The following is a 123,765-nucleotide window of genomic DNA, read 5'->3' as shown; positions in this document are numbered from 1 at the left end:
TAAATTTGTTACACAACCGGTTTACGCGGCGCATGCGCTACTTTTCAACAAATCAGGACCCTTCATGAGTGAGATTTGTAAACGGGCGGTTAGGACATTTATCGAGACGACGGATTTCGAAGAAGCGGGCTGGATAAACGGAAATTTAAGTTTTCATTTAAGGAATTAGGTAGGCAATGGCGGTTAAACACTATATTTACCCAAAGTGATTTTAGATACTCTGACCCTACTAATACGGAAGGTTTTTATTTCTACCTTTTCCTAAGACTTTGACCAAGTTTCATTTTCAAAAATCCTTTCGAATAATGCGATGTATAACAAAATAATACACGTGCTATCTTGATTGTCCACCAAGCTTTCATCTAGTTTCGCTAGGCGTGATGGCATAGCCAATGGTTTTTGTGAGCCGCATTTTTTATTGACTGTCTTGTCCCGGAAGCAAAGTTTCTATTATTAGTCCAAAGTATCACCAATGCTTCCGCCGTAATACTGGCCGAAACGTAAACAAACTTCTCTGTTGCGCCGATTGCGCATGTGCGGCAAGCTCTTAGAGAGCCACAGACTCACAGCACTGGTAACGTTTTTGAAAGAGGGCAGACGGAGAATTTGGTCTCTCCAACTCTCCTTTCTATTTGTACTGCCTGATTATACTTATAAACATGATTTTTTTTTTACTTTTAGCCTGACATTTCAGCAAGTATACTCGGTAAGCTTTCAATAACGCGTTTTATTAACTTCAGTAACCTAAATCTTCGTGTATTGATTTTAGAACCAAGATAATTGGGATTTGAAGACCTTCCCGCACGTTATCTCCTATAATCGTTTGCAAGATTACCGATCTGCAACTGAAATTTATTACTCCAAAGTCACCATGTTTTCGCAGCTTTCTCAAACGCAACATGGAAGTTTTCTTTCCAATATATTCACTATACCTCTTTGGGTAATTAAATGTTTTGTGTCAATTGTCACGTGGTTGGGAAAGATTGAGTCATTTGTTTGAAAATAAAATCAGTTGGGAAGCCGGACTGTAAAGCTTTCTTGGAAGGAAGTGTTAAGGATGGGCTTCCAATGAGGCTCACATGTCTGTTCTATGCGGACGAAATGGTTTTATATGCGATAATACAGCGGCATACCTGCAAAGTGTTCTTGATCTATGTACAACTTTTGCCTATAATAATGGTTTGAAATTCTATCTTGCGTATTCAAACTGGGTCAGGTTTGGCAAAAGTTGACACTGCCTTGGTGCATGTTACACAATTAAGAAATAGATACGGTGTCGGGGTTTTGCTTGGTAATCATAATTATTACTTTCCAAGCGCTAAGGAGTTTCGAAATAATTCTATAAGAGCAATCGTTTGAAAAGGTCAAATACCCTAGGTGGTTGAAGTTCCTACCGCCTAAACGTTGTGTCAAAAAAATTACACCTTCTTAGGTGTAAATGAGTTACCAAAACGAATCTTAAGCCTAGATAAGCTTAAACTTAGTCGCCCAGAAGCTTGTCTTGCAGGAGTGTGACACACTCCCGACACGGACTTTCACTTCTATAGATATAATCGCCAGCTTCATTTTCTTTTTTTTTCTATTAGCGAGAAAAATACGACAATACTTTTAATATGCGAAAAGTATTGATCTATTGTTTTTAATACAGTTTTCCTATTCCTTGTTGTTTCAGTTTCTTGGGTTAGTTTTTCTGGCCATATTTATTCTTTCGGCGTTAACGAAGGAATTTGAAAAGTCAAACAAATTTGGATCATTTATGTGGATGTATTTTGCACCACTCTTTCAGAAAAGTAAGGAAACACCGTGGTGTAATGTGCCCTGTGTTGCAGTTCTCACCTGCTATTTAACAGTTAACTGTTCAAGTCTTAGAAAAGAGTTGGTACAATTTTACTGTCCACTTCGGCTTTTGGTGGCGCCACAAAAAGTGCAGTATTTAAACTCTCTCCTGGCATTAACCCTATACATGTTCTATGGTTGTCTTCCATAAACAAAAACTGGTCACGCTTATATTCTTCAAACATTAAATAGCACTCTAGTTATAACCTTGTTTCGCCAGTTTTATGCTAAAACTGACTAAAAGCGGTACAGATTCGCGAACTTTTTTTTCGTTTCAACTAAATGGTAGATTTTTTTGTCCAAATTTTTTCAATGAAGTTAATTATGGAATTTATTTCTTTAATGTTTGTTTCATTTAAGGTTTTAACACACGGATTGTCCACCGCATGTCGGCGCACTTGCTGAATATCTGGAACGCGACTTTGATCGTCCTTAACATTGTGGTATTGTCCTATATCACCGCCGATGTCTTGGTGGGGCAGAAAATTATAATGAATCATTTAAACGATATCTTGCAAGTTGAAAACTTAAAGTTCACGACAAGTACCTCCAACGCTATGGTAGATTTTTTTAGGGTGAGTAACTGTTCAGGAAATTCAGGGTGGAAACATTCGCCACTACCAGTCTCAGTTCTTCCCTTACTCATTACTGTTACGCTTGTAGATTGATTTAAATAAACTTCCTATTTAGAATTTCTTCCCATTAATAAAAAAGCATTAAAAGTAAAGATTATATTTAAAATTAGAACCACATATCTATCTATAATAACAAAGGATTTTCATGTAAACACCAGATTACTGGGCTCCATGAGTTAGCTCTGTCTGCCAAAATTGCGTAAGGGGGCTACGAAAACCTATTCGGATTGATACAATATAATTTTCGCAGAGAAGCTTGTCTTGTGGGTTCCAGTTAGGAATCTTATTTACTCGTATCATATTAGACATTATTGAAGGATTCATGGTTCCAATTTGGAATAGTCTTTATTGTATATGTTCTTTCGATTAAAAAAAATCAATTCTAAGCTGGAACTTTACTTTAAATGAGGAGTCAAAAATACTGTTAATTACAAATTAGCGTGGGTTCATAAGCCGTTACATTAATAATTAGTGCCGCTGGATTTCACACGTTTTCACTTGGTTAAAATTCCTAAGCTGCAGATGCAACATTTTGCATTGTTTAAAGAGCTGTAATAAGCGTTTCTTTTGCGATATTTTATGGAACAGAATTGAATTGATCCCATATCAATTATTGATACTGCTGCTACTCGAATAATTATTCGTAAAATCCTTGCACCTATGCGTTATGCGACTTATCGAAACTGCTTGCGGACGAAGGTTTTCACCAAATCACTAGGACCACTTTTTACATGTATTTCAGGGTATACCCGGAGAGGTAGGAAAGAGAATTAGATCAAGGTATTATGAGCACCAGGAGGGTGATATCGATCGTTTTAAGAAAGTTGTAAATGGTGAACTCGTTTACATCGACTGGCATGAAGAAGTAGCTTCTCTCAATGTGTTTTGTGAACTAGAACTAGATGGAAAGATCGATGGTCGTCCTTTGTTGTACCAGTCACCCTTTCCTTTGAAAATTGATTCAGTGGGGTTCTTAATGCAGAGAAATCACTCCATTGATAAGGACACTCTACACGGAATCAATCGAATGTAAGCTTCCAATGTCAAATTCTTAAAGAACAACTACCGTTAAAATTTTCACTATTTTATTCGAAATATTATTTTAATGAACTGATTTTCTATGTATCTTTTGTGTAGGTTGCGCTTCGCCGCTGCAGCGTGCTTATGTGATGAAGCAATCAAAAAAGCCTACTGGCAGATGAACACCATGTGTATCACGACGGAGAACCGCGTCGACGACAGAGATTACACCAAGAACGAAACGGAATTGCGTCTCTTACTCAGCATATTCGTCATAAGTTTAATGCCGGCATGCCTCCTTATAACATTGGAACTCTGCTTCAAACTCTGCCCGTGTTTCAACAGAAAATCCGCCGCAGAAAGAAACTGCAATTATTAAGAAGCGCTTTAACATTGGAATTGCAAAAACGGCCTCCTTTTATTAGAACCTTATATTAGCTTTCAAAGTACTCTTTAGAATAACAAGCTCAATGTATTGCACAGATCAAATGGGGGACTTCTATGAAATTCATCATCTTATAGATTATCCCCAGTTTACTAGTTTTGCAAATCAAAACCTTAAATGTTTTATGGGACAAATGTATTGATTAGATTCTAAATGATTTATTATATTTTTAATTAAATATATGCAATTATATTGAATATATTTGTGTCACAACAGAAAATTGATGTTGAGTGCATTGACCGGGTAGAATTTGATTGTCCAAACATTACATATAAAGCGTCAAATACACAGATTTTAATGTTACCCGAGTGCGAAATATTGTTCAATTGTTTGAATAGGGTTTTGAGCATGGAAAAAACTCAATATATATCAATTGTCCAAAATTTACCGCAAATGATGTTTTATTTTCCAGAAATTATTGTGTCATTATAATAAAACTTTGCACAAATGTTAGTCTGACTAACGTTTTTATACTTTTTAATATTGTCTATTTACTGTATAATAGGTACAGTATTTAATTTTTTTTAAATCAGCATTTAGCCATTTATTTAGCAGAATGATTTGTAAACGATAAATCTAGAGAACATATGGACCGAGTAGCTTAAATGGGCCAAACATGACGTCAAAGCCCTATATTTTCGGAAGAGGAGTGAGGAACGTACGATGTTTCCTCTTATTGGTGACTGGTGACGCTTTTACTTATGCAAGTCAGTTTGCAACTACTTATCGCCAATATGAGAAAACATACTCCCAAATTCTCATTCTCCAATCCTTTTCCAAACAATAGGGATTTCACGTAATTTTTGGATTATTGGCTCTACTCGGTCTACAGTTACTTTAGTTATTAATAAAGTTTGTGTTATTTGTATTTTTTTTACGGATTCGGGTAATTTTTTAAGAGAACGTCTAAACAAGATAGAGGCTGAAGTAGTGACCCTTTCCTCACAGTTGAAAGTTTCTACCTAGTGTCGGCTAGTGAAAAGAGGTCGCGTGTTTCTTAATTTTTGCGTATCTAGATAAAAGTTTTAACCTTTTTACCAGAATATATATAACGTGATAAAGATTGCTTATCTGAATAGTGTTCAAAATTGATAGCTATGAGCTTTGTCTGCAAGTGAGTTTAATTTAACACTGTGGAATTTCTCGTGCAATGTTGAAAACATTCTGAAACATTTCTGTGATCATTTCCCATAATGGATTGTTTGGGTACCAGAGTTAAAGTAAACATGAAGTAGGATACAGCTCCCAGAAAGGCTGAAAGCAAAAAACTTCGATCTAATGGCATACAACCTAAGAAAGTAAAGTTCAAAGGTGCTCTCATTTTAGAGCACAAGAAAATATCGGCGGTTTGCTTAGTGTATATCCTGTTTCGATAATTCATAGCACGTTTATGGCAACACGATGTTAAATACTCGGTACAATCCGACATTAACGATAACGAAAATGCTAAAGTTCCATTTTCCAAGGTTTTAATGATAGCTGGTACGATTTGTATAAAACTATATCCCGTGTTCTTGTTATCGAATACGGTGGTCCAGTTAAAGCAAAAATCTAAAACCCATTCAATAGACGTAGTGAAGAATACTAGCCGCAATTTCGAATCCAATTCCGTAATCATTTCCATGAAGTTAGTGTGTGTTTTAGCCAGAATCTGTACATCACATTCTGAGATCGACATGAACCGGCCCCAGTTTTGAATGTCGGTCTTTATGCTTTGCGTTGTAAAAGTGATCATTGCCCTCGTACAGGAAATAAAGCTGGTTAACATCGCACACATAACGAAACGCAGAAACCATAACAAGTACAAAACCACTTGATAACGCGATAGTGTGGAAAATCCAGTATGATACAATTCGATGTACGAACTCGTATTGATTGTCATTGGTATAAAAAACATCGCAACAAATAGCATGTCGAAAGAACAAAAGAGGATTTCAAAGCGACTTAACGTTGTCATTTCGAAATGTTTCCTTAAACGAGTTTTTTTAATCTGTCTTAAGCAAGAATTGGTTAAATCTCCGTATAAAGACGCGTTAACGATGTGCATCCATTTGACATTAATACATATATGCAAAAGCGACTGTAATACGCTGAATGAACGCCAGTTTGCGTATATTCTTGAAACCTTTCCCGCTATAGTTTCCGCAAAGTACAAATTAATGAGGAGAAACGTTAATGCGGACGCAATTCGACTTCTTCGAGTACGTCCATCATTGAAAGCTCCCAAAAATAGCAGCCATTTGTAAACGATTTTGAAAAAAAAGTTTTGTTTCATAAACTGTAAATTTTTATCTTCTTCCGACATTGTGTTCCAGAAACGCTTCCTTTCTAGACTACGGATACAAATAACATTCACTTGTGTAGAGGGTATTGAGTATCCGAATGTCCAGGTGGACATCTAATAATAATCTAATAATAATCTAGGCTTTGTCTATGAAGGGAGTTCCACACTAAGCCTGCGGCTTGTTTACAGGTGGGTTCCTTTACATTGCATCAAGTTGCCACTCGTGCGTAAAAGAATATTTTTATTACTGTCATCAATACAGTATGCGAAAATTCTCATAATTATCACAAACATTGGCGATGATTCGGGCAGGGTTTATAAAAACGTGAAAAACAGACAATTTGGGAAAAGCCCAAACCAAATCGTCGCCAGTGATTAGACCTGATATTGACAATTATATAGATTCATAGAAGAACACTTCAAAACCTAATAATAACGTAAACTTATTTTTGAAAATTTCTTATGAACCCTTGAAAATATAATTGACTCAAACATTCTACGAAGAAATAATTGAATTGAAATTAAAATAATTGTTTATTGATTTCCAGTCAATATTTTTAATGGTTCGTGAAAATAATTAAGACACACTTGCACCCATTTCTTGGCCACTTGAAGTGCAACACGACTAGAACATGATAAAAAATAACAATTTAAAGGGATTCAAACTAAGAACGTGTTGTTCGAGCTAACTTTCAGTTTTAGCATTCGGTAATTTGTATTTCTTGGGCTTGATTGATGTTGTTACAGTTATCTTGCAAAAAAATAATATCCAACAGGTAGGGTTTCTAAAATTTTCATTATATTGTCTTAAATAGGCCATAAATAAAGTAGCTTTCCATAAACGTATGATGTTATTTCTGCTAAGAATGACCCTTCCTTTGCAGTAAAACCTAAGTCGGATTTGCAGTCTTACCGACATTCCAACTACAATAAAATCTGACCCTTGGCCTTTTCTTAACTGTCACGTTGGTAGAAGAGACTTGCACTTGTTAACTGATAACATACATGCAAGGAAAAGGTTTCTTTAACCGACTTTACTATCTTAGGACTGCCGACTAACGACCGTCCGAAATCTAACACTGTGCATTGGTTATTTAGTAGACCTGCACTTAAAAGCTGTGCGCGCGATTCCATGGATAATGCAATCGTATAGGGGATTGGATGGAATCTTGTGGGACGCCTTGTTCATTATTGGCCCAAGCGGAATGCACACACATTAGGTTCGATTAGAAATAAAGTCACGATGTCAATAAAATGTCTTACCTGATATTCCAGCATTAATGTTTACAATCGTTCATGGGAAATAGAGTCAAATGCTTTGGCTATGTCTAGATATTGGACGTCCACCGAAGATCCCTCGGTGAAGATTTTCTAGAAGTGAGTGGATGTTAGATTTAGCACAGGTAATCGGGTTAGTCCTGAAGTTGATCGCGGGTAATATGGAAACGCAATGTGGTTGGCAATAGTAGAAGCAAAGTACATATTTAGCAAGGTGGCATTTTCAAGAGGTGTTGTAGCGTAGGTACCATCTTGTTTTTGCAGTTGGAAAATTGGGAAACGTGCTTTAAAACTGTCTAAGCTTAATTTTGTTGTCAGCATAGAGTGTAAGACTGTTATTTTTATCTATGGCTACTAAGTCGCCAATAAATAAGTTAAGTAATATTGGAGATAATATGGAACCTTAATTCCAAAATGACTGCCAGGGCATAGTTATCTATGGACTTTACAAATTCAATCACGAGGAAGAGAACTACGTCATATTCTCAGCATTATGGACCTTAGTCATTGCCTGGATTACTGTCGCCCGCGTAATTGGATATGGCGGAGTCATCAACCGTTTCTTGTCCTGGAAAGTCGTTGTCCCTGTCACATCACAGGATTACACGCTGTTTCCAAAAAGTAATTACATTGTGAAAGAAACGGTTGTTACCACTAAAATTACCAATTTATTAACTGATCACGTGGGTGACGTCACGGAGGATAAATCATGTCAAGTGTCCGTAATGAAACCAGCAATTTCAGTGTCTGTACATTAAGGTGACATATTTTTCACGTGGTATCTCATCCTAAGACTAAACATTAAAAAAAAAAACCGAGAAGAGTTTTCTGATTCTTTCTGGGAACCATTTATTTATTAAATATAGTTACAGTGTAATAATTCGTATATGATAATAATAATAAATTTGATTTTATCTGAAATTATTTTAGCTAGTCATCAATTTTTGTGTCATGGATTATCGCATGGTCTTATCCCATTACCGGCAGATATGCTGATTTTATTGATAGAAATTTTATATATTGATACGGAAAGCCTTTCAAGTCAGTTATCACGTCATAAATCACGCCGAGCCTAACACATACAAGAATTATTACGTCAATGTGGTGTAAATGTACTTAGTGGTTAAGCTATCTATGGACATATGATGAATACAGCCTAGCTGATATGTTCGATGTTGTTTCGAAAATATATCGAGGCCTTTCTGATGTCCAGTAAGCTATTAGCAAACATACATAAAAAATTACATTATTAAACTGTGCATAAAGTTGATTTATATTGTTGACATCGAAAAATTATAGGTATGAGTTATATTAATTTTAAGTTAGATTTTAACTAAGTTACGTTTAATTTCTTTCATACGGATAAATTAACGTGAGAACAAATAGAGGCGACACTGGGAATAACTTTCTTGGTGTCTCCATCGCAGATGGATCTCCGGCATGTCGTCTGGTAAGTTCATGGTGATTGGAGTATTGTGACGTCAGTAAAAACAAGTACCTTCCACATTATTCATTTTTTAGCCCTTTCAACGTTTTGACGAGAAACGTCGCGAAGTTTAGCACTTGAGGTACGGATAATCCGATCCAAATGCCGCAGAAACCACAAATGTGTCCAAATAGTTCCAATGGCTGCCATTAGAAATGAATTAGATTACGTTTTGAAATATATATGTCATACCTAGCTACCGTCTGCTTGGGCAAGGTCGTAAATATGACTGATTCCATTGGAGTGTATCCACTTAAGACTCCCAATGCTTTTAACAAACTAGTAAAAATTTTAGATATTGAGACTGGAGCATATTTATAATATTTTCGCGAATATTTACATCTCATTTTTCTGATAAAGGTGGAAAAAATATATTATAATCTCAAAAATGTCAGGAAAACATTGGTAACAAACCTTATTGAGATTCACAGGCAAGCAAGAGACATCGCCTTTGTAAAACGATTCTCTGAAATACTCATTAGTTAACAATCATACTGACTCTTAACATAAACTACTTACTCGCAGGCAGGATTGCATTCAAAATCACATTTTCTTGTAATTTCGTTAATTATTTCGGTGTAATTATCTGCGCAAACGATAATTTGTCATTCCTGGGTCAGACTAGAGTAAGTGTCAAATCCTCACCGGTTTTTGTAAAAACTTCAGGTCGACATTGCGCATGTCCTATATCTTCGTTGAACACTAAACCGTGTTTAAATATGCAGCCAAATTTATCAAGAGAATAACGCCAAATACATTTTAATTCACACATCTTAATATAAAAAAGACTTAGCCATTAATATGTTAAGGAATCATCGATATGTACTTGTTCCGTCATGTCCCCTTGTCCAGACAACTCGTATTGTTTAACGTAGTCAGTGCAGTTAGACTTGAAGGGTGATTGAAGTCTCTTGACTAGAGTCTGTTTCAAATTACGCTTAGTATTTTCTAATCCGCTATAAGCCTCGGGCTGGTTTACCTTGCTAACGTAGATATTGCAAGAAAATGGTATTTGTTCCATAAAATTTAACTCTTCTCTAGTTGCAACGGTCATCCGATCATGTACGAACACTAGAACCGAGAGTTCAATTTTATCTGGAATGTCAGTGATGTTAATTAAACTCCCTACGAACGCAAAAGCTACATGAAAACAAATTAGCTGTAGTTAAATTAAATCATTCAATTAAGAAAACTGTAGGATATGGTTTATCTACTATCTGACCGTCAATATGTCCAACGGGGCTATCGAATAGAGTTTGGTTTCTAGATTTAAAAACAGAGTTCATGGTAAAGCAGGGGTAAAATTGAGGTTCCATCCCTACGATGGTCCTAAAACTTGCTTCACACGCTTTTGAGTTCTTTCCATCAAATTTGCCATTACTATTATGTTTGCATTTAGTGAACCATATCTTATCGGTAAATTTCCGGATCCATGATTGACTACTGCCAAAATGCTAATAGAACCAAAAAAAAAGTTAATTAGACATTGGAAGCGGTAAAAGATATTTTCTCATTAAGGCATGCACACCTTCAACTTTGATTCTAAACCAATGTCGGATGCATTGTTTTCAGAATCTTTCCATTTCAGCAAGCTGTAAGGTATTAAGTGAACACTGTAGAACCATGGTCTGTTTATACACTATAGTTTAAAGAAGCTACTTACGGTATATTAGGACATATTGTTGTAGCAGGAGCTATGGGATTACTATCCATATACATATCTATGGATACCAATGTCTGATATTGGTAATATTCCAAAAGAGACCAGGATACTTGGTAAACGCATACCCCAGTTAAAAACACGAGAAAAATTGAACGTGTGCATTTGTTGCAACAAGCCATTTTGAAGTGAACGAAATTTTAAAACCAATACCCGAGTTAATTAACTTGTAATCAAAAACTCATTTTGACCATGGTAATATAGTTTCTGAACTTTTTAATTACTTTAAACGTCGCAACCCATATATATTGATTGAATACAACTCATTAATGGAATAATGGGGGATACCATAGCTACCATAAGTAACATAATAAACATAAGTATGACTCTTCCTGTTGTAATAATGCAAATTTCAAAATGAAACCTATAATCAACACTGACACTCTCACTTACATCAGGCCAGGACTTGCAACCCCGTCGAGTACTTCATGCTGGTCTTTGGCGAATGACGTAGTTCTACAATATTAGCCAATCACAATAAACCTTCTCCTTGAACGTATTTGTGTCGGAAATAGCTCGTCTGCTATTTATTGTACAAGCTCGCGGGGTCGCGGTGTTTGTATGTTTCACTTTGAAAGTTGGATATTTCAGCACCAAAAATTATAAGCCTTTTGAAGTCTAAATATTCGGTAACTAAACCTACCCAGTGAAATTTTCAACTTCGTAATGTGGTCGCGCTAAAATCGGTAAAAAGTCAATAAAAATCAACTATATAACCAAGGCTTAGGACCGTCGACTCAAATTTCAATGGCGTCTCTTTAAATCTCTGAACCGGATTTTCAATATGAGGCGGAAGTCGCTTCATTTTCCACCGCTAGGGGTCTCTGTGCTGGGCGCGAACTTATGATGACGTAAAAGGTCCGAAAATAGGTTTATAGTTAGTTTTGGCTAATTGTCATACTTATGGTTATTATGTTACTTATGTAGCTACCCATATCTTGATGTAGAACATGACATTTTGCTGTCCGGGCCACTGTTTTTGAGTTATGATTTGATTGAATTAGCGATTTCACCTTAATTAAATTACCAATCATTGTCTTTCAGATTCTTAATTAATTTTAAGGGGTCATCCGTTAAATACTCTCGGACAATCTTAAATTGAAAACAGTGTCATAGAACACTTTTGACTCAAAATTGTTTTCCCAAAGAATATTCCCTCAATTTTTGCCAGACGTATCAGAAACCTCCTGTAAATAACTAATAAGTTGAACTTTTAAATACGGGTGTGTTTGAACCTTCACTTCAAGAAATAGATTTTTGCTACGTAGGTTAATTAACGTTCAACTCTAGCCTTTTCAAGGCGAAATTAATATTCCATATATAATTCAAACTTGTTTTTCTCTTAAAATTTGGAAAGATATAAATTAAGCCTCAAGCATTTTTCCCCAAAGAGAACGTTTCCAAGAACTGAGAGGGGGGGGGGCATGTGGGATGGACAAAAGATCAAATCATGGTGGTGTATAGAAACCATTAAGTACAGACTGGTGTCCATGTGGGGTGGACAAAAGATCAGATGATGGTGATGTATAGAAGCCAGTAAGAACAGACTGGTGTCCATGTGGGATGGACAAAAGATCAGATGATGGTGGTGTTTAGAAGCCAGTAAATACAGACTGTTATCCATGTGGGATGGACAAAAGTCCAGATGATGGTAGTGCTTAGAAGCCAGTAAGTACAGACTGGTGTCCATGTGGGATGGACAAAAGACCAGAAGATGGTGTTGTTGGAGAGACAATGGAGTTCGCGTTGAAATTAAAAATAAAGAAAGAAATGGCCGTCGTTTGACCATCCTAGTCCCTAACATTTTCAGCCGAATACTCGTTTACTATTCGAATTTAGCACCTAGGAAACGATTACTCGGTTTAGGGAACTATATTCGTTTTTAAAACGGTTATTCGAATTTCTTTTCGAATAACCGTTTGGTGAATCGAATACTCGTTTTTCTCAAAATGGCAAATTCGATTCGTCGAATCGAATACTCGATTCGAATTAAACGAATAGTATTCGAAAATTCGAGTATTCGCACAGCCCTAATTTCAACGCGAATGCGCAATTACTGGTGTTTTGTTTTTCTCTCACGAAATACTCAGTCTTAGCACGGAGATGTATTGTAGAAGGAGTAGAGACTGGGCCTCTAGGGCCTAGACATAAGCGTACTATCCATTTAGTGTTCCTCGCATAATTTTCGCGCATACCGAGCCTATAATCTATGACGTCATTTCTCCATTCTCCTGGAGAACACACATTTTAAAGAGGGCGTAGTTTTCTTCTTTCCCGGCTTAACTCTTTGAATATCTTCCATATTATAGTTAATAGAAATAGAAATAATAGTAAAGGTATTTTAAATAAAGTTGGCAGACGCTTGAGAAACACCCGGCACTCGGACTCGATACACTAGGGATGTCAAATACCGCCCGGTTTAACCGAAAACCGGTTTTTTACTCTTCGGAACACCGATTTTTAATTCTTAGGTTTTAATCGTTTTTTTGAAATGAAAACCGAAACCCGAATCAGTGTTTTTTCAATTCACAAAATTAAAAGTTTTAGTTTTTCGTCACTTGTTAGTTGTTACTTAGCTTCGGTTTACTGCTAGAAATCTACCACAATGGAGACATATCAAAGGAGACAGATGCGTGTAATGCAATTTTAAAGGAACTTTCGTTCTCAATCCAAGAAAATTACTGCATCTGTGGAGTAATTTTCCATTGGCATATTCTAGAATGCCAATGGATAACGGCACTAGTTATAGCTATTGGTACTACCTACTCGTACTAATATTCGGTCTTCGAGTCGGACAAATAAGGTCTAGCTTTTATAGTAGAGGGTATGCTATGAGTCTCTATTCGTTTTACAATACACTTCCGTGGTCTTAGCCTGGGGACCAGAGAGAATAGAAGAATTCCATTCTATGCGGGAAGTACAATATTTTGAAGAATGCTATGAGTAATTACTAAACGATAAAACGTTTTGAAAAGAATATTCGTCCAATAAAACCGAGTAATCAAAGTTATGAGTACTCGCTTTGAAAAAAACTAGCACTGCTAGGTCTGTTTTGGAAACGATTAATCGTTTTGAATCGAATATTCGTCTGGTTAAACCGAGTTACCGATTTTTCGAGTACTCGGTTTGAAAAAAAACGAGTACTCGAACTACTTTTTTTTGAAAAACGAGTAATATTCGTTTGAACGAGTACTCGATTCGGATTTCGAATAGGAGATTTACTATTCGATTCGTATTCGATTCGGTTTGAAAAACCACTATTCGCACAGCCCTACAAGAAATCCATGTATGGACTTAAGCAATCTGGTCATCAGTGGTATAAGAAGCTATATCAGAAGCTGACAAAAAATGGAATGAAATCTCTGAAAAGCGATCCATGCGTCTATTTTTCGAGAGTGTCCGAGGAAATCATGATTATTGCTATCTATGTGGATGATGTCATTCTCTTCTCAAACGTGTTGGCCTGGATGAAGGACGTTAAGCTTGGATTGGGAAATTGCTTCGAAATGAAAGACATGGGTTCAATTCAATTTTGCCTAGGGATGGAGTTCCATAAAAACGTCGAAAACCAAACCATTACAATCACTCAGAAGAAATATGGAGCGTTTTGGTTTGCTGGAATTAAAGGCCATAGCAACACCCATGGATGCCAACGTGAAATTGCAGAGACTATAAATGATAAGAAAAGCCGCAATTGCGCGAACCTGTGGTGGAAGCCCTGCCATTGGGATGCTTGACGTTTCACGTAACCCTAGCCGATCGCCGCGTACATCCATGTTAATGGAGTAGAAGCCAGTATTGCTTTCTGTGAACACGTTTGCTCCGATTTGGCAACTGCGAACGCGGTGACAGACACAAACACAGTCACGTCCAGTGTAATACCTCTCATGACGTAGATGAATAGGAGAGAATACTAGGAGAGGTAAAAACTTGACCTATATTATTTTCACTATCATAGTCTTATTGGATAACCTGCCAACAGCAATGTTCTTTCCATGAAAAACAATAATTAAATCCAATCTTAGAAAGGGTCAATTTTCCCCTAGAAAAGCAGATTTATTTTACGTTAATCTTCTTTACATTCAACTCTGCCAGTCTCGGTTTTATTAATTACGACAATACTGACGAGAACCTCTGGTCCGGGAAAAGCAGGTAATTTTAATAATTTCAACCAAATCGGGCAATTTTAAAGTCAGGGAAAACCGTAACAAAAGGTCAGGGTTAACCAGGAAAAGTCAAAGAATTTGAATCTGAAATGTTTATGGCAACCGTGGTGGGGCGCAAACATCAGTCTTGCGGCCGGGGTATATTTGACGTAGGTTCGCCACTGACCCAGATTTTAGATCGGTATAATCTTTCCAAACTGTAAACTGTACGAAAAAATATCAAATTCACTTAAAAACCATCCTTACACGTTGAAATCGGTATATACTTTTTAATATCCGTTTCTAGCGAGGTAAGGGGCTTAATACAAAATTGATCTAGAAACATCATCGATATCGATCAATATTTTCACCGTTCAATAAATTATTTCGACTCAATCGCAAAGCGCCTTCTGCACGCGGGCGAATTACTCTCGCTCGATTCCCTCAGAATACGATAAGCCTGAAGAATAAAGATCCCAACTTTAAATTGGAGAAATTCATGAACAAGCAAAAATCAGACTCTGAGAGACCACGCCAAACCCAATAACCCGGATTTTCACATAATTTCAGATTCAAATTCTCTAATTTCTCCACGTTTTCCCTGAATATATATTACCTGTTAATTTATATGAACGTTTTATGACAAAAGTTGTTAATGATGATAGAATATCTTTAAGAATTATTTCTATTAATCCCAGTCTTAAATTCTCTGGGTTAACTCACGCCTTTTAGGCCAGAATTAAATCCCCTGAATTTTCTCCGACCTTCCCATTCTGAAATTCCCAAATTTATCCAGGTTTTACCAACCTGTAGCAACCCTAATCAACTTGCAGACAGAATTTGGGAAACAATGCATAGCGTTCATCCTCCACAAACGTGGAATAGAACTTTTCGACCTATAGGCAACTATCATGATACAAAATAACTACAGCGCTGGCGCCAAAAAGCGAGATGGAAGGCGGAGTTTTACCCCCGTATCTTTCCCTCTTAATTACATCGAAATGGTCTATGGTGTCGTTATATACTTGCTCTTTTTTTTTGTTAAGCCGAAAGTGTAACCCACGCCTTATTTGACTGCATCCACACTAAATCAGTTCAACTTCTCGAGCAGCCGTTTTTTACGAAGGAATCTTAGCTTTCTCCTACCCCAACGCTACATATATCGGATCATATTCGCAGGACTCAGCCTTCCATATCTGGGACGCGAGAAACTTCAAAGTCTTCGTCAAGGACGTCTCGACCCTCATGAACTTAACAATGCCCAAGAAAGATAACTGAGAGAGCGGATTTTAAGGCAATGCAGCACCTTGATTTTATATAGATAAACTGTGCCTCGAGGAACTGCCAGCAGTTCAAATCATAAACGCAGATACCGTTGAGAAATATTACTTTAATTAATCACTACCAGGGTTGTTTGATTTAAATCAGTTTGATTTAAATCAGTTTGATTTAAATCACTGATTTAAATCATGATTTAAATCAATAGATTTTTTTAAAAAAAATCATTTGATTAAAATCAAGAATATATTTTTATTTTAAAAAAAGGTTTTCTAAGATTCCAAGAAGTAGTTTAAGAAACTCGAGAAGAAACTTAACTAGAAAAGACCTAAAATTAAAAATAATCATGGTTTTGGTATATTTCAATTTAAGTTTTTCCCAGAACTCCAGTTTGTCTTGCTGGAAAGGCTAGGAAATGAAATAGCGGTCAAGCTAGTCTTTTTATACATGCATTTGAATAGTAATAATATCCTATAGCTGCTTAAATATCATGATTATTTTGCTTTCGGTTAATTTTGACTCAAAACTTTCCATGTCGGTAATTTACTATCTAGTAGTTCAATAAAAATCAAAAAAATCAAATAAATCAATTAAAATCCAAAAAATCCGATTTAAATCAAAAAAATCAACAACCCTGATCACTACGGAAGTAATTACAGTTAAACTTTGAATTTTAAAGACTCGAATTTTGGAACGTTATAATTCTAAATCCATACTTAGAGATAGTTCTAGAACAGTTCACTTCAACAGTGGTAGTTTATGTGACCTACATCACTCCTCGACTAGCTCTTGGTTAATAATGTTAAACGTATGGAAAGTATCTCATAAACTTAATGTTTAACCCAATCAAAATGAGTTAGCATTATCTCGCACGGTATTGCTTCAACCAATCCCGTAGGGGTACGGAGATTTGGCTACCAGACGCCTCTAAACATGGCGAGGCAGTAGTGAGCATTTATAAGATAATTAAATGCTAATTATTTTTTATTTTTTCCTTTTATATTTAGAAAAAGGACGTACTTTTAAGATACAATTCGTAGAACTGGAAACTTTTCCTTTAATTTGGAAAAATTCTAAGAGCCCTGCCTTAAATTTTTAAAATTTCGTGCCATTTATCCATTTATTATACAAAAACGAGTTTTGCTTCGCAGTCCTTAAAAAACTGCATTTATACACAATCCGCCACACTTTTTCAAACCCACAAAGGGCCAGAAACTAGAAATTAATATATGTATTGCAATTTGAAAAGAAGTTTATTCGATATGACAAATTTGCTTTTAATTGCGTAGTTCAAACATTTGTTATGATTAGAAATTTTACAACAAACACGGGTATAATAACCTCATAATGTTAAGCTCCATAGAGTTTAACATTAGGATTTCGGATTGAGTATAACTAGAAAATCCCTGACGGGATTTTCTTAACGGATTGAGTATAAATAGAAAATCCCTGACGGGATTTTCTTAATTGAGTAATCTCACGTTTCTTTATTATATTCAAATTCGACTTTGAAATTCCGCGCGCTTTAGCAATTGATATTGACACGAGGTTAGTGAATACGAATAGTCGGTCGTAAGGAAGAACACAATTTTATAAATACAGAGGGAGTTTTTCCCAATAAACTAGTTACTATGTTTGTGATCTAAAATTGCGACGGTTCTCTTTTACCATTGCACTATCCTTTCTATATTGCCGGCCCTTTTGTCATAGGTTTTCGTATACAGCGAATCCATCCTCATCTTCCAGCTTCTCCCTCTCTTTAGCTCTCGATCCCCGTACTCCGTTCTCTCTCTCTCAAATAGCAGCCTCAAATCTTAAAGGCATAAATGAAGGAGATCGAACAATCTCAAGATTAAAATCGATCGTATCGTGGCACATACAAAGTTCTTGGTGACCACGGCGAGACTCTAAAATATTATGTTAAAATAATCAGTTTATAGGAAATTGTAAAAGTTTTTTTAACCAAAAGAAATAGAGGAGTATTTTTAAGCTAAGAATATATAGGTGTATTTTTTAAACAAAGGGAATAGGAGTTTTTTAGTAAAAGGAAATATAGCAGTATTTTTTAAACAAAGGGAATATAGGAGTATCTTTTAAACTAAGGAAAAATAGGAGTATTTTTTAAACAAAGGGAATATAGGAGTACTTTTGAAACAAAGGAATTAAAGGAGTAGATTTTAAACAAAGGAATTATGTTGATTTTAAACAAGTGGAATATAGCAGTAGATTTTAAACAAGCAAGGGGAATATAGGGGTATTTTTAAACTAAGGAAATATAGGCGTAATTTTTAAAAATGGAAAATATGGACCTTCTTTCAAACAAAAGAAATAACGGAGTATCTTTTAAACAAAGGAAATAACGGAGTAGCTTTAAAACAAAGGAAATAACGGAGTAGCTTTAAAACAAAGGAAATAACGGAGTATCTTTTAAACAAAGGAAAAAACGGAGTATCTTTTAAACAAAGGAAATAACGAAGTATCTTTTAAACAAAGGAAATAACGAAGTATCTTTTAAACAAAGGAAATAACGAAGTATCTTTTAAACAAAGATAGGAAGATTTGTATTCAAAATATAGATAATATGTACTACAAGTTCTTTGCAAAAGAAGTTAAGTTTAATTATACTTCTAAAAATATCACGGAGTATACTAAAATTGAACTCAGTCTCTTAGTGGTACAGATAACACAACTAAAATTGTCAAAATATTTATATTTTTCGTAACGGTCCCATATCTTGAGAGCCACCTATATTAAAAGTTACAGGAAAACGAAAAAAGTTATGAAAAACCTGAAAAATAAAATTGGATAACATGTTGAAATGTTGAAGATTATAGAAAGAAATACGAAATTTTATAAACCGCTTTTCAAATTTTATGGCATATAACTATATTGATATGGAGAGTAAAATCTAAAATATTACATTCGGATGATACCCTATAAATATTTTTCCTCTATCAATTTTCCTCCTTAACTCTAAATATGATTTTTGTGCAAAGTTAAAATCAATATTCATTTTGTCCGGCAATTTTATTTATTTTCTTTACGATAATATTCAGTTCAAATAAAGATTATTGAACTCTGTATTTTAACATACCTGAGGTGATTTTTAGAGGAATAATTCTTTTTACAATACCAATTTAACATATTTAAGCGCATATGTCGAAGAAAAATGAGATGGGTAACATACCAGAAACGAATCACAAGGATAGAACCACCTTACATAATCCGTCCAAATTTCGTCTCCTCTTCCCATAGTTCTCTTCCGTCCAGTCTCCCTAGCGGAGCCGTGGAGAGTCGTTTCGAATAGCATGCGCGTTTTCGTGTCACACTGGCTCTCTCAATCGACATCAGTTTCTGTACGCGAATGTTGCTAGCTGCACGTTCCATCGGCTGGAGAAACTATTTTTACCGCAATCTTTCCTTCCAAATCCCATTTCTTATAAAACAACCCCGTTGTTGATATTTTTTCCCAACAGTGTACAACGTTTTCTCGTAAAAACATCACGCTTCCTTTTATGTTAGCGAAAAAAACATCCTTTTTCATTCTTAAGTGGGTTGTTAAGTGTATCTAAAACTTTGTAGTTACACCTACGTCAAGTTATCTCGGCAAGTGACAGCTACCACCGATACAGTGCATGCAGTGTGTCGGTAAGATGTTTCTCGCTTTATAGTTACGAAATATCGCGTGCCGGGCATCACGTTTCTTTCGCTATGGCTCACAGACCAAGAGTGAATGAAAGATTTAAATGTGGAGGCGCAGTTGCGTTTAAGCTATGATTTGACTCGTTAGTTTAAATAATTAAAAATTGGATAAATTCCTTCGCGCAAATGTCGAAGTCTAATTCCGTTGGAGAGTTGAGGACCAGTAAGAGTGACGACCAATTGTATTCGATCGTGACTAATAAGCTTCACGAAGGGATTCTCTTGAAGGTGTCTCAAGCGAGCGATACTTCCTTGGCCCTTTCGTCTAAAAAATCTCCTTTGCATAAAGAGCAAAATGATGTGGACGATGGGACAAAGAACTTTTTGAGTTTGCCCGCTGAGAAGGATCGCTCAAACCGGCGACATTCGGTCCAAGTTTCTGGATCGCGTCGTAAGTCGAGGGATCACAGTCGTAAAGGTTCCTATCCCGAAGAGGAATTGCTGCGACCCAAGGACCAGCACTTATTGAAACCCGACATGCACCATTCCATTTCGAACTCACCAGACGGCAGCGTCGTAGATTGTTCCAGAAGAAGGTCGTCGTCCGTCTCGCCCTCTAGGAGGTCCAGTAACAGTAGCGGGGGACACAGTCGGCGATCGTCCCGAGCCGAGAATGGGGAAGTCAGACACCATCACCACCACCACCAGGGTGGACACAGTAGGAGGGGATCTTCTATAAGTTCTTGCGGCGAACGAAGGTCCAGGATTGGCAGCTCCGCAAGTTGCGTGGCAACTACTCGTCTTGGAAGTGTCAAGAAGAATTCGCGCGTCACTTCTATTTCCGGCGCAGGAAGTCGTAAGGGAGACGAATTTGACGATGATGTCGACTCAGTCACACGACGTAGGAGGAAGATAATTATCATGATCATCGGCTCGGCTTTTGTTTTCATCCTATTGACTAGTGTCTTGTTAGTCGCCGTTACTCTGACCTTGTCTCCCAAAATAGACGAATTGGGTAAGACTCGTTTACTTATACATGTCTACGTGTGTGTCGTTAAGTGCCGTTCTTAATGTTGTATGTTGTAATTAACGTCCCGAACTAATGTGGATTGCGGATTTATATAAAAATACGCGAGTGTTCTAATTATCCATTTTTAAGAGACATTTAAGAAATTATATTGTTAATTGAAAATTTACGGAAAAAAGTAGTTTATAGGAAATTCATTGATAAAACTTAAGGCTCTTGTTTGGAAACTCTCCGATTTTAGCCTTCTACGGAACACGTGACTTTTAAGTGATGCATATTTTATGAAAGTGCAATATATTGCATAAACTACCATCAATAGCGGTGTTCATGCACTATTCACAGTTGGTTAAGAAATGCAAGTATTTTTCTTTTAAATATTTATAATTGCGTTTCTCCTGTTTTTGTTCTTTGAACAACTGTTCATTGTGCAATAAAGGTATTTTGGTAAGTTACATATTAAACTTTAACACTTTTTTGGGATAAAATGTCCAGTTAGCTATTTAAAATAAACATCACTACGTGTTCGGCGTGAAAACTCGGACGTGAAGATTTAAATAATGAACATAACTGGTTATTTCCTTATTTTAACTGGCTTCTCCGTACTTTATACTTCGTAGTCGACAGCTGTGATTATATTCTAAATTGCCACGGTTTTCTATTTTTACATTATCTTGAATTAAGTCGCGTTCGGACTATGCAAAAATCGCTTGATGTTGAGATTGAAATTTCTGAATTTGAAATTTGTACCGGTTAATGTTGAAAGCCATTTTTACGTTCACACTATCGAAAATTTGCCGGGTCTGAATGCGCATTTTAACTGACAAATAAACTAAACGGCGCTAAAATAAAACGTTCTTAGTGAAGAGAGGTAAATGAGAGATTAAACAGGCGTTTCAGAATGCGTTAGAAACCAAAACTTTCTAAATACCTCTACATTGCAAGCAGCTGCTTGAAATTGAACAGACATTCCACGTAATACTACGATTAATATTGGATTTGAGATCCAATTTTATGCAATATGAATATGCATACACCTATAAGTTTAGTAAGAAATAATACCAATGCTAAATTATTTTTGCAAATAAAATGCTGGATTGGAGGAAACCTTTTTTATTGAAAAACACCAGCATTTACTTATTCTACTGAGTGTCATACTTATTGTTGTGAAGTTCTTTAATATATAGTTAATGATTACTTAAATATTTGCGTCTGATTTTAACTAAGCCAGTATTTACTATTTCAACGCAACTTGCTTGAGAATGAGTTATATTCTGTCTAGAGCCCTGGCACTTTGGGACCGCTCTTCATTTGATTAGTATTTTCAAATACCTACACTTGATTTTTTTTCGCCAGAACACGCACTAACATCAGGAGTCTGCTTACATTTATTTGAAAATCTGACAAGGCGCAATTGATGAGAAGCACTGAATTGCCCTCGAAAACGTTTTTCTCGATTTTGCATAGAGTTCAATATAAAATAATTTGATTTCTACGCGGACGTTCAGCAATTCATAAACTGAAGCACGGTATTTCAAATGTTATAAACATCAGCTTTTTGTTGAAATATTATAATGAAAAATGTGTCAAATAGGTACTTAATATCCAGAATTAGCTTGATTGTTTGATATTAAATTATAAAATCACTTGGTTCTACAATTTACTTTATAGCAACTTTGCCCAGTTGAGAAGCATTCTGTTTGAATGTTTACATTTAGAAACAGCCATCCTTGAAGTTAACGTTTAGTTTAATGGATATTAGTTATTAATGTTAAGTTCGGAGAGTATCTCAGGCTCATCTGCAAAGCGATCTCATTCTACACAATATCTCGTGAACAGCATATTGAATTTCCGAGCCAGTTGCTGGCCACTTCAGTAACAATCACCTACCACATAATTACTAAACTAAAATAATTTAGGATATTCTAATTTTGCTGAAACCTGAAAATAGTGCTTCTGACATGAAAAATCACGTTATACAGATTTTGCGAATGAAGAAATTGATTTGAAGCTATTAATTTTTATAGAAAAACATATTTATTTCGGCATATTTCATATTTACCTGTGACTTCAGTACCAAAAATCCAGTAGAGATTTTTATTTCGTCAGTGGCACCTCTCGTAGCTAAGAAATGTGGGCGTAGGCTGATTCTATTGGTTGTAATATTTTCCATGGTTGAGTTTTCCTCCCGCTACTTCCGACCCAGGGTCGGAAATAAACACAGGACCCTGGACATTGTCCAATAAAATTTTAAAATGTCCCATAAATTTTTTAAAAACTAATTTTGACCAATAAACTTTCCGAAGTTTTGAGAGCTTGACTATGATGATGCGACACTATTTTTGCACACTCCAGTAGACAATGTCCTATAAAATTGCCTATCAAACAGGGGGTAACTGGTCACATGTCCTATAAGAAATTTAGCTTATTTCCGGCCCTGCCTCCGACTTGTGTTTTCTAACCAAATCACGCTGTAATTTTCCTCTTCTTACGCTACTGATGTTTTTTCGTTTCGAAAGAAGCACGAACTGGTTTTATGCCACGTTTTTTCTCATGCAACAACATGCGACCTGCCAAAAGCTATCAAATGAGAAACTTGCTCTTGCATAGACAATTTTACTGAGAAAATTGCAGAACGAAAGCCTGATCGTGCAATCGAGGAGAGCTTTTTTTTATTCAATTCTCAAACGATTTAGAGGTTTAATCAGCTTATAAATTTCTCAAAACATCCTTCAAACCATATAATAAGTATAATTTTCCAAAGTATTTGATATTTATCAGTGGAAAAATAATCGTCTTACCCATTTGAGACGATGTCACTAAGGGAAAAAGCAACTCAGCAACTGTGCACGCGTCCAGTTGAACTAAACTCTTAATATGAATGCTATTATAATAAGAAACCCTCAAGAAATGTCGTGTATGGTGGTCTAATTAATGGCCTTTCTCTAGCGCTGTCGTTTATAAGCCCTTTCTCACAGTGTCCCAGTGGGAAGAAACCTTCCATATGCAATACTGCTTCTTCCCACATAAAATTGAAAGATCTTTTCAGGCTAATATATTATATCAACTATTTGAGTTAAAACGCGCCCAAATGCTATAATAAAAGCTGTTAATAGCCGGCGAACGACAAATTTGTCCCTGAGAAACATTTCCAACAGCAACGTTAACGCAAGTTTAGAAATGTTTCCCTAATACAAATATCACAAAATTGAAAGCGTTTAGGGTCTAGGACCCACTTTTGCCTAAACGTTTCATAGCAAACTTTTATTAGCGGTATTTTCAAATTTGTTTAAAATTTCTTAAACTTGAAAAATAAACGTGCACTTAAAACTTTACCATAAAATGCGTTAAAGTAAATATTGTATTTTCCTCATCGTTAACAATCAATAACATTATATAAAATTATTCCTTCCATATATATTTATGAATTAATAGCGATAACAACTTATTCTATGAAACTATTTAATTTTTTTTTAATATCTGTAGCGAATATGATTTAAATTTATCCATCGGCAAAAATTTTGATAAAAAAAAGGTTTTAAGTGTTAATTACAGCAACTAGCTGTTCATTTTACTTACAACTACTTGTTCATTCTACTTACAAGTACTTGTTCATTTTACTTACAACTACTTGTTCATTTTACTTACAACATACTTGTTCATTTTACTTACAACATACTTGTTCATTTTACTTACAACATACTTGTTCATTTTACTTACAACTACTTGTTCATTTTACTTTCAACTACTTGTTCATTTTACTTACAACTACTTGTTCATTTTACTTGCATTACCTTTGGTGAATGCAGGTTTCTTCGTATGATAACATTTTAGGAAATGTTCATCATTATTTCAATAAACTTAATTCGTAAAAAAATACAGTTGGAAAACTGCATAAAACTGCGTTCTCTAGAAGATTACACTAACTAAATATTCAAGTCAAATAACGTCTTTTCCAGTGATGGAGACCTAGAGGTAAATTCTTATATGCCTCTTTATTAAATTCAATCAGCAACGAATCCCTTTAGGACATTTTTGGTTACTTTATATATATTATATTATATATTATATAATTTTGAAAAATAAGTTTCATTTAATTTATTATTCGAAATTCTACATTAAATTTGAATTTTTCAAGATAATATAGGAAATTTGCGACTTGGGAAGTTAACTCAAGTTTAACCCTGGTTGACACATCGCATCCCTTGAATTTAAATAATCCTCTTGCATTTTTCTAATGAAAGTGAAATTAAATTACAAAAATAATTTTATGTTCCCTTTATCACATGCTTCTTACAATAATACACAGGAAAAACTTTTATTTGACTCCAGGAAACAAGTGTTGATAAAAACAATACTACTTTAGACGTCTAAACATTCTGTGCATTGATATAGTATACTGAGAAAAAAAAACACATCTGGCTGAAACGAGCGCAGTACTCCAGCAGCTCGAATAATTTTTCGTTTGCTTTGAACTACAGTACGCTAGAATATTTTATGGTATTTTTAGATGCGCATTCATCCATTCCAAGCACGGACGATTTTTTATCCCTCTCCTTTCTCGATTGGCCACTGAAGTTGGACCAGTGTTCATCCCAAAAAGTGGCTATCCGGTTCTATTTATTCACACTTTTCACAAAATTCTACAGATTTAAATTTTAGCATATTTATAAAAGTTTCTAAAAACTGTACCTTTCAACAACAAGGAAAACTAGCTAGCTAAAATTCGGATGATATTAGACCAACACTTCTTTCTTTTCTAGTGGAAATCGACTTCCTAATCTGCAGACCTTTGAAACTAGGTGAAAAATAAGCAATAGGGAATATTCATAGTGAATATTAATTTAATGTGAAATATTTGTAAAGTGAATAATTAAAAAAAATCGAATTCTAAGGGAGCGTTATCATTGATGTAATGATAAAATATGTTCGGGGAAAAGCCGAGATACGTAAATTTTTCAAATAATTGAGATGAAATAAATTGATTACCCATAAAATAAATTTATTCAAAGAAATGCGGTACGGGACCTAGTTTCTCTTAAGCTTGTCTGTAAGTTTTTATTAAAAACTAATCAATATCTGTGCCTTTAGTCAAGTAATAACCTCTTTCTTAATAGACACTTTTTAAGTCTTGGTTCTATCAAGACAGTTTCGATTAATAACCATAATGGGAGAAATTATTAAAAGTTACAATGTTTTTCCCTCGAGTTCTGGAACAAGTTCAATTATAATGTCATATCTAGAAGAGTTAGCGTACGAACTATTCATTACAGATAGTATGTTCCTACGATACAGCTATTGAAAACTTTGTGAGCGATTATTTAATGATGCATATTTTTTTAGGATTAGCAACAAAACTTTTCTATAACACTTTAGATAGAATCTACCAATCTCAAAGGTTATTAGTAAAGATCTATATTGTGACAAAGAAGTTGACTTGTAGGTAGGTTTTAATCAGATGCTTGAGGACGTCAGTAGTGCTTTCGGGAACAAAAAACACTTTTAAAATAATGTTCACACAGTCAAATGTTTGCCTAGTTGAAATATTTCAGAAATTGACAGCTATCTTCAAAAATTGATTTTCAATATAAACCCCTTTATCAAGGAAATGGAGGCCATGAATTTCACACAAACTAAACCCGTAAATCATTTATTTAACCAAAAAGCTTTTTTTTATTTCTTAAGTTGTTTGAAAAGCCTTTTGGGCGCCATAATGCTTTAGCAGACGTTCTTCTTCTTCATAACCGCGTTACAAATGCGAACTGAACCAAACAGAAAAAGATGCTTCTCGAGGAACAGTAGACCGAGGTTTAGAGATACTCTTTGTTGTTTGTACATAAGTAAATTAAACAATAAAGTTTTGTAACCTTTTAGTTCACCCTAAATTACGGTGGTCCACGTATAGAAAACCAAAACGGTTCAGGGGTATAGTAAAATTTAAAAAATTTAGAAGACCGTGCTTTTAAGGTTCTCATAGTATAGAAAACAGAACAATAAATTTGCATTGACAGTAGTCTCAATTTAAGCTCAAGCAATACCGCGGGTATTTAAATAATCCCTTTTAGTACAAATCCCTTTCGTTGAATAACCCGAGCGGGGTCAGTCTTGTCAATTGTTTGACAATACAAGACTAAATAGACACGATTTATGTCAAAGAAGCGATGTCGAAGCTAGGGATAGAATATATCAACTAGTCTGGTAAAATTAGAAGTGTATATAGTACTTCTCTTCGATGGGAAGTGAACCGCAAAGCGGGGTAATTGTAACACGATTCTTCCAAACATCATTTTACATTTGGAGCAAGGTTACTAAGCCGAGTCACATACGCGATAAATAGTTCATCATTACTCTATTAGAGTTTAAAAATTTGCCAAGGCACGCTTGTGGATTTTTGTCCCACGTCAAGGCCAGTTTTGTGGGTTGATTGTTGAGGATTTAGTACCAAACAGCAGTTATAGAATTCACCCCACGGGCCCACGGTACGATGCCCATCTGAAGTTTGATGAGCAGGAGAGCAAACAAAAAGGTTGAACCAGGGAATAATCATTTTACATAACTAAAGTATTAAGAGGATACAGAGTGTCATCCTTCTTTTAATATCCCCTTCTGGTAAAATGTAGAAACCAAAGAGTTATATCACTACGATATATAAAAAAACGTTTAGAACGCGTTGCTAATGCGGTTAGAATGCTTGGTTGATTTATGGGTTTTCGAATACACGTGTAAGATAAGATGGTACAACTTTTTGTTTTGAAATTGATTGTTTCATATTTTTAATAGGAAAAAATAACAGTCGACAGATCTAAATTTAATTTTTAAAATAGGACAAGCAACCCTTGACTATTTTGTGGTGTGCTCTGTAACATACACTGCGTTCACAGTAAAAATGTGTTCATTGCACGACATACAATAGAATGGTTTGCATATGGTGTCCTCGTTAAAAGGCTCTCAGACCGACATTATGTAAACCCTAATTTCTATATTTTAGCGGGAAAAGTGCGCAAAGAAATGCACCGAAAATGGAACGGCTTATAATCGCAATCATTTCACCAGAAAGCACTTCCGAACGTAGGATAGATCCTTCTAGTTCACTCGCTCTTAGTCTAATGTGAAATTTACAAAGAATATGTAATACCACTTTGAGAGCTTCAGTACGGGATAGCTATTAGCTCGAAGCTTTTTTAAGTTTTCCATTTTCCCTCGGTAAGGCAAGACCTAAAAATTTAACGAAACCTTTTACTAAAAGAGATGGCGGGTAGAAAAGAGAATGGTAAGCAGTGAGCCTATTGTTGACGCACGAGGATTGAATCCCTCGCTTCGTTCAGAATGCAAATTGCCATTTAAAGAAAAGAGGCGGAACGTCGAGTTCCGAAGTTTAGAAATTTGAATTCCCGTTCGGTTAATCAAATTGGTATTCTAATAAGAAGCGTGCTTATGGATGGTTATACACAAAGAAAGTTAAATTGATATAATCTGGAGCTATTTACAGCAGTTTCTATAATAATCTGTTTTAAGTGCCCCGGCTATGCCTAAGGGTCTTCATCTTCTTTAAATCGGGAAATAGTTTTTCTATGTGTTATTGCAGGTCATATTCTACCTGCGCGCAAAATTTCATCTAAATCTGATAAGCCGCAAAAGAGGGATTGGGTAGAAAACCTAAACATCCAAACTCACAAATTTCTACTTTCATAATATCAGGAGTAAGATGAGACTAGAACTACTGAGCCAACCAAATTCTTCACTTGGCGAAAGTGAATATTAGGGCTGTGCGAATACTCGAATTTTCGAATAGTATTCGTTTTATTCGAATCGATTATTCGATTCGACGAATCGATTTTGCCATTTGAAAAAAAAAACGAGTATTCGAATTACGAAACGATTATTCGAAAAGAAATTCGAATAACCGATTTAAATACGAATACAACTCCCTAAACCGAGTAATCGTTTCCAAGGGGCTAAATTCGAATAGAAAACGAGTACTCGATTGGAAATGGGAGAGACTGTGGTCACATGACATATATGAAGCTGTTTTGTTTATGGAATTTCAACGCGATTGCGCAATTCACGATGTTTTTTTTCTCTCACCAATTACTCAGTCTTAGGAAAAATTCCACTCTATGGGGAAATACAATATTTTTAGACTGCTACGTGTATTTAGGAAACGATTAATCGTTTTGAAAAGAATATTCGTCTGATAAAACCGAGTATTAAAATTTTCGAGTACTCTTTAAAAAAACTAGTACTGCTGGGTGTATTTAGAAAACGATTAATCACTTTGAAACGAATATTCGTCTGGTAAAACCGATTAATAGAAAAAAGGAGTGCACGAACGAGATTTTTTAAAAAACGAGTAATATTCGTTTGAACGAGTACTCGATTCGGATTTCGAATAGCAGATTTACTATTCGATTCGGTTTGAAAAACCACTATTCGCACAGCCACTGAATATTCTTGATAACACATCAACTGCTGGCCCTCTGATAGCGGTTTCTGAATTTTCCCTCCAAAACGTGAGACGCTCGTGGCGGTAGACGGCCAAACTAGATTCAAGCACCCGCGTCCGTTGTTCTGCGGCTTTAGGTTGAGGGGAAGGGGGTAGGAAATTTTTTGGATCTCGACCAATTTTTTTCTCTTTAGTGTAAGCGCGATGGAAGCGGCATAAAATCCTCAAATTTGTTCACTAGTGCCAGGATCTACTACCAATGCTAGAGCTCTTTACTTCTAGTCTCATCTTACTTCTGATAATATTAGTAGAGTTCGACGTAATAGCGCAAAAACTTTGAAATTATCCTACGGAAAGTTACTGCCGGAATAAAATTATCCCATATGTTGATCCAGGCCATAGTCCACCTGCGTTCCAAATTTCATCCAAAAATGTTTAGCCGTTAGAGGCGAGCCGCGAGCACGATTGAGTAACAGGCTTCTAAACTTCCAAACTTTCACATTTATAATATTATATCTACCTGCATGCCACATTTCATCCAAATCTTTTTAGCCGTTAAAGCGGAATTGAGTGGCAAGTTTTCAAACATCCAACTTTTATATTTATAATATTACAGTAGGGTAGGCCTACATTTATTTTGAAAAGTGTTCCCTAACACATTTTTGAAGTGTTTTGATTTCTTTACCACGATTTTTTTTCCAGAATTATAATCCGGATTATACCGTTGGTCGAAAGTGGTAGAGAACGTTTCTGTGTATTTTACTCTGAATATATTTCAAAGACCTTCAATGCTAATGCCAAGAACTTTTCTTGTGTCCATATCTCGTTTTCTATTCAGAATATATTTCTAAGACCCTAAATGCTAAAGCAAAGAATATTTCTCGAGTTCATATCTTATATTCTATACTGTATATTATTTCAGAGACCCTAAAGGCTAAGCTAAAGTATCTTTTTTGGTTCTATATATCTTGTTAAAATTTCCGGTAGAGGTATTCTCCGGGGTACGAGTAACAAGAAGTCACACTACAAGCATTTTCTTTACCGACTAAAAAACAAGGGACCAGCAATAAGAGTGCTTGCATCCTTGTCTCTAGCTAACCTAAAGAAACTGGTTCATTATGGGTTTTAAGTTCTCTTTGTCAATTTTCGAAGTAATATTTGTTTTTCATTACTTTTGGAGTTTAAGTATGTTTTGTAAATTCGGTGTGTATTTTTTTCTTGAATTGCGTTTACTGTTTGGAAAACGTTGATAAGTTAGTTTATTTTACAAAAACATAAATAATGGTTTTCATTTCCAGATAAAAATCACACCTTTTGATTGCATACTTAATACGGTCAAAATAAATACCGGTTAAAATGATGATAGCCGGATGAATAATTCCATTTCATAAATGAGATTAGGTGTCAAACTGTAAACTTTTCTTTTGGAGACGAAAATTGGCTTTAAATTAAAGCATTATAAATGCTATATAATTCATGACACTACCTATACTTTGTAATACTAGAGACTTTCTGAGACCTAGTTAGTTCGAGAATGACGTTAGAATTGGCAACGCTCGGTTTTGCAGTCCATCTTCCTACTAAGTCTGTACTTAGCCTTTGACAGCGCCTACCGAGAATCTGTGACATTTCACCTACTTCACTTCACGAAAATCTCCCAGTACCCAGTGACCGAGGGGGTAGACGCTCTAGATCTCTGTGTACACCTGAGTTCAAAAGATTTCAGCTTTGACAGTGAATCGAGTTAAAATCCTTCGGAACTCAGAGTTCAGCTTGGACAGTACGTTGAGTTCAAGTCATATTGTACACCTGAGTTCTCAAGTGTCTTCCTTCTCACCAGTGACAAACTGATGAAACATATCTTTTGAACTTATGATAATGCAATACTATATCTCGAATGAATTAACCCTCGTTATGGAGAGAATAATTCATCTTCAATCACAATTGCCAGAATGAAAGATGTTTGGTATACCGCTTTAATAGTTCTATTTACTAAAACATTTACATTACAGTAACCCCAAAACATATCAAATTAGATTGGTCGTTTAAGGCATGCACTGTGCTTTAATTTGCCAGGTCAAAGCAAGGACATGTAAGAAAACTTGGAAGCCTACCTTGTCGGGGTTTTTACATCCGGAAATGCGAGAGCGTGGAGACGAACGCGATTACTGTAAAGGAAATTTCTCATTGGAATAGCGCTACCTGCGTATGCGGATTATTGCTCTTGACGTCAACTCCCCCTCTTTTCCAATCTCTTGGAAACTTTCCCTACTCGTTTTTCCCATTTTTTCTCCTTCACCGGAAATTCCAAATAAGCGTGAGTTAATGTATGGCAAATTGAATATTTTAGGGCCTACCTGTCCCATCTTCCTCCAAACATACTGCCGCGGGAAAAGCGTGTTGTTACAAATTTTCTCGTTTTACGCAGTGCTTTTATTGGTTCTTGAAGAAATTACTATTTTAATGGGGTTTTTTGGTCGTTTGAAATAAAAAGTAACGAACCGGTGTAACAAACAAAAACTTTGCAAGGTATTTTCACCATAAAAGAAAACAGTCACTATGATAGAATACACTAGGTGGATTTCACGCTTTGAATTAATGGACATGCTGTTATTATATATATAATAGAAAAGGGTCACGTCGTTGGCTGTCCGGAAGTTTTTGAGTCTTTTCGGCCGCCATTTTAAAAGATGGCGACTTGTTCAATCCCGAAATCCATAACACCCACCTATAGTAAATAGTTAGACAATAAACCAAATATTCCAAATGATATGCTTCACATATTTATGAACACCATTTTCAAGATTACCGAGGATTTGAAAATCTTTCCTATTATGTTCTGTACCTACGACCAGAAGTAGGATAAGGGACTAGATAGAAGTAAAGAGCTCTAGCATTGCTAATAGATCCTGGCACTAGTGAACAAATTTGAGGATTCTATGCCTCTTCCATCGAGTCTACACAAGAGAGAAAAATTGGTCGAGTTACAAAAATATTTCCTACCCCCTTCTCCTCAACATAAAGCTGCGGAACACGGACGTGGGTGCTTCAATCAAGTTTGGCCGTCTACCGCCGCGAGCGTCTACGTTTTGGAGGGACATTTCAGAAACCGCTACCAGAGGGCCGACCGTTGCTGTGCTATCAAGAATATCTACTTTCGCCATGTGAAGAATTTGGTTACCTCGATACTTCTAGTACGACTTAAGAGTACCGTACCAGCAAAAATTCGGCTTTCTAGGCGTTGATTATCAGTCACTCAGTACTTTACAATTATATTGACACAGACAAAATATACTTCTAAATATTAAAACAAAAAGTTTCGATCATTTCGCAAAAGAGCTCCGGGTCATACCGTTCCTCGAATTTCCTCCCCTTTTTTAAACCGTTATACTTCGAGTCGCGGAACTTGGATACAATCGCGAGAGCTACGCCAAGACCTATTTACTGTACCTTCGGTTTCTTGTATTTTGCACGTACTGATAGTTCGCTGAATTTTAGGGATAGATCGAGCGAAATAATTATTGTCTAAAAATCAAGATGTATTAAATCTAATAATGACGGGTTTTCATTTTTTAGAATGGTTTGGTATTCTAAATAGAAATTACATTGCGTTTCCTTCAAATGAGAATTACGATCTTTTTTAAAGGATTGAATTCCTGAAAGTATTATACAAGTCAAAAACTTAATTTTGCGTAGAGTACGCCGTCATTCACTCACTCAGTGACTCTACCCGTCGAAATGAACAGCAACTGCACATCCAGTAGCTAAGCATAGGTTACAATATCATTTCTTTTTTAAATGACGTAGCTAAAACTATCTTTGATTGATCGAGAGCTGGACTTGCACCGTCTGCCACGTTGATAATGTGGCAACAGAGACTTTTTGTTATAATATATATACATATTGATACGCAAAGGTTAAAATATCTTTTTTTTTCTTATCAAAATGACATGGCTAAAACTGTAATGGTGATTGATCGAGAGCTGGACTTGCGTTGTCTGCTACATTAATATTGTGGCAACTGAGACTTTTTGTTATACTATATATACTTTTGATATACATAAAGATATATCAGCCATTCACAGGCTCAAAATTCAGTCAATTAAAGTTCATTCTTTCTCATATTAAAGATCGTAATGATACAATACGAGCACTAACGTCTGTTGTCAGCCGCAAGGGACAGCTCGTGGTTACGTCTTCTTACGCTCTTAGTCCTAAGTAGCTCTACGATATTATACTTAAAGAAAAAAGCAATTCATAAAAGCACAAAGGCATTCTGAAAAGCCATCAATTTTCAAAGTTAACGCTTTACTGTTGGGAAAGCGGTTCCGTAATTGCTACTAGTTTATGCATGTATACGCCAAAGGAATAACGTATCTTTTGTAAGTCATTATTCGAACCTGAGCAAACAACTGGAAAAGTGATAATTTATGGAAACAAATTGCAAATTCGAAATTCCTTTTTCCCGACTTTCTTTTATGGTAATTCATAACATCAAAGGACTGTAATAGCTGTTCATTACTTAAGAACCTTTCATTACCACAAAAGGTAGCTTATCGTGAAATGACTTGTAAAATGAAAGGCTGTAAATAGTGCCTTCGCCAATTTTATACCTGTAAAAAGAGATTCAGAGAAGTTTAGAATCGAGCGAAAATATCATATTTGAAAGTTTTAGAGAAAAATCCGAAATCTTTAGGCCTAATCGATTAAACGATGCGTCACGCGATTCTACGAGGGTACGAGATATAAGTAGGCAAGAAGTGTTACGCGTTTCAATACCTTGAACCAAAAGCAGAAATGGTCTCGCCATTATATTCCAGCACATATTCCATAAGTTTGTCACTGGTTACTGAGAGCTTGTCATGAAGTGACGAAGATGAAACGTCAAAGATTCTCGTAAAGCGGCGCCTGGTGAGACGCTGTCAAAGGCTTAGAACAAACTAAATAGGAAGATACTGCAAAAACCGCTTATAGTCAATTCTCACGTCGTTCTCGAACTAGCTCTCAGTAACTTAAGTCTCTAGCATTACGAAGTATAGGTAGTGTCATACTAATGGAACATATCTTTGGTTCCAGCTAATGAAACAACAAGAGGGTCCGATTAGATTTTAACATTCGCAATTACCACTCGCGTGATAACGAAAATCGATAAACCGATATTAATGACAAGCTCGAGATGTTTGTGAGTTATCACGTGCTTAAATACTGTCAAATTCGAATTTTATCACTATGTTGGTTTATTAGCACGAGCGGAATCGTGATTAGCTACGCTGATTTCTGAAAGTTTGATCGTATTTAGAGTTTCAGAGTAGGACATGATGAAACTAAACAACTTAGTTTGGGACAACCGTGTTACCTCTCGGTAGACTTGAGCAGCCATTATGTTATACAAAAAGAAAAAAGTTTAATTATATTTTGAAATTACGAAGAATACAATTTGAAAAAGTCACCATTTTCTAAGATTAAATTTCTATAAAATACAACTTGGCCATTGTATGGTTTTAAATAGGTTCCACAAAACCCATTATTTATATTGATAAATAACTTACAAATGTTGACAAATTTTAAATTTATCAAACTAGATAAACAACCATTATGTTTACTTTTATTTCTAGTCAGCCATTAATATAGTGATTAAGATTTGAATTTCGATTTAAAAGTAAATGTTTTTCAAAGAAGTTTCTAGAAAAGATTTATAACACAATCTCCAAATCCAGTTTATCTCTAAACAGCTCGAACAGACCTCTAGATAAATGTTTTCGCACTCAGTCAAAAACAGCTCTGTATTGATCAGCAACGCCAAATGGATCGAGACTTGCTTTTTCTCTCAGATACTTTTTTGCCTGCAACATCAGCTTGATGGAATCTTTTGTCCGGAAACATTAGGTCGAAGTACCTTACGTCGATAACCCTTGTGGATCTGTTCTTCATACTCGTACTCGTACTAGCTTTCCGCTTCTTGAAAATCAACAAGGAAAAGCATTGAAGCTTGTGATTTTACTTTAAAGGCAAAATTTATTACTTGTAAGCGCAAAAGTTGTGTGCGAGGCAACATCGTAAATTACGAAAATCTCGAGCGAAAAAGAAGTAATTGTGTTATAATGAAAGTAAATCTGGTGTTTATGAATGTGCATCTATGGGTATGGGTGTTGAGCTTAGCCCATAATTACAGGGAATCTGAGACATAATAGGAAATCGCTCTTCTTAATTTTTTAGGTAGTTCGTTTGTTCGTTTAGTAGTCACGGCCCTACGGGAGTTCTTGATATTTAATATTGCACACATACCTAGTTTAGATAACAGTGCACCTTTTCATGTCTATAAGACCATACTATTATATTAGGAATGAAACACCTATTGATATGCTGTGGGCTAGATTATTATTCCATTGTTGTATACACCTTGCATTTATAGCGAGTCTATAAATATTTCCCGCTATTAAGACAAGTTGGGAAATCAAAATAAACCTCTCCGAGTCGAGACGCAATTAAGAGGTTTTTCTTAAATAATTAAATATAATTGATATTAAATATTTTAATCGTCATTTATTAAGACAATTTGGGAAACCAAAATAAACCTCTCCGAGTCGAGACGCAATTAAGAGGTTTTTCTTAAATAATTAAATATAATTGATATTAACTATTTTAATCGTCGTTGATCGGCCTTAATTATTTTAAACGTCATTAATTTACCTTAATTGTTTTAATCGTCATTAATTTAGCTTAATTCTAGTTATATCACTTTAAGAAACTTTATTCCTAAAATAATTTTAAACATTGCTATTGTTGACGTTTGAATTCAAGCGTATGCCTCATTAACAATTTTTGGAAATTTAGGGCATATAACGCGATTGATTCACAATAAATGATATGAAAAACAGTAATTGCGTCAACCTTTGGTGGTAGCGCTGCCATTGGGAGGCTAAACGTTTCTCGTAATCCTAGCCGATCGCCGCGTACTGCTTGACACTAACGATGGGAGTAGAAGCCAAAAATTGCTTTCTGCGAACACGTTTTCTCCGATTTGCCAACTACGAACGCGGTGACTGACATGCACACACACACTCCCCGATACGTCCAGTGTAATACCTCTCCGTGACGTCATCGTCACTCGGAGAGGTAAAAGCCCTGTCAGGTGTGTTCTAATTACATTCTTTCCGAAATTTCATGCGTACGGTTAAAGTTTATTATAGGCGGTATTAATGGGATGAGTTAGATGAGAAATGAAAAGAGTTAAAGTGGTACGTTTTTAAGTCCAATGTTGTGCAAGAAACATTAAAAAAAACCAATAAAATACATTTTCAGGCTAAGTACATTAAAAAAAAATTCATCGACCATTTTGTTATGATTTATTAACTTTACTGAAAGTATTTCATCAATTTACGAACTTAACAAATTTAAGGCTACGTTTAAAAGCATGATATACAACACGAGCTTTGTTGATTTTAAGGAAGTATTTTTTCTAAAAATATTTTAAGGTGCTAATCTAGATAACTCCTCTACTTTTGAAAATATTTAGGGATGGTTCGCAGTCTTTTTACCTCTCCAAATGACGATGACGTCATGCAGAGGTATTACACTGGCCGTAGCTGTGTGTGTCACTGCGTTCGCAATAGGCAAATCGGAGCAAACGTTTTCGCAGAAAGCAATATTGACTTCTACTCCATTATCATCAATAGGATTAAGAAGTACGCGGTGATCGGCTAGGGTTACGCAAATGCGTATCTTATTGTTAATCAATCGCATTATATATCCTAAATTTCCAAAAATTGTTAAAAGTCAACAATAGCTAAGTTTAAAATGATCTTAGGAATAAAGTTTCTTAAAACGATTTAACTAGAATTAAGGTAAGTTAATGGTGATTAAAATAATTAATACCCATTATATTTACTTAATTATTTAAAAAAAACCTCTTAATTGGGTAGATAGCCCTCGTCTTGACTCGGAGAGGTTTAGTTTGGTTTCCCAACTAATTCTGCTATAACAGCCTTAACACAACTTTGCAGTGCAACCAAAACTAGTGGGCTAAGTACTTTTCCTACTCGGTACTCTAATTCAGATTCACTGAATAAGCTTCTGTAACTCATGTTTTAACTGACCTATGAAACTAAAAATAGGAAAATAATCGAAACAATCAAGGAAAATCTAAAATTCATCAGCGCTGTTTACGAGCTAGATGAGAAAATATTTGCCATGATTTTACATCGAGTGCCAGTGGCACAGATGATACTTGTTTCATCGTTTTAAAGACATCTGCCCTTAGAACACCTTTATTATCCCGATTAATACATGAAAGTTATGTTCGTTGCATTCTGAAAAGATTTGCTCGAGATGAACCGCCATCATTATCTTCCATAAAATTTGACGGTCTGAGTTTCATCAATGACAGGTGAATAAATGAAGGTCGGAATTGTACTTTCTCAAAGAGGTCGCTTTGGTAAAGTAACTCGCTCTCAAGTGTGTACGTATAAAATATTCTATACTAATTTCATCATGAAACCTGAAAATAATAATAATAATGATACGTTAAGAAAAAATCGATCAGGCAGAGGGACGTGTCTAAAAGTTGTCAAAGATGCATTAGGTTTGAAGCCTGAAGAAATGACATCGTTGTAAGACGCGCATTGTTAATACCACCGCTTGCAAAAACGGATTTATGTACTAAGAACGTCGGATCATAGCTTTAGCCTCTGGTACCATCCTCGCATACTTTATTGAGAAACTTCGTCTGGTAATATTTTGACTCCACCCACAAATTTTGTATAGAGCGACTTCTAGCGGTCGAAAATGTCATTCATACCTCTATTTTCGTGGCTAAATAATATTTTTTTCCAAATTTCGCCACTGGGAAAACAGCAAAGTGGACAACAATGCGATATAAATCCCGATTTAGTGGAATTAAGTTTTAAAGTTAAGAATATATATAATTGATGTTTCTTTAAATATTTTCTTGAAGTATCTGGTTTTTCTTTCTTTGTTCTAAAATTATTATTGTAGTACAATTATAAGTTATTAATATTATTTACTTGCTTTATGCAGTATCTATATTCAAAGCCCAAAATATATTAGAATAAGGCCCGATAGATGGCGAGCACGAGTTTAAGCCACTCCCATTAAAACATACAAAGTAGTCGAGAATGGGCAGGGAATTGCCTACGTCCAACGTTCTTACATAAATCCGTTTTTGCCGCTTGATATAAAATTTAGAGGATAGAAAACGCCTATGAAATCTTTCTCCTCAAAGAATATGAAACGGAAAGGATATTCGGGAATGCCAGGTGCACTAGTTAGAAACGTCCGTTGGTTATGATCTGTGGTAAGCGACAGAAGAAATACTACATGCTTGAAGTAACTGCTTATTATTAAAAATTTACCATATATTTTTAAATATGTAAAGAAAAGACCTGAATAGAAATGAAAAATGTAAAAAACAGCACGCAATTTTGCTGGAACAATTAAATGGTAGTCCATGGTTTTAAAACTGGCCCGCAAAATCCTACATAGTTACTCCCACTGGGGGATATTTAAAAAGGGTTCGTTTAGTCGAAGGGCCAAGATAAGAGATAGAAGGGTTATGTTCCTCCCTCTCATTGATTGAATTTCCGTGGCGTGGGAAAAATGAACTAAAAGTAAAACCCGCTTAAAATTCAGGCCCCTGTAATGACAATCAGTGTTTTTTCAGCGTACTAAATAAGCTTTTAATAACATCTTAAAGTAACTCACAAAATCCACCCACTTACAGTAGATTAGAACTTTGAATTTATTAATATAGTATACGGCTGTAAATTGTAACTTTGGAAAACTCTTATGAAAATTAGCAGGTTGAGCTTTTAAAAAGGGCAACGACAACAATCTTTTACGGCTACAGCCTTTTATAGCCACAATATACAATAGCAAGCTTTTGTCTTAGAAAACAAGAATTTATTATATATATTATTTACTATATAAGATTGTCAAAGTGTAGTAGAACTTATATAATAGAATGAACCACTTATTCAAGGAAAATATATCAACAGGAAAATGGTTTCCTTAACTACCTCAAACGGTTATCCACTTTACCGTTATAACCTTAGAATTCTAAAGGATACGCGACCAGTTTTAATTCCCTTATATTAGAGTAAGGCGATGTCCATAGACAGATACGAGGAAATCTCCAACTTGAAACCTTTATTACGCATCACGTACTCTCCACTCTGTTTCTGTGATTGAGGTAAGCTGTCAATGCCCAAACGCTTCGCGTGGGATTAAAAACTACATTTAAAAGTACAATTTATTTAGAACCACAACCACATCTTCGTAGATAACTATTTGTTGACCTTAATCAGGCATGTCATTGAAAGAAAAGTTGACAGTTCGCTCTCAATTTTAAAAAGATTGAGTGAACCGCTTACGTAAAGGTTACCATGGTAATTTGACGTCAAATGAGCTATAAGACAACAAAGGATGCGCGTAAGACCGATTGGCTAATGTTTTGGTAAGGCCAACCAGTGGGAATTTTTAAAAAAATCGAGGGTAAAATAAAGTCTGATGTTTAATCACCTTGTTTTCTTATGATGGAACATGTTGTACGTGGAAATGGGGAACCAAAGACGTCTAACAAAAGAACAATGGTGGACTGGTAACGTTGAAGCCTTGTCCAATGTCTTTGGATACACATACCAGCAGACGACACTGCAGCCCCCTCCCCCCGAAAAGGGTCTCTTCACTCCAATAAATCTTCCTTGCTGTGTAGTAGGGATTTGGCACGTGGAAAATCTGTCATTGCCCTCGAAGGCGTCATACTGTCGCTTGGATTTCCCTGAGGTCTGGTCAAAAACGCTTATTCCGAAGGGAACGTGGAACTACTTTTTATGACGCAACGGAGGTTTAATTATTATTATGGGATTTGTTAAGTAAAATACGCAATCGAAATGATAAAAAATAAACTCGTTTGAAACGTTTATATTATTTAATCCAAAATTCCTCTTTGAATCCTGGATTTAAATTTTTATATTTTGAAATTTATTATTAGGGAAGCTAAATCAAGTAAACATACACGCGCTTAATGGATATCTCAAGCGTGCGTTTCAGCAAACTAACCCGAGGCAAGTAAAGCTTATAGAAAATTAAACCGAATTCCAATTTCATCACCCATTTATCCTTTCACGTAACCTGGTTAGACGTTACATTTTGGAGAGGAAGGTTTAATTCAGCGAGTGCTAGGCCTACATAACATTAGTTCTCTAAATACACGCAATGCCACATGTTGTCATCAAAATGAAAATTTAAGTAGCTTGATTCAATTGTAAATATAAATATTTCCCTAATTTATAAGAACTTTTATGTCTTTAACGCATTAAGTATATATGGGGAGCAAATGTGTCTACTGTCTGCGTCTCCCCCAGTATTCACAAGGATTCTATTCTCATTGCCCCGATGTTCGGATCTAAAACTATTTTGGGTTTAGGTTTTATCGATCCTCCGATCTTTTGCTATGATACAAAATTGGGCCCAGTCTATCCATAACTTTGTGAGCGCCATCTGTTTCCGTGTTAGTAAAATACGAGTTAATTTCAATTATAGCATTATATATAATTTCGGCAAAATAATATGATTTGTGATTTATGGAGCGCGTGAATTAACTAATTTTAAATTACAAAATATTGACTTGCTTTGGTAAATCAATAATATAAGCATCTTAAAATATGTTGAAAGAATCAATAGTGCGGGAGTGGGTGATATGTCATAATAACATAAGCAGTGAGCTACGAAATGGTGTTGAAGAATTTCCCGGAATAAATTATTTTACCGCTGAATAAGTACACGCTTGAGGTTGTGATATCTTTATTCGGACGACTAGATTCAACATTTAGGGTTGGTGTTTTCTAGTAGCCATATTGAAGTTTTCTGTAGGCCTGAATGAAACATAGTAAAAGCTCAGGTTAAAAATTAGCCCCTAACCCGAACCCCTCTACCTACGAAGCAATGTCATTCTTAAGTAGTAAGCACACATAGAGCCTATACTCATGTATAAGAACAACAGAACACCAAGCACGCAATAAACTCCAACAATTTCTAGCGAGACTCGAACTCGCAACCCCGGCATATTTCGCAAGATACTGCTGCATAAATACCGTGCGCTACCCAATTGCGCCACAGGGGTTGACTTTATGTGACGAAAATTAACGACCAATTGCAAGGACACATTCAAGCAGTTAAAACTGATTCCCCCTGGCGAGACTCGAACTCGCAACCCCGGCAAATCTCGCTAGATACTGCTGTATAAGTACCGTGCGCTAACCAATTGCGCCACAGGGGATAATTATACGAGACAAAAAATAACGACCCATTGAAAGGACACATTCAAGCAGTTAAAACTGATTTCCCCTGGCGAGACTCGAACTCGCAACCCCGGCAAATCTCGCTAGATACTGCTGTATAAGTACCGTGCGCCAACCAATTGCGCCACAGGGGATGGGTTTATGTGACGAAAATTAAGGACCAATTGCAAGGACACAATCAAGCAGTTAAAACCAGTTCCCCTGACGAGGCTCGAACTCGCAACCCCGGCATATCTCGCTAGATACTGCTGTATAAGTACCGTGCGCTAACCAATTGCGCCACAGGGGATGAGTATATGTGACGAAAATTAACGACAAATAGCAAGGACACATTCAAGCAGTTAAAACTGATTTCCTTTGGCGAGGCTCGAACTTGCAACCCCGGCATATCTCGCTTGATACTACTGTATAAGTACCGTGCGCTAACCAATTGCGCCACAGGGGGATGAGTATATGTGACGAAAATTAACGACCAATAGCAAGGACACATTCAAGCAGTTAAAACTGACTTCCCCTGGCGAGGCTCGAACTCGCAACCCCGGCATATCTCGCTAGATACTGCTGTATAAGTACCGTGCGCTAACCAATTGCGCCACAGGGGATGAGTATACGTGACGAAAATTAACGACCAATAGCAAGGACACATTCAAGCAGTTAAAACTGATTTCCCCTGGCGAGGCTCGAACTCGTAACCCCGGCATATCTCGCTAGATACTGCTGTATAAGTACCGTAGGCTAACCAATTTCGCCACAGGGGTTGAGAATATGTGACGAAAATCAAACGACCAATTGCAAGGACACATTCAAGCAGTTAAAACTGAATTCCCCTGGCGAGGCTCGAACTCGCAACCCCGGCATATCTCGCTAAATACTGCTGTATAAGTACCGTGCGCTAACCAATTGCGCCACAGGGGATGGGTTTATGTGACGAAAATTAAGGACCAATTGCAAGGACACAATCAAGCAGTTAAAACTAGTTCCCCTGACGAGGCTCGAACTCGCAACCCCGGCATATCTCGCTAGATACTGCTGTATAAGTACCGTGCGCTAACCAATTGCGCCACAGGGGATGAGTATATGTGACGAAAATTAACGACCAATAGCAAGGACACATTCAAGCAGTTAAAACTGAATTCCCCTTGCGAGGCTCGAACTCGCAACCCCGGCATATCTCGCTAGATACTGCTGTATAAGTACCGTGCGCTAACCAATTGCGCCACAGGGGATGAGTATATAAAACGAAAATTAACGACCAATAGCAAGGACACATTCAAGCAGTTAAAACTGATTTCCCCTGGCGAAGCTCGGACTCGCAATCCCGACATATCTCGCTAGATATAGCTGTATAAGTACCGTGCGCTAACCAATTTCGCCACAGGGGGTGATAATATGTGACGAAAATCAAACAACAATTGCAAGGACACATTCAAGCTGTTAAAACTGATTTCCCCTGGCGAGGCTCGAACTCGCAACCCCGGCATATCTCGCTAGATACTGCTGTATAAGTACCGTGCGCTAACCAATTGCGCCACAGGGGATGAGAATATGTAACGAAAATCAAACGACCAATTGCAAGGACACATTCAAGCAGTTAAAACTGAATTCCCCTGGCGAGGCTCGAACTCGCAACCCCGGCATATCTCGCTAGATACTGCTGTATAAGTACCGTGCGCTAACCAATTGCGCCACAGGGGATGAGTATATAAAACGAAAATTAACGACCAATAGCAAGGACACATTCAAGCAGTTAAAACTGATTTCCCCTGGCGAGGCTCGAACTCGCAACCCCGGCATATCTCGCTAAATACTGCTGTATAAGTACCGTGCGCTAACCAATTGCGCCACAGGGGATGAGTATATGTGACGAAAATTAACGACCAATAGCAAGGACACATTCAAGCAGTTAAAACTGAATTCCCCTTGCGAGGCTCGAACTCGCAACCCCGGCACATCTCGCTAGATACTGCTGTATATGTACCGTGCGCTAACCAATTGCGCCACAGGGGATGAGAATATGTGACGAAAATCAAACGACCAATTGCAAGGACACATTCAAGCAGTTAAAACTGAATTCCCCTGGCGAGGCTCGAACTCGCAACCCCGGCATATCTCGCTAGATACTGCTGTATAAGTACCGTGCGCTAACCAATTGCGCCACAGGGGATGAGTATATGAGACGAAAATTAACGACCAATAGCAAGGACACATTCAAGCAGTTAAAACTGATTTCCCCTGGCGAGGCTCGAACTCGCAACCCCGGCATATCTCGCTAAATACTGCTGTATAAGTACCGTGCGCTAACCAATTGCGCCACAGCTGATGAGTATATGTGACGAAAATTAACGACCAATAGCAAGGACACATTCAAGCAGTTAAAACTGATTTCCCCTCGAACTCGCAACCCCGACATATCTCGCTAGATATAGCTGTATATATAACGTGCGCTAACCAATTTCGCCACAGGGGATGAGAATATGTGACGAAAATCAAACAACAATTGCAAGGACACATTCAAGCTGTTAAAACTGAATTCCCCTTGCGAGGCTCGAACTCGAAACCCCGGCATATCTCGCTAGATACTGCTGTATAAGTACTGTGCGCTAACCAATTGCGCATCAGGGGGTGAGTATATGTGACGAAAATTAACGACCAATAGCAAGGACACATTCAAGCAGTTAAAACTGAATTCCCCTTGCGAGGCTCGAACTCGCAACCCCGGCATATCTCGCTAGATACTGCTGTATAAGTACCGTGCGCTAACCAATTGCGCCACAGGGGATGATAATATGTGACGAAAATCAAACAACAATTGCAAGGACACATTCAAGCTGTTAAAACTGATTTCCCCTGGCGAGGCTCGAACTCGCAACCCCGGCATATCTCGCTAGATACTGCTGTATAAGTACCGTGCGCTAACCAATTGCGCCACAGGGGATGAGAATATGTAACGAAAATCAAACGACCAATTGCAAGGACACATTCAAGCAGTTAAAACTGAATTCCCCTGGCTAGGCTCGAACTCGCAACCCCGGCATATCTCGCTAGATACTGCTGTATAAGTACAGTGCGCTAACCAATTGCGCCACAGGTAGAGTATATAAAACGAAAATTAACGACCAATAGCAAGGACACATTCAAGCAGTTAAAACTGATTTCCCCTGGCGAAGCTCGAACTCGCAATCCCGACATATCTCGCTAGATATAGCTGTATAAGTACCGCGCGCTAACCAATTTCGCCACAGGGGATTAGAATATGTGACGAAAATCAAACAACAATTGCAAGGACACATTCAAGCTGTTAAAACTGATTTCCCCTGGCGAGGCTCGAACTCGCAACCCCGGCATATCTCGCTAGATACTGCTGTATAAGTACCGTGCGCTAACCAATTGCGCCACAGGGGATGAGAATATGTGACGAAAATCAAACGACCAATTGCAAGGACACATTCAAGCAGTTAAAACTGAATTCCCCTGGCGAGGCTCGAACTCGCAACCCCGGCATATCTCGCTAGATACTGCTGTATAAGTACCGTGCGCTAACCAATTGCGCCACAGGGGATGAGTATATGTGACGAAAATTAACGACCAATAGCAAGGACACATTCAAGCAGTTAAAACTGATTTCCCCTGGCGAGGCTCGAACTCGCAACCCCGGCATATCTCGCTAAATACTGCTGTATAAGTACCGTGCGCTAACCAATTGCGCCACAGCGGATGAGTATATGTGACGAAAATTAACGACCAATAGCAAGGACACATTCAAGCAGTTAAAACTGATTTCCCCTCGAACTCGCAACCCCGACATATCTCGCTAGATATAGCTGTATATATAACGTGCGCTAACCAATTTCGCCACAGGGGATGAGAATATGTGACGAAAATCAAACAACAATTGCAAGGACACATTCAAGCTGTTAAAACTGAATTCCCCTTGCGAGGCTCGAACTCGAAACCCCGGCATATCTCGCTAGATACTGCTGTATAAGTACTGTGCGCTAACCAATTGCGCATCAGGGGATGAGTATATGTGACGAAAATTAACGACCAATAGCAAGGACACATTCAAGCATTTAAAACTGATTTCCCCTGGCGAGGCTCGAACTCGCAACACCGGCATATCTCGCTAAATACTGCTGTATAAGTACCGTGCGCTAACCAATTGCGCCACAGGGAATGAGTATATGTGACGAAAATTAACGACCAATAGCAAGGACACATTCAAGCAGTTAAAACTGATTTCCCCTCGAACTCGCAACCCCGACATATCCCGCTAGATATAGCTGTATAAGTACCGTGCGCTAACCAATTACGCCACAGGGGATGAGTATATGTGACGAAAATTAACGACCAATAGCAAGGACACATTCAAGCAGTTAAAACTGATTTCCCCTGGCAAGGCTCGAACTCACAACCCCGGCATATCTCGCTAGATACTGCTGTATAAGTACCGTGCGCGAACCAATTGCGCCACAGGGGATGAGTATATAAAACGAAAATTAACGACCAATAGCAAGGACACATTCAAGCAGTTAAAACTGATTTCCCCTCGAACTCGCAACCCCGACATATCTCGCTAGATATAGCTGTATATATACCGTGCGCTAACCAATTTCGCCACAGGGGATGAGAATATGTGACGAAAATCAAACAACAATTGCAAGGACACATTCAAGCTGTTAAAACTGAATTCCCCTTGCGAGGCTCGAACTTGAAACCCCGGCATATCTCGCTAGATACTGCTTTATAAGTACTGTGCGCTAACCAATTGCGCCTCAGGGGATGAGTATATATGACGAAAATTAACGACCAATAGCAAGGACACATTCAAGCAGTTAAAACTGATTTCCCCTGGCGAAACTCGAACTCGCAATCCCGACATATCTCGCTAGATATAGCTGTATAAGTACCGTGCGCTAACCAATTTCGCCACAGGGGATGAGAATATGTGACGAAAATCAAACGACCAATTGCAAGGACACATTCAAGCTGTTAAAACTGATTTCCCCTGGCGAGGCTCGAACTCGCAACCCCGGCATATCTCGCTAGATACTGCTGTATAAGTACCGTGCGCTAACCAATTGCGCCACAGGGGATGAGAATATGTAACGAAAATCAAACGACCAATTGCAAGGACACATTCAAGCAGTTAAAACTGAATTCCCCTGGCTAGGCTCGAACTCGCAACCCCGGCATATCTCGCTAGATACTGCTGTATAAGTACAGTGCGCTAACCAATTGCGCCACAGGTAGAGTATATAAAACGAAAATGAACGACCAATAGCAAGGACACATTCAAGCAGTTAAAACTGATTTCCCCTGGCGAAGCTCGAACTCGCAATCCCGACATATCTCGCTAGATATAGCTGTATAAGTACCGTGCGCTAACCAATTTCGCCACAGGGGATGAGAATATGTGACGAAAATCAAACAACAATTGCAAGGACACATTCAAGCTGTTAAAACTGATTTCCCCTGGCGAGGCTCGAACTCGCAACCCCGGCATATCTCGCTAGATACTGCTGTATAAGTACCGTGCGCTAACCAATTGCGCCACAGGGGATGAGAATATGTGACGAAAATCAAACGACCAATTGCAAGGACACATTCAAGCAGTTAAAACTGAATTCCCCTGGCGAGGCTCGAACTCGCAACCCCGGCATATCTCGCTAGATACTGCTGTATAAGTACCGTGCGCTAACCAATTGCGCCACAGGGGATGAGTATATGTGACGAAAATTAACGACCAATAGCAAGGACACATTCAAGCAGTTAAAACTGATTTCCCCTGGCGAGGCTCGAACTCGCAACCCCGGCATATCTCGCTAAATACTGCTGTATAAGTACCGTGCGCTAACCAATTGCGCCACAGCGGATGAGTATATGTGACGAAAATTAACGACCAATAGCAAGGACACATTCAAGCAGTTAAAACTGATTTCCCCTCGAACTCGCAACCCCGACATATCTCGCTAGATATAGCTGTATATATAACGTGCGCTAACCAATTTCGCCACAGGGGATGAGAATATGTGACGAAAATCAAACAACAATTGCAAGGACACATTCAAGCTGTTAAAACTGAATTCCCCTTGCGAGGCTCGAACTCGAAACCCCGGCATATCTCGCTAGATACTGCTGTATAAGTACTGTGCGCCATGGACGAAACAATACTGAAGGACGGATGGCAGCCCATAGAGCCCCATACTAAGCCACAAAACAACCAATGTTAAGCTTACTTCCCCTTTTTCAGCCCCAAAACGGAGGGGGGTTATGAAAAATAGTGAGTCAAATCCCGGAGAAAGCTAGCGCCATCTAGACAAAATAAGACGTTAACTACTTCAAAAAAAATAAAAAAAAAAAGATTTTTGAAATTTTGCCGTAACTTTGCAATCACAAATTTTTAAATTGCATGAAATTAAAGGTATGTTCTTATTATACTCTATATGTTTAATCATAACAATTAAAAGGCTATTCAATGTATTTTTAATTAATACAACTTCTTCTCTTTAAAATCGGCATTGATTTTATTCTAAATTTTGTCCAAGGCTTAAAGAAAATGGGCAGGAAAAAAATTTGTGTTTGCAAGCTTTGCAACAGCGATTCGCGATACGCTGATAAGGTTTATATGAAAGGAGTTAAATTTTTCCCATTTCAGTTTTTGAAATTTGGAACCAGCCTGAATCCGTTGAACAATGATTACTGACTTTTTTGTCACGTGCCTAATGTCCTTACCCCGGTTTTTCAGAACACTGATTCCCCCATATGCCCCCCACTCTCCGGTTTGCTACTATCTGCCGCTAGAAGGCGAATTAACAAGTATTTTTCAAGTTTCTCCCGCTGCCATTCGTCCTTCAGTATTGTTTCGTCCATGTGTGCGCTAACCAATTGCGCATCAGGGGATGAGTATATGTGACGAAAATTAACGACCAATAGCAAGGACACATTCAAGCATTTAAAACTGATTTCCCCTGGCGAGGCTCGAACTCGCAACACCGGCATATCTCGCTAAATACTGCTGTATAAGTACCGTGCGCTAACCAATTGCGCCACAGGGAATGAGTATATGTGACGAAAATTAACGACCAATAGCAAGGACACATTCAAGCAGTTAAAACTGATTTCCCCTCGAACTCGCAACCCCGACATATCCCGCTAGATATAGCTGTATAAGTACCGTGCGCTAACCAATTGCGCCACAGGGGATGAGTATATGTGACGAAAATTAACGACCAATAGCAAGGACACATTCAAGCAGTTAAAACTGATTTCCCCTGGCAAGGCTCGAACTCACAACCCCGGCATATCTCGCTAGATATAGCTGTATAAGTACCGTGCGCTAACCAATTGCGCCACAGGGGATGAGTATATAAAACGAAAATTAACGACCAATAGCAAGGACACATTCAAGCAGTTAAAACTGATTTCCCCTCGAACTCGCAACCCCGACATATCTCGCTAGATATAGCTGTATATATACCGTGCGCTAACCAATTTCACCACAGGGGATGAGAATATGTGACGAAAATCAAACAACAATTGCAAGGACACATTCAAGCTGTTAAAACTGAATTCCCCTTGCGAGGCTCGAACTTGAAACCCCGGCATATCTCGCTAGATACTGCTTTATAAGTACTGTGCGCTAACCAATTGCGCCTCAGGGGATGAGTATATATGACGAAAATTAACGACCAATAGCAAGGACACATTCAAGCAGTTAAAACTGATTTCCCCTGGCGAAACTCGAACTCGCAATCCCGACATATCTCGCTAGATATAGCTGTATAAGTACCGTGCGCTAACCAATTTCGCCACAGGGGATGAGAATATGTGACGAAAATCAAACGACCAATTGCAAGGACACATTCAAGCTGTTAAAACTGATTTCCCCTGGCGAGGCTCGAACTCGCAACCCCGGCATATCTCGCTAGATACTGCTGTATAAGTACCGTGCGCTAACCAATTGCGCCACAGGGGATGAGAATATGTAACGAAAATCAAACGACCAATTGCAAGGACACATTCAAGCAGTTAAAACTGAATTCCCCTGGCTAGGCTCGAACTCGCAACCCCGGCATATCTCGCTAGATACTGCTGTATAAGTACAGTGCGCTAACCAATTGCGCCACAGGTAGAGTATATAAAACGAAAATTAACGACCAATAGCAAGGACACATTCAAGCAGTTAAAACTGATTTCCCCTGGCGAAGCTCGAACTCGCAATCCCGACATATCTCGCTAGATATAGCTGTATAAGTACCGTGCGCTAACCAATTTCGCCACAGGGGATGAGAATATGTGACGAAAATCAAACAACAATTGCAAGGACACATTCAAGCTGTTAAAACTGATTTCCCCTGGCGAGGCTCGAACTCGCAACCCCGGCATATCTCGCTAGATACTGCTGTATAAGTACCGTGCGCTAACCAATTGCGCCACAGGGGATGAGAATATGTGACGAAAATCAAACGACCAATTGCAAGGACACATTCAAGCAGTTAAAACTGAATTCCCCTGGCGAGGCTCGAACTCGCAACCCCGGCATATCTCGCTAGATACTGCTGTATAAGTACCGTGCGCTAACCAATTGCGCCACAGGGGATGAGTATATGTGACGAAAATTAACGACCAATAGCAAGGACACATTCAAGCAGTTAAAACTGATTTCCCCTGGCGAGGCTCGAACTCGCAACCCCGGCATATCTCGCTAAATACTGCTGTATAAGTACCGTGCGCTAACCAATTGCGCCACAGCGGATGAGTATATGTGACGAAAATTAACGACCAATAGCAAGGACACATTCAAGCAGTTAAAACTGATTTCCCCTCGAACTCGCAACCCCGACATATCTCGCTAGATATAGCTGTATATATAACGTGCGCTAACCAATTTCGCCACAGGGGATGAGAATATGTGACGAAAATCAAACAACAATTGCAAGGACACATTCAAGCTGTTAAAACTGAATTCCCCTTGCGAGGCTCGAACTCGAAACCCCGGCATATCTCGCTAGATACTGCTGTATAAGTACTGTGCGCTAACCAATTGCGCATCAGGGGATGAGTATATGTGACGAAAATTAACGACCAATAGCAAGGACACATTCAAGCATTTAAAACTGATTTCCCCTCGAACTCGCAACCCCGACATATCCCGCTAGATATAGCTGTATAAGTACCGTGCGCTAACCAATTGCGCCACAGGGGATGAGTATATGTGACGAAAATTAACGACCAATAGCAAGGACACATTCAAGCAGTTAAAACTGATTTCCCCTGGCAAGGCTCGAACTCACAACCCCGGCATATCTCGCTAGATACTGCTGTATAAGTACCGTGCGCGAACCAATTGCGCCACAGGGGATGAGTATATAAAACGAAAATTAACGACCAATAGCAAGGACACATTCAAGCAGTTAAAACTGATTTCCCCTCGAACTCGCAACCCCGACATATCTCGCTAGATATAGCTGTATATATACCGTGCGCTAACCAATTTCGCCACAGGGGATGAGAATATGTGACGAAAATCAAACAACAATTGCAAGGACACATTCAAGCTGTTAAAACTGAATTCCGCTTGCGAGGCTCGAACTTGAAACCCCGGCATATCTCGCTAGATACTGCTTTATAAGTACTGTGCGCTAACAAATTGCGCCTCAGGGGATGAGTATATATGACGAAAATTAACGACCAATAGCAAGGACACATTCAAGCAGTTAAAACTGATTTCCCCTGGCGAAACTCGAACTCGCAATCCCGACATATCTCGCTAGATATAGCTGTATAAGTACCGTGCGCTAACCAATTTCGCCACAGGGGATGAGAATATGTGACGAAAATCAAACGACCAATTGCAAGGACACATTCAAGCTGTTAAAACTGATTTCCCCTGGCGATGCTCGGACTCGCAACCCCGGCATATCTCGCTAGATACTGCTGTATACGTACCGTGCGCTAACAAATGGCGCCACAGAGGATGAGTATATGTGACGAAAATTAACGACCAATAGCAAGGACACATTCAAGCAGTTAAAACTGAATTCCCCTTGCGAGGCTCGAACTCGCAACCCCGACATATCTCGCTAGATACTGCTGTATAAGTACCGTGCGCTAACCAATTGCGCCACAGGGGATGAGTATATAAAACGAAAATTAACGACCAATAGCAAGGACACATTCAAGCAGTTAAAACTGATTTCCCCTGGCGAAGCTCGAACTCGCAACCCCGGCATATCTCGCTAGATACTGCTGTATAAGTACGGTGCGCTAACCAATTGCGCCACAAGGGATGAGAATATGTGACGAAAATCAAACGACCAATTGCAAGAACACATTCAAGCAGTTAAAACTGAATTCCCCTTGCGAGGCTCGAACTCGCAACCCCGGCATATCTCGCTAGATACTGCTGTATAAGTACCGTGCGCTAACCAATTGCGCCACAGGGGATGAGTATATGTGACGAAAATTAACGACCAATAGCAAGGACACATTCAAGCAGTTAAAACTGATTTCCCCTGGCGAGGCTTGAACTCGCAACCCCGGCATATCTCGCTAGATACTGCTGTATAAGTACCGTGCGCTAACCAATTGCGCCACAGGGGATGAGAATATGTAACGAAAATCAAACGACCAATTGCAAGGACACATTCAAGCAGTTAAAACTGAATTCCCCTGGCGAGGCTCGAACTCGCAACCCCGGCATATCTCGCTAGATACTGCTGTATAAGTACGGTGCGCTAACCAATTGCGCCACAAGGGATGAGAATATGTGACGAAAATCAAACGACCAATTGCAAGAACACATTCAAGCAGTTAAAACTGAATTCCCCTTGCGAGGCTCGAACTCGCAACCCCGGCATATCTCGCTAGATACTGCTGTATAAGTACCGTGCGCTAACCAATTGCGCCACAGGGGATGAGTATATGTGACGAAAATTAACGACCAATAGCAAGGACACATTCAAGCAGTTAAAACTGATTTCCCCTGGCGAGGCTCGAACTCGCAACCCCAGCATATGTCGCTAAATACTGCTGTATAAGTACCGTGCGCTAACCAATTGCGCCACAGGGGATGAGTATATGTGACGAAAATTAACGACCAATAGCAAGGACACATTCAAGCAGTTAAAACTGAATTCCCCCTGCGAGGCTCGAACTCGCAACCCCAGCATTTCTCGCTAGATACTGCTGTATAAGTACCGTGCGCTAACCAATTGCGCCTCAGGGGATGAGTATATGTGACGAAAATTAACGACCAATAGCAAGGACACATTCAAGCAGTTAAAACTGATTTCCCCTGGCGAGGCTCGAACTCGCAACCCCGGCATATCTCGCTAGATACTGCTGTATAAGTACCGTGCGCTAACCAATTGCGCCACAGGGGATGAGTATATGTGACGAAAATTAACGACCAATAGCAAGGACACATTCAAGCTGTTAAAACTGATTTCCCCTGGCGAGGCTCGAACTCGCAACCCCGACATATCTCGCTAGATATAGCTGTATAAGTACCGTGCGTTAACCAATTTCGCCACAGGGGATGAGAATATGTGACGAAAATCAAACAACAATTGCAAGGACACATTCAAGCTGTTAAAACTGATTTCCCCTGGCGAGGCTCGAACTCGCAAACCCGGCATATCTCGCTAGATACTGCTGTATAAGTACCGTGCGCTAACCAATTGCGCCACAGGGGATGAGAATATGTGACGAAAATCAAACGACCAATTGCAAGGACACATTCAAGCAGTTAAAACTGAATTCCCCTGGCGAGGCTCGAACTCGCAACCCCGGCATATCTCGCTAGATACTGCTGTATAAGTACCGTGCGCTAACCAATTGCGCCACAGGGGATGAGTAGATGTGACGAAAATTAACGACCAATAGCAAGGACACATTCAAGCAGTTAAAACTGATTTCCCCTGGCGAGGCTCGAAGTCGCAACCCCGGCATATCTCGCTAAATACTGCTGTATAAGTACCGTGCGCTAACCAATTGCGCCACAGGGGATGAGTATATGTGACGAAAATTAACGACCAATAGCAAGGACACATTCAAGCAGTTAAAACTGATTTCCCCTGGCGAGGCTCGAACTCGCAACCCCGGCATATCTGGCAAGATACTGCTGTATAAGTACCGTGCGCTAACCAATTGCGCCACAGGGGATGAGTATATGTGACGAAAATTAACGACCAATAGCAAGGACACATTCAAGCAGTTAAAACTGATTTCCCCTGGCGAGGCTCGAACTCGCAACCCCGGCATATCTCGCTAGATACTGCTGTATAAGTACCGTGCGCTAACCAATTGCGCCACAGGGGATGAGTATATGTGACGAAAATTAACGACCAATAGCAAGGACACATTCAAGCTGTTAAAACTGATTTCCCCTGGCGAGGCTCGAACTCGCAACCCCGACATATCTCGCTAGATATAGCTGTATAAGTACCGTGCGTTAACCAATTTCGCCACAGGGGATAAGAATATGTGACGAAAATCAAACAACAATTGCAAGGACACATTCAAGCTGTTAAAACTGATTTCCCCTGGCGAGGCTCGAACTCGCAACCCCGGCATATCTCGCTAGATACTGCTGTATAAGTACCGTGCGCTAACCAATTGCGCCACAGGGGATGAGAATATGTGACGAAAATCAAACGACCAATTGCAAGGACACATTCAAGCAGTTAAAACTGAATTCCCCTGGCGAGGCTTGAACTCGCAACCCCGGCATATCTCGCTATATACTGCTGTATAAGTACCGTGCGCTAACCAATTGCGCCACAGGGGATGAGTAGATGTGACGAAAATTAACGACCAATAGCAAGGACACATTCAAGCAGTTAAAACTGATTTCCCCTGGCGAGGCTCGAACTCGCAACCCCGGCATATCTCGCTAAATACTGCTGTATAAGTACCGTGCGCTAACCAATTGCGCCACAGGGGATGAGTATATGTGACGAAAATTAACGACCAATAGCAAGGACACATTCAAGCAGTTAAAACTGATTTCCCCTGGCGAGGCTCGAACTCGCAACCCCGACATATCTCGCTAGATATAGCTGTATAAGTACCGTGCGTTAACCAATTTCGCCACAGGGGATGAGAATATCTGACAAAAATAAAACAACAATTGCAAGGACACATTCAAGCTGTTAAAACTGATTTCCCCTGGGGAGGCACGAACTCGCAACCCCGGCATATCTCGCTAGATACTGCTGTATAAGTACCGTGCGCTTACCAATTGCGCCACAGGGGATGAGAATATGTGACGAAAATCAAACGACCAATTGCAAGGACACATTCAAGCAGTTAAAACTGAATTCCCCTGGCGAGGCTCGAACTCGCAACCCCGGCATATCTCGCTAGATATAGCTGTATAAGTACCGTGCGTTAACCAATTTCGCCACAGGGGATAAGAATATGTGACGAAAATCAAACAACAATTGCAAGGACACATTCAAGCTGTTAAAACTGATTTCCCCTGGCGAGGCTCGAACTCGCAACCCCGACATATCTCGCTAGATATAGCTGTATAAGTACCGTGCGTTAACCAATTTCGCCACAGGGGATAAGAATATGTGACGAAAATCAAACAACAATTGCAAGGACACATTCAAGCTGTTAAAACTGATTTCCCCTGGCGAGGCTCGAACTCGCAACCCCGGCATATCTCGCTAGATACTGCTGTATAAGTACCGTGCGCTAACCAATTGCGCCACAGGGGATGAGAATATGTGACGAAAATCAAACGACCAATTGCAAGGACACATTCAAGCAGTTAAAACTGAATTCCCCTGGCGAGGCTTGAACTCGCAACCCCGGCATATCTCGCTAGATACTGCTGTATAAGTACCGTGCGCTAACCAATTGCGCCACAGGGGATGAGTAGATGTGACGAAAATTAACGACCAATAGCAAGGACACATTCAAGCAGTTAAAACTGATTTCCCCTGGCGAGGCTCGAACTCGCAACCCCGGCATATCTCGCTAAATACTGCTGTATAAGTACCGTGCGCTAACCAATTGCGCCACAGGGGATGAGTATATGTGACGAAAATTAACGACCAATAGCAAGGACACATTCAAGCAGTTAAAACTGATTTCCCCTGGCGAGGCTCGAACTCGCAACCCCGACATATCTCGCTAGATATAGCTGTATAAGTACCGTGCGTTAACCAATTTCGCCACAGGGGATGAGAATATCTGACAAAAATAAAACAACAATTGCAAGGACACATTCAAGCTGTTAAAACTGATTTCCCCTGGGGAGGCACGAACTCGCAACCCCGGCATATCTCGCTAGATACTGCTGTATAAGTACCGTGCGCTTACCAATTGCGCCACAGGGGATGAGAATATGTGACGAAAATCAAACGACCAATTGCAAGGACACATTCAAGCAGTTAAAACTGAATTCCCCTGGCGAGGCTCGAACTCGCAACCCCGGCATATCTCGCTAGATACTGCTGTATAAGTACCGTGCGCTAACCAATTGCGCCACAGGGGATGAGTAGATGTGACGAAAATTAACGACCAATAGCAAGGACACATTCAAGCTGTTAAAACTGATTTCCCCTGGCGAGGCACGAACTCGCAACCCCGGCATACCTCGCTAGATACTGCTGTATAAGTACCGTGCGCTAACCAATTGCGCCACAGGGGATGAGAATATGTGACGAAAATTAACGACCAATAGCAAGGACACATTCAAGCAGTTAGAACTGATTTCCCCTGGCGAGGCTCGAACTCGCAACCCCGGCATATCTCGCTAAATACTGCTGTATAAGTACCGTGCGCTAACCAATTGCGCCACAGGGGATGAGTAGATGTGACGAAAATTAACGACCAATAGCAAGGACACATTCAAGCAGTTAAAACTGATTTCCCCTGGCGAGGCTCGAACTCGCAACCCCGGCATATCTCGCTAAATACTGCTGTATAAGTACCGTGCGCTAACCAATTGCGCCACAGGGGATGAGTATATGTGACGAAAATGAACGACCAATAGCAAGGACACATTGAAGCAGTTAAAACTGATTTCCCCTGGCGAGGCTCGAACTCGCAACCCCGACATATCTCGCTAGATATAGCTGTATAAGTACCGTGCGTTAACCAATTTCGCCACAGGGGATGAGAATATGTGACGAAAATCAAACAACAATTGCAAGGACACATTCAAGCTGTTAAAACTGATTTCCCCTGGCGAGGCTCGAACTCGCAACCCCGGCATATCTCGCTAGATACTGCTGTATAAGTACCGTGCGCTAACCAATTGCGCCACAGGGGATGAGAATATGTGACGAAAATCGAACGACCAATTGCAAGGACACATTCAAGCAGTTAAAACTGAATTCCCCTGGCGAGGCTCGAACTCGCAACCCCGGCATATCTCGCTAGATACTGCTGTAAAAGTACCGTGCGCTAACCAATTGCGCCACAGGGGATGAGTAGATGTGACGAAAATTAACGACCAATAGCAAGGACACATTCAAGCAGTTAAAACTGAATTCCCCTGGCGAGGCTCGAACTCGCAACCCCGGCATATCTCGCTAAATACTGCTGTATAAGTACCGTGCGCTAACCAATTGCGCCACAGGGGTTGAGTATATGTGACGAAAATTAACGACCAATAGCAAGGACACATTCAAGCAGTTAAAACTGATTTCCCCTGGCGAGGCACGAACTCGCAACCCCGGCATATCTCGCTAGATACTGCTGTATAAGTACCGTGCGCTAACCAATTGCGCCACAGGGGATGAGAATATCTGACGAAAATCAAACGACCAATTGCAAGGACACATTCAAGCAGTTAAAACTGAATTCCCCTGGCGAGGCTCGAACTCGCAACCCCGGCATATCTCGCTAGATACTGCTGTATAAGTACCGTGCGCTAACCAATTGCGCCACAGGGGATGAGTATATGTGACGAAAATTAACGACCAATAGCAAGGACACATTCAAGCAGTTAAAACTGATTTCCCCTGGCGAGGCTCGAACTCGCAACCCCGACATATCTCGCTAGATATAGCTGTATAAGTACCGTGCGTTAACCAATTTCGCCACAGGGCATGAGAATATCTGAAGAAAATCAAACGACCAATTGCAAGGACACATTCAAGCAGTTAAAACTGAATTCCCCTGGCGAGGCTCGAACTCGCAACCCCGGCATATCTCGCTAGATACTGCTGTATAAGTACCGTGCGCTAACCAATTGCGCCACAGGGGATGAGTATATGTGACGAGAATTAACGACCAATAGCAAGGACACATTCAAGCAGTTAAAACTAATTTTCCCTGGCGAGGCTCGAACCCGCAACCCCGGCATATCTCGCTAGATACTGCTGTATAAGTACCGTGCGCTAACCAATTGCGCCACAGGGGATGAGTATATAAAACGAAAATTAACGAACAATAGCAAGGACACATTCAACCACTTAAAACTGATTTCCCCTGGCGAGGCTCGAACTCTTAACCCCGGCATATGTCGCTAGATACTGCTGTATAAGTACCGTGCGCTAACCAATTGCGCCACAGGGGATCAGAATATGTTACGAAAATCAAACGACCATTTGCAAGGACACATTCAAGCAGTTAAAACTGACTTCCCCTGGCGAGGCTCGAACTCGCAACCCCGGCATATCTCGCTAGATACTGCTGTATAAGTACCGTGCGCTAACCAATTGCGCCACAGGGGATGAGTATATGTGACGAAAATTAACGACCAATAGCAAGGACACATTCAAGCAGTTAAAACTGATTTCCCCTGGCGAGGCTCGAACTCGCAACCCCGGCATATCTCGCTAGATACTGCTGTATTCTAAGGGAGCGGTAGCTCCCTTAGATAAGGCCTGATGACGGCTTTAATGTATAAGGAAGGTTTTTGGATTGGTTTTAACTTTTTTCGTATTAAGTTTATTGTTTCGAAATTTTTCTACTGAACTAAAATCCGGGCCCTTAGTATGTGGTAAAAATTTCAAGATGATCCACCTAACAGTTTATTTTATAAAGCATAAAGTTGCTAAGGGTGGTTTTCATTTCCATAAAATTAATCACAGATTTTGGCGAAAAACTAGAGAATCTCCATAGAAATAACATGGGAAATTTTCCAAACTTACCCATTTTGTAACTACCCTTACAAAAATAACTATACGTTTGATAGATTTGAAAACGGTCTTAAATGAAAGCCCCATTTTTAAAGTGGGCGCCAATTTTTGTTTCATTACGAAAAACAAAGTTTAAGTATTGTTTTTAATAGTTTTAAGTACCTGCTCCGAATTACGTGGTTTACCTTTAAACTGTGGAACTTAAGACTTTTTTGCTTGGGTTAAGTAATAAAGAAAGTCATTCTAGGACTTACGTCGTTTTACTGCGGATAATCAAATTGGTAGGGCAATTAGCTAACTTAATTGTCATTATAACTATTGCGCGTCCAACTAATTTAGTTGCGAAGTACGGATTAAACTTAATTAAACAAAATAAGCAATTAAAGATAATTAAACAAAATAAGCAATTAAAGATAATTACCAATTATAGGTAATTAAATTTTTACACGAGTCTAAACTATAACATCTGTTTGTGTACAAGTCTACGGAATCTGTTTAAGCGCAGACCTACAGAATATTTTTGTGCAAAGGAGTATAAAATCTCTTTGTGCAGAGGCCTATGCAATCATTTCGTGCACAGGCCTATGGAATATTGTTTTACACAGGCCTCTGGAATATTGTTTTACACAGGCCTATGGAATATTGTTTTACACAGGCCTCTGGAATATTGTTTTACACAGGCCTATGGAATATTGTTTTACACAGGTCTACGGAATGTTTTTGTGCAAATCTGCATGGAATCCTTTTGAGTATAGGAGTATGGAATCTTCTGTGCACAGGTCTATGGAATTTTTTGTTCATGGGTCTATGGTATATTTATGTGCACAAGTTTGAAGAATCTTTATTTGCACAAGTTTGAAGAATCTTTATGTGCACACTAGTCTGAACAATCTTTATGTGCACACAAGTCTGAAGAATCTTTATGTGCACACAAGTCTGAAGAATCATTATGTGCACACAGTCTGAAGAATCTTTAGTTGCACACAAGTCTGAAGAATCAATATGTGCACACAAGTCTGAAGAATCTTTATGTGCACACAAGTCTGAAGAATCTTTATGTGCACATAAGTCTGAAGAATCTTTATGTGCACACAAGTCTGAAGAATCATTATGTGCACACAAAAGTCTGAAGAATCTTTATTTGTCCAAGTGAAAAATCTTTATTTGCACAGGTCTACAACTTCTGTTTGTGCACAGGTCTACGACTTCTGTTTGTTCACAGGTCTACGACCTCTGTTTGTGCACAGGTCTATGGAATCTGATTTGCTCATTTCTATGACATCTGATTTGCTCATTTCTATGACATCTCTTTTTGCGCAAGTCAATAACATTTGTTTATGCTCAAGTCTAAAACATCTGTTTGTACACAAGCCTAAAACATCTGTTTGTGCACAAGTCTAAAACATCTGTTTGTACACAAGACTAAAACATCTGTTTGTACACAAGACTAAAATATCTGTTTGTGCACAAGACTAAAACATCTGTTTGTGCACAAGTCTAAAGCATCTGTTTGTGCACAAGTTTAAATCATCTGTTTGTGAACAAGTCTATAACACCTGTTTGTGATCAATTCTATAACACCTGCTTGTGATCAATTCTATAACACCTGCTTGTGAACAAGTCTATAACATCTCTTTGTGCACAAGTCTATGACATCTGTTTGTGCACACGCGAGTGACTTCTGTCTGAGCAAAGGTCTACGGAATATTTTTGAGCACGGGTCTACGTATCATTTTTGTGCAAATGGGTATGGAATCTTTTTGAGCATAAGGGTTTGAAATCTGTTTGAGCATAAGGGTTTGAAATCTGTTTGAGCATAGGGGCATTGAAAATGTTTGTGCATAACTCTATGGAATCTGATGTGCACATGTCTATAACATCTCTTTTTGCGCGAGTCTCCGACATTTCTTTGTGCACAAGCCTGTGATTCTATTTGTGCACAAGTGTACGAAATATTTTTATGCATTGGTGTACGGAATATTTTTATGCACAATAGTACGGAATTTTTTTGTGCACAGGTGTACGGAATATTTTTGTGTATAGGTGTATGGAATATTATGGTGAAAATGGATTTGGAATATTTTTGTGCACAGGTGTACGGAATATTTTTGTGAAAATGGATACCGAATATTTTTGTGCACAGGTGTACGTGATAGTTTTGTGCACAGGTGAACGTGATATTTTTGTGCAAATGGGTAAGGAACATTTTTGAGCATAGGGATATGGAATGTTTTTGTGCAGAGGTCCATGGATTTTTTTGTGTACAGGTATATGGAATGTTTTTGTGCAGAAGTCCGTGGAATATTTTTGTGTACAGGTATATGACTCATGTTTGTGCACAAATCTATAGAATGTTTTGTACACCGGTCTAGGACATATGATTGTGCACAAGTCTATGGCATCAGTTTGTGCAAAAGTCTAAGGTATGTGTTTTTGCACAAATATTTGACATCTATTTTTGCACAAGTCCATGGTATCTGTGTGTACAGGTCTACAAAATATGTTTGTGCACAAGTCTGAAGAATCTTTATGTGCACAAGTCTACGGAATGTCTTGTGCAAATGTCGATGACATCTCTTTTTGAGGAAGTCTATGAAATCAGTTTTTTACACAAGCATATGACATCTGTTTGTGCACAAGTCTATAACATCGGATTGTGCAAAACCGTGTGACTTCTGTTTGTGTACAAGTCTGTGGAATCTATTTGTGCACGAGTCTACGTAATATATTTGTGCGCAAATCTATGGAATCTGTTTATGCGCTAGTCTACGGCATCTGTTTGTGCACGGGTCTACGGAAAATGTTTGTGCAAATGGGTGTGGAATATTTTTGAGCATATAGGGGTATGGAATGTTTCTGAACAGGTCCAAGGCATGTTTTTGTGCACAGGTCCATGGAATATTTTTGTACACAGGTCTATGTCACATGTTTATACAAAAGCCAATAGAATATTTTGTGCATAGGTCAATGGAATCTTTTTGTGCACAGCACAGTTTTATGAAATGTTTTGTGCGCAGGTCTAGGAAATATTTCTGTGCAAATGGTTATGGAATAGTTTTGTGCTATGGGTATGAAATCTTTATGTACACAGGTCTATGGAATCTTTAGCGCGCAGGTCTATGGAATCTTTATGTGTACAAGCATATATAATGTTTTGTGCACAGTTCCATGAAATATTTTGTGCACATCTTCATGAAATCTTTTGTGCACAGGTCTATGGAAACTTGATGTGCACAAGTCTATAGAATGTTTTTTGTGCACATGTCTATGACTTCTGTTTGTGCACAAAACTATGGAATCTGGTTTGAACATGTCTATGACATCTGTTGTGCACAAGCCTGTGACTTCCACAAGTCTACGCAATTTGTTTGTGCACATGGCTACGGAATCTGTGCACAGATCTCCGGAATCTGTTTGTACACAGGCCTACGGCATCTGTTTGTGCACAGGTTTACGGAATCTGTTTCCTTACAGGTCTACGGCATCTGTTTGTGCACAGGCCTACGGCATAGTTTTTTGAGCACAGGTCTAGGGAATCTTTTGTGCACAGTTTTATGGAATCTCTTTGGGCCCAGGTCTATGGAATATTTTTGTGCACAGGTCTATGGAATCGTTTTGTGCAAATGGGTATGGAATCGTTTCGTGCAAATGGGTATGAAATTGTTTTGTGCAAATGGGTATGGAATCTTTATGGAAACAGGTCTATGACTTCTGTTTGTAAACAAGTCTAAGACTTCTGTTTGTGCACTAGTCCGTGGAATCTGATGTGCACATATCCTTGACATCTCTTATTGCGCAAGTCTATGATGTATTTTTTGTGCAAGTCTATGACATCTGTTTGTGCACAACCCTGTGACTTCCGTTTGTGTCCAAGTATCCGGAATCTGTTTGTGCACATGTCTACGGTATCTGTTTGTGCACATGTCTACGGTATCTGTTTGTGCACATGTCTACGGTATCTGTTTGTGCACAGGTCTACGGATTATTTTTGTGCACAGGTCTACGGAATATTTTTGTGCACAGGTCTACGGAATATTTTTGTGCACAGGTCTACGGAATATTTTTGTGCACAAGCCTACTGAATCGGTTTGTGCAGAGGTCTAAGGAATCTGTCTTTGCAAAGGCCACTGCATTTGTTTGTGCACAGGTCTAAAGAACATTTTTCTGCAAATGGATACGGGATATTTTTGTGCAAATGGATACGGGATATTTTTGTGCAAATGGATATGCAGTATTTTTGTGCACTGGTGTACGAGATATTCTTGAGCATATTTTTGAGCATAGGGGTATGGAATGTTTTTGTGCAGAGGTCCATGGAATCTTTTTGTGTACAGGTATATAACATCTCTTTTTGCACAAGTTTATGACATCTGTTTCTACGTAAGTCTATGACATCATTTTGTGCGCAAGTCTATGACATCAGTTTGTGTTCAATTCTAAGGTATCTGTTTGTGCACAATTCTAACGGATCTGTTTGTGCACAATTCTAACGGATCTGTTTGTGCACAAGTCTACGGGATCTGTTTGTACACAATTATATGACATGTGTTTTCATAAGTCTATGTTATCTACGAAATATGTTTGTGCACTCAGGGTTACCACAAATAACCTTGTAATAGTTATAGGAAAATAGGAAATTTGCAATTTATTTACAGGAAATTATGGGAGACTAGCTGTTACCCGCGGCATCGCTTGAGTGTAGTAAGAACTCCATCAAGTATGGGTACATTTTACTGAGTCGACTAATATTTTTGTAGCATCCTAGGAGCGAAGGCACTCGGCGTCGCCCATCAGCTCGTCGGGACATTTTTTATTACTTTACACGCAGACATTCTATAAAGAAAGGTTTTTAAATATCTGGCCGCCATTTAAAATGATGGCAACAAATCGATCCCGAAAGACCATATATATATAGGTTAAAGGAATCCAGTGTACTAAATATTTGTGAAATCGGTTGAAACTCACGGACTTTCTTACAAAGAGAAGATTTGTTACATTTCTGTGCGCCAATTATGAAGATGGCGGCGGATTGGAAAAATCTTTCTTAGTACGCGCCTACTACTTACGAATAACGTTCCTCCAAATTTTCAGCCTTCTGGGGCCAGCGGTTTGGGCTGGGCGATGATTATCAGTCAGTCTGTCAGTCGGTCAGGACTTTGATTTATATAGATATAGATGTATAATTAAAAAAAAAAACAGGAAAAGACAAGAGAACTACTCTTGAAAAAATAGCAAAATATAGGTTGCAAATGCTTTGAAAGTAATAAGACAAGATTTACAAAGGAGCTTTGGTTTAATTATAACCATAAGTTCGTAAGATATGTTACATAAATTTGTCACTGGAAACTGAGAGCTTGTCTCGAAGTGACGTAAATGAAACGTCATAGCTTCTCGTAAAGCGACGCCTGATGAGGCCCTGTCAAAGGCTTAGTACAGACTAAATAGGAAGATGGAGTAGAAAATCGCGTGTAGTCAATTCTCGCGTCGTTCTCGAACTAGCTCTCATTAAGTCTCTAGCATTTCGAAATATAGGAAGTGTCATACTTATGGAACGTAATCTTAGAAACATATGCTATAACTTTAAAACATCACAGACTTCCCCGACAAATATTTTTAGAGGCTTCCATAGCTTTGGTGATATATAATAAAACCAAAAGTGAGAGCGCACAAAATATCTACAATTTCAAAAAATCGGAAAATATAGGAAAATTATCGAAATTATAGGAACTAATAGGAAGACATCCGAAAATAGGAAAAATTATAAAATTTAGGAAATGTGGTCACCCAGCGCAGGTCTACGGAATATGTTTGTGCACAGGTGTATAGATTGTTTTTGTACACAGGTCTACGTAATATTTTTTAGCCTAAGTCTTCGGAATCTATTTGTATTATTGCATCCACTGTGCTTTGCACGTGAAAACGACGGGAAGGCAATTTGAGTTGGACTGGGCGTTGAAGCAATCAAGATTAATACTTCTATAATAGATGGTTAGGGCCTTGTTAGTTCAAACGTGGTAACTAATATACGCGCAACACCACAAGACTTAAATGGAGCGCCTGCTTTTCAGTATACGTTTTAAAATACTAGTTTCTAAACAGTTTTAATTCATATTAAGACTGAAGTGACAGATATTTATCAAAACTGTCTTTGTACACAAAGACGCGAAAAAGTAAGAGATAAGTGTAGAAAATTAATTGTTTAAGTAACAGATATTCAAATTTTCATTTTTGAAGACGTGATTATAAAACATCAATTATTTGAAAAAATTTCTTATCTTAGTTTTTTTCACAAAATTTTCAGAGAAACTACCTTGATACTACTGTTTATTTTCGAGAAACATTTGCTTCGAGGAAGTTCAAATACTCGGATATCTGAAAAATAGAGCTAGTATTTATTTTTATATTTCAAAATTGAAAATATTGCGAACCGAAAATTACATTCGCCCTTTGACTGTGATGTAGTTATTAGAGTCAAAAGGATCTGTAGCTTTGAGAGATATACAACACGTCAATTTTTGAAACCTCGAAATCTTTAAAATAAACGAACACGTTTTGTTAAGTTTTCATGCTTGTTTTATTTTGTCTGCTATCAACAATTTTCTGCCTATTTTATTCTCCTTATAGGCCCGAATACTCAAACTAACTCTAAATTTTAAAAAGAAAATAAAATGCATACGTTTTCTATTTTTAAAATGATGCACATGTTTAAGGATAAAATATTTTACTTAAGGAATTTTGGTGAAAAAAACTAAGATAAGAATTTTTTTCAAATAATTGATGTTTTATAATCACGTCTTCAAAAATGAAAATTTGAATATCTGTTACTTAAACAATTAATTTTCTACACTTATCTCTTACTTTTTCGCGTCTTTGTGTACAAAGACAGTTTTGATAATAAGTACCGTGCGCTAACCAATTGCGCCACAGGGGATGAGTATATGTGACGAAAATTAACGACCAATAGCAAGGACACATTCAAGCTGTTAAAACTGATTTCCCCTGGCGAGGCTCGAACTCGCAACCTCGACATATCTCGCTAGATATAGCTGTATAAGTACCGTGCGTTAACCAATTTCGCCACAGGGGATGAGAATATGTGACGAAAATCAAACAACAATTGCAAGGACACATTCAAGCTGTTAAAACTGATTTCCCCTGGCGAGGCTCGAACTCGCAACCCCGGCATATCTCGCTAGATACTGCTGTATAAGTACCGTGCGCTAACCAATTGCGCCACAGGGGATCAGAATATGTTACGAAAATCAAACGACCAATTGCAACGACACATTCAAGCAGTTAAAACTGACTTCCCCTGGCGAGGCTCGAACTCGCAACCCCGGCATATCTCGCTAGATACTGCTGTATAAGTACCGTGCGCTAACCAATTGCGCCACAGGGGATGAGTATATGTGACGAAAATTAACGACCAATAGCAAGGACACATTCAAGCAGTTAAAACTGATTTCCCCTGGCGAGGCTCGAACTCGCAACCCCGGCATATCTCGCTAAATACTGCTGTATAAGTACCGTGCGCTAACCAATTGCGCCACAGGGGATGAGTATATGTGACGAAAATTAACGACCAATAGCAAGGACACATTCAAGCTGTTAAAACTGATTTCCCCTGGCGAGGCTCGAACTCGCAACCCCGACATATCTCGCTAGATATAGCTGTATAAGTACCGTGCGTTAACCAATTTCGCCACAGGGGATGAGAATATCTGACAAAAATAAAACAACAATTGCAAGGACACATTCAAGCTGTTAAAACTGATTTCCCCTGGGGAGGCACGAACTCGCAACCCCGGCATATCTCGCTAGATACTGCTGTATAAGTACCGTGCGCTTACCAATTGCGCCACAGGGGATGAGAATATGTGACGAAAATCAAACGACCAATTGCAAGGACACATTCAAGCAGTTAAAACTGAATTCCCCTGGCGAGGCTCGAACTCGCAACCCCGGCATATCTCGCTAGATACTGCTGTATAAGTACCGTGCGCTAACCAATTGCGCCACAGGGGATGAGTAGATGTGACGAAAATTAACGACCAATAGCAAGGACACATTCAAGCTGTTAAAACTGATTTCCCCTGGCGAGGCACGAACTCGCAACCCCGGCATATCTCGCTAGATACTGCTGTATAAGTACCGTGCGCTAACCAATTGCGCCACAGGGGATGAGAATATGTGACGAAAATTAACGACCAATAGCAAGGACACATTCAAGCAGTTAAAACTGATTTCCCCTGGCGAGGCTCGAACTCGCAACCCCGGCATATCTCGCTAAATACTGCTGTATAAGTACCGTGCGCTAACCAATTGCGCCACAGGGGATGAGTAGATGTGACGAAAATTAACGACCAATAGCAAGGACACATTCAAGCAGTTAAAACTGATTTCCCCTGGCGAGGCTCGAACTCGCAACCCCGGCATATCTCGCTAAATACTGCTGTATAAGTACCGTGCGCTAACCAATTGCGCCACAGGGGATGAGTATATGTGACGAAAATGAACGACCAATAGCAAGGACACATTGAAGCAGTTAAAACTGATTTCCCCTGGCGTGGCTCGAACTCGCAACCCCGACATATCTCGCTAGATATAGCTGTATAAGTACCGTGCGTTAACCAATTTCGCCACAGGGGATGAGAATATGTGACGAAAATCAAACAACAATTGCAAGGACACATTCAAGCTGTTAAAACTGATTTCCCCTGGCGAGGCTCGAACTCGCAACCCCGGCATATCTCGCTAGATACTGCTGTATAAGTACCGTGCGCTAACCAATTGCGCCACAGGGGATGAGAATATGTGACGAAAATCAAACGACCAATTGCAAGGACACATTCAAGCAGTTAAAACTGAATTCCCCTGGCGAGGCTCGAACTCGCAACCCCGGCATATCTCGCTAGATACTGCTGTAAAAGTACCGTGCGCTAACCAATTGCGCCACAGGGGATGAGTAGATGTGACGAAAATTAACGACCAATAGCAAGGACACATTCAAGCAGTTAAAACTGAATTCCCCTGGCGAGGCTCGAACTCGCAACCCCGGCATATCTCGCTAAATACTGCTGTATAAGTACCGTGCGCTAACCAATTGCGCCACAGGGGATGAGTATATGTGACGAAAATTAAAGACCAATAGCAAGGACACATTCAAGCAGTTAAAACTGATTTCCCCTGGCGAGGCACGAACTCGCAACCCCGGCATATCTCGCTAGATACTGCTGTATAAGTACCGTGCGCTAACCAATTGCGCCACAGGGGATGAGTATATGTGACGAAAATTAACGACCAATAGCAAGGACACATTCAAGCAGTTAAAACTGATTTCCCCTGGCGAGGCTCGAACTCGCAACCCCGGCATATCTCGCTAGATACTGCTGTATAAGTACCGTGCGCTAACCAATTGCGCCACAGGGGATGAGTATATGTGACGAAAATTAACGACCAATAGCAAGGACACATTCAAGCAGTTAAAACTGATTTCCCCTGGCGAGGCTCGAACTCGCAACCCCGGCATATCTCGCTAGATACTGCTGTATAAGTACCGTGCGCTAACCAATTGCGCCACAGGGGATGAGTATATGTGACGAAAATTAACGACCAATAGCAAGGACACATTCAAGCAGTTAAAACTAATTTTCCCTGGCGAGGCTCGAACCCGCAACCCCGGCATATCTCGCTAGATACTGCTGTATAATTACCGTGCGCTAACCAATTGCGCCACAGGGGCTGAGTATATAAAACGAAAATTAACGAACAATAGCAAGGACACATTCAACCACTTAAAACTGATTTCCCCTGGCGAGGCTCGAACTCTTAACCCCGGCATATGTCGCTAGATACTGCTGTATAAGTACCGTGCGCTAACCAATTGCGCCACAGGGGATCAGATTATGTTACGAAAATCAAACGACCAATTGCAAGGACACATTCAAGCAGTTAAAACTGACTTCCCCTGGCGAGGCTCGAACTCGCAACCCCGGCATATCTCGCTAGATACTGCTGTATAAGTACCGTGCGCTAACCAATTGCGCCACAGGGGATGAGTATATGTGACGAAAATTAACGACCAATAGCAAGGACACATTCAAGCAGTTAAAACTGATTTCCCCTGGCGAGGCTCGAACTCGCAACCCCGGCATATCTCGCTAGATACTGCTGCATAAGTACCGTGCGCTAACCAATTGCGCCACAGGGGATGAGTATATGTGACGAAAATTAACGACCAATAGCAAGGACACATTCAAGCTGTTAAAACTGATTTCCCCTGGCGAGGCTCGAACTCGCAACCCCGACATATCTCGCTAGATATAGCTGTATAAGTACCGTGCGTTAACCAATTTCGCCACAGGGGATGAGAATATGTGACGAAAATCAAACAACAATTGCTATAGATCACCTAGTAACAATATTAAAGATTTTGTTGGAGATCTCAATACAAAACTCCGTGATATAGCATGTGCTGGCAAAATTGTCTGGATAGGTGACATCAATATTGATATTTTGAACTCTAACGATTCAATAGTATCGGACTATATCTTAACTCTACAGGAAAATGGACTTCACCCGTGTATTAATGATGCAACTAGAATAACAGAATCTTCTAGCACGTGTCTAGATCACATATTTATCAAGAAGAATGATAACTATAGTGTATCGTCGTACATTTTAGAGACTAACATAACAGACCATTATCCAATATTCATTGCTATCCCACTGTTTTCTAACCAAGACGTGAGTAGCATAGGGAGAACTAAGAGCTATACAGACTTCAAAAAGTTAAGTAGTGATGTGCAATTAGAAAGGTGGAATAATGTACTCTGCGAGAATGATTGTAACCTAGCATCTGAACATTTTGTTAGTATCTTGCAAAAACACTTGTGCGCAGCCACAGTAGAATATCCTGTTTCTTATTCACATAGAAAACAAAAGTTGAAACCGTGGATAACAACGGCGTTAATAGTTTCAATAAGAAAACGAGATGAATTAGCTAAAAAAGTAAAAAACCAACCGTTTAATGAAAATCTTAAGAAATTCGCTAAACTATATAGAAACAAGCTTTACTCATTAATTAGGACCGTAAAATATAATTATTTCAAAGATAAGATCTCCCAAGCTAATAATGATCCTAAGTACGTTTGGAAAATAATTAATGAAACAACAAAAAAATCAAACAAGTTGGACTTGATAGAAGAAATCAAACATGAAGATAAAATTTTAACACTAAAAAATAATCCTAAAGAAATGGCCAACACATTTAATAAATACTTCGCAACGGTAGGCTCTCGCCTAGCCTCAAATATCCAAAATTTAAACAAATACTCTGGTAGCAATTTGAAAAATAACGATAAAAGCCTTTTTTTCGTACCAATAACACGAAAGGATGTCGAAAAAATTATCAATGAATTGAAAAATCTCAACTCAAGCGGCCACGATAAAATTAATGTCAAAACCCTTAAGCTCTTAAAGCACTACATTTCCCTGCCTCTGACTCATATTATTAACCTTTCATTATCTACAGGGACCTTCCCCACGGTTTTCAAAAAAGCTATTATTAAACCTGTCCATAAATCCGGAGATAAAAAGGTCTTAGGAAACTATAGACCTATATCACTGCTGAGTAATATAGCGAAAATAATAGAAAAATATATAAAAAATCAACTAGTCAAGTTCTTAGAAAAATGTAATTACTTCTCCAAAAATCAATACGGATTTAGATCAGGTTTAAGTACCAATGATGCCATCTTGGATTTGACACGGGAATTGTATTCGGCCATCGATAAGAACAAAAAGGCCTTAGGCGTGTTCTTGGACCTTAAAAAGGCTTTTGATACAGTATCGCACACAAAATTGTTAATAAAATTAGAACGTGCAGGGATTAGAGGATTACCACTAAATTGGTTCAGAAGCTATTTGTCAGACCGATACACCTTCGTTAAAATAAATAACTTAATTAGTGATCCAGAATTACTAACCTTCGGAATCCCCCAAGGTACAGTTGTCGGTCCATTATTGTTTTTAGTCTATATTAATGACCTATGTGAAATCAGTATAAATGGAAGAATGTTATCTTTCGCTGATGACACTACTTTACTTTTCTTCGGAAATACTTGGGAGGAGGTTTACGCGAAGGCGCAGTCTGGATTGATGAGGGTGTATGACATGCTGAATAATAATCTTCTGACATTAAATATAGAAAAGACTAAATATTTATGTTTTTCGGCTAGACCTACTTCTGAAATTAATTGTAATCTCTTAATTCATAAAGATAAACACTGTATAAAGTGTGATAATGGCTGTTTGAAACTTGAAAGGGTATCTGAAATAAAATACCTTGGTATAATTGTAGATGAACACCTTAAATGGAATAGCCATATTTTAAGTGTTGCAAAAAAACTAAGAATGTGTTTACCAAGATTCTATGAGTTACGCAATTTTCTATCATTGCCATGGTTAAGAAATGTTTACTTTGCAATTGTACAATCAGTGGTATCGTATGGTATTATAGGTTGGGGCGGAACGTATGATATATATATTGAACGATTAGAAATAATACAAAGAAAAATTCTAAGAATTTGTCTAAAAAGAAATTATATGGAATCACGATTAGTTTTATATGCAGATTTCAAAGTATTATCAATTAGACAAATATATGCAAAAACAATCTTAATATATACCTTTACAATAAGAGACTCTATTCTTCCACCAAATATAACTTATAATACTAGGAATATTGAAAATCTTAACATATTAGGGGACAAAATGAACAAGTCTTTGGGACAAAAACATGTCACATACTTGGGACCGAAATTATATAACCAAATTGATATCCATATAAAAAAATGCACAACGCCACAAATATTTAAAAAATTAGTAACTTCTTGGATAATTGACCTTGGATTAGATAATTTAAACAAATTCATTTAAAATTGTACGGAGTCTACTAATCCAGTATTTTGAAATAGTATTTGTTATGTATATAAATTAAATAAGTTAAATCTCTTAAGCTACTGCTCCCAGCCACGCACGAGCAATATTGCTCATGTGGCACATTGGGAGGATGCCTCATATAGTTGTAACTAAAAAAACAAAAATAATGCATCAATAAGATAAAAAAAAAAAAAAAAAAAAAAAAAAAAAAGGACACATTCAAGCTGTTAAAACTGATTTCCCCTGGCGAGGCTCGAACTCGCAACCCCGGCATATCTCGCTAGATACTGCTGTATAAGTACCGTGCGCTAACCAATTGCGCCACAGGGGATGAGAATATGTGACGAAAATCAAACGACCAATTGCAAGGACACATTCAAGCAGTTAAAACTGAATTCCCCTGGCGAGGCTCGAACTCGCAACACCGGCATATCTCGCTAGATACTGCTGTATAAGTACCGTGCGCTAACCAATTGCGCCACAGGGGATGAGTAGATGTGACGAAAATTAACGACCAATAGCAAGGACACATTCAAGCAGTTAAAACTGATTTCCCCTGGCGAGGCTCGAACTCGCAACCCCGGCATATCTCGCTAAATACTGCTGTATAAGTACCGTGCGCTAACCAATTGCGCCACAGGGGATGAGTATATGTGACGAAAATTAACGACCAATAGCAAGGACACATTCAAGCAGTTAAAACTGATTTCCCCTGGCGAGGCTCGAACTCGCAACCCCGGCATATCTGGCTAGATACTGCTGTATAAGTACCGTGCGCTAACCAATTGCGCCACAGGGGATGAGTATATGTGACGAAAATTAACGACCAATAGCAAGGACACATTCAAGCAGTTAAAACTGATTTCCCCTGGCGAGGCTCGAACTCGCAACCCCGACATATCTCGCTAGATACTGCTGTATAAGTACCGTGCGCTAACCAATTGCGCCACAGGGGATGAGTATATGTGACGAAAATTAACGACCAATAGCAAGGACACATTCAAGCTGTTAAAACTGATTTCCCCTGGCGAGGCTCGAACTCGCAACCCCGACATATCTCGCTAGATATAGCTGTATAAGTACCGTGCGTTAACCAATTTCGCCACAGGGGATGAGAATATGTGACGAAAATCAAACAACAATTGCAAGGACACATTCAAGCTGTTAAAACTGATTTCCCCTGGCGAGGCTCGAACTCGCAACCCCGGCTTATCTCGCTAGATACTGCTGTATAAGTACCGTGCGCTAACCAATTGCGCCACAGGGGATGAGAATATGTGACGAAAATCAAACGACCAATTGCAAGGACACATTCAAGCAGTTAAAACTGAATTCCCCTGGCGAGGCTCGAACTCGCAACCCCGGCATATCTCGCTAGATACTGCTGTATACGTACCGTGCGCTAACCAATTGCGCCACAGGGGATGAGTAGATGTGACGAAAATTAACGACCAATAGCAAGGACACATTCAAGCAGTTAAAACTGATTTCCCCTGGCGAGGCTCGAACTCGCAACCCCGGCATATCTCGCTAAATACTGCTGTATAAGTACCGTGCGCTAACCAATTGCGCCACAGGGGATGAGTATATGTGACGAAAATTAACGACCAATAGCAAGGACACATTCAAGCAGTTAAAACTGATTTCCCCTGGCGAGGCTCGAACTCGCAACCCCGACATATCTCGCTAGATATAGCTGTATAAGTACCGTGCGTTAACCAATTTCGCCACAGGGGATGAGAATATCTGACAAAAATAAAACAACAATTGCAAGGACACATTCAAGCTGTTAAAACTGATTTCCCCTGGGGAGGCACGAACTCGCAACCCCGGCATATCTCGCTAGATACTGCTGTATAAGTACCGTGCGCTTACCAATTGCGCCACAGGGGATGAGAATATGTGACGAAAATCAAACGACCAATTGCAAGGACACATTCAAGCAGTTAAAACTGAATTCCCCTGGCGAGGCTCGAACTCGCAACCCCGGCATATCTCGCTAGATACTGCTGTAAAAGTACCGTGCGCTAACCAATTGCGCCACAGGGGATGAGTAGATGTAACGAAAATTAACGACCAATAGCAAGGACACATTCAAGCAGTTAAAACTGAATTCCCCTGGCGAGGCTCGAACTCGCATCCCCGGCATATCTCGCTAAATACTGCTGTATAAGTACCGTGCGCTAACCAATTGCGCCACAGGGGATGAGTATATGTGACGAAAATTAACGACCAATAGCAAGGACACATTCAAGCAGTTAAAACTGATTTCCCCTGGCGAGGCACGAACTCGCAACCCCGGCATATCTCGCTAGATGCTGCTGTATAAGTACCGTGCGCTAACCAATTGCGCCACAGGGGATGAGAATATCTGACGAAAATCAAACGACCAATTGCAAGGACACATTCAAGCAGTTAAAACTGAATTCCCCTGGCGAGGCTCGAACTCGCAACCCCGGCATATCTCGCTAGATACTGCTGTATAAGTACCGTGCGCTAACCAATTGCGCCACAGGGGATGAGTAGACGTGACGAAAATTAACGACCAATAGCAAGGACACATTCAAGCTGTTAAAACTGATTTCCCCTGGCGAGGCACGAACTCGCAACCCCGGCATATCTCGCTAGATACTGCTGTATAAGTACCGTGCGCTAACCAATTGCGCCACAGGGGATGAGAATATGTGACGAAAATTAACGACCAATAGCAAGGACACATTCAAGCAGTTAAAACTGATTTCCCCTGGCGAGGCTCGAACTCGCAACCCCGGCATATCTCGCTAAATACTGCTGTATAAGTACCGTGCGCTAACCAATTGCGCCACAGGGGATGAGTAGATGTGACGAAAATTAACGACCAATAGCAAGGACACATTCAAGCAGTTAAAACTGATTTCCCCTGGCGAGGCTCGAACTCGCAACCCCGGCATATCTCGCTAAATACTGCTGTATAAGTACCGTGCGCTAACCAATTGCGCCACAGGGGATGAGTAGATGTGACGAAAATTAACGACCAATAGCAAGGACACATTCAAGCAGTTAAAACTGATTTCCCCTGGCGAGGCTCGAACTCGCAACCCCGACATATCTCGCTAGATATAGCTGTATAAGTACCGTGCGTTAACCAATTTCGCCACAGGGGATGAGAATATGTGACGAAAATCAAACAACAATTGCAAGGACACATTCAAGCTGTTAAAACTGATTTCCCCTGGCGAGGCTCGAACTCGCAACCCCGGCATTTCTCGCTAGATACTGCTGTATAAGTACCGTGCGCTAACCAATTGCGCCACAGGGGATGAGAATATGTGACGAAAATCAAACGACCAATTGCAAGGACACATTCAAGCAGTTAAAACTGAATTCCCCTGGCGAGGCTCGAACTCGCAACCCCGGCATATCTCGCTAGATACTGCTGTAAAAGTACCGTGCGCTAATCAATTGCGCCACAGGGGATGAGTAGATGTGACGAAAATTAACGACCAATAGCAAGGACACATTCAAGCAGTTAAAACTGAATTCCCCTGGCGAGGCTCGAACTCGCAACCCCGGCATATCTCGCTAAATACTGCTGTATAAGTACCGTGCGCTAACCAATTGCGCCACAGGGGATGAGTATATGTGACGAAAATTAACGACCAATAGCAAGGACACATTCAAGCAGTTAAAACTGATTTCCCCTGGCGAGGCACGAACTCGCAACCCCGGCATATCTCGCTATATACTGCTGTATAAGTACCGTGCGCTAACCAATTGCGCCACAGGGGATGAGAATATCTGACGAAAATCAAACGACCAATTGCAAGGACACATTCAAGCAGTTAAAACTGAATTCCCCTGGCGAGGCTCGAACTCGCAACCCCGGCATATCTCGCTAAATACTGCTGTATAAGTACCGTGCGCTAACCAATTGCGCCACAGGGGATGAGTATATGTGACGAAAATTAACGACCAATAGCAAGGACACATTCAAGCAGTTAAAACTGATTTCCCCTGGCGAGGCACGAACTCGCAACCCCGGCATATCTCGCTAGATACTGCTGTATAAGTACCGTGCGCTAACCAATTGCGCCACAGGGGATGAGAATATCTGACGAAAATCAAACGACCAATTGCAAGGACACATTCAAGCAGTTAAAACTGAATTCCCCTGGCGAGGCTCGAACTCGCAACCCCGGCATATCTCGCTAGATACTGCTGTATAAGTACCGTGCGCTAACCAATTGCGCCACAGGGGATGAGTATATGTGACGAAAATTAACGACCAATAGCAAGGACACATTCAAGCAGTTAAAACTGATTTCCCCTGGCGAGGCTCGAACTCGCAACCCCGGCATATCTCGCTAAATACTGCTGTATAAGTACAGTGCGCTAACCAATTGCGCCACAGGGGATGCGAATATGTGACGAAAATCAAACGACCAATTGCAATGACACATTCAAGCAATTAAAACTAAATTCCCCTGGCGAGGCTCGAACTCGCAACCCCGGCATATCTCGCTAGATACTGCTGTATAAGTACCGTGCGCTAACCAATTGCGCCACAGGGGATGAGTATATGTGACGAAAATTAACGACCAATAGCAAGGACACATTCAAGCAATTAAAACTGATTTCCCCTGGCGAGGCTCGAACTCGCAACCCCGGCATATCTCGCTAGATACTGCTGTATAAGTACCGTGCGCTAACCAATTGCGCCACAGGGGATGCGAATATGTGACGAAAATCAAACGACCAATTGCAAGGACACATTCAAGCAATTAAAACTAAATTCCCCTGGCGAAGCTCGAACTCGCAACCCCGGCATATCTCGCTAAATACTGCTGTATAAGTACCGTGCGCTAACCAATTGCGCCACAGGGGATGAGTATATGCGACGAAAATTAACGATCAATTGCAAGGACACATTCAAGCAATTAAAACTAAATTCCCCTGGCGAGGCTCGAACTCGCGACCCCGGCATATCTCGCTAGATACTGCTGTATAAGTACCGTGCGCTAACCAATTGCGCCACAGGGGATGAGTAGATGTGACGAAAATTAACGACTAATAGCAAGGACACATTCAAGCAGTTAAAACTGATTTCCCCTGGCGAGGCTCGAACTCGCAACCCCGTCATATCTCGCTAAATACTGCTGTATAAGTACCGTGCGCTAACCAATTGCGCCACAGGGGATGAGTATATGCGACGAAAATTAACGACCAATAGCAAGGACACATTCAAGCAGTTAAAACTGATTTCCCCTGGCGAGGCTCGAACTCGCAACCCCGACATATCTCGCTAGATATAGCTGTATAAGTACCGTGCGTTTACCAATTTCGCCACAGGGGATGAGAATATGTGACGAAAATCAAACAACAATTGCAAGGACACATTCAAGCTGTTAAAACTGATTTCCCCTGGCGAGGCTCGAACTCGCAACCCCGATATATCTCGCTAGATACTGCTGTATAAGTACCGTGCGCTAACCAATTGCGCCACAGGGGATGAGAATATGTGACGAAAATCAAACGACCAATTGCAAGGACACATTCAAGCAGTTAAAACTGAATTCCCCTGGCGAGGCTCGAACTCGCAACCCCGGCATATCTCGCTAGATACTGCTGTATAAGTACCGTGCGCTAACCAATTGCGCCACAGGGGATGAGTAGATGTGACGAAAATTAACGACCAATAGCAAGGACACATTCAAGCAGTTAAAACTGATTTCCCCTGGCGAGGCTCGAACTCGCAACCCCGGCATATCTCGCTAAATACTGCTGTATAAGTACCGTGCGCTAACCAATTGCGCCACAGGGGATGAGTATATGTGACGAAAATTAACGACCAATAGCAAGGACACATTCAAGCAGTTAAAACTGATTTCCCCTGGCGAGGCTCGAACTCGCAACCCCGACATATCTCGCTAGATATAGCTGTATAAGTACCGTGCGTTAACCAATTTCGCCACAGGGGATGAGAATATCTGACGAAAATAAAACAACAATTGCAAGGACACATTCAAGCTGTTAAAACTGATTTCCCCTGGCGAGGCTCGAACTCGCAACCCCGGCATATCTCGCTAGATACTGCTGTATAAGTACCGTGCGCTAACCAATTGCGCCACAGGGGATGAGTAGATGTGACGAAAATTATCGACCAATAGCAAGGACACATTCAAGCAGTTAAAACTGATTTCCCCTGGCGAGGCTCGAACTCGCAACCCCGGCATATCTCGCTAAATACTGCTGTATAAGTACCGTGCGCTAACCAATTGCGCCACAGGGGATGAGTATATGTGACGAAAATTAACGACCAATAGCAAGGACACATTCAAGCAGTTAAAACTGATTTCCCCTGGCGAGGCTCGAACTCGCAACCCCGACATATCTCGCTAGATATAGCTGTATAAGTACCGTGCGTTAACCAATTTCGCCACAGGGGATGAGAATATCTGACGACAATAAAACAACAATTGCAAGGACACATTCAAGCTGTTAAAACTGATTTCCCCTGGGGAGGCACGAACTCGCAACCCCGGCATATCTCGCTAGATACTGCTGTATAAGTACCGTGCGCTAACCAATTGCGCCACAGGGGATGAGAATATGCGACGAAAATCAAACGACCAATTGCAAGGACACATTCAAGCAGTTAAAACTGAATTCCCCTGGCGAGGCTCGAACTCGCAACCCCGGCATATCTCGCTAGATACTGCTGTATAAGTACCGTGCGCTAACCAATTGCGCCACAGGGGATGAGTATATGTGACGAAAATTAACGACGAATAGCAAGGACACATTCAAGCTGTTAAAACTGATTTCCCCTGGCGAGGCACGAACTCGCAACCCCGGCATATCTCGCTAGATACTGCTGTATAAGTACCGTGCGCTAACCAATTGCGCCACAGGGGATGAGAATATGTGACGAAAATCAAACAACAATTGCAAGGACACATTCAAGCTGTTAAAACTGATTTCCCCTGGCGAGGCTCGAACTCGCAACCCCGGCATATCTCGCTAGATACTGCTGTATAAGTACCGTGCGCTAACCAATTGCGCCACAGGGGATGAGAATATGCAACGAAAATCAAACGACCAATTGCAAGGACACATTCAAGCAGTTAAAACTGAATTCCCCTGGCGAGGCTCGAACTCGCAACCCCGGCATATCTCGCTAAATACTGCTGTATAAGTACCGTGCGCTAACCAATTGCGCCACAGGGGATGAGTATATGTGACGAAAATTAACGACCAATAGCAAGGACACATTCAAGCAGTTAAAACTGATTTCCCCTGGCGAGGCTTGAACTCGCAACCCCGACATATCTCGCTAGATATAGCTGTATAAATACCGTGCGTTTACCAATTTCGCCACAGGGGATGAGAATATCTGACGAAAATAAAACAACAATTGCAAGGACACATTCAAGCTGTTAAAACTGATTTCCCCTGGCGAGGCTCGAACTCGCAACCCCGGCATATCTCGCTAGATACTGCTGTATAAGTACCGTGCGCTAACCAATTGCGCCACAGGGGATGCGAATATGTGACGAAAATCAAACGACCAATTGCAAGGACACATTCAAGCAATTAAAACTAAATTCCCCTGGCGAGGCTCGAACTCGCAACCCCGGCATATCTCGCTAAATACTGCTGTATAAGTACCGTGCGCTAACCAATTGCGCCACAGGGGATGAGTATATGCGACGAAAATTAACGACCAATTGCAAGGACACATTCAAGCAATTAAAACTAAATTCCCCTGGCGAGGCTCGAACTCGCAACCCCGGCATATCTCGCTAGATACTGCTGTATAAGTACCGTGCGCTAACCAATTGCGCCACAGGGGATGAGAATATGTGACGAAAATCAAACGACCAATTGCAAGGACACATTCAAGCAGTTAAAACTGAATTCCCCTGTCGAGGCTCGAACTCGCAACCCCGGCATATCTCGCTAGATACTGCTGTATAAGTACCGTGCGCTAACCAATTGCGCCACAGGGGATGAGTAGATGTGACGAAAATTAACGACCAATAGCAAGGACACATTCAAGCAGTTAAAACTGATTTCCCCTGGCGAGGCTCGAACTCGCAACCCCGGCATATCTCGCTAAATACTGCTGTATAAGTAACGTGCGCTAACCAATTGCGCCACAGGGGATGAGTAGATGCGACGAAAATTAACGACCAATAGCAAGGACACATTCAAGCAGTTAAAACTGATTTCCCCTGGCGAGGCTCGAACTCGCAACCCCGACATATCTCGCTAGATATAGCTGTATAAGTACCGTGCGTTTACCAATTTCGCCACAGGGGATGAGAATATCTGACGAAAATAAAACAACAATTGCAAGGACACATTCAAGCTGTTAAAACTGATTTCCCCTGGCGAGGCACGAACACGCAACCCCGGCATATCTCGCTAGATACTGCTGTATAAGTACCGTGCGCTAACCAATTGCGCCACAGGGGATGAGAATATGTGACGAAAATCAAACGACCAATTGCAAGGACACATTCAAGCAGTTAAAACTGAATTCCCCTGGCGAGGCTCGAACTCGCAACCCCGACATATCTCGCTAGATATAGCTGTATAAGTACCGTGCGTTTACCAATTTCGCCACAGGGGATGAGAATATCTGACGAAAATAAAACAACAATTGCAAGGACACATTCAAGCTGTTAAAACTGATTTCCCCTGGCGAGGCACGAACACGCAACCCCGGCATATCTCGCTAGATACTGCTGTATAAGTACCGTGCGCTAACCAATTGCGCCACAGGGGATGAGAATATGTGACGAAAATCAAACGACCAATTGCAAGGACACATTCAAGCAGTTAAAACTGAATTCCCCTGGCGAGGCTCGAACTCGCAACCCCGGCATATCTCGCTAGATACTGCTGTATAAGTACCGTGCGCTAACCAATTGCGCCACAGGGGATGAGTATATGTGACGAAAATTAACGACCAATAGCAAGGACACATTCAAGCAGTTAAAACTGATTTCCCCTGGCGAGGCTCGAACTCGCAACCCCGGCATATCTCGCTAAATACTGCTGTATAAGTACCGTGCGCTAACCAATTGCGCCACAGGGGATGCGAATATGTGACGAAAATCAAACGACCAATTGCAAGGACACATTCAAGCAATTAAAACTAAATTCCCCTGGCGAGGCTCGAACTCGCAACCCCGGCATATCTCGCTAAATACTGCTGTATAAGTACCGTGCGCTAACCAATTGCGCCACAGGGGATGAGTATATGTGACGAAAATTAACGACCAATAGCAAGGACACATTCAAGCATTTAAAACTGATTTCCCCTGGCGAGGCTCGAACTCGCAACCCCGGCATATCTCGCTAGATACTGCTGTATAAGTACCGTGCGCTAACCAATTGCGCCACAGGGGATGCGAATATGTGACGAAAATCAAACGACCAATTGCAAGGACACATTCAAGCAATTAAAACTAAATTCCCCTGGCGAGGCTCGAACTCGCAACCCCGGCATATCTCGCTAGATACTGCTGTATAAGTACCGTGCGCTAACCAATTGCGCCACAGGGGATGAGAATATGTGACGAAAATCAAACGACCAATTGCAAGGACACATTCAAGCAGTTAAAACTGAATTCCCCTGGCGAGGCTCGAACTCGCAACCCCGGCATATCTCGCTAGATACTGCTGTATAAGTACCGTGCGCTAACCAATTGCGCCACAGGGGATGAGTAGATGTGACGAAAATTAACGACCAATAGCAAGGACACATTCAAGCAGTTAAAACTGATTTCCCCTGGCGAGGCTCGAACTCGCAACCCCGGCATATCTCGCTAAATACTGCTGTATAAGTACCGTGCGCTAACCAATTGCGCCACAGGGGATGAGTATATGCGACGAAAATTAACGACCAATAGCAAGGACACATTCAAGCAGTTAAAACTGATTTCCCCTGGCGAGGCTCGAACTCGCAACCCCGACATATCTCGCTAGATATAGCTGTATAAGTACCGTGCGTTTACCAAATTCGCCACAGGGGATGAGAATATCTGACGAAAATAAAACAACAATTGCAAGGACACATTCAAGCTGTTAAAACTGATTTCCCCTGGCGAGGCACGAACACGCAACCCCGGCATATCTCGCTAAATACTGCTGTATAAGTACCGTGCGCTAACCAATTGCGCCACAGGGGATGAGTATATGTGACGAAAATTAACGACCAATAGCAAGGACACATTCAAGCATTTAAAACTGATTTCCCCTGGCGAGGCTCGAACTCGCAACCCCGGCATATCTCGCTAGATACTGCTGTATAAGTACCGTGCGCTAACCAATTGCGCCACAGGGGATGCGAATATGTGACGAAAATCAAACGACCAATTGCAAGGACACATTCAAGCAATTAAAACTAAATTCCCCTGGCGAGGCTCGAACTCGCAACCCCGGCATATCTCGCTAGATACTGCTGTATAAGTACCGTGCGCTAACCAATTGCGCCACAGGGGATGAGAATATGTGACGAAAATCAAACGACCAATTGCAAGGACACATTCAAGCAGTTAAAACTGAATTCCCCTGGCGAGGCTCGAACTCGCAACCCCGGCATATCTCGCTAGATACTGCTGTATAAGTACCGTGCGCTAACCAATTGCGCCACAGGGGATGAGTAGATGTGACGAAAATTAACGACCAATAGCAAGGACACATTCAAGCAGTTAAAACTGATTTCCCCTGGCGAGGCTCGAACTCGCAACCCCGGCATATCTCGCTAAATACTGCTGTATAAGTACCGTGCGCTAACCAATTGCGCCACAGGGGATGAGTATATGCGACGAAAATTAACGACCAATAGCAAGGACACATTCAAGCAGTTAAAACTGATTTCCCCTGGCGAGGCTCGAACTCGCAACCCCGACATATCTCGCTAGATATAGCTGTATAAGTACCGTGCGTTTACCAAATTCGCCACAGGGGATGAGAATATCTGACGAAAATAAAACAACAATTGCAAGGACACATTCAAGCTGTTAAAACTGATTTCCCCTGGCGAGGCACGAACACGCAACCCCGGCATATCTCGCTAGATACTGCTGTATAAGTACCGTGCGCTAACCAATTGCGCCACAGGGGATGAGAATATGTGACGAAAATCAAACGACCAATTGCAAGGACACATTCAAGCAGTTAAAACTGAATTCCCCTGGCGAGGCTCGAACTCGCAACCCCGGCATATCTCGCTAGATACTGCTGTATAAGTACCGTGCGCTAACCAATTGCGCCACAGGGGATGAGTATATGTGACGAAAATTAACGACCAATAGCAAGGACACATTCAAGCAGTTAAAACTGATTTCCCCTGGCGAGGCTCGAACTCGCAACCCCGGCATATCTCGCTAAATACTGCTGTATAAGTACCGTGCGCTAACCAATTGCGCCACAGGGGATGCGAATATGTGACGAAAATCAAACGACCAATTGCAAGGACACATTCAAGCAATTAAAACTAAATTCCCCTTGCGAGGCTCGAACTCGCAACCCCGGCATATCTCGCTAGATACTGCTGTATAAGTACCGTGCGCTAACCAATTGCGCCACAGGGGATGAGTATATATGACGAAAATTAACGACCAATAGCAAGGACACATTCAAGCAGTTAAAACTGATTTCCCCTGGCGAGGCTCGAACTCGCAACCCCGACATATCTCGCTAGATATAGCTGTATAAGTACCGTGCGTTAACCAATTTCGCCACAGGGCATGAGACTATCTGAAGAAAATCAAACGACCAATTGCAAGGACACATTCAAGCAGTTAAAACTGAATTCCCCTGGCGAGGCTCGAACTCGCAACCCCGGCATATCTCGCTAGATACTGCTGTATAAGTACCGTGCGCTAACCAATTGCGCCACAGGGGATGAGTATATGTGACGAAAATTAACGACCAATAGCAAGGACACATTCAAGCAGTTAAAACTGATTTTCCCTGGCGAGGCTCGAACTCGCAACCCCGACATATCTCGCTAGATTTAGCTGTATTAGTACCGTGCGCTAACCAATTTCGCCACAGGGGATGAGAATATGAGACGAAAATCAAACAACAATTGCAAGGACACATTCAAGCTGTTAAAACTGATTTCCCCTGGCGAGGCTCGAACTCGCAACCCCGGCATATCTCGCTAAATACTGCTGTATAAGTACCGTGCGCTAACCAATTGCGCCACAGGGGATGAGTATATGCGACGAAAATTAACGACCAATAGCAAGGACACATTCAAGCAGTTAAAACTGATTTCCCCTGGCGAGGCTCGAACTCGCAACCCCGACATATCTCGCTAGATATAGCTGTATAAGTACCGTGCGTTTACCAAATTCGCCACAGGGGATGAGAATATCTGACGAAAATAAAACAACAATTGCAAGGACACATTCAAGCTGTTAAAACTGATTTCCCCTGGCGAGGCACGAACACGCAACCCCGGCATATCTCGCTAAATACTGCTGTATAAGTACCGTGCGCTAACCAATTGCGCCACAGGGGATGAGTATATGTGACGAAAATTAACGACCAATAGCAAGGACACATTCAAGCATTTAAAACTGATTTCCCCTGGCGAGGCTCGAACTCGCAACCCCGGCATATCTCGCTAGATACTGCTGTATAAGTACCGTGCGCTAACCAATTGCGCCACAGGGGATGCGAATATGTGACGAAAATCAAACGACCAATTGCAAGGACACATTCAAGCAATTAAAACTAAATTCCCCTGGCGAGGCTCGAACTCGCAACCCCGGCATATCTCGCTAGATACTGCTGTATAAGTACCGTGCGCTAACCAATTGCGCCACAGGGGATGAGAATATGTGACGAAAATCAAACGACCAATTGCAAGGACACATTCAAGCAGTTAAAACTGAATTCCCCTGGCGAGGCTCGAACTCGCAACCCCGGCATATCTCGCTAGATACTGCTGTATAAGTACCGTGCGCTAACCAATTGCGCCACAGGGGATGAGTAGATGTGACGAAAATTAACGACCAATAGCAAGGACACATTCAAGCAGTTAAAACTGATTTCCCCTGGCGAGGCTCGAACTCGCAACCCCGGCATATCTCGCTAAATACTGCTGTATAAGTACCGTGCGCTAACCAATTGCGCCACAGGGGATGAGTATATGCGACGAAAATTAACGACCAATAGCAAGGACACATTCAAGCAGTTAAAACTGATTTCCCCTGGCGAGGCTCGAACTCGCAACCCCGACATATCTCGCTAGATATAGCTGTATAAGTACCGTGCGTTTACCAAATTCGCCACAGGGGATGAGAATATCTGACGAAAATAAAACAACAATTGCAAGGACACATTCAAGCTGTTAAAACTGATTTCCCCTGGCGAGGCACGAACACGCAACCCCGGCATATCTCGCTAGATACTGCTGTATAAGTACCGTGCGCTAACCAATTGCGCCACAGGGGATGAGAATATGTGACGAAAATCAAACGACCAATTGCAAGGACACATTCAAGCAGTTAAAACTGAATTCCCCTGGCGAGGCTCGAACTCGCAACCCCGGCATATCTCGCTAGATACTGCTGTATAAGTACCGTGCGCTAACCAATTGCGCCACAGGGGATGAGTATATGTGACGAAAATTAACGACCAATAGCAAGGACACATTCAAGCAGTTAAAACTGATTTCCCCTGGCGAGGCTCGAACTCGCAACCCCGGCATATCTCGCTAAATACTGCTGTATAAGTACCGTGCGCTAACCAATTGCGCCACAGGGGATGCGAATATGTGACGAAAATCAAACGACCAATTGCAAGGACACATTCAAGCAATTAAAACTAAATTCCCCTTGCGAGGCTCGAACTCGCAACCCCGGCATATCTCGCTAGATACTGCTGTATAAGTACCGTGCGCTAACCAATTGCGCCACAGGGGATGAGTATATATGACGAAAATTAACGACCAATAGCAAGGACACATTCAAGCAGTTAAAACTGATTTCCCCTGGCGAGGCTCGAACTCGCAACCCCGACATATCTCGCTAGATATAGCTGTATAAGTACCGTGCGTTAACCAATTTCGCCACAGGGCATGAGACTATCTGAAGAAAATCAAACGACCAATTGCAAGGACACATTCAAGCAGTTAAAACTGAATTCCCCTGGCGAGGCTCGAACTCGCAACCCCGGCATATCTCGCTAGATACTGCTGTATAAGTACCGTGCGCTAACCAATTGCGCCACAGGGGATGAGTATATGTGACGAAAATTAACGACCAATAGCAAGGACACATTCAAGCAGTTAAAACTGATTTTCCCTGGCGAGGCTCGAACTCGCAACCCCGACATATCTCGCTAGATTTAGCTGTATTAGTACCGTGCGCTAACCAATTTCGCCACAGGGGATGAGAATATGAGACGAAAATCAAACAACAATTGCAAGGACACATTCAAGCTGTTAAAACTGATTTCCCCTGGCGAGGCTCGAACTCGCAACCCCGGCATATCTCGCTAGATACTGCTGTATAAGTACCGTGCGCTAACCAATTGCGCCACAGGGGATGCGAATATGTGACGAAAATCAAACGACCAATTGCAAGGACACATTCAAGCTGTTAAAACTGATTTCCCCTGGCGAGGCTCGAACTCGCAACCCCGGCATATCTCGCTAGATACTGCTGTATAAGTACCGTGCGCTAACCAATTGCGCCACAGGGGATGAGAATATGTGACGAAAATCAAACGACCAATTGCAAGGACACATTCAAGCAGTTAAAACTGAATTCCCCTGGCGAGGCTCGAACTCGCAACCCCGGCATATCTCGCTAGATACTGCTGTATATGTACCGTGCGCTAACCAATTGCGCCACAGGGGATGAGTATATGTGACGAAAATTAACGACCAATAGCAAGGACACATTCAAGCAGTTAAAACTGATTTCCCCTGGCGAGGCTCGAACTCGCAACCCCGGCATATCTCGCTAAATACTGCTGTATAAGTACCGTGCGCTAACCAATTGCGCCACAGGGGATGAGTATATGCGACGAAAATTAACGACCAATAGCAAGGACACATTCAAGCAGTTAAAACTGATTTCCCCTGGCGAGGCTCGAACTCGCAACCCCGACATATCTCGCTAGATATAGCTGTATAAGTACCGTGCGTTAACCAATTTCGCCACAGGGGATGAGAATATCTGACGAAAATCAAACGACCAATTGCAAGGACCCATTCAAGAAGTTAAAACTGAATTCCCCTGGCGAGGCTCGAACTCGCAACCCCGGCATATCTCGCTAGATACTGCTGTATAAGTACCGTGCGCTAACCAATTGCGCCACAGGGGATGCGAATATGTGACGAAAATCAAACGACCAATTGCAAGGACACATTCAAGCAATTAAAACTAAATTCCCCTGGCGAGGCTCGAACTCGCAACCCCGGCATATCTCGCTAGATACTGCTGTATAAGTACCGTGCGCTAACCAATTGCGCCACAGGGGATGAGTATATGTGACGAAAATTAACGACCAAATGCAAGGGCACATTCAAGCAGTTAAAACTGATTTCCCCTGGCGAGGCTCGAACTCGCAACCCCGGCATATCTCGCTAGATACTGCTGTATAAGTACCGTGCGCTAACCAATTGCGCCACAGGGGATGGGTATATGTGACGAAAATTAACGACCAATAGCAAGGACACATTCAAGCAGTTAAGACTGACTTCCCCTGGCGAGGCTCGAACTCGCAACCCCGTCATATCTCGCTAGATACTGCTGTATAATACCGTGCGCTAACCAATTGCGCCACAGGGGATGAGTATATGTGACGAAAATTAACGACCAATAGCAAGGACACATTCAAGCAGTAAAAAATGATTCCCCCTGTCGAGGCTCGAACTCGCAACCCCGGCATATCTCGCTAGATACTGCTGTATAAGTACCGTGCGCTAACCAATTGCTCCACAGGGGATGAGTATATAAAACGAAAATTAACGACCAATAGCAAGGTAACATTCAAGCAGTTAAGACTGACTTCCCCTGGCGATGCTCGAACTCGCGACCTCGGCATATCTCGCTAGATACTGCTGTATAAATACCGTGCGCTAACCAATTGCGCCACAGGGGATTATTATATGAGACTAAAATTAACGCCCATTGCAAGGACACATTCAAGCAGTTAAAACTGATTTCCCCTGGCGAGGCTCGAACTCGCAACCCCGGCATACAGTATATCGGTAGATACCGCTGTATCAGTACCGTGCGCTAACCAATTGCGCCACAGGGGATGAAAAACTATGACAAAAATTAACGACCAATAGCAAGGACACATTCAAGCAGTTAAAACTGATTTCCCCTGGCGAGGCTCGAACTCGCAACCGCGGCATATCTCGCTAGATACTGCTGTTTAAGTACCGTGCGCTAACTAATTGCGCCTCAGGGGATGAGTATTTAAGACTTAAATTAACGACCAATTGAGAGGACACATTCAAGCAGTTATAACTGATTTTCCCTGGCGAGGCTCGAACTCGCAACCCCGGCATATCTCGCGAGATACTGCTGTATAAGTACCGTGAGCTAACCAATTGAGAGTACACATTCAAGCAGTTATAACTGATTTTCCCTTGCGAGGCTCGAACTCGCAACCCCGGCATATCTCGCGAGATACTGCTGTATAAGTACCGTGCGCTAACCAATTGCGCCACAGAGTATGAGCATATGTTCCGAAAATTAACGACCAATTGCATGGACACATTCAAGCACCACCATCATCTGGCCTTTTGTCCATCCCTCATGAACATTGTCTGTGTGTGTCCGTCCGTTGTTACACTAGTGCGCCGCGTTAGCAGTTTGCCTTGTGTTGATGTGTAAAGAAATCCTACAGAACATTAATATTTCCTTATTTTTATAATATAAAGCAATTTGTGGAAATATTTTTCGTAATTACTATGTCTTTAGTAGTTTTGTAGCTTTAAAGCTCTGTTTCATTTTGATATTCAAGGGATATTTTTATATATTATTATTTGAAATGGCTGTTTTTATATTACTTAAGCCATACTACATCTGTATATAGAATAATACTTTCTATTGTGATTGCAATAAGAAAACTAAATCCTATACTCCGTCGGGTAAATCAAATGTTACCCGTGATAGGCTTAGTGAGCTAAAGAGGGTCTGATTGAGACCCGAGATTTTGTAAACTAGGGGTTTTCATTTGCGTGTGTGTAATAAAGAGACATTAACGGTTCAGAGTGAGCCGAAAGTTAAGTTCACGTTTAAATAAGGTCTAGATTTTATAATAGAAGTAAGCACCATGGTTGCAATTAGATCAGTGAAAGGGCTAAATGTAATCGGGTTGTAGCTTCGGAGTTTTCATTCTTGGTATGGTGCGCATTGACTTTCACTGCATCTAACCACAAATCAGCTTTGGTGATATTTAACGTTAACACTCGTGTTGGCAAACTAGGAAATTATATGAGGTGAAACGGGACCATAGTGTTTTTACTTGCAAAACCAGTTTAAAATGTAGCTTTGAGAATATAGGGTTAAAAGTAGATTCGTAGACAATTGGGCCTTTTCAAACACATAAAGTTTATATTTCTCCCAAAGTTATACACTTGATTTCCTGTTTTTTCTCCATTGACTGATTTCATGTGTCCTAGGCACATTCTTATTGGATGTAAAATGTCATCTGCTTAAACTGCTTTACTATATATTCTCTAGGCTTGGAATACTGCTTTAATAATTCGTAAATTTTTACTTAAAAAAAGAGAGAAATAATTCCATATCTAGGTAAATAAGTTTGTAAGTAGTCCTCTTGACTCGGAGAGGTAACATTTTGGTTTTTCCAACTTGTTTATTAATTAGTACGAACACCCGAGAATGTAGCCAAATTTTGAGGTCTGATCTCAAGGTAAAGATTTTCCTGACAGCAACTTTTTGTTAGAAGGATACCATCCGCCTTACAAACATAATACCCTGAATCTCTTGGTTTAACATTTTTAAGCAGCAAATAGCCACCCCTAACCACTGATCTAAGGGGCAGTGGTCGATTATCGCTGCGAAACCATTCGACCGAAAGTCGCCTCGGACCTTCATCGCTGCAGAACATTCGGATATCCGAACCTAAATTTACACAAATAATATGAAATAGAACCAATTGCAAGAGAATTTCCCATATCGGCAGCACTAAATTTGACCATAGCATTGTATATGCAAACAAACGTTGTATTGCCGATTGGCAAGTGTTTTAAAACCCCATGTTACTGAAGTCTTATTACCTTGTATTGCTATCCTCGGTACTTGATGAAGTTGAATTTTAATGTCATTAGGATATTCCCCTGAAATGATTTTTATATAGCTCTTTTTTTAAGAACATTATAACTTCGCTTCACCCTTCAAACCCTAATATTTAAAAGTATTTTCTTACCTTGATTCCACTGGCACGCCAATTCGTCTGTATTATCATGACAATCCATTCGACCATCACAAACCTTCCGAGAATCAATGCATTGCTTCGTATTTTTACATTCAAATTGGCGCTGTGAGCAGAGACCTATTTAAAAACAACATATTGACGCTGTTGATATATAGGAGAGTGATAATGTTAAAACACGTTCAAATACTTCACGAGGTCATGCTTCTTAGTTCGCTATTAGGCTATTTAATTACAAATTATTTTTAATTGTTCTATTAAATACCTGGTATGTTATTGGTAGACAGTTATTGTGGTTTATATAAAATCTTAACAATATGACACTCAGTGAGATTCGCTAATGAAAAATGTTTTCCGAGTAAAAATCCGTATTCACCAAACTAGGTTAGTTTTGTACAAAGAGACAGTAAATACTTTGGAGTAGAATTGTCTTAATTAAGAGTTGCCCAGGACATTCTCATCCCGTTTTCAAGATAAACCCCTGCTATATGTCCCTATTTGCAACAAGGCAAGAATCCCTAACTTCTTGAGAAATTCAGCTTTACTACAATCAAAAGTGTCAACTTTGTTCTTTATAACTATTTTATCTGCCTCACTAAGGATCGCATTTACGAACATTTACAGATAACTAGATTTACTCGGAAACGCACCTCCATTAAACAATTTCCTTCACTGTATTAATTATTATTATGTTTTTTATGGTTTTACTTGCTTGGAATAACATTGAGCCGTGCAATTTTCTGTGGGACCCTCCTCGAGTACTTTTGCCCGGCGAAGCAGTAATACGCGCCACTGTCGCTTGGTTGCGAATATGGAATCACTAGGTAGTCGGGCTCGTCGATTATGGCAAATTTGGAAAGCGTTAGGTTCCCAGGACGTTTCCAATGAAGCTGAAGACGCAATCTACCCTCGTCTCGACAACGGATAAACACTGTTTGACCTAAAACGAGGTATGGATAATTTATATCTCGTTTTTGCGCTTAACTTTGTGCAAACAGCGTGACGGAACCTAAAGCTCCAAATAGCAATATTATATGGTAATTGTTCTAAAGTATTAGTATCTTAACTATACGAAATTTCAATATGAAGCCTGGATAAAAATGAGACATCCGAGTTTCAATTATTTAATATAACCTTAAGCCTTACCAAAAAATCTGGTTACAGCACAGTCGGTCAAGTGGTGCTTTAGATAGTGCAATCAGTCAGTTATTAAAATGTGCTTTAATGGCAAATTCATAAGTTTCAGTGAAATTTAAGAAACTAATCCTCTAATTCCCTGCCTAGCCAGTGCATTTGATAGTCACTAATACTAATTAATGGGTATCGTTCCTTTCAACCGAATTCCCAATGGACCGAAATCCCATTCGACTGAATATCCCGCAATGATTTTAGATTTCCAGCCCAATGGCTATATTCCCGATGGACCGAAATCCCAATCGTCCGAATATGCCCCTAAAAATACATGACTATAACTTGAAACATTGTAGCCGTCAGCGATTCGGTGGTGTAGTGGATACGATGTTGGACTGCGAAGCGATAGGTTGTTGGTTCGAATCTCCGAAAGGTATGTTAATAATATTAAAAGTAAATGATTCGTGATACTAATTAAAACGCTCACTTTCATTCCTTTCAAGGCAAGAGATATATAGAATTAATAAACAAATTGTGCTTAAAATGAAGTACAGTCTTAATGGTAGTTCCATCAATGTCTTTAAATTTTAAATTAAAATTTTAATATTTTGGTTTCGGGTGGGTTGGGTTGGGTTAGGTTAGGTTAAGTTAGGTTAGCATAGGTTAGGTTAGGTTAGTATAGGTTAGGTTAGGTTAGGTTAGGTTAGGTTAGTTTAGGTTTGGTTTGGATTGATTCCAATAATTCGTTGACACCTTTTCCAAAATATGCTCCTTTTAATTAGCTACCACCTTTTCCAAAATATTATCCCTTTAAATAGCTAACACCTTTTCCAAAACATTCTCCTATTAATTAACTGCCACCTTTTCCAAAAGATTTTCCTATTAATTAGCTGCCACCTTTTTCAAAATATTCTCCTATTAATTAGCTGCAACCTTTTCCAAAACATTCTCTTACTAATTAGCTTCCACATTTTCCAAAATATTCTCCTTTTAACTAGCTACCACCTTTTCCAATATATTCTCCTTTTAATTAGCTACCACATTTTCCAAAACATTCTCCTATTAATTAGCTGCCACCTTTTCCAAAATATTCTCCTATTAATTAGCTGCAACCTTTTCCAAAACATTCTCCTACTAATTAGCTGCCACATTTTCCAAAATATTCTCCTTTTAATTAGCTACCACCTTTTCTAAAATATTCTCCTATTAATTAGCTGCCACCTTTTCCAAAAGATTTTCCTATTAATTAGCTGCCACCTTTTCCAAAATATTCTCCTATTAATTAGCTGCCACCTTTTCCAAAATATTCTCCAATTAATTAGCTGCCACCTTTTCCAAAATATTCTCCAATTAATTATCTGACATCTTTTCCAAAATATTTCTATTATTGCTAATAAATTGTTCGTGGTAAGAGGCGGGCTTTTAATACTCATATAAATAATCTTTTTACCTCCAAACAAGGTTGGGTTGGGTTAGGTTAGGTTAGGTTACGTTTGGTTAGGTTACGTTAGGTTAGGTTAGGCTAGGGTAGGTGAGGTTCGCCGTAATTAAAACGTAGTTTAAATAAGTGCAGTAATACATTTTCAACTCACATTTATTTTAACAATAATAAGTTGTGAAATTAAAAATATATTTAATGCAAAACCACACAGTATGTCTTCTTCCAGTTCAATAGAATTTAGGTCCAATGGGACTATAATAAAACCGCACCTTTGGCTACGTTCGGTCGAATGGGACCCCAAAAAAAACCCCTTCTGTCGAATGGGAATTCGGTTTAATGGGACCAAAGCAATTAATGCCAGCGAGAATGAAAAGTTCGTTACTCTTGTACCCGGACCTTTGCTAAATCATACACTATCAGTTTTCATAGAAACATTTACCTTGACGGACAGTTTGAGATTCATCGTACACTCTTATCTTGGTATCAGCGACCGGAATACATTTTTCATTGGGACCCATGAAATTTCCTTTCCGACATAAACAATCGTATCTGGTTGGGTCTTGATGATTCAATCGACATCTTGCACCTTTCTTGGAACATTCTTTTCTGCCTCTAATATTGCAAACGTTTACTTAAAAGAGAAATAAGGCACCAAAATTAAAATATGCATTCCATTAATTGAGCTGTTGACTGCATATGGCAGGTTTTAGGGTTCAAAATTATAAGGGTCACTTATGCTTTGAACTCCCGTGTATGTGAATGAATATCTACCACATAATTCCTAAAATTCTCTGGACACAACCAGGTGGATTTAAAATGATTAAAACTCATTTTGTTGACGTCACAAGTAGTACTGAATAGACACGTTATGCCATTAGTTTTTCTCTATGAACACAACGAACGAACAGCACTCTTAAAATCATTATGAAATTTGGAATCACCAAAGCCTTAAGCTCTTAACTAAGTTGCCCAAATCCAAGATTCCAAGCCATGTTATTTGCTGTTTCGTTGTTTTTAAACAATACAAATTTTAATTTCATTCAAATTGCAGTAATTTGAAGGATCCAGTTATCAAAAATTAACCCAAGCCACCCAAATACCAAGCAAACGAATCTTTAAAAAAACACTCATCCTATTGGGGATACTATTACATGTTTCCTGAAAATCGAAACGGTGAAAAGTGACCTCTTAGAACTTTGGGAAGCATTTGTGACGTTGGGAACTACAAATAATATTACCGATACATCGCCCTTCATTGTCGTACGTCTTCCCTTTGGGGCAATCGCAGCGAAATTTCAATCCTGTGTAGCACGATGGTTTGAAAGTGAATTTGTTTGGACATTGACAGGAGATTTCAGATTGTTGAAAGTAGTTAGGGGTGCAATTGGCGTTGAACTGCAAACATTCGTCGCAAGGGTTATACTTCACAGCCCCGTAATGAATACCTTGGTCAACGACATCCTTCGGAATTGGTGTACCAACACCGGTTAGTCCATTCGCTAAAAAGTGATTTGTGGCAATCTCGGTTTCGGACCTCAGTCTTTTTGTTTCAGACAGATCCTTGCCTAAAAACCAGGAAGAATTAAATTGGTTGTAAAATTAAATATTAAAAACTTTCAATGATAAATTAAAAATGGAACACGCCGTTGCACTTTAGGACATTCTTGTTTAAGTCCTAGATCGCTATTTTAAAATATGGTGGTATAACCAATGCCAAAGTTCAAAAACTCCGTGTATAGTATATAGCGAACCTTTACACTAAATGTTAACGAAATCGGTTGAAACGTAGGACCTCATTGCGTACACTCTAAGAAAAAAGGTTCTACTTCGCCGAGAAAAGGGTTCTTAACGCTTGTCCCCTATTTTAAACCCTTTTTTGATCTACATAGAACCCTTTGATATGAGTTCTCTATAAAGCCCTAAGGAGTTCATCTACGATCCGAGCTGGGGTTTTTCTTTGAACCAAGTTAGTTTCTTTTGGAACCGTATTAGGTTCCTCCCTGAATCATGTGGCGTGTGCTTCAAAACCTTGTTCAGTTGTAATCGGAACCATGTGTAGGTTGACTGAGAACCGTGTTGAGTTCGACTCTGAACCTGGTTTAGTTCGACTCTGAACCTGGTTTAGTTCGACTCTTAACCCCACTTCGTACGGCTAAGAACCGTATTGCGTTAAACCCAAAAACCGGTTTATTCGACTCAGAACCCTGTTTAGTTCGATCCAGAACCCGGTTTAGTTCGACCCAGAACCCTGTTTAGTTCGATCCAGAACCCTGTTTAGTTCGATCCAGAACCCGGTTTAGTTCGACTCAGAACCCTGTTTAGTTCGATCCAGAACCCGGTTTAGTTCGACCCAGAACCCTGTTTAGTTATAATCCGAACGCTGTGTAGTTTGACTCTGAATCATGTCGAGTTCGACTCTGAACCCTGTCGAGTTTGGCTCAGAACCCTGTCGAGTTAGCCTAAGAACCCTGTTTCGTACGGCTAAGAACCGTATTGAGTTAGACCCAGAACTCCATGTAGTTTGACTCTGAACCGTGTTGAGAACGCCTAAGAACCGTGTTGCAATCAACCCAGAACCCGTATAGCTCGACTCTGAACCCGGTTTAGTTCAAATCTGAACCTGATTTATTTTGACTCAGAGCCCTCGTTTGTTTCAACTCCGTTGGAATTATATTATATCATATGACCACCTTATAGAGGTTCTTATTTTAACAGTGTTAGGTTGCAATCATAACAATGATTTTCAATTTTTCTCTCTTGGTGACTTTTTTAAAACTCTTCACCACTATATACAGGGTGTTTGTGAAAGGTCCATCAATAATGAAAGGGGGTATTTATTGGGCCATTTTGAGTCGAAAATGTTCTATGACATTTTTCCGTTCGGGCCACTGTTTTCAAGTTATGATTGGAGTAATTTACGGATGACCCCTTAAATTTAATTAAGAAATTGAAAGACAGCGCTAATTTAATGAAGGGGTCATCCCTAAAATATTCAAATCATAACTCGAAAACCGTGGCTCGGACGGCAAAATGTCATAGAACATTTTGAGTCGAAAATGTTCTATGACATTTTTCCGTTCGGGCCACTGTTTTCAAGTTATGATTGGAGTAATTTACGGATGACCCCTTAAATTTAATTAAGAAATTGAAAGACAGCGCTAATTTAATGAAGGGGTCATCCCTAAAATATTCAAATCATAACTCGAAAACCGTGGCTCGGACGGCAAAATGTCATAGAACATTTTCGACTCAAAATGGCCCAATAAATACGCGCTTTCATTATTGATGGACTTTTCACAAACACCCTGTATAAATGTAGTAAAGCTGAATTAAAGAGTAAACACCAAATTTGAAATATTAATAATAAATTAATTTCTTGGAATATTGAAATGAAACAGAGCTTTGTAGCTACAAAACTACGAAAGGAATCGTAATGCCGAAATATATTTAACATATTTTCATTTAATATTCAGCAATAAAAAAATGTTATGATTTTGTAAGAGATTATTTCATCCTACTCGCTTTATATTAACCTTGTGTTTCTATTCATATGCAATCTTCATTACTCGTTCTATATAAACTTGCACTTGTGTCGTTCCGTAGAAAAGAAGATTATCTTAAATAATTAAATAAATATAACTGATATTAATTTTTTTAATCGTCAGTATTTTTCCTTAATTCTAGTTAAGCCGTTTTAAGAAACGTTATTCTTAAAATGAATTTAAACATAGCTATTTTTGACGTTTGACTTCTAGCGTACACCGTTTTCACAATGTTTGAAAATTTAGGGTATATAAGGCGATTCATTCACAAGTGATACGAATAAGTGTAATTGCGTGAGCATTTGGTGGAAGCCCTGCCATTGGGAAGCTAAACGGTTCTCGTAACCGTAGCCGATCGCGCGTACATTTTAACCCCAACGTTGTTAATGGAGTAGAAGCCAATGTTGCAGATTGGTGTGTATGTGGTATATACCATATGAAAGACAAGTGTGGAGATAACGTAATGAAGTAGAATTTTCCTAATTTCTGTTAACTGCGAACGCGGTCCGGGAATTGTGAACACGGTTGCTCCGATTTGCCAACTGCAAACGTGGTGACAAACAGACACACACAGAAACGTCCAGTGTTATACCTCTTCGTGACGTCATCGTCACTCGGAGAGGTAAAAACCGGTGTTAAGGGAAAATTCAGGTGATTTTTATGAATTACTCTAATTCCAAGACATTCCAGCATATTGAACTCTCCGATTATTATTTCCCAATGATTGAAAATTCAAAATAAGTATGAATCCCCGAAGAATTATAATATTTTTTTGATTTTTAAAAGCTTGGGATTTTTTAGGATGTTTCACTATGCAGGGAGAATTAGTAGATGATTTTTCTCTTCACCCTTCACGCTCTAAGCTCATATCAAAAAACCTTTAACTTAAAAATACACCATGTGAGGTAAAAAAGTGTTAAGTAAAGCCCAAAGGTGTTTATCCGCACCATTCAAACAGTTTTATATTAAACAACAATGCGATTCGGAATTGGTTCGATTATAAACGGTTGTGTTTACACGTGGTTTCAAATCGTTTCCAATGCGTTGGCAACGGTTCGTGCACGCTCGTGTAAACGCGGCTTGTATTTCCGTTTAAAAACATTTCAATAAGGGTCAATTAACACCCTGCCGTTTTCCTAAGCACCCATTGATAGAACACCTTCCAACTGAAACAGAAAACACCCTTCAGATTATAGCACACCTGGAAGAGTTACTAAAACCTAAAGGTGTTTCTACGTACCAGTGAATCGCCATTTCCTTTAAAAAATACCTAAAAGAGTCAACTAGCACCTTTTTACGGAGAAAACACTATCTCAGTTACAAAACACCCTAAAAAGAGTATATACCCACCTCAAGGTATTTCCAAACACCCACGAAACACCTTTTTTTCTAACAGTGTTCTTTCACGAACCCGTATTTTTTTCATGACCCCTCAAGTATCTATCGAGAACCGAAATGTTCTTTCACGAACCCTCAAGGATCTATCGAGAACTTGAATGTTCTTTCACGAACCGTGAAGGCTCTCGCAAGAACCCAAATGTTCTTTCAAGAACGTTCAAGGATCTTTCAAGAACCCGAATGGTCTTTCAAGAACCTTCATGGATCTTTCAAGAACCCGAATGTTCTTTCAAGAACCTTCAAGGATCTATTAAAACCCCACACGTTATTACAAGAACCCTTTTAATTAGATACGATCTGCTAAGAACCTTCCTGTTCTACTGTGAACCTTCATCCACCTCTGGGAACCTTGAGCGTTCCAACAAGAACGTAAGAGTTCTATTGAAAACCCTCGAAGAACCCTTTTTTTTACCGTGTAAGGAGTGTTTTTTACATAACGTTCCTTCAAAATGCCACCAGGTGGTCTAGGTCTTGATAATTAGTCAATCGGGACTATTACTTATCCTAGATTACAATATATTTTAGTAAGTTTTCTTTAATCGATTGCAATTGTTTTTTCCAATTTTAATCTCCCATTAATCATAACTTGATTGAACGACGTAATTATGGGAGTGACCTTTGTCTTGGTACTGTATACATAAAGTGCTCTGAACACAAAATTATAGTTACCAGCAATCTTCCTTTCGGGCGTGGTTGTTTGAGATATTCCAGGGTTGTTTTTAACCAAAGTTCCTTTCTCAAATTCAGTATCAGCTTCTTTAGATGTTGCATTACGCAATTTTAAGTTATTCGAATTTTCAATATCTTTGGAAAGTTCAGAATCTGCAAGGCTCGTTTCAGTTGTTGTTGTTTCTGGAAATATATCATCTGCTGACTTGATCGGCCACCATTCGTTCTCTGGCATCACCCTCCACCAGTCATCTTCCGGTGGAAATGTATTAAATATATCAGCCGGGTCTGAAGTTGCAACATTGGTTGTTTCGGAGAATCCAGGGTCGTTTTTAACCAGAGTTCCTTTATCAAATTCAGTATCAGCTTCTTTAGACGTTTCATTACGCAATTTCAAGTTATGCGGATTTTCAATTTTGGTGATCGTATCTTTGGAAAGTTCAGAATCAACTAGGCTCGTTTCAGTTGTTGTTGTTTCTGGTAACTTGATCGGCCACCATTCGTCTTCTGGCGTCACCCTCCACCAATCATCTTCCGTCGGCAATGTATTAAATATATCATCCGGGTCTGAAGTTGCAACAGTGGACGTTGTTGACACAGTGGTTTTTTCCGTTTCTTTGACAGGTTTTTCTGTATTCTGAAAAACAATGATTTAAGTTTAAGTGCAAATTATATTAGCTTAAAATATAAAAGATCGACAGTAAAGAAAATAATGAGTATACGGCAAAGCATCCAAACGCGCTTTGGAAGTTATTTTTTCAAGAAGCACAATATCCTTAAACAAATGCGTTAAAAGGGTTTTTAGCTTTTCATGTTTAAAAACAATTTCAACGCACAATTATTCGTCAACTCTTAGCGAGCGTATCTATTTAAAATTATAATACAGAAACGTTTCGTTAGTTCCATAGGGCTGAGACTTTTACTGACATGACTTTTAACATGCCAGATATTTTAAACAATATAAATCGTTAAATATGGTTGTCTCACTGTTTTATTCACTCGTTTGGAAAAATTATTGCAGTTCTTACTTTAAACCATGACCATCGTTTGACTCTCGAATTTTCAGGATTTTTCAAGTTTTCGCAATTTAGGGTAATTGTTTCGCCAAAGGATGATTGTCTTATATTACGTTTATAGACGATGATGCCATCATAATTTTCAGTTTTACGTTTTCCTGTCAAAGACAAATAAATTTTAAATATTCTTATTGCGATTACTATTCTATCTAAAAGATATCATGAATTTAACCAGAATTATTACTATTTTTTTTAGTAATATCAGAACTTACTGACTTCTCTCATGGAAAAAATAAAACTCGAAGTATATTCAAAACCATCTCAGTAGCTACAAGCTAATAAGGACTAAATTGTGCCCCAGCAGTTGAGAACAAACTAAATGTTAGGCTTGGTACACACCAAGCCTTAAGTTTAGTTAGTTCCCCACTGATGGCGCACAATTCAGAAATTTTCCAACAACGTCTGTTTCAATAGAGCCTCCTAGACATTTTGATCAATTGTTTAAGGTGGGGCGCAAAATTACTGTTTTCCTTGAACTAATCGCACTTCTAGAACCAGTACTGGCTAGTTGGGAAAACGTTTGGCTTGAAACAAGCTCCATAGCTGAAGGTCCTTCTTCTCCTGCTATGGATTTCTTTCAGGAGTTTAAAAACGTATCTTTTGTGACGACCATTATTTTTGGCTCTTTTACTTACGTCATATACAATTTTGACTAACAGTTCTGAATACTATAGAAAGCTTTGAGTTTCATAATTTCCAGGATAAACCCATTAATATCTGGTATGAATTAGTCCGTTTTAAGGAAGAAAATGCTGACCAATTTCACTCATATTCACGCGTGAAAATACTTAGTCCAATGCACGCTTAAAAACTATGAGTCAGACAAGTGAAGTCAAGCCATGTGTTCGGCTTGGAAACTTTTGAATATATAGAGCATTCCATTATTGACATGAGTGAAGAGAACTCTACAGGGCGTAGGGGTGCGTCAAGAAGCACCGCTAGAGGCAGTTCGAGTTGGCTAGTCTCCAACGTTTAGTGAACTCTGGCTACATCTGGCGTTGCCTTTGAGCGAGTCGGAAGAGACACCGCCGCCCCTGCGCGTTGGTTTCTCAACAAGTAATTACAGGAATAGTCTTTATTCTACACATATTGTGAACACTGGACAATAAAGTGTCCTTTTAATTGTTAAAATTTCAAGCATATGAATAGTTCATACTAAACATCAAAGGAAGGGAAATAATGATGTTCAACTTTGGTTTTATGGCATACCTTTTCGGGTGGACGTTTCCAAAACTTTGACGGCGACGATTGAATCGTAGTCTGCTGTAGAGCTCGTAACCCATAATTTCACCTTAATGTTTTTCCTAGTCTCTGAAGTTAGAGAATCACGGTCTTCGCAAATTAAGCGAACTTTGTTTCCTTTCTAAAAATAGAACAGTGTAAGTAAGTTCATTAACTGGTCATGTTATTGCAAAACTTGTTCATTAATAGTTCAATACGCTATGCTAATTTTGATAGCTCAGTCCTCAGTTCACATACTATTGTTTTTTCCCTTTGGTTTTGTGTATTCGCTGTTTGGATGTAGCCTCAAACATGGCGTTTGCTTTCTATATGGACAAAGCGCCTTGTTTTCCTATTTCTAGAAATTTTCCAAAATGCATATTGGAAGGTAATATCTAAGTCTGTTCAACGTGAAGGGTAGCAGAGGCAGACTAACCGAAGTCCGGACAAACACTTCATAATAATTTTATTGGTATAAAACTAAGCATATACTAAATGTTTCTCTCAACTTGTTACTCATGACCACAGATACAATAACAAAAATTTTAAATATTTAATTACCATTAGTTCGTCCAAAGTAAATTTGTTAATGTGTTCCACTTCCACGAGGATATTTCCATTTACATCTTCAATAAATTTCAAATTAAGGGCAGCTGACGATTTTGTTAATGCAAATAATAAGTACAAGCTAATGACACACAAATAATAGCTCATATTGCACGTAACCGAAATATCTAAAAGTCAATCGAGCTCTGTAACATCAATTTAAATTGAACCGTTAAACGCAGCCGGCGAAATGATAAGGACGATATCTTTCTTACAAATATTTTAAAGACGGTTTATAGTATTGCGTTTTACCCTTTTAAAGATGTAAAGGTGTTATTAATCAAATTTTAAGATAAGAAAAAATTGAGTCAGCTGTTTATCAATTTGGATTGCTAAGGACTGTGATTTTTAATTGGCTTAGGCTAAGTGTTTTTTGAGAAGAATAGTATAAAGAAAAAGAAACTTTTCATATATCTTGTCTGCTCTACATTTTGTGACGTTACTGACTATGACGGCAAAGCTTAACAATAATGAGTGGAAACCTTAACTTTGGCACACCGAATTCCGATTCATGAAAATTTCATTATTTGTTTTGTATTGACGCAACGAAGGAGATACATTTGAAAAAAGGTTAGTATCGAAGTGAAAGATAGATAGTAAGGTTAGGATACGTAAGGTAAGGATACAGGTTTGTTGGTAGCTTAGTGCTAATGTTCCTTTTCTCGAAAGGTAGGTGGTTTGTCACGTGTGACTGTGGGCCATGCTGCCATGCGCGTAGTAGGTCCTCGTTAGGGGCGGTATAATAGAATATCATGGTTCTGGTTATAATAATAATAATAATAGTAATTTAGCTTTATTTCGTGTCCATAACACCCAGTAGGCTATGGTTGCCGTGGTAACCTTTTCTTCTCAAAACGTGGAGGTTCTTAGCCGCGTGATGCTTTGTTGAATTCTTTGGCAAGTAATTTTATTGCTAGCTAAGGTACCCGGCGTTGCCCATAGTTGTTTAAGGGAATTGAAAACGGAAAAGAGTTTCCAGTGTAGACACTAAATACTAAATACTCTTTGGAGCCACCGGTGTGAGATATCCGCATAATGAGGTTTTTACAGCTTTCAAAATGAATAAAATGATGCTTAATTAGTAGGATTTATTTCTAAAGCTAAAATATAACTGGTTTAGAATGGGAACCTCATAACGGTATTATAGCTTTGAACTCTCGGACACAAACTGGTAGAACCTAAGCAAACCACTTCTAAAACCTTCCCCCTAGTGTTACTGATGCCAACTATGCATTTTGGTCAAATTCGGTACCGAATTGCAACCGTGCATATAGAACAAAGGTACAACCGAACCACTTTCTCAAATATATCAAATTTAATAATAAACCAAGTGTTTTTAAAATCAAATTCGCCACTTTTTTTCACATCACCTTGCCTTAATACTGTTTTTTAACCTTATATGAAGCAGCGCATGTAGGAAAGGTTTCCTCGGGTTTGCGTTACCTATATTTGTGGTAAAGGATATGTGCGATTAAACAGGGAAGGAACTGAGGTTTGCTTGGGAGTTGACGGAAGGAGTGTCGACACCTATAGCTTAGAATCGCCGTTATTTGTCATATTGCCTCAATCATTATCGTTCAGAAACCTGGCTTATGGGAGTGCGCCTCACTCCCAACAATTGTATTACACTTACACTTTAACTTTAAATTCTAGCGAAAAAACAGCCAGCAAAAAAAAAAGAAAAAACCCAATCTAACCGAAAGGTTACTTATAAATATTTTTCATAAATAAACCCAGAATCATTAGGGTTCGCCCTTTTGTGATTCTCCCTTAGTAATGAAATAGCAGTCACCATAGGAACAACACGTCCCCTTCATGTCCTGTTGATCTCCAGGGGCTTCTGAAAATTGATCCCGCCTTTAGAACTTTTTCACGTCGGGGCGAAATTTAAGCTGTGATTGCGGCAGCTAAGGTCGAGGCGAGATCAATTTTGTTTGGCTGACATTTTTCGAACTTAAAATCCTTTTAGTGTCTCCTGTTATAAAACCCTAAAAGGAAAAGGGTCGCGTTGGTTGCATTTTTTATAACCATGAGAGTTGTTTAGTCAGATTATTTATATAATATTTTCTTTCTATACATGTATACAGAACTAAAAGTATTGTTTGCTGATAGTTATTGTTAAAATTAGTTTTAACTGTCTGATTGAAAATCAACCCCCAGCACAAATCGCTTCATAAAGGAAGCAAGTTGAAATTATGCAGGGAAGTTACTCTTAAGGAATAGCAAAAGTTTATAAGATCTGTTCCATGAGTTTCGTCCCTGGTTACTGAGAGCTCTCATGAAGTGACATGGGTGAAACATCATAGATTCGCGGTAAAGCGACGCCTGGTGAGGCGCTGTCCAAAGTTTTGCACAGACTAAATACAAAAATGGACTGCAAAACGGCGTGTAGTCAATTCTCCTACTAGCTCTCAGTAAGTCTGTAGAATTACGAAGCATAGGAGGAACTGTCATACTTATGGAACATATATTAGAAACTTGTAATAATAGGTACACTCTGAAAAACGTTTTTCCAACCCACAGACATTTAAAGAAAATGGCGGCAAGAAATATTAGAATCTTCCTTAAGAATAACATTCAGTATTCTTCAAATTACTAATACTATTATAGAGGTTTGGTATGTCCTATAGAAGGGCCTTATGATCTATTGGCAAATGTTACATGATAAATTGTACATCTAAACGCATAACCTAAAGAATTTAATTTCTAACCAAATTTTGATTTTAGGTAGAGTATTACTAAACTAATATTTGTAAGTGCGTATGAACTCTTGACGGTGTTGCAGAGGCGGACGCAACCACAAACGCGACGTTTGGTTCCTTATCATTACGGAAAATCCAGAGGGTAGATCTTCGACACGCGCTTGCGCTTTCTACGAAGAAGAGTGGTGAAGGGATTTCGGTCAAAATAAATGGTCGTTTTTAAATCTCTTTTTCTCGAATGATTTACAACCAGACTTGACGTGGAAACAATCCCTTACTCTTTTCGTACCGCGTGTGGGTGTAAGCTTGTCAGCGCAGTGGACCCAGCTTGGAAAAAATCCCGCTTCCGGGCGCACATGTATAAACTGCAGATTTCCCTTTCGCTTTTGATCTCGAAGCTACCATCGTGACTGCAGCAGCTAGGTTTCTTTGATTATGGCTCCTATATGTCGCTCGGTATAGAATTCAATTTATTAAAATTTACAATTCTAAACTTTCCATCGATGTTTTTTAATACATAAGCGTGTCACAATACCATAAAACCTTTTTTCTAGGTCATTCAGGTTAAAATTAATTTAAATAAATCACGTGTATATCTTAGACATGTTTAATACGTTATAGAATTTTATACTATGACTATTTTTTAAGCGAGGGAAGTTGTGCTCAGTTGAAACATGAGCACCACAGTTGTAATATTTGTTCATCATACAGCAATCTCAGTGGCAAAAGGGGACTTGGGTAAGTTGGGTTGACTACCACGACAGATTTTGATTCGACGCTGCAAACGTCAACAATCGGCAGATACTAAGTAGTTGACACCTCGAGGTCCTTCACACTTTTATATCCCATCATCCACCCACGTTCATTCGCAGCATTTTAGATCGGGAGCAAGTAAGAAAAAAGTTGACTTGCGCTCAAGATAGTGTGTTATCTACTTCCAATTGAAAGTTTCTACGGTTTTCCAACACGAGATGGTAGTGCGCTCTGAGAGTCAGAATCTCGCACACGACAGAACCCTTCAGCCACAATTTAGCAGCTTATATAAACTTCAACCAATTTGTAAAGAGGGATCCTCCGAAACATAGCCTTCCTTTTCTTAACCAGTTCAAGGAACATACTATTGACAGATAAACATACGCAACCCCTCCCTATTATCTACATGTGTATATGCAGACATGTAGATAAAAATCGACAAAATCGATTTTCAACAAAGACCGAATTTACTGTTCATTCTTATAATATGGCGACGTTCTAGACTCGGGGTCTACTTTTGCATGATTAACGGCTTCAAATAAGAGCGGCATGCAAAGTTTCATCCTGTTGGAATACAATTGATGAAAGGTTAAACTGGCAAGAATGACGATGACAGCAATTCAAGAGATAATGATGAATATCAGTTTTAATATACAGGACGTAAAACTCTTTTCGTAAAAATTGTCGTTTCAATGGACGATTTTATAAATTACTTTCCACTAAGGGTACGCAAATAGTTGCTTGAGAAAAAAATGTATTCCAACTATTACTTTTCTTTAAGATGACAGTTAAGCAAGTTCAACAGCACTAAAGACAATAAAAATATTCTAAAACATTTTTAAACTGGAAGAAGTTTACACACCGAAATTCCGAAAGTAAACAATCGAATCTGTTCATCCTCTTCATTCTATTTTTAATTAAATGCTAAAATCTATCTGGTTCACATTACACAGGAGTTTCAAAAAATGGTTGTAGGACCAAAGTTCTTGGGCGATTTTTGGTGTAAAATGCTCTAAGATTTTTTTCGCCACCTTAGTGCTTTACTGATGATATTTGCTTGAATTATCATGGTTTGTCAGTTTCTTAGTTAAATGTAAGGGGTTTTCCTTAAAATGTCATAGATCACTTTCAACTGTACTTTGGTTTTGGAACCCCTGTTTTAAAGATAATTCGTACAAAATTATACAATTAGTTCATTGATATTTTTATTTCAATGATATTATTGATTGAACGATATTATTTCTTGAATGATAATTGTTTGAAAAATATTATATATAATATATAACTTGTTTAGTTCAGTGATACTGTTAGTTCAATGATGTTTTTGTTTGAATGATGTTATTGATTGAATGATGTTACTGATTGAATAATATTATTGTTTGAATGATGTTGTTTCAATGAAATTTAGTTCAGTGAGTATACTGTTAGTTCAATGATGTTATTGATTGAATGATATTATTTATTGAATGGTATTATTAATTGAATGGTATTACTTATTCAATGCTATTATTTATTGAATGATGTTATTGCTTGAATGATATTATTAGTTCAATGATACTACTTAATTATTGTACCCCATTTCGAGAGCAGCTTCAGTCATGACGTCGTCATGCACGTTAACTTCACTTCTTATGAATCGCCTTAAAATGTTTAACATCATCTATATTGTATGAAATCATTAATGTAAATTTTGGTGCATTCAGTATTCTGGGAAAATTGCAATCTTCGTAGTAATTCAGTTTACCTCCTCTTTTATACTCCATAATGTTTTACGTAAATAAAAGCGTATACAGAATCTATAGTTATAGAAATGAAAGTCCGTCGCCGCAGGAACTAGCGTATAATAATAGAGATTTCAAAATTCATTAGGGAAAGAAGTCGGGAATGCGTGATTGTGGTCGAAGAGAGGGCGGTTTTCTACGAAGCGTGTCTGGAAATGCAATAAAGATTCTTCTACGCGGGCCATATGTTTCTAAGCACTCGCTTAATCTAACATTTGCAGGATAATTATTATTATATTCATCCTCATTAGACGCGCCGCTGTTCTAATTGAAGGACCAAATGAGTTATAATAAGGTATCATCAGTCCACCGAATTAAAAAATATTTTATTTCCCATAAACAGATGTGGAAATAAAATCAGCTTAATTTTTATTTTCCAAAACACTCGTTCTCGATAACTTTAAAATTTTGGGACATTCGATAGTTTCCCTAGTAATGTCATTACAACAAAAGTGTGACTCTCTACTCAGTGAGTGGTGTTTCGAAGTAAATCAGCATTGCAACTACGAACTTCTTATTATTCAAAACTTTGGTAAGGGCTTAGTAGCTAAGGGTCCGTGGACCAAACCTGGAGGAACTAAACCAACCACTACTAAAACTTTCACCCAGTGCTGCTGATATCAGCCATAAATTTTGGTAAAATTCGGGAAATAATTGTGAAAGCGCTTAAAAACATCAAACATCTTTCTCAAATGTTTTGAAGATTTATTTTCTTGACATGGTGTACAATTTAAATTACTATAATGAGAAGAATATTAAAAATTTCACAATTAATTGAAAAAACATTGAATGCGATTAAAAATTAATTTTCTGTTATTTGAAAACTCTCGTTGATGATTTATTAGCGAGTTTTTTCGTTTTAGATCTATATTTCGGGTGATTTTCCATAATATGATTTTGTGGCGCAACCTCCACTAAGCCCAGGATTAACGGTGCATTTTCCATGTATCGAATTTTTTACTTACCGGGCATTCAGATTTGGTAAACAATTTTTTTTTCATTTTTTTTTAAATGTTTAAAATATTTTTTTAACTAATTTAATCTTGTTCAAGGAGAGGTATTGCGCTGGATGTTTCTGTCTGTCTGTTCGTGCGATAGTAATTTCGGGATATTACTTCTCGACTTGGAGAGGTAAACTTTGGTTTCCCAACTTGTTTCATTATAAAATTTTCTCAAAAGGACTTAGGCTAAACATGTTTCGTTGATGACTTCACACTTTTTATAACGATTTATATTAAAGTATCCAACTTTCGGCTGCGAAGTTAAACGCCTTCTTTGACGAAAGTTTTAGTTATTTGTATTAAGCCTCGCTCAAGAAAGAAAACAAATGCCAATATGAGAAGATTTTTCATCGAATTTTTACATCCTTGGTTTTATGAGAAAATAAAAACACCCGTAAAAATTTAGCTTTATGAATAACCTCCAATTAAACATCGTTTTATTGAATGTATAATTTGAAGAAAAAATAAGTTTCTAACTAAATTGCATCATGCAAAGACAATTTATAGTGTTCAGTGTCTAAGTAGATTCAAGAAACTCTTCATGGTTTCCAATCCCCTAAAACATACCGGATAAGGCCGGGTAGCTTATCTAGCCTTTAATGTATTATCTAATCTTTTTAGGCTATCCCATAAGCAAAGTGACCCACCGACAATGCTTTCCATCATTTAGAGCTAGGATCTGACAAGACGGTCATTTCTAAGTGTTAGTATCTAAAAATTCGTGCTCTACATTCGCGTAAGACTCGCGAGAAAGGGATAAAAAGCAATGCCTTATTACCATGACTGTAATACAAACTTTCATCAAGATAGTATGTTTTTCCATTCAGTAGCTGGTTCTACGCCCAATTCGTATTTTCTATAACATGCAAATGCGGCACGAGGTCGGTTTGGGCGGTAAGTTTGACTTTCAAATTTCTGTAACGACTTTTTCATACTTTTCCAATACCCGTTTGAATTAGAGTATGTAGATGGTTTTAGGGAGTGTTTGAGTAATAGATACTTTTTGTATTCAGATATATAATACATGTAATCGTATACCGCGGTCTCGATAAATCGATTTTTGTTCTTCAGATTTACATGTAGACGAGTTCTATTACGAAACTTCTTTTAAAATGATTTTTTCCCGTTGGATGGGAAGGAATATCTGGAAGGGGATCCTTGACGATTACAAGGATAGCTGCCTACACAAGCACTTTATGTGACGATCTGTCATTAATAAAAACCTAAATGTGAATATTATACAGGCTGGAAACCTTTGTGAACAGTAAAGATACTTCTCCTATAAGGCAATGGTTATAATAAGGCGCTAGAAAAGAAATTCATTGTCTATATATTCAATATCTTTATTTGAAGAAACTAAACAGACGAGACGTACAAATCGTACATTTGTAAACCATTATTAATATATCGAGCTATATTACAAATTTGATGGAATTTCATATCTACGAGGTATTGCGACTAATCATTTAATTTAGGGGTTCATTAAGAAGCACCGCTAGAGGCAGTGCGAGTTGGCGTTGCCTCCCGCGTGTAGTGAAATCTGGCTCCATCTGGCCTTGCCTCTTAGCGAGTCAGAAGAGACCCCTCCGCCCCTGCGCGCTGCTTTCTCTACAAGAAGTTACTTGCAGTGGGGATAGCGAGATACGTAAACGATGTGGCTTAATATTCGCTAGACCATCTTGTTATTTACAGTTACGGAAAACGGTTGTACTGTTCAAACAGAAGAAGGCACACAAATTCTGATATATGTATCAATGTCACTTTTTCTTAATCTTCCGTATTTTATTTACTTGCCATTTCATTGTTTGTGATCAAATTTGGGCTTTTAACTCATTACAATTAAGTTTTTGAAAGTTTTAGAAAAACATCGACTTTTGAAAAATATATTGAATAACAAATACTTCTTTCCTATTCTATTACACCTTATACCTATTAAATGTTTCCCATCCCGGTAATATTTTCGAATTATTATCGTCATTATTTGAGCAGTAACCACATTAAAGGGCGTTAAATGATTGCTTATGACATTTTATTCACCGTGATGGAAAAAGCCATGAAGAAAAGACGTGCTTCTAAACTAGTTCGCTTAATTAGATTGAGTGCAAGAGCGGACTCCAGTAATTTCAGTCTGACAAGTTAGAGCATACGTAACGTTATAACAATAGGTGTGACACTAAAGAAAATGGCTTGAACAACATTTTTTATCTATTTAAACTAATGAAAGAGCTTCAAAATCATAAGAAAAACATTTCCGTGTATAAATTTTTGGAAGTTGAGATGCTAAGTCTTTTGCTGATTTTTGGTAAGCTACGCGAGTATTTTCATTATAGACACCTCTGTCCAATCAGAGCTAGCGGATCTTTCAGAATACAAAGCCAGTGTTTTCGAGTTCCCTAATTGGTTAAAGACCGCCATGGTGGTTTTCTTTTAAAAACGAAAATTAGGCTTTTCATCTCCACTTACGCAACTTTGAAAATAAATATGAAATTAACGAAAGCCACGTGACCAGCGCTTTGCTTTAATGGTCTTGATGTTCTTTCATTGATTGGTATATCGATTTCAAAATCGTTGTCGGGCCATTTCAGAGCTAATTGTTATAAACACCAAAGAGTACATGAATGCCTTCAATGCAAAACCCTACATTTTACTCGGGATCTGGCCTTATTTGTAACATTTATAATAATGACAATGGAAAGTATCATACCAGTGATAGATTTAATTTTAGAAGTAGGAATGGAGAATAGAGTAATCTGGGCGCGCGTCAAAGTCCAGGACCCCCTTCCCCGGGATGGGGGGGTATTAAAGAAGAGGCGGCTCATAGCGACAGATTTAAGAAGGAATTGCGTATTTTTCACCGTCCCCGTTAGCAACGTCGTCAAAACGTAGTTTAAGTGAGCCAATAAGATAATGTAAAATTGTCGTTACGTGTTGGAGGGAGGGTCTCTATACTGGGCTATGAGTCGGACTGAAGTAAATACTCACAGCTCTCCATTCCTACTTCTAAAATTAAATCTATCCCTGATCATACTTACGGCTTCCGTATTACTTATGACTAGAGTGCATATATGTATACCTTGGAAAGTGTATTAATTTGGAGACCTTCTGGAAAGGCTGGAGCAAATACCGCGTTAAGCCTTCTTAAGCCGGATCTCTGGACGCGAGCTAGCCGGTCGAGCTGAAGAATGGCCATTTAGATGGATTTGGCATCGAGAGACCGCCGAGATTTTACTGTTCCAAGCCAGTTAATTATCCGATAAGAACCATATAGAGACAGCAGATGGGAGCAATAAAAAAACTGCGAAGCATCGAAGCACCGACCATATGTGTTTACTTAACATTACGTCACCTTTGACCTTTAACAAATTGCGAAGAGACAAAGGCACATCGTGTTTGTCTCTATATCTCGTTTTACTTACATTACGTGACTGTTCTTTAGAAAGGATTTTGTGGTCCGAAAGTCACTAAACGTGGCTTCCCCACGTACATAACAAAAAAATAGTTGTATCTTTAAAGGCACTTACTAATTTCAATATCAAAGTGTAAATGTAAAGGTTTGTGCTTGAGCTAGTAAAATGATGTGGAAATAATTCTATCAGGAGCATATGAGTGACAATTAGGAGGATGAAATATTTATAGAAATTTACCGACTGGTTCTTTTGCGGTTTTGCAGAAATGACTGAACGAAGCTTTGTATCTTTCAATAAGAAAGGCAATGGTCTTTTTTCTTAGTATACAGGGTGTTTCTGATAAGTCTTCTATAAATTAGAGGGGGTGTTCTTTGGGTCAAACTGAGTGAAAAGTGTCAAAGAACATGGGGTCTACAACGTTTAGTTTTGGAGGTACGGGCACCCCAAACATTGGCCCCTAAAACAGCACAAGAGTTTAAATTTAATGTTTCTTTTATTCGTACCAAATCAAAATCGTTATTTAAAGGTATTGTACTAAAAGTCCACTCGTATGGTCGAGTTCCAAAAAACTTTCGTATCCCCTTCCCCTCAACCTAAAGCCGCGGAACACGGACGCGGGTGCTTGAATCTAGTTCGGCCCCCGTCTACCGCCGCGGGCGTCTCACGTTTTGGAGGGAAAATTTAGAAACCGCTACCAGAGGGCCAACTGTTGGTGTGTTATCAAGAATATTCACTTTCACCAAGTGAAGAATTTGGTTAGCTCAATACTTCTAGTCTTATCTTACTTCTGCCGCTAGTAAGATAACATGGCTTGTCAATGAGCATTTTTATTTTGTAATTGGAATTCGTTTAGTTTTAGATATTTATCATATGTCTATGATTTCTAGCTGTTATAAGGCTGATATTTCAGAACTCATATTGCAATGTGTTATAAGTGACTCAAAATGGTTTTTCAGTTGATGGTATAAATCCAGAGAGGCGTTTTGATCGAACTACTTCTTGTAACATAGGGTGAAAATATTCTATCCAGGCAGCCACCCTGGGTCAATTTATCACAAAAAAGTCGCGGAATTTAAATAATTCATACTTAAAAAATAGCTTAGAGCTGATATTTTTAAGGGGGCCATTGTTGACTAGATCAGCGAATTTTAAAACACTACCTATTATACCTATGCACATCACCGTTTTTGAGTTGCTATGATCCTCTCCTCAGAGTCATCTTCATTTTTCTTCAAGGGTTATGCTGTATACAGGGTGGAAATTTTCGACGGTATGTTATGCAGATACAATTTATACAGGGATTCAAATGTTAGCATACATATTAAACACTTAGTCGCAAGACCTTTAATTGAAGGAATAAAATGAACCAGAAGCTCATTATTTTAGCCTCGGAAGTGAACAATTACAATAGCATACGTCTCTGCTGGGGTAAAAACGCCTTTTAACTCCATGGATCTAGGGTTTAGTTCTTTTCCCCCTTTCTTAACCCTGTCGTAAATCTTGAGCTCCTCTCTTGGGAAATCTTTATTCACCTGAGCGGGGCGTAACATCTTAAGCCAATAGCTGGATCTCTCCCAATAGGGCAAATTTTGGCGTACGAGTCGCGAGAAAAAGTTATCGCGAGGTGGCGGATGTGTCGGTCTTCTTCAGTACTGCTACACAAAAGAGGACAGTACCAGACGCCCCTGTTTGGTTACTTCCTAGGTTAATTTAATGGACTTCTAAATCAACCAATATGAGAGACTACTTTATCAGGGGAAAAAATACCATAACTCTTTACCGAAAATAAGGTCACAGTGTTAAAGCGATGTTGGCTCTCGTGGAGCCTCTAAAATGCTGTCTTTTCTTCTACACATTAATTTTACCTTGCTAAAGGCAGGAACCATTCAGAACTCGCACACGAGTCAGGCCTAAAACTAGCATTGGCTAAGTATAGCGTGCCAGTCAACTCCACCCCTCGAATATATGAACATCTAGTGGCTTTTGTTTAAACTTAACCACCGCCGAGACTCCCTTTAGATACAGGTTCGTTGCGCAAATGTGAAGTTTCTGCAGCAAAAACCTGCACGAGTTTCACACTTTATCTGGGAGCACGGCAGTGCTCCCAGCCAAGTCGAGCACTGACATCCTTTTCTCGAAGCAACTCGTGGCTCTTTTAAGCCCACTGTAACTTCGCTATGGGTATAGGTAAAAGTCTGAAATTTTGCTTGCCGCGAGGACTGTCAATTCTAGCTATAGTTTCCAAATTTCAAGATCCTACCCAATATACTTTTCGAAATATCGCAGGTGAAATTTCCCTTATTTTGTCACTCACTCACTCACTCACCGATCATCAAAATTCTAAGGTACTTCTAGGGTAGATAGAAACTTAAAATTCAGGATTTAGTTTTCATTTATTTTATAAAGCACAGAAAAATTAAAACATCCCGAAATTTTTATAAAATTGTTCTTTAGTTCTTTATTTTAAAACTAGATGGCGCTGCCGTCTTTTTAACAGTAATAGTGTGTGTTCTTGATGAAAGGACGTAATGGGCCAAAGTTAACCGAAAGTTAAATATATATTAAAGCTAATAGGTGTAGTAATTTAAAAGAAATGTGTCGTAACTGATGCTACATTCTTATATTAGGATATCGCGTATACAACCTTTATTGCATATTCTCTGCGGGTCGAAAGGGGTAATTCAGCGTAAATATGGAGAAACGTTAGCGATTATATTGGTAAACGAAGTACCACGAGAGGGTCTTCTTTTAATATAACTACCGAAGTATAACGAGAGGGTCTACAAAAAGAAGTGAGATCCTATGAAAAACATTAACATGTACAAAAATGGGCCAAGCCTCGCTTCGTGGCCGCTCCGCCGTAAAACGTTCTGAGATCCCATGTAGAGCCAAGTCTGCCTTTTGTTCTCATTCAATCGCCAATTGAACAATTATGTTATAAATTAAGTCCTTTTCCTAATTAATAACCAATATTCTTTGACTCTATCATTATTATACATCTTTGTTCGTATCAAAAATATCGTGACTTGGCAAGCGCAGGTAATTACCTTATAAATGTGTACATAAGGTTATGTATAACTCACCTAATAAACATGTAAATAGGGTTATGCATAACTCACCATATAATTTGTACATAGGGTTGAGCATGACTCATCTTATAAACTTGTACATATCCCCTATACCATAAACGATTTAGTGAACATCCCTTCGATTATTTTAAAATCGGCAACGATTTAGTGACTTCCTTTTAATATTACTTACCTGCGATTGCCAAGTCACGATATTTTTGATACGAACAAAGATGTATAATAATGATAGAGTCAAAGAATATTGGTTATTAATTAGGAAAAGGACTTAATTTATAACATAATTGTTCAATTGGCGATTGAATGAGAACAAAAGGCAGACTTGGCTCTACATGGGATCTCAGAACGTTTTACGGCGGAGCGGCCACGAAGCGAGGCTTGGCCCATTTTTGTACATGTTAATGTTTTTCATAGGATGTTACTTTCTATAAGGATTTTCGATGTTAAAAGGGGGGTATGCGCCCTCCGTATTGGGACATACAAGCGGTTGATCCATTGCCGTCTCTGCACAACATCACAATCCAAAACGCCTAGAGCGCAGGCGCGTAATTAAGTTACATCGAAGAGATTTATTTCAATGTTGTTGGTTTTCGTCGATAAGTCGAAACATTGTACTTTTCACTTTAACTGAGCGGATGTTTTTCAGCTGAGATTCACTTTTCAAAAGTTATAAAGGAAAACGTTTTTACACCGAGCCTTCATCGAAAAAACTTGTATTTGTGGAAAGGAGACTTGATATTTTTTGAGAAGATTTTAGCTGGTTTACGCCCATGAAATTCTATTGATTTGTCAATTTCTAGTATTTTTATACGTATAAAAATTGCCTGACGCGAAAAACTATAATTTCAAGTTGCCTAGAGCATATTGGAAAACGTTATATTTGAAATGATTTTCTTTAGAAAGTCGAATATATATGTTTCTCGTGAAGGAAAAACTGAAAGTGTGTGGTATTTCTCACTTTAATGTTTAGAAAGAAAAAGTGGATTTGAAAAGCCAACTCGTCTAGAGTCAACTTTATACTATTGGTCACGATGAGTTTAAAGAAAGCAGAAACGGACAGTGCCCGATGTTACTCTGAATATTATATAAAATAGTCGTTTGTCAAAAATTAAAAGCATTAATTTAAACCTTTAAATCTGGGCCTTTCTGCTTGAATTAAATGGGAGGAGGGTTAGAACGTCATGCATGAGGGTTAGAACGTCTTGCATAATATTTTTGTACTTGTAAACCATTTGGCATTGACGTAACTTGTGACCTGAGGCACGACTTCCGGGACAATTGCGCGCTGAAAATAAAATTTAAACAAGTTCTTTGAGTGCGCTAAACGAGTATACGGTTGTTGTACATATATCTGAACAGCCAATGAAACGCTTGGAAGGAGGAACGGGCGGTTGAACAAAGATTTAAGTCCTTCCCCTTACCTTCAATCAGATATTAGAACGAGGTCTATGACATCATCAGATTGCAAGTAAAATAAAATAGAAGAAGATAACACGCTGTAGAATTTTAATATTGAACTTTCATTTGTTAAAATTGGGAGCTAATTTAAAAATGAAAAGAATACGGTCATGTATTGAAATGGATAGTCTTTTGCAGAAAACTTTGTGTGAATAATATATAATCAATTTACCGATTCCTGTTCTTAATTGCGAGGTGCCCTTACATCACCAAAGGGCCCTAATGTCGAAACGTTTCCTGTTCAGAAATATAAAAGAGTAAAGCGTTTTTCAATTTCCTGAAGCGAACTCCATGGTCTGTTTTAAAGAAAAGGAAGTTAAGAAACCACCCTCTCCACTCGTCTCATTTGAGCGTAAGAAAGCATACTCCTTACAAAATGAATAGATACTGTAAATTCTTACATTTGAAACTCTACTTATGACGGCATAAAACTGGCAGAATATCAATCAATGAGAAACTAAATTAGAAAAAGAATTATGCCCGGTTTTTGGTAGTCTTTCGGAATGAATATCAATATGGTTTCGAAAATTCTTATGGTGAAAAGTAAATTAGGTAAATTTCTCTTATGCAAAATAATAGACCAATTCGAATATTACATGCAGAGAAACAAACTACCAGGGGCAAGCCGCCATTCTGAATAATTTCTCTCCCGCTACGAAACACCACTAGAGGGCAGCCCAAGTTCACTGCATGTTAGAGGCTAGCAAACCCGGTCATGCCTCTAGTGATGTCTCCTGGCGTGAGGGAAATTATTCAGAATGGCGGCTTGCCCCTGGAAGTTTGTTTCTCCGCATGTAATATTCGAATTGGTCTATTAACGAAAATAATCGTTAATTTTTTTTTCTTAAATCATTCGTCATTGATGGAAATTCTGGAATCGATAATTATTTGCAAATTTTGAAGGGAAGTAAACTGTAAGCTTTAAATTATCTAACCCTGGGTGCAGACATTACCTCTTTAAAGGCGAACTTAGTATTAGCAATTTTTCTTAGACTTTGAGCTATCCCTACATATTTTCGTCTACTTGAGTCAAGTTAATGATTTTATTGATCTCCTACCAGTCTTCCGATAAAAAGCTACTGCATATCTTAGAACGGCGCAAATTATATACCAAAAAAATCTGTAGGAGTATTTTCAAATTCACAAATGTGGGTCCACATTTAAAAATTGCTGAAGTGTGTATTAAATAGACAAAGCCGTTGGCAAAGATGGCTTTTAGAACCCAAACCTTTGTTCGAAAGCATAACAATTTCAGGGATGTCTTTTCAAGTAAGACATGATTTCCATCCACCAATGGATTATTTGTGAAAATGATCGTAGATGGCGACTCCTGATGGGACAGAGAACTTAAGTGTAAACTTCAATTAACAATGTGATTTTACAATACCAGGAACTTGTCCATTACGTTTGCATACAAAACCCCTAAATGGGAATAAGCCATCCTTAGAAAATGTAGCATTCTGCAATGGAAAGGGAGGGACATGCGTATTGTTAATATACAGGGTGTTCCAGAAAGGGTGGTAAGAAGCATGGATTAACTAACGCTAGGGATAGTTCACTAACTGGGTTTCCCATGTATTGCTATCGCCAACTACATGTTCCGAATTATTCCTTGATTCCCCTCTTCATTCCCCCAATTTATTGGACCAAAACGGATGTAGATATAGCGCCATCTCTCGGCAAAATAAATCTTTTTGCCCAATTTACTAGGCAGTATTTCAATTTTGACGTCATAGATCATATGATATTTGGTCCAATTTTCTTATAACTTCCTGTTATGGATAGTAGCTGCTGCTAGGGGGCGTTTGGAACATGCATGCGTTATCTTTTTGGGGGAACGAACTATCCCTAGCGTTAGTTAATCCATGTAAGAAGAAAGCACGGTGGGTTCTTGACTCGAAAATGCTCTATGAAATTTTGAACTAATAGCCACCATTTTAAAGTTATGATTGTTTTGCAGTTGACCCCTTAATTAAATGTGTATTGTCTTTCAGTTTTTACTTCAATTTAAGGCGTCATCCGTAAAATACCTAGTCATACCTTGTAAACGATGGCCAAAATGTCAATGAAAAGTTTCGCCCGAAGGGTTAGGGTTCAAATTAAAAACCCACTTAATAAAACCCATCACTGAGATCTTCAGTTTTGATAAATTTTAATGCTAGAAGTATCTCATTTTGAAGATAGTTTAAGGTATTTATTGTTTCAACTTCGAAAGTATTAATTAATAATATTTATTTTTTTTATAAAACATTTCATGACCTTTTTTATTAAGTAGTTAATTTTGAATGACATTTTCTACCATGCACGCATCTGCTAAAGATAAAAACCCCAAAAAACCAATAAAACCCAGAAAAACTCAACAAAACCTGGAGGGTTGGGTTTTTTTTAATAAAACCTGGGGTTTTTTAACCCTGCGTAGGACCCACTGTTCTTCTATCCTATCATCATATTTAGAACACCCCTGTATTACTTCTGATTTAAGTGTAGCATAAAAATTCGATGGTTCAAGGACCAACAAGGGCGAGAATTTAATAGCACGCGACTTTTGGCGATTTCAAACTACGACCACTCAGCCAGCCTTTTAACGATAAGTTGCCAACAACCTTCCATTTTCCATAATATTATACGAAAGTTATACACATGAGTGATTTCTTCCTTATCACAACCTCTTTCCTCGACGGATAAAACCTTAATGCAAACCTACATGCTGTTTTTGCAAGTCTAGCGAAGAGGAAAGAAACATCTTAGCGTGTTGATTAGATTTTCCACCGCGCAGACGATTCCCTTCACAGACCATATAATTGTGTTAAAAGCTTTTTTAATCGTGCTGGCTTCTTTCCATTGGCTTATTTAATGTTTTATCGCTGCACAGATTTTGTACATTGCTACAGGCTTGGTTGCCTAAATCGGGTGAAAGAAAGAGTTAACAAAACGTTCTGTGCCAAAGTGATGATGCCGAAAGAGAACAATGTATTATTGTTTGAAAGTTGACGATAACTATATTCAGACTATATGGCGTTCCAGGAATTAGGTTTAAATATATTTTCCATAAGTATGACACTACCTATACTAGTTCGAGAACGACGCGAGAATTGACTTCACTCGGTTTTGCAGCCCATCTACCTATTTAGTCTGCACTAAGCCTTTGACAGCTCCCCACCAGGCGTCGCTTTACGAGAATCTATGACATTTCACCTACGTCACTTCATGACAAACTCTCAGTAACCAGTGACATACCTATGGAACATATCTTATGAGTACCAAGAACTGACTATCCATAAGTGTATTTATGAAATTTCCAGTATGAAGTTTTTCTAACCCCAAAATGTGTATGTTGTAGCTCTGTGTGAAGATTAAGGGGGGCAAAAGGAATCCGTTATATAAAATCGTTCACGGCTAAGAATTTAATTTGGACGACTGAAAAACATTTTACTCCGTCAGTATTTTCTAAAGCTATCATTCTTACACGCAAGCTAAATTTCCGAAAGAATGGGATTGAAGGAATAAGTCACCTGCAAAAATAAATGTCTGAAAGAAATTCTCAATCTCGCCATAAAATTGCCAAAGACGATCATCAGGATCTACCAAGACAACCCAAGGCAGAAATGAAAGACTCGTTCTGGGAAGTAAAAGTAACGTTAAAGCAACTCCGGAAATTATGGGTACTTTATTTCCAGAGAAAATTTAATGACGTAATAGAGCAAACAGCGAGTGATCTCAAAGCGGTAAAATGAAATACTCTATAAGTGAACTAAAAACTTAGCTCAATGGAAGCACTTTAATCTTACAAGTTTGAATCTACGAAATGCTGTTCGTCTACATAAATTAATTAGCAATTAGTAATAAAAAATGTTTACGGTTCATTTGGTTTTTCAACTATAGTATTACGGTGTGTAAATCCTGTACAATGACCCCTTTGTAACACCATAAATTCATAAGATTTGTTCTATAAGTTGGTCACAGGTTACTGAGAGCTTGTCATGAATTGAAGTAGGTGAAACGTCATAGATTCTCGCTTGTCGTTCTCGAACTAGCTCTCTGTAAGTCTCTAACCTTACGAAGAAGTAGTGTCTACTTATGGAACATATCATATAAACTTATGATAAAACCAAAGAGTTATGAGTTAGACTACTTGGTATTCATTTGGAAATACATATATGTCATAACTTTAGCTCGATTACCCAAGGGTTAGCTAGCTGCATCATTTGTTAGTTCAATGCTGGGGCGTTGCAATAAAATAAATGGTAACTATTTTATTTGTTTTCTGTTTACAGAAATAAAGAAAAATTGATATATATTGAACACACATGAGAAGCAAACATAAAAAAGAGAAATGCAACATTTAAAATAATACATTCTCTTGTATTTTACAAAAATGACTTTTTTCCAGTGAGATACGCCGGCTGCTTTTTGGTGGCTTTTGAACCAACAGGATTCCAGTATATATATCTATATATCCCTTTCCCTTTTCCAAAATTCCCAAAATTTCAATTCTCCCGTCAAGAAAGGAATAAGAAAAATATTTCGAAGACGGAGCTCTAGGAAAGACTTTTTCCCTCCGCTTATCGTTTTCGAATCCTTAGGAAAACTTTTACTATATGGAGATACTTTTTGTGGAGCAGAATAACGTCAGTCTATTTCACGGTTGAAATGACGTCGACTCTTAAAAATGACTTCTTCTTGAACACTATAAGAATTTTTGCCCATTGCTATACAGGGTGTTTCTCACGAGTAAGTTAAAAGGTGTGTTCTTTACGTCAAACCCAAGTGGATAATGTCCAAGAACATTTATATTTCTACAACATTTACTTAGGAAGATTTGATATCTCAATTATTGGCCATCATAACAATTAAATACAGCCTGTTCAACTTGTTTACTAGTATTAGATAATTTAAATGGCTATCAATCTAAGATCGTTATTGAACCTTTAGCATAGATGTACTATTAAATGGGTAGGGGGTCTTCGTACTCGGGTTAAGTAAAGCTAACTCATGGTGTTTCATTATCTCACAGCACTTAGTAGAAGCAAGAAGTGATATCTAGTTTATTAGTGAGAAGGTATAAATTCGCCACATTTCCAGCTTTATCTCCAGTCCAAAAGTAGGTCCGGAGTTAATCCAGGCCTCTAAATTACAACCAGCATCTCATTGGTTCTTGAAAACTCACGTCAGCGCGACGCGAATGACGAAAATTACGTATTTTCCGACTGAGGAGAGGCGAAATAGCCCGGCCTCCTTTTACGTTCCCCCCTTGTATTTTTAAAGTGGGACTGGGACTATGGCGCGCGAATACTTAGACCACTTATACCTTCTCCCTAATAAGCTAGATATCACTTCTTGGTACAAGATTTTGGTGTTAAAACGCAATAAAATCTGTGGGTTTTTTGCACTGGTTTTTTGGGATTTTAACCCTTCTAGGAACGCACCCTTTAATTTATGTCAGAAACACCCTGTAAATTCGGAGTAACATCAGAAGTAAACTGACTAAATCAAGAGTTGGAAAACAATGAGAGCTCTTTTATGTGGCAGCCTCGTGCAATACATAGCATGTTTTTGATGTGTCTCCAAAACACTTGAAACAGATAGAAATTAGTCTTGAAATTATCCATTGAATTTGGCATGTGAGTATATGCTATTGGAAAATTGTGCTTTTAACCGATTTGTGTCAGAGTTGCTGACGAAAAAATTGGTTTTCTCGATTAATTTCTGTGTTTGTTAAAGGGGAATGATTTGAACAGGCAACCATTTTTTATTGATTTAGATTTGTAACATGACTTACCAAAAGTTATCTTCTAATTTTATATAAATTTTCAAAGTTTTGAAGTTGATGTGCTAAGACTATCGTACTTTTTTTAAGTAAACATTGCGTGCTTTTTAATTACCCCTAGGCAATTACAGTACTGAGAATCTATCAGAAATAAAAAACTAGCTGTCTCCAAAAATCTTTTGTTGTGTCGAGGTCCCTATAAGATGGTTTCCTTTTAAAAGTTTACCGTGTCAACTTTTGAAACTGAAAAATTTATATAAAAAACGGAATATTTTACATACTAACCTTAATGGGGAATAAAATACCCCCAAACTATTGACCAAACTTGACAAACAGTTTTTAATAAATTAATATACTGATAGTTTTCCAAGATTCCGAATATCAGGCGCTAATTCTAACTTCAAATTTTGATGAAACTTGACTGTATTTTTATGCAGGTGAGGCGGAAAAGGGGTTAGCGCTTTGCCTCGCAGCAACAGGGTTCGGGGTTCGATCTCAGACTGTTGTATAACAAGGGTACAGCCATTCTACGTTGAGTTTTCAAGTTCTCTCCCCATTTAATAATGGTGTTTACCTCCTCGGTGCTACCAGGTCTCTCCTATAAATCAAATCTTGCTTAAGGTTAACGGTAATAGTTAGTATAGGGCGCTGTCGGTCATCTGTGGCGTAGGGGCTAGCCACTATCCGTCCATGAATTCAAATCGTGACTGTTATTTACACGCTATTATATTTAGATTATTGTTATAATTATTTCTCTAAAAACTTCCAGTCAACAGCTGCCTTCAATCTCTTTTTGGTGGACTTTATTGTAATTTTTCGCACGTGTCTTTCAAAAAATCGCGAGATTTGAATGTGAAACCAGCTTCACATTATGTTCCTAAAATTTCTTACGGATTGTTTTTTAATTCTACTATGCATAACACCAAAACCTTTACTAAAGACAATTTTCATTTCTTAAAAATAGATAATTTGAATTGTTTCACGGAATTTTCAACATTTGCGCTATTTTACTTGTAAATCTCAGCGCCATTAAAATAAAGTTTTTTAATGTTCAGTCTGACAGAAATCAGTAAAAACAGGTATAAGTTGCCAGCTTAAAGACCCATTTATGAACTGTGGAAAAAACGAGGATAGTAATTATATAGGAAATAGCAGGAAAGCGACCTACCGCTGCCCGTTACGACATACATTTTTGTTACATGTTCAAATCTCAGAGTAATTAAGCCCGTCTATAGGATTAAATTAATTAGTATACTAAATATAAACGAAACTGCTTAAAATGTGCGGACGTTCTGAATGCGAGGTATTGGTTCCATTTCTGGCCACCATTTTTACCTGTGCGAGTGACGATGACGTCACGGAGCAGTATGTCACAGGACATGTCTGTCTGTGTGTTTGTCACCGCGTTCACAGTTGGCAAATGGGAGCAAACGTATATGCTATATCCGGAACGCGTTCACATCGTTGAGATGTACTCGACAATGGTTACGAAAAACGTCTAGCCTTCCAATGGCAGGGCTTCCACCAAAGGTTCGCGCAATTGCGGGTTCTCTTACCCTTTACAGTAAATTTATTGCCTTATATACCCTAAAAATATAAAAATTGTGAAAACGGTGTACGCTAGAAGTCAAACGTTAACAATAGCTGTGTTTAAACAGATTTTAACAATAGCGTTTCTTAAAACGATTTAACTAATATTAAGGTAAATTACTGACGATAAAAATAATTAATATCAATTATATTTATTGAATTATTGAAGAAAAACGTTTCGACTCGGAGAGGTTTATTTTGGTTTCCCAACTTGTTTATTAAACGAAAACTCGTGCTATTTATGTGTCTACAACTTGAGAGAAACGTTTCTGCAAAATTGCACCTTCCAAGGCAAAAAGTTTGATACAGAAAACTTTCAATATCTTGACTTCAGACCACAAATTAGCCTAGCTCTTGCAGTTTTCTTCTTTTACTTCTTGTCATTTCTTTATAATTTGGTTTGGTATTATTTTTCCATTTTAAATCGATTAGGAAACGTTTGCCCATTTGTTTCCCCTTTATCTTGCCTGGAAAAGCGTCGGTTTTCTCAAATTAGGTTTAAGCACCAAAAACGTTGGCTAACCGACTTCTTTAAATTTGGTTTATTCACTGTGGCTAAGCCAGCCAGCTTTTCCGCTATCTTGGCAGAGGAAAAAAATGCAAAACGAAAAGGCAGTGAAGCAGATGCAATTTTCTTTCCCAAAAAACGTACCCTACAAGATTTTCGAAACAACTTGATGGACATGTAGATACTGTAGGTTTGAAAAATATTTTTGATTTGAAGATAGAGTCCAAGAAAAAATCCTAATGGTCAATAACGTAGAACTAGTATTCACTCTAGCCCTACCGGGAATAAGAAACTCTAGCGCGTACCAAAAACAAAGCTACACAAAGACGTAATGTAGCTTAAAAACTATTTTGTAGCTATACACATACCGAAGCAAAATAAAATACTGCCCATTTAAGGACGGAAATTGCTGGTCATAACTCCTAACACTTTACTACAAGAACATCAAAGCAGTTTTTCCTCGTTATAATTCGTTGTATCTATTACTTAAGCTATTAATAAGAGCAAAAAATGAAACAATAGCGAGGGGAGATATCATCACAGAATTGTGCTAATTGCGGAAATTGTTTGGTCTGAGAATTAGCTAATTTCCGCATGGTAAG

General features: G+C 39.0%; 3 protein-coding genes and 165 non-coding genes across 171 annotated transcripts; 2 read left to right on the top strand and 166 right to left on the bottom strand.

Annotated features, from left to right (window-relative positions):
- Positions 1 to 472: 472 nt before the first annotated feature.
- LOC149713389 (uncharacterized) lies at positions 473 to 4,417 on the top strand. The gene is made up of 7 exons (XM_089849523.1): positions 473 to 483; positions 682 to 706; positions 770 to 940; positions 1,673 to 1,790; positions 2,197 to 2,411; positions 3,214 to 3,500; positions 3,609 to 4,417. The coding sequence occupies exons 1-7, from the start codon at positions 473 to 475 to the stop codon at positions 3,868 to 3,870; spliced, it is 1,089 nt and encodes a 362-aa protein (XP_089705649.1). The 3' UTR covers positions 3,871 to 4,417.
- Positions 4,418 to 19,787: 15,370 nt separating this feature from the next.
- LOC149713388 (uncharacterized) lies at positions 19,788 to 27,865 on the top strand. The gene is made up of 4 exons (XM_089849517.1): positions 19,788 to 20,784; positions 26,137 to 26,198; positions 26,668 to 26,718; positions 27,782 to 27,865. The coding sequence occupies exons 1-4, from the start codon at positions 19,956 to 19,958 to the stop codon at positions 27,863 to 27,865; spliced, it is 1,026 nt and encodes a 341-aa protein (XP_089705643.1). The 5' UTR covers positions 19,788 to 19,955.
- Positions 27,866 to 34,621: 6,756 nt separating this feature from the next.
- Positions 34,622 to 102,365, bottom strand: LOC149713222 (uncharacterized). Of its 4 annotated transcripts, XR_016370981.1 has the most exons (12): positions 101,066 to 102,365; positions 100,493 to 100,646; positions 99,236 to 99,381; positions 98,208 to 98,844; positions 93,837 to 94,163; positions 93,038 to 93,229; positions 90,739 to 90,966; positions 90,021 to 90,146; positions 89,872 to 89,931; positions 89,546 to 89,716; positions 35,259 to 35,413; positions 34,622 to 35,194 (listed from the first exon to the last, which is right to left on the bottom strand). XR_016370981.1 is itself a non-coding variant. In XM_089847479.1 (11 exons), the coding sequence occupies exons 1-11, from the start codon at positions 101,216 to 101,218 to the stop codon at positions 40,043 to 40,045; spliced, it is 2,226 nt and encodes a 741-aa protein (XP_089703605.1). In that variant the 5' UTR covers positions 101,219 to 102,365; the 3' UTR covers positions 39,975 to 40,042. The 4 variants fall into 4 exon arrangements, 2 of the variants coding, with proteins under 2 accessions (XP_089703605.1, XP_089703599.1); XM_089847479.1 differs by lacking the exons at positions 34,622 to 35,194; positions 35,259 to 35,413 and adding an exon at positions 39,975 to 40,074; XM_089847473.1 differs by lacking the exons at positions 34,622 to 35,194; positions 35,259 to 35,413 and having other exon boundaries at positions 89,428 to 89,716.
- Positions 41,438 to 41,531, bottom strand: TRNAI-UAU (transfer RNA isoleucine (anticodon UAU)). The gene is given in 2 exon segments: positions 41,438 to 41,474; positions 41,494 to 41,531. It is a non-coding gene; the product is annotated as a tRNA-Ile (tRNA).
- Positions 41,595 to 41,687, bottom strand: TRNAI-UAU (transfer RNA isoleucine (anticodon UAU)). Its single transcript is given in 2 exon segments — positions 41,595 to 41,630; positions 41,650 to 41,687. It is a non-coding gene; the product is annotated as a tRNA-Ile (tRNA).
- Positions 41,750 to 41,842, bottom strand: TRNAI-UAU (transfer RNA isoleucine (anticodon UAU)). Its single transcript is given in 2 exon segments — positions 41,750 to 41,785; positions 41,805 to 41,842. It is a non-coding gene; the product is annotated as a tRNA-Ile (tRNA).
- TRNAI-UAU (transfer RNA isoleucine (anticodon UAU)) lies at positions 42,063 to 42,155 on the bottom strand. The gene is given in 2 exon segments: positions 42,063 to 42,098; positions 42,118 to 42,155. It is a non-coding gene; the product is annotated as a tRNA-Ile (tRNA).
- Positions 42,376 to 42,468, bottom strand: TRNAI-UAU (transfer RNA isoleucine (anticodon UAU)). Its single transcript is given in 2 exon segments — positions 42,376 to 42,411; positions 42,431 to 42,468. It is a non-coding gene; the product is annotated as a tRNA-Ile (tRNA).
- On the bottom strand, positions 42,531 to 42,623 carry TRNAI-UAU (transfer RNA isoleucine (anticodon UAU)). The gene is given in 2 exon segments: positions 42,531 to 42,566; positions 42,586 to 42,623. It is a non-coding gene; the product is annotated as a tRNA-Ile (tRNA).
- Positions 42,687 to 42,779, bottom strand: TRNAI-UAU (transfer RNA isoleucine (anticodon UAU)). The gene is given in 2 exon segments: positions 42,687 to 42,722; positions 42,742 to 42,779. It is a non-coding gene; the product is annotated as a tRNA-Ile (tRNA).
- TRNAI-UAU (transfer RNA isoleucine (anticodon UAU)) lies at positions 42,999 to 43,091 on the bottom strand. Its single transcript is given in 2 exon segments — positions 42,999 to 43,034; positions 43,054 to 43,091. It is a non-coding gene; the product is annotated as a tRNA-Ile (tRNA).
- Positions 43,156 to 43,248, bottom strand: TRNAI-UAU (transfer RNA isoleucine (anticodon UAU)). The gene is given in 2 exon segments: positions 43,156 to 43,191; positions 43,211 to 43,248. It is a non-coding gene; the product is annotated as a tRNA-Ile (tRNA).
- On the bottom strand, positions 43,312 to 43,404 carry TRNAI-UAU (transfer RNA isoleucine (anticodon UAU)). The gene is given in 2 exon segments: positions 43,312 to 43,347; positions 43,367 to 43,404. It is a non-coding gene; the product is annotated as a tRNA-Ile (tRNA).
- Positions 43,625 to 43,717, bottom strand: TRNAI-UAU (transfer RNA isoleucine (anticodon UAU)). The gene is given in 2 exon segments: positions 43,625 to 43,660; positions 43,680 to 43,717. It is a non-coding gene; the product is annotated as a tRNA-Ile (tRNA).
- TRNAI-UAU (transfer RNA isoleucine (anticodon UAU)) lies at positions 44,240 to 44,332 on the bottom strand. Its single transcript is given in 2 exon segments — positions 44,240 to 44,275; positions 44,295 to 44,332. It is a non-coding gene; the product is annotated as a tRNA-Ile (tRNA).
- On the bottom strand, positions 44,396 to 44,488 carry TRNAI-UAU (transfer RNA isoleucine (anticodon UAU)). The gene is given in 2 exon segments: positions 44,396 to 44,431; positions 44,451 to 44,488. It is a non-coding gene; the product is annotated as a tRNA-Ile (tRNA).
- On the bottom strand, positions 44,863 to 44,955 carry TRNAI-UAU (transfer RNA isoleucine (anticodon UAU)). Its single transcript is given in 2 exon segments — positions 44,863 to 44,898; positions 44,918 to 44,955. It is a non-coding gene; the product is annotated as a tRNA-Ile (tRNA).
- Positions 45,020 to 45,112, bottom strand: TRNAI-UAU (transfer RNA isoleucine (anticodon UAU)). Its single transcript is given in 2 exon segments — positions 45,020 to 45,055; positions 45,075 to 45,112. It is a non-coding gene; the product is annotated as a tRNA-Ile (tRNA).
- TRNAI-UAU (transfer RNA isoleucine (anticodon UAU)) lies at positions 45,176 to 45,268 on the bottom strand. Its single transcript is given in 2 exon segments — positions 45,176 to 45,211; positions 45,231 to 45,268. It is a non-coding gene; the product is annotated as a tRNA-Ile (tRNA).
- Positions 45,635 to 45,727, bottom strand: TRNAI-UAU (transfer RNA isoleucine (anticodon UAU)). Its single transcript is given in 2 exon segments — positions 45,635 to 45,670; positions 45,690 to 45,727. It is a non-coding gene; the product is annotated as a tRNA-Ile (tRNA).
- TRNAI-UAU (transfer RNA isoleucine (anticodon UAU)) lies at positions 46,554 to 46,646 on the bottom strand. The gene is given in 2 exon segments: positions 46,554 to 46,589; positions 46,609 to 46,646. It is a non-coding gene; the product is annotated as a tRNA-Ile (tRNA).
- On the bottom strand, positions 47,021 to 47,113 carry TRNAI-UAU (transfer RNA isoleucine (anticodon UAU)). The gene is given in 2 exon segments: positions 47,021 to 47,056; positions 47,076 to 47,113. It is a non-coding gene; the product is annotated as a tRNA-Ile (tRNA).
- On the bottom strand, positions 47,178 to 47,270 carry TRNAI-UAU (transfer RNA isoleucine (anticodon UAU)). The gene is given in 2 exon segments: positions 47,178 to 47,213; positions 47,233 to 47,270. It is a non-coding gene; the product is annotated as a tRNA-Ile (tRNA).
- Positions 47,334 to 47,426, bottom strand: TRNAI-UAU (transfer RNA isoleucine (anticodon UAU)). Its single transcript is given in 2 exon segments — positions 47,334 to 47,369; positions 47,389 to 47,426. It is a non-coding gene; the product is annotated as a tRNA-Ile (tRNA).
- On the bottom strand, positions 48,517 to 48,609 carry TRNAI-UAU (transfer RNA isoleucine (anticodon UAU)). Its single transcript is given in 2 exon segments — positions 48,517 to 48,552; positions 48,572 to 48,609. It is a non-coding gene; the product is annotated as a tRNA-Ile (tRNA).
- On the bottom strand, positions 48,820 to 48,912 carry TRNAI-UAU (transfer RNA isoleucine (anticodon UAU)). The gene is given in 2 exon segments: positions 48,820 to 48,855; positions 48,875 to 48,912. It is a non-coding gene; the product is annotated as a tRNA-Ile (tRNA).
- Positions 49,436 to 49,528, bottom strand: TRNAI-UAU (transfer RNA isoleucine (anticodon UAU)). Its single transcript is given in 2 exon segments — positions 49,436 to 49,471; positions 49,491 to 49,528. It is a non-coding gene; the product is annotated as a tRNA-Ile (tRNA).
- On the bottom strand, positions 49,903 to 49,995 carry TRNAI-UAU (transfer RNA isoleucine (anticodon UAU)). Its single transcript is given in 2 exon segments — positions 49,903 to 49,938; positions 49,958 to 49,995. It is a non-coding gene; the product is annotated as a tRNA-Ile (tRNA).
- On the bottom strand, positions 50,060 to 50,152 carry TRNAI-UAU (transfer RNA isoleucine (anticodon UAU)). Its single transcript is given in 2 exon segments — positions 50,060 to 50,095; positions 50,115 to 50,152. It is a non-coding gene; the product is annotated as a tRNA-Ile (tRNA).
- Positions 50,216 to 50,308, bottom strand: TRNAI-UAU (transfer RNA isoleucine (anticodon UAU)). The gene is given in 2 exon segments: positions 50,216 to 50,251; positions 50,271 to 50,308. It is a non-coding gene; the product is annotated as a tRNA-Ile (tRNA).
- Positions 51,594 to 51,686, bottom strand: TRNAI-UAU (transfer RNA isoleucine (anticodon UAU)). Its single transcript is given in 2 exon segments — positions 51,594 to 51,629; positions 51,649 to 51,686. It is a non-coding gene; the product is annotated as a tRNA-Ile (tRNA).
- Positions 51,907 to 51,999, bottom strand: TRNAI-UAU (transfer RNA isoleucine (anticodon UAU)). Its single transcript is given in 2 exon segments — positions 51,907 to 51,942; positions 51,962 to 51,999. It is a non-coding gene; the product is annotated as a tRNA-Ile (tRNA).
- Positions 52,063 to 52,155, bottom strand: TRNAI-UAU (transfer RNA isoleucine (anticodon UAU)). Its single transcript is given in 2 exon segments — positions 52,063 to 52,098; positions 52,118 to 52,155. It is a non-coding gene; the product is annotated as a tRNA-Ile (tRNA).
- TRNAI-UAU (transfer RNA isoleucine (anticodon UAU)) lies at positions 52,220 to 52,312 on the bottom strand. Its single transcript is given in 2 exon segments — positions 52,220 to 52,255; positions 52,275 to 52,312. It is a non-coding gene; the product is annotated as a tRNA-Ile (tRNA).
- On the bottom strand, positions 52,377 to 52,469 carry TRNAI-UAU (transfer RNA isoleucine (anticodon UAU)). Its single transcript is given in 2 exon segments — positions 52,377 to 52,412; positions 52,432 to 52,469. It is a non-coding gene; the product is annotated as a tRNA-Ile (tRNA).
- On the bottom strand, positions 52,533 to 52,625 carry TRNAI-UAU (transfer RNA isoleucine (anticodon UAU)). The gene is given in 2 exon segments: positions 52,533 to 52,568; positions 52,588 to 52,625. It is a non-coding gene; the product is annotated as a tRNA-Ile (tRNA).
- Positions 52,845 to 52,937, bottom strand: TRNAI-UAU (transfer RNA isoleucine (anticodon UAU)). Its single transcript is given in 2 exon segments — positions 52,845 to 52,880; positions 52,900 to 52,937. It is a non-coding gene; the product is annotated as a tRNA-Ile (tRNA).
- Positions 53,001 to 53,093, bottom strand: TRNAI-UAU (transfer RNA isoleucine (anticodon UAU)). The gene is given in 2 exon segments: positions 53,001 to 53,036; positions 53,056 to 53,093. It is a non-coding gene; the product is annotated as a tRNA-Ile (tRNA).
- On the bottom strand, positions 53,157 to 53,249 carry TRNAI-UAU (transfer RNA isoleucine (anticodon UAU)). Its single transcript is given in 2 exon segments — positions 53,157 to 53,192; positions 53,212 to 53,249. It is a non-coding gene; the product is annotated as a tRNA-Ile (tRNA).
- TRNAI-UAU (transfer RNA isoleucine (anticodon UAU)) lies at positions 53,314 to 53,406 on the bottom strand. Its single transcript is given in 2 exon segments — positions 53,314 to 53,349; positions 53,369 to 53,406. It is a non-coding gene; the product is annotated as a tRNA-Ile (tRNA).
- Positions 53,470 to 53,562, bottom strand: TRNAI-UAU (transfer RNA isoleucine (anticodon UAU)). The gene is given in 2 exon segments: positions 53,470 to 53,505; positions 53,525 to 53,562. It is a non-coding gene; the product is annotated as a tRNA-Ile (tRNA).
- On the bottom strand, positions 53,626 to 53,718 carry TRNAI-UAU (transfer RNA isoleucine (anticodon UAU)). The gene is given in 2 exon segments: positions 53,626 to 53,661; positions 53,681 to 53,718. It is a non-coding gene; the product is annotated as a tRNA-Ile (tRNA).
- TRNAI-UAU (transfer RNA isoleucine (anticodon UAU)) lies at positions 53,782 to 53,874 on the bottom strand. The gene is given in 2 exon segments: positions 53,782 to 53,817; positions 53,837 to 53,874. It is a non-coding gene; the product is annotated as a tRNA-Ile (tRNA).
- Positions 53,938 to 54,030, bottom strand: TRNAI-UAU (transfer RNA isoleucine (anticodon UAU)). Its single transcript is given in 2 exon segments — positions 53,938 to 53,973; positions 53,993 to 54,030. It is a non-coding gene; the product is annotated as a tRNA-Ile (tRNA).
- TRNAI-UAU (transfer RNA isoleucine (anticodon UAU)) lies at positions 54,094 to 54,186 on the bottom strand. Its single transcript is given in 2 exon segments — positions 54,094 to 54,129; positions 54,149 to 54,186. It is a non-coding gene; the product is annotated as a tRNA-Ile (tRNA).
- Positions 54,251 to 54,343, bottom strand: TRNAI-UAU (transfer RNA isoleucine (anticodon UAU)). The gene is given in 2 exon segments: positions 54,251 to 54,286; positions 54,306 to 54,343. It is a non-coding gene; the product is annotated as a tRNA-Ile (tRNA).
- Positions 54,407 to 54,499, bottom strand: TRNAI-UAU (transfer RNA isoleucine (anticodon UAU)). Its single transcript is given in 2 exon segments — positions 54,407 to 54,442; positions 54,462 to 54,499. It is a non-coding gene; the product is annotated as a tRNA-Ile (tRNA).
- Positions 54,563 to 54,655, bottom strand: TRNAI-UAU (transfer RNA isoleucine (anticodon UAU)). The gene is given in 2 exon segments: positions 54,563 to 54,598; positions 54,618 to 54,655. It is a non-coding gene; the product is annotated as a tRNA-Ile (tRNA).
- TRNAI-UAU (transfer RNA isoleucine (anticodon UAU)) lies at positions 54,876 to 54,968 on the bottom strand. The gene is given in 2 exon segments: positions 54,876 to 54,911; positions 54,931 to 54,968. It is a non-coding gene; the product is annotated as a tRNA-Ile (tRNA).
- TRNAI-UAU (transfer RNA isoleucine (anticodon UAU)) lies at positions 55,032 to 55,124 on the bottom strand. Its single transcript is given in 2 exon segments — positions 55,032 to 55,067; positions 55,087 to 55,124. It is a non-coding gene; the product is annotated as a tRNA-Ile (tRNA).
- On the bottom strand, positions 55,188 to 55,280 carry TRNAI-UAU (transfer RNA isoleucine (anticodon UAU)). Its single transcript is given in 2 exon segments — positions 55,188 to 55,223; positions 55,243 to 55,280. It is a non-coding gene; the product is annotated as a tRNA-Ile (tRNA).
- On the bottom strand, positions 55,345 to 55,437 carry TRNAI-UAU (transfer RNA isoleucine (anticodon UAU)). Its single transcript is given in 2 exon segments — positions 55,345 to 55,380; positions 55,400 to 55,437. It is a non-coding gene; the product is annotated as a tRNA-Ile (tRNA).
- TRNAI-UAU (transfer RNA isoleucine (anticodon UAU)) lies at positions 55,501 to 55,593 on the bottom strand. The gene is given in 2 exon segments: positions 55,501 to 55,536; positions 55,556 to 55,593. It is a non-coding gene; the product is annotated as a tRNA-Ile (tRNA).
- Positions 55,657 to 55,749, bottom strand: TRNAI-UAU (transfer RNA isoleucine (anticodon UAU)). Its single transcript is given in 2 exon segments — positions 55,657 to 55,692; positions 55,712 to 55,749. It is a non-coding gene; the product is annotated as a tRNA-Ile (tRNA).
- Positions 55,970 to 56,062, bottom strand: TRNAI-UAU (transfer RNA isoleucine (anticodon UAU)). The gene is given in 2 exon segments: positions 55,970 to 56,005; positions 56,025 to 56,062. It is a non-coding gene; the product is annotated as a tRNA-Ile (tRNA).
- TRNAI-UAU (transfer RNA isoleucine (anticodon UAU)) lies at positions 56,126 to 56,218 on the bottom strand. Its single transcript is given in 2 exon segments — positions 56,126 to 56,161; positions 56,181 to 56,218. It is a non-coding gene; the product is annotated as a tRNA-Ile (tRNA).
- On the bottom strand, positions 56,282 to 56,374 carry TRNAI-UAU (transfer RNA isoleucine (anticodon UAU)). Its single transcript is given in 2 exon segments — positions 56,282 to 56,317; positions 56,337 to 56,374. It is a non-coding gene; the product is annotated as a tRNA-Ile (tRNA).
- On the bottom strand, positions 56,438 to 56,530 carry TRNAI-UAU (transfer RNA isoleucine (anticodon UAU)). Its single transcript is given in 2 exon segments — positions 56,438 to 56,473; positions 56,493 to 56,530. It is a non-coding gene; the product is annotated as a tRNA-Ile (tRNA).
- Positions 56,594 to 56,686, bottom strand: TRNAI-UAU (transfer RNA isoleucine (anticodon UAU)). Its single transcript is given in 2 exon segments — positions 56,594 to 56,629; positions 56,649 to 56,686. It is a non-coding gene; the product is annotated as a tRNA-Ile (tRNA).
- TRNAI-UAU (transfer RNA isoleucine (anticodon UAU)) lies at positions 56,750 to 56,842 on the bottom strand. Its single transcript is given in 2 exon segments — positions 56,750 to 56,785; positions 56,805 to 56,842. It is a non-coding gene; the product is annotated as a tRNA-Ile (tRNA).
- On the bottom strand, positions 57,063 to 57,155 carry TRNAI-UAU (transfer RNA isoleucine (anticodon UAU)). The gene is given in 2 exon segments: positions 57,063 to 57,098; positions 57,118 to 57,155. It is a non-coding gene; the product is annotated as a tRNA-Ile (tRNA).
- On the bottom strand, positions 57,219 to 57,311 carry TRNAI-UAU (transfer RNA isoleucine (anticodon UAU)). The gene is given in 2 exon segments: positions 57,219 to 57,254; positions 57,274 to 57,311. It is a non-coding gene; the product is annotated as a tRNA-Ile (tRNA).
- TRNAI-UAU (transfer RNA isoleucine (anticodon UAU)) lies at positions 57,376 to 57,468 on the bottom strand. Its single transcript is given in 2 exon segments — positions 57,376 to 57,411; positions 57,431 to 57,468. It is a non-coding gene; the product is annotated as a tRNA-Ile (tRNA).
- On the bottom strand, positions 57,689 to 57,781 carry TRNAI-UAU (transfer RNA isoleucine (anticodon UAU)). The gene is given in 2 exon segments: positions 57,689 to 57,724; positions 57,744 to 57,781. It is a non-coding gene; the product is annotated as a tRNA-Ile (tRNA).
- TRNAI-UAU (transfer RNA isoleucine (anticodon UAU)) lies at positions 57,845 to 57,937 on the bottom strand. Its single transcript is given in 2 exon segments — positions 57,845 to 57,880; positions 57,900 to 57,937. It is a non-coding gene; the product is annotated as a tRNA-Ile (tRNA).
- TRNAI-UAU (transfer RNA isoleucine (anticodon UAU)) lies at positions 58,001 to 58,093 on the bottom strand. The gene is given in 2 exon segments: positions 58,001 to 58,036; positions 58,056 to 58,093. It is a non-coding gene; the product is annotated as a tRNA-Ile (tRNA).
- Positions 58,158 to 58,250, bottom strand: TRNAI-UAU (transfer RNA isoleucine (anticodon UAU)). The gene is given in 2 exon segments: positions 58,158 to 58,193; positions 58,213 to 58,250. It is a non-coding gene; the product is annotated as a tRNA-Ile (tRNA).
- On the bottom strand, positions 65,653 to 65,745 carry TRNAI-UAU (transfer RNA isoleucine (anticodon UAU)). Its single transcript is given in 2 exon segments — positions 65,653 to 65,688; positions 65,708 to 65,745. It is a non-coding gene; the product is annotated as a tRNA-Ile (tRNA).
- On the bottom strand, positions 65,809 to 65,901 carry TRNAI-UAU (transfer RNA isoleucine (anticodon UAU)). The gene is given in 2 exon segments: positions 65,809 to 65,844; positions 65,864 to 65,901. It is a non-coding gene; the product is annotated as a tRNA-Ile (tRNA).
- Positions 65,966 to 66,058, bottom strand: TRNAI-UAU (transfer RNA isoleucine (anticodon UAU)). The gene is given in 2 exon segments: positions 65,966 to 66,001; positions 66,021 to 66,058. It is a non-coding gene; the product is annotated as a tRNA-Ile (tRNA).
- TRNAI-UAU (transfer RNA isoleucine (anticodon UAU)) lies at positions 66,122 to 66,214 on the bottom strand. The gene is given in 2 exon segments: positions 66,122 to 66,157; positions 66,177 to 66,214. It is a non-coding gene; the product is annotated as a tRNA-Ile (tRNA).
- TRNAI-UAU (transfer RNA isoleucine (anticodon UAU)) lies at positions 66,278 to 66,370 on the bottom strand. Its single transcript is given in 2 exon segments — positions 66,278 to 66,313; positions 66,333 to 66,370. It is a non-coding gene; the product is annotated as a tRNA-Ile (tRNA).
- On the bottom strand, positions 66,591 to 66,683 carry TRNAI-UAU (transfer RNA isoleucine (anticodon UAU)). The gene is given in 2 exon segments: positions 66,591 to 66,626; positions 66,646 to 66,683. It is a non-coding gene; the product is annotated as a tRNA-Ile (tRNA).
- TRNAI-UAU (transfer RNA isoleucine (anticodon UAU)) lies at positions 66,747 to 66,839 on the bottom strand. Its single transcript is given in 2 exon segments — positions 66,747 to 66,782; positions 66,802 to 66,839. It is a non-coding gene; the product is annotated as a tRNA-Ile (tRNA).
- TRNAI-UAU (transfer RNA isoleucine (anticodon UAU)) lies at positions 66,903 to 66,995 on the bottom strand. Its single transcript is given in 2 exon segments — positions 66,903 to 66,938; positions 66,958 to 66,995. It is a non-coding gene; the product is annotated as a tRNA-Ile (tRNA).
- Positions 67,059 to 67,151, bottom strand: TRNAI-UAU (transfer RNA isoleucine (anticodon UAU)). Its single transcript is given in 2 exon segments — positions 67,059 to 67,094; positions 67,114 to 67,151. It is a non-coding gene; the product is annotated as a tRNA-Ile (tRNA).
- TRNAI-UAU (transfer RNA isoleucine (anticodon UAU)) lies at positions 67,371 to 67,463 on the bottom strand. Its single transcript is given in 2 exon segments — positions 67,371 to 67,406; positions 67,426 to 67,463. It is a non-coding gene; the product is annotated as a tRNA-Ile (tRNA).
- TRNAI-UAU (transfer RNA isoleucine (anticodon UAU)) lies at positions 67,684 to 67,776 on the bottom strand. The gene is given in 2 exon segments: positions 67,684 to 67,719; positions 67,739 to 67,776. It is a non-coding gene; the product is annotated as a tRNA-Ile (tRNA).
- Positions 67,840 to 67,932, bottom strand: TRNAI-UAU (transfer RNA isoleucine (anticodon UAU)). The gene is given in 2 exon segments: positions 67,840 to 67,875; positions 67,895 to 67,932. It is a non-coding gene; the product is annotated as a tRNA-Ile (tRNA).
- Positions 67,996 to 68,088, bottom strand: TRNAI-UAU (transfer RNA isoleucine (anticodon UAU)). The gene is given in 2 exon segments: positions 67,996 to 68,031; positions 68,051 to 68,088. It is a non-coding gene; the product is annotated as a tRNA-Ile (tRNA).
- On the bottom strand, positions 68,152 to 68,244 carry TRNAI-UAU (transfer RNA isoleucine (anticodon UAU)). Its single transcript is given in 2 exon segments — positions 68,152 to 68,187; positions 68,207 to 68,244. It is a non-coding gene; the product is annotated as a tRNA-Ile (tRNA).
- TRNAI-UAU (transfer RNA isoleucine (anticodon UAU)) lies at positions 68,464 to 68,556 on the bottom strand. Its single transcript is given in 2 exon segments — positions 68,464 to 68,499; positions 68,519 to 68,556. It is a non-coding gene; the product is annotated as a tRNA-Ile (tRNA).
- TRNAI-UAU (transfer RNA isoleucine (anticodon UAU)) lies at positions 68,621 to 68,713 on the bottom strand. Its single transcript is given in 2 exon segments — positions 68,621 to 68,656; positions 68,676 to 68,713. It is a non-coding gene; the product is annotated as a tRNA-Ile (tRNA).
- TRNAI-UAU (transfer RNA isoleucine (anticodon UAU)) lies at positions 68,777 to 68,869 on the bottom strand. The gene is given in 2 exon segments: positions 68,777 to 68,812; positions 68,832 to 68,869. It is a non-coding gene; the product is annotated as a tRNA-Ile (tRNA).
- On the bottom strand, positions 68,933 to 69,025 carry TRNAI-UAU (transfer RNA isoleucine (anticodon UAU)). The gene is given in 2 exon segments: positions 68,933 to 68,968; positions 68,988 to 69,025. It is a non-coding gene; the product is annotated as a tRNA-Ile (tRNA).
- TRNAI-UAU (transfer RNA isoleucine (anticodon UAU)) lies at positions 71,839 to 71,931 on the bottom strand. Its single transcript is given in 2 exon segments — positions 71,839 to 71,874; positions 71,894 to 71,931. It is a non-coding gene; the product is annotated as a tRNA-Ile (tRNA).
- On the bottom strand, positions 71,996 to 72,088 carry TRNAI-UAU (transfer RNA isoleucine (anticodon UAU)). Its single transcript is given in 2 exon segments — positions 71,996 to 72,031; positions 72,051 to 72,088. It is a non-coding gene; the product is annotated as a tRNA-Ile (tRNA).
- TRNAI-UAU (transfer RNA isoleucine (anticodon UAU)) lies at positions 72,152 to 72,244 on the bottom strand. The gene is given in 2 exon segments: positions 72,152 to 72,187; positions 72,207 to 72,244. It is a non-coding gene; the product is annotated as a tRNA-Ile (tRNA).
- On the bottom strand, positions 72,308 to 72,400 carry TRNAI-UAU (transfer RNA isoleucine (anticodon UAU)). Its single transcript is given in 2 exon segments — positions 72,308 to 72,343; positions 72,363 to 72,400. It is a non-coding gene; the product is annotated as a tRNA-Ile (tRNA).
- TRNAI-UAU (transfer RNA isoleucine (anticodon UAU)) lies at positions 72,464 to 72,556 on the bottom strand. The gene is given in 2 exon segments: positions 72,464 to 72,499; positions 72,519 to 72,556. It is a non-coding gene; the product is annotated as a tRNA-Ile (tRNA).
- On the bottom strand, positions 72,620 to 72,712 carry TRNAI-UAU (transfer RNA isoleucine (anticodon UAU)). The gene is given in 2 exon segments: positions 72,620 to 72,655; positions 72,675 to 72,712. It is a non-coding gene; the product is annotated as a tRNA-Ile (tRNA).
- On the bottom strand, positions 72,776 to 72,868 carry TRNAI-UAU (transfer RNA isoleucine (anticodon UAU)). The gene is given in 2 exon segments: positions 72,776 to 72,811; positions 72,831 to 72,868. It is a non-coding gene; the product is annotated as a tRNA-Ile (tRNA).
- TRNAI-UAU (transfer RNA isoleucine (anticodon UAU)) lies at positions 72,933 to 73,025 on the bottom strand. Its single transcript is given in 2 exon segments — positions 72,933 to 72,968; positions 72,988 to 73,025. It is a non-coding gene; the product is annotated as a tRNA-Ile (tRNA).
- On the bottom strand, positions 73,089 to 73,181 carry TRNAI-UAU (transfer RNA isoleucine (anticodon UAU)). The gene is given in 2 exon segments: positions 73,089 to 73,124; positions 73,144 to 73,181. It is a non-coding gene; the product is annotated as a tRNA-Ile (tRNA).
- On the bottom strand, positions 73,245 to 73,337 carry TRNAI-UAU (transfer RNA isoleucine (anticodon UAU)). The gene is given in 2 exon segments: positions 73,245 to 73,280; positions 73,300 to 73,337. It is a non-coding gene; the product is annotated as a tRNA-Ile (tRNA).
- TRNAI-UAU (transfer RNA isoleucine (anticodon UAU)) lies at positions 73,714 to 73,806 on the bottom strand. Its single transcript is given in 2 exon segments — positions 73,714 to 73,749; positions 73,769 to 73,806. It is a non-coding gene; the product is annotated as a tRNA-Ile (tRNA).
- On the bottom strand, positions 73,870 to 73,962 carry TRNAI-UAU (transfer RNA isoleucine (anticodon UAU)). The gene is given in 2 exon segments: positions 73,870 to 73,905; positions 73,925 to 73,962. It is a non-coding gene; the product is annotated as a tRNA-Ile (tRNA).
- On the bottom strand, positions 74,027 to 74,119 carry TRNAI-UAU (transfer RNA isoleucine (anticodon UAU)). Its single transcript is given in 2 exon segments — positions 74,027 to 74,062; positions 74,082 to 74,119. It is a non-coding gene; the product is annotated as a tRNA-Ile (tRNA).
- TRNAI-UAU (transfer RNA isoleucine (anticodon UAU)) lies at positions 74,183 to 74,275 on the bottom strand. The gene is given in 2 exon segments: positions 74,183 to 74,218; positions 74,238 to 74,275. It is a non-coding gene; the product is annotated as a tRNA-Ile (tRNA).
- Positions 74,339 to 74,431, bottom strand: TRNAI-UAU (transfer RNA isoleucine (anticodon UAU)). The gene is given in 2 exon segments: positions 74,339 to 74,374; positions 74,394 to 74,431. It is a non-coding gene; the product is annotated as a tRNA-Ile (tRNA).
- Positions 74,495 to 74,587, bottom strand: TRNAI-UAU (transfer RNA isoleucine (anticodon UAU)). Its single transcript is given in 2 exon segments — positions 74,495 to 74,530; positions 74,550 to 74,587. It is a non-coding gene; the product is annotated as a tRNA-Ile (tRNA).
- On the bottom strand, positions 74,651 to 74,743 carry TRNAI-UAU (transfer RNA isoleucine (anticodon UAU)). The gene is given in 2 exon segments: positions 74,651 to 74,686; positions 74,706 to 74,743. It is a non-coding gene; the product is annotated as a tRNA-Ile (tRNA).
- On the bottom strand, positions 74,807 to 74,899 carry TRNAI-UAU (transfer RNA isoleucine (anticodon UAU)). The gene is given in 2 exon segments: positions 74,807 to 74,842; positions 74,862 to 74,899. It is a non-coding gene; the product is annotated as a tRNA-Ile (tRNA).
- Positions 75,120 to 75,212, bottom strand: TRNAI-UAU (transfer RNA isoleucine (anticodon UAU)). Its single transcript is given in 2 exon segments — positions 75,120 to 75,155; positions 75,175 to 75,212. It is a non-coding gene; the product is annotated as a tRNA-Ile (tRNA).
- Positions 75,276 to 75,368, bottom strand: TRNAI-UAU (transfer RNA isoleucine (anticodon UAU)). Its single transcript is given in 2 exon segments — positions 75,276 to 75,311; positions 75,331 to 75,368. It is a non-coding gene; the product is annotated as a tRNA-Ile (tRNA).
- TRNAI-UAU (transfer RNA isoleucine (anticodon UAU)) lies at positions 75,433 to 75,525 on the bottom strand. Its single transcript is given in 2 exon segments — positions 75,433 to 75,468; positions 75,488 to 75,525. It is a non-coding gene; the product is annotated as a tRNA-Ile (tRNA).
- Positions 75,589 to 75,681, bottom strand: TRNAI-UAU (transfer RNA isoleucine (anticodon UAU)). Its single transcript is given in 2 exon segments — positions 75,589 to 75,624; positions 75,644 to 75,681. It is a non-coding gene; the product is annotated as a tRNA-Ile (tRNA).
- On the bottom strand, positions 75,746 to 75,838 carry TRNAI-UAU (transfer RNA isoleucine (anticodon UAU)). The gene is given in 2 exon segments: positions 75,746 to 75,781; positions 75,801 to 75,838. It is a non-coding gene; the product is annotated as a tRNA-Ile (tRNA).
- On the bottom strand, positions 75,902 to 75,994 carry TRNAI-UAU (transfer RNA isoleucine (anticodon UAU)). Its single transcript is given in 2 exon segments — positions 75,902 to 75,937; positions 75,957 to 75,994. It is a non-coding gene; the product is annotated as a tRNA-Ile (tRNA).
- On the bottom strand, positions 76,059 to 76,151 carry TRNAI-UAU (transfer RNA isoleucine (anticodon UAU)). Its single transcript is given in 2 exon segments — positions 76,059 to 76,094; positions 76,114 to 76,151. It is a non-coding gene; the product is annotated as a tRNA-Ile (tRNA).
- Positions 76,215 to 76,307, bottom strand: TRNAI-UAU (transfer RNA isoleucine (anticodon UAU)). Its single transcript is given in 2 exon segments — positions 76,215 to 76,250; positions 76,270 to 76,307. It is a non-coding gene; the product is annotated as a tRNA-Ile (tRNA).
- On the bottom strand, positions 76,372 to 76,464 carry TRNAI-UAU (transfer RNA isoleucine (anticodon UAU)). The gene is given in 2 exon segments: positions 76,372 to 76,407; positions 76,427 to 76,464. It is a non-coding gene; the product is annotated as a tRNA-Ile (tRNA).
- On the bottom strand, positions 76,528 to 76,620 carry TRNAI-UAU (transfer RNA isoleucine (anticodon UAU)). Its single transcript is given in 2 exon segments — positions 76,528 to 76,563; positions 76,583 to 76,620. It is a non-coding gene; the product is annotated as a tRNA-Ile (tRNA).
- TRNAI-UAU (transfer RNA isoleucine (anticodon UAU)) lies at positions 76,684 to 76,776 on the bottom strand. Its single transcript is given in 2 exon segments — positions 76,684 to 76,719; positions 76,739 to 76,776. It is a non-coding gene; the product is annotated as a tRNA-Ile (tRNA).
- TRNAI-UAU (transfer RNA isoleucine (anticodon UAU)) lies at positions 76,840 to 76,932 on the bottom strand. The gene is given in 2 exon segments: positions 76,840 to 76,875; positions 76,895 to 76,932. It is a non-coding gene; the product is annotated as a tRNA-Ile (tRNA).
- Positions 76,996 to 77,088, bottom strand: TRNAI-UAU (transfer RNA isoleucine (anticodon UAU)). Its single transcript is given in 2 exon segments — positions 76,996 to 77,031; positions 77,051 to 77,088. It is a non-coding gene; the product is annotated as a tRNA-Ile (tRNA).
- TRNAI-UAU (transfer RNA isoleucine (anticodon UAU)) lies at positions 77,153 to 77,245 on the bottom strand. Its single transcript is given in 2 exon segments — positions 77,153 to 77,188; positions 77,208 to 77,245. It is a non-coding gene; the product is annotated as a tRNA-Ile (tRNA).
- TRNAI-UAU (transfer RNA isoleucine (anticodon UAU)) lies at positions 77,309 to 77,401 on the bottom strand. Its single transcript is given in 2 exon segments — positions 77,309 to 77,344; positions 77,364 to 77,401. It is a non-coding gene; the product is annotated as a tRNA-Ile (tRNA).
- TRNAI-UAU (transfer RNA isoleucine (anticodon UAU)) lies at positions 77,465 to 77,557 on the bottom strand. The gene is given in 2 exon segments: positions 77,465 to 77,500; positions 77,520 to 77,557. It is a non-coding gene; the product is annotated as a tRNA-Ile (tRNA).
- TRNAI-UAU (transfer RNA isoleucine (anticodon UAU)) lies at positions 77,621 to 77,713 on the bottom strand. The gene is given in 2 exon segments: positions 77,621 to 77,656; positions 77,676 to 77,713. It is a non-coding gene; the product is annotated as a tRNA-Ile (tRNA).
- TRNAI-UAU (transfer RNA isoleucine (anticodon UAU)) lies at positions 77,777 to 77,869 on the bottom strand. Its single transcript is given in 2 exon segments — positions 77,777 to 77,812; positions 77,832 to 77,869. It is a non-coding gene; the product is annotated as a tRNA-Ile (tRNA).
- On the bottom strand, positions 77,933 to 78,025 carry TRNAI-UAU (transfer RNA isoleucine (anticodon UAU)). The gene is given in 2 exon segments: positions 77,933 to 77,968; positions 77,988 to 78,025. It is a non-coding gene; the product is annotated as a tRNA-Ile (tRNA).
- TRNAI-UAU (transfer RNA isoleucine (anticodon UAU)) lies at positions 78,246 to 78,338 on the bottom strand. Its single transcript is given in 2 exon segments — positions 78,246 to 78,281; positions 78,301 to 78,338. It is a non-coding gene; the product is annotated as a tRNA-Ile (tRNA).
- On the bottom strand, positions 78,402 to 78,494 carry TRNAI-UAU (transfer RNA isoleucine (anticodon UAU)). Its single transcript is given in 2 exon segments — positions 78,402 to 78,437; positions 78,457 to 78,494. It is a non-coding gene; the product is annotated as a tRNA-Ile (tRNA).
- On the bottom strand, positions 78,558 to 78,650 carry TRNAI-UAU (transfer RNA isoleucine (anticodon UAU)). The gene is given in 2 exon segments: positions 78,558 to 78,593; positions 78,613 to 78,650. It is a non-coding gene; the product is annotated as a tRNA-Ile (tRNA).
- Positions 78,715 to 78,807, bottom strand: TRNAI-UAU (transfer RNA isoleucine (anticodon UAU)). Its single transcript is given in 2 exon segments — positions 78,715 to 78,750; positions 78,770 to 78,807. It is a non-coding gene; the product is annotated as a tRNA-Ile (tRNA).
- On the bottom strand, positions 78,871 to 78,963 carry TRNAI-UAU (transfer RNA isoleucine (anticodon UAU)). The gene is given in 2 exon segments: positions 78,871 to 78,906; positions 78,926 to 78,963. It is a non-coding gene; the product is annotated as a tRNA-Ile (tRNA).
- TRNAI-UAU (transfer RNA isoleucine (anticodon UAU)) lies at positions 79,027 to 79,119 on the bottom strand. The gene is given in 2 exon segments: positions 79,027 to 79,062; positions 79,082 to 79,119. It is a non-coding gene; the product is annotated as a tRNA-Ile (tRNA).
- Positions 79,184 to 79,276, bottom strand: TRNAI-UAU (transfer RNA isoleucine (anticodon UAU)). Its single transcript is given in 2 exon segments — positions 79,184 to 79,219; positions 79,239 to 79,276. It is a non-coding gene; the product is annotated as a tRNA-Ile (tRNA).
- TRNAI-UAU (transfer RNA isoleucine (anticodon UAU)) lies at positions 79,340 to 79,432 on the bottom strand. The gene is given in 2 exon segments: positions 79,340 to 79,375; positions 79,395 to 79,432. It is a non-coding gene; the product is annotated as a tRNA-Ile (tRNA).
- TRNAI-UAU (transfer RNA isoleucine (anticodon UAU)) lies at positions 79,497 to 79,589 on the bottom strand. Its single transcript is given in 2 exon segments — positions 79,497 to 79,532; positions 79,552 to 79,589. It is a non-coding gene; the product is annotated as a tRNA-Ile (tRNA).
- TRNAI-UAU (transfer RNA isoleucine (anticodon UAU)) lies at positions 79,653 to 79,745 on the bottom strand. The gene is given in 2 exon segments: positions 79,653 to 79,688; positions 79,708 to 79,745. It is a non-coding gene; the product is annotated as a tRNA-Ile (tRNA).
- On the bottom strand, positions 79,809 to 79,901 carry TRNAI-UAU (transfer RNA isoleucine (anticodon UAU)). The gene is given in 2 exon segments: positions 79,809 to 79,844; positions 79,864 to 79,901. It is a non-coding gene; the product is annotated as a tRNA-Ile (tRNA).
- Positions 80,122 to 80,214, bottom strand: TRNAI-UAU (transfer RNA isoleucine (anticodon UAU)). Its single transcript is given in 2 exon segments — positions 80,122 to 80,157; positions 80,177 to 80,214. It is a non-coding gene; the product is annotated as a tRNA-Ile (tRNA).
- Positions 80,435 to 80,527, bottom strand: TRNAI-UAU (transfer RNA isoleucine (anticodon UAU)). The gene is given in 2 exon segments: positions 80,435 to 80,470; positions 80,490 to 80,527. It is a non-coding gene; the product is annotated as a tRNA-Ile (tRNA).
- On the bottom strand, positions 80,591 to 80,683 carry TRNAI-UAU (transfer RNA isoleucine (anticodon UAU)). Its single transcript is given in 2 exon segments — positions 80,591 to 80,626; positions 80,646 to 80,683. It is a non-coding gene; the product is annotated as a tRNA-Ile (tRNA).
- Positions 80,748 to 80,840, bottom strand: TRNAI-UAU (transfer RNA isoleucine (anticodon UAU)). The gene is given in 2 exon segments: positions 80,748 to 80,783; positions 80,803 to 80,840. It is a non-coding gene; the product is annotated as a tRNA-Ile (tRNA).
- On the bottom strand, positions 80,904 to 80,996 carry TRNAI-UAU (transfer RNA isoleucine (anticodon UAU)). Its single transcript is given in 2 exon segments — positions 80,904 to 80,939; positions 80,959 to 80,996. It is a non-coding gene; the product is annotated as a tRNA-Ile (tRNA).
- Positions 81,061 to 81,153, bottom strand: TRNAI-UAU (transfer RNA isoleucine (anticodon UAU)). Its single transcript is given in 2 exon segments — positions 81,061 to 81,096; positions 81,116 to 81,153. It is a non-coding gene; the product is annotated as a tRNA-Ile (tRNA).
- Positions 81,218 to 81,310, bottom strand: TRNAI-UAU (transfer RNA isoleucine (anticodon UAU)). Its single transcript is given in 2 exon segments — positions 81,218 to 81,253; positions 81,273 to 81,310. It is a non-coding gene; the product is annotated as a tRNA-Ile (tRNA).
- TRNAI-UAU (transfer RNA isoleucine (anticodon UAU)) lies at positions 81,374 to 81,466 on the bottom strand. Its single transcript is given in 2 exon segments — positions 81,374 to 81,409; positions 81,429 to 81,466. It is a non-coding gene; the product is annotated as a tRNA-Ile (tRNA).
- Positions 81,842 to 81,934, bottom strand: TRNAI-UAU (transfer RNA isoleucine (anticodon UAU)). Its single transcript is given in 2 exon segments — positions 81,842 to 81,877; positions 81,897 to 81,934. It is a non-coding gene; the product is annotated as a tRNA-Ile (tRNA).
- TRNAI-UAU (transfer RNA isoleucine (anticodon UAU)) lies at positions 81,999 to 82,091 on the bottom strand. Its single transcript is given in 2 exon segments — positions 81,999 to 82,034; positions 82,054 to 82,091. It is a non-coding gene; the product is annotated as a tRNA-Ile (tRNA).
- TRNAI-UAU (transfer RNA isoleucine (anticodon UAU)) lies at positions 82,156 to 82,248 on the bottom strand. The gene is given in 2 exon segments: positions 82,156 to 82,191; positions 82,211 to 82,248. It is a non-coding gene; the product is annotated as a tRNA-Ile (tRNA).
- Positions 82,312 to 82,404, bottom strand: TRNAI-UAU (transfer RNA isoleucine (anticodon UAU)). The gene is given in 2 exon segments: positions 82,312 to 82,347; positions 82,367 to 82,404. It is a non-coding gene; the product is annotated as a tRNA-Ile (tRNA).
- TRNAI-UAU (transfer RNA isoleucine (anticodon UAU)) lies at positions 82,781 to 82,873 on the bottom strand. The gene is given in 2 exon segments: positions 82,781 to 82,816; positions 82,836 to 82,873. It is a non-coding gene; the product is annotated as a tRNA-Ile (tRNA).
- On the bottom strand, positions 82,937 to 83,029 carry TRNAI-UAU (transfer RNA isoleucine (anticodon UAU)). The gene is given in 2 exon segments: positions 82,937 to 82,972; positions 82,992 to 83,029. It is a non-coding gene; the product is annotated as a tRNA-Ile (tRNA).
- On the bottom strand, positions 83,094 to 83,186 carry TRNAI-UAU (transfer RNA isoleucine (anticodon UAU)). The gene is given in 2 exon segments: positions 83,094 to 83,129; positions 83,149 to 83,186. It is a non-coding gene; the product is annotated as a tRNA-Ile (tRNA).
- Positions 83,407 to 83,499, bottom strand: TRNAI-UAU (transfer RNA isoleucine (anticodon UAU)). Its single transcript is given in 2 exon segments — positions 83,407 to 83,442; positions 83,462 to 83,499. It is a non-coding gene; the product is annotated as a tRNA-Ile (tRNA).
- TRNAI-UAU (transfer RNA isoleucine (anticodon UAU)) lies at positions 83,719 to 83,811 on the bottom strand. The gene is given in 2 exon segments: positions 83,719 to 83,754; positions 83,774 to 83,811. It is a non-coding gene; the product is annotated as a tRNA-Ile (tRNA).
- On the bottom strand, positions 84,187 to 84,279 carry TRNAI-UAU (transfer RNA isoleucine (anticodon UAU)). The gene is given in 2 exon segments: positions 84,187 to 84,222; positions 84,242 to 84,279. It is a non-coding gene; the product is annotated as a tRNA-Ile (tRNA).
- TRNAI-UAU (transfer RNA isoleucine (anticodon UAU)) lies at positions 84,344 to 84,436 on the bottom strand. The gene is given in 2 exon segments: positions 84,344 to 84,379; positions 84,399 to 84,436. It is a non-coding gene; the product is annotated as a tRNA-Ile (tRNA).
- On the bottom strand, positions 84,501 to 84,593 carry TRNAI-UAU (transfer RNA isoleucine (anticodon UAU)). The gene is given in 2 exon segments: positions 84,501 to 84,536; positions 84,556 to 84,593. It is a non-coding gene; the product is annotated as a tRNA-Ile (tRNA).
- Positions 84,657 to 84,749, bottom strand: TRNAI-UAU (transfer RNA isoleucine (anticodon UAU)). The gene is given in 2 exon segments: positions 84,657 to 84,692; positions 84,712 to 84,749. It is a non-coding gene; the product is annotated as a tRNA-Ile (tRNA).
- On the bottom strand, positions 85,126 to 85,218 carry TRNAI-UAU (transfer RNA isoleucine (anticodon UAU)). Its single transcript is given in 2 exon segments — positions 85,126 to 85,161; positions 85,181 to 85,218. It is a non-coding gene; the product is annotated as a tRNA-Ile (tRNA).
- On the bottom strand, positions 85,282 to 85,374 carry TRNAI-UAU (transfer RNA isoleucine (anticodon UAU)). The gene is given in 2 exon segments: positions 85,282 to 85,317; positions 85,337 to 85,374. It is a non-coding gene; the product is annotated as a tRNA-Ile (tRNA).
- On the bottom strand, positions 85,439 to 85,531 carry TRNAI-UAU (transfer RNA isoleucine (anticodon UAU)). Its single transcript is given in 2 exon segments — positions 85,439 to 85,474; positions 85,494 to 85,531. It is a non-coding gene; the product is annotated as a tRNA-Ile (tRNA).
- Positions 85,752 to 85,844, bottom strand: TRNAI-UAU (transfer RNA isoleucine (anticodon UAU)). The gene is given in 2 exon segments: positions 85,752 to 85,787; positions 85,807 to 85,844. It is a non-coding gene; the product is annotated as a tRNA-Ile (tRNA).
- TRNAI-UAU (transfer RNA isoleucine (anticodon UAU)) lies at positions 86,064 to 86,156 on the bottom strand. The gene is given in 2 exon segments: positions 86,064 to 86,099; positions 86,119 to 86,156. It is a non-coding gene; the product is annotated as a tRNA-Ile (tRNA).
- On the bottom strand, positions 86,221 to 86,313 carry TRNAI-UAU (transfer RNA isoleucine (anticodon UAU)). Its single transcript is given in 2 exon segments — positions 86,221 to 86,256; positions 86,276 to 86,313. It is a non-coding gene; the product is annotated as a tRNA-Ile (tRNA).
- TRNAI-UAU (transfer RNA isoleucine (anticodon UAU)) lies at positions 86,378 to 86,470 on the bottom strand. Its single transcript is given in 2 exon segments — positions 86,378 to 86,413; positions 86,433 to 86,470. It is a non-coding gene; the product is annotated as a tRNA-Ile (tRNA).
- Positions 86,534 to 86,626, bottom strand: TRNAI-UAU (transfer RNA isoleucine (anticodon UAU)). The gene is given in 2 exon segments: positions 86,534 to 86,569; positions 86,589 to 86,626. It is a non-coding gene; the product is annotated as a tRNA-Ile (tRNA).
- On the bottom strand, positions 86,690 to 86,782 carry TRNAI-UAU (transfer RNA isoleucine (anticodon UAU)). The gene is given in 2 exon segments: positions 86,690 to 86,725; positions 86,745 to 86,782. It is a non-coding gene; the product is annotated as a tRNA-Ile (tRNA).
- On the bottom strand, positions 86,847 to 86,939 carry TRNAI-UAU (transfer RNA isoleucine (anticodon UAU)). The gene is given in 2 exon segments: positions 86,847 to 86,882; positions 86,902 to 86,939. It is a non-coding gene; the product is annotated as a tRNA-Ile (tRNA).
- TRNAI-UAU (transfer RNA isoleucine (anticodon UAU)) lies at positions 87,004 to 87,096 on the bottom strand. The gene is given in 2 exon segments: positions 87,004 to 87,039; positions 87,059 to 87,096. It is a non-coding gene; the product is annotated as a tRNA-Ile (tRNA).
- On the bottom strand, positions 87,160 to 87,252 carry TRNAI-UAU (transfer RNA isoleucine (anticodon UAU)). The gene is given in 2 exon segments: positions 87,160 to 87,195; positions 87,215 to 87,252. It is a non-coding gene; the product is annotated as a tRNA-Ile (tRNA).
- On the bottom strand, positions 87,627 to 87,719 carry TRNAI-UAU (transfer RNA isoleucine (anticodon UAU)). The gene is given in 2 exon segments: positions 87,627 to 87,662; positions 87,682 to 87,719. It is a non-coding gene; the product is annotated as a tRNA-Ile (tRNA).
- TRNAI-GAU (transfer RNA isoleucine (anticodon GAU)) lies at positions 87,782 to 87,879 on the bottom strand. Its single transcript has 2 exons — positions 87,842 to 87,879; positions 87,782 to 87,817 (listed from the first exon to the last, which is right to left on the bottom strand). It is a non-coding gene; the product is annotated as a tRNA-Ile (tRNA).
- Positions 102,366 to 123,765: the final 21,400 nt, after the last annotated feature.

Source organism: Phalangium opilio, unplaced genomic scaffold, assembly GCF_054372755.1.
Source record: "Phalangium opilio isolate 3A_F unplaced genomic scaffold, DU_Popi_V2 ptg000009l_1, whole genome shotgun sequence".
NCBI classification, from domain to species: Eukaryota; Metazoa; Arthropoda; class Arachnida; order Opiliones; family Phalangiidae; genus Phalangium; species Phalangium opilio.
The sequence above is the reverse complement of the archived record's forward strand: the minus strand, read 5'-3'. Positions and strand labels throughout refer to the sequence as shown.

Coding starts and splice junctions, on each gene's coding strand:
- LOC149713389 (XM_089849523.1), top strand. Junction 1,791..2,196: donor TGCACCACTCTTTCAGAAAA/GTAAGGAAACAC, acceptor GTTTCATTTAAG/GTTTTAACACACGGATTGTC. Junction 3,501..3,608: donor CTACACGGAATCAATCGAAT/GTAAGCTTCCAA, acceptor TCTTTTGTGTAG/GTTGCGCTTCGCCGCTGCAG.
- LOC149713388 (XM_089849517.1), top strand. CDS start 19,956: ATGTCGAAGTCTAATTCCGTTGGAGAGTTGAGGACCAGTAAGAGTGAC. Junction 26,199..26,667: donor ACCAATCTCAAAGGTTATTA/GTAAAGATCTAT, acceptor GTAACCTTTTAG/TTCACCCTAAATTACGGTGG. Junction 26,719..27,781: donor AAAACCAAAACGGTTCAGGG/GTATAGTAAAAT, acceptor TCTATATTTTAG/CGGGAAAAGTGCGCAAAGAA.
- LOC149713222 (XM_089847473.1), bottom strand. CDS start 101,218: ATGAGCTATTATTTGTGTGTCATTAGCTTGTACTTATTATTTGCATTA. Junction 100,647..101,065: donor TTACTTTGGACGAACTAATG/GTAATTAAATAT, acceptor TTCTATTTTTAG/AAAGGAAACAAAGTTCGCTT. Junction 90,147..90,738: donor ACGGCTCAATGTTATTCCAA/GCAAGTAAAACC, acceptor GTTTTTAAATAG/GTCTCTGCTCACAGCGCCAA.